At 39.7% G+C, this 144,179-nt stretch overlaps 1 protein-coding gene across 1 annotated transcript; it reads left to right on the plus strand.

Moving 5' to 3' along the window:
* The first annotated feature begins 9,648 nt into the window (after positions 1–9,648).
* Positions 9,649–107,101, plus strand: ttc21a (tetratricopeptide repeat domain 21A). Its single transcript, XM_028804167.2, has 29 exons — positions 9,649–9,778; positions 14,087–14,216; positions 16,065–16,175; positions 18,439–18,605; positions 21,423–21,545; positions 28,500–28,657; positions 32,316–32,400; positions 32,554–32,652; positions 38,620–38,812; positions 41,142–41,239; positions 41,409–41,609; positions 52,107–52,236; positions 55,128–55,285; positions 56,560–56,775; positions 56,864–57,102; positions 58,233–58,305; positions 58,915–59,025; positions 64,983–65,121; positions 66,906–67,012; positions 67,899–68,087; positions 73,016–73,126; positions 74,472–74,553; positions 87,539–87,689; positions 93,126–93,287; positions 95,200–95,404; positions 96,734–96,958; positions 100,090–100,210; positions 103,251–103,318; positions 105,680–107,101. Exons 1-29 carry the CDS (start codon positions 9,752–9,754, stop codon positions 105,755–105,757), a joined length of 3,957 nt encoding a protein of 1,318 aa, XP_028660000.1. The 5' UTR covers positions 9,649–9,751; the 3' UTR covers positions 105,758–107,101.
* Positions 107,102–144,179: the final 37,078 nt, after the last annotated feature.

Consider the following 144,179-nt stretch of genomic DNA (forward strand, 5'->3'; position numbering starts at 1 on the left):
CCATTTCAGAAAATAAGCTGGGATCGGGCTGTTTTTGTAGTTTTTATTTGTTTCTTTTAACATTTCTTAAAAGAAAGCAGGTAAAGTACCTACATTATTATTAAAACTGTCGAAAGACTTCTATACTTATCTATTTAAAGCACAAATTAAACATATGCATTCTGATGATGATATTCTTACATATATATATTTTTTGTTTTTTACTAAAACATTATCGTAACATATACATATTTATTTAAAATAAAATAAATAAAAAAAACCTAGAATAATGACAAAATTCAGTGAAACTCAGAATATCGTGATTATCTTTAAATAGAAATCTTTACCCATAATTCCTATTTACTCAGTAAATTTGACTGTATGCTCGTGTATGCAAATAATGCAATCTACCTATCCAAAAAAAAAAAAAACGCACAACTGCTTTAGCGTGCCCAGAGCGAATTTCACAAATGGAGATGAGCCACAGAGGATGATATTTGCTAAGGTTTAACACAGGTTTTAATGAATGTCCATTTGGGAGACGATCATAATTTGGAATAAATTTTGCCATGTCTGTCTCTTCTATGCTACAGTTTGAGGATTATTTTTATTGGCATCATTATCATCGTTATTGTTGTTTGTGTTATTGTTGGACTGTGCAGGTTGTCAGACGTTAAGACCGAACATCGCTGGTACGCGAAAACAATATAAAACAATATAATCGGACATTGCCTTGCGCCCTGTGTTGCCTGGGATTGGCTCCAGCAGACCCCCGTGACCCTGTAGTTAGGATATAGCGGGTTGGATAATGAATAATCGGACATTCCCACTGAGTTCGAGTGTTCGTAGGTCTGCACTGTTTTAAAAAAAATATTGTGTCACCCAGGCCCGTTTCTGGGGAACAAATTGTGCTGTGCATACTGTATAGTGCAGGCGCTGCAGAGGCGCACAACATAAATATTTCTTTGTGTTCTGGTCCGGTCCAGACAACTTTTTCTAAACAAAACAAAGATATGAATCTCTACATGGTGCTGCAGTAATGCACCCTGGCCACTAGAGGGCGCGTGTCTAGTCCGCCTATGCCCAGAAACGGCCTACCTTGGCGACTTCATAAAAATGGTGTTAATTTTCATTGTTATGCTGATGCAACTCTATATACCTGTAAAGCCAAACTACTCTTGCACCTCCTAATTTAGAGGCATGCCTGTCAGATATTCAAAAATTGATGAGTTATGCACTTTTTGCTGTAAAATGCTGATAAAACAAGAGTTATTGGTTCTTAAACCAGCAAGATAAGGACACTTATTTGAGACCTTGAGTGTTAACATTGATGGCTGTTGTATTTCTGAAAGTTCAAGGTATCAAAAACCTTGAAGTTATTTTTGTTACTCGTTTGACATGTCAGTTTCATATTAAGGCTATTGCAAAAACAGCATTTTTACATTATAGTAATATTTCAAAAATCTGATCTGTTCTCTCTCTCCATAATGCTGAAATGTTAATACATGCATTTCTTTCTTCTAGATTTGATTATAGTAATACCCTTTCCTCCAGTCTTCCTACACTCTTAAAAGTAAAGGAGCCAGCATGTTTTCTTCAGACTGATGCCATACAGGACCCATTTTTGGTTCCCAAAAGACCCATCCATGAGAAATTTCCTGAGAGAACCCATTTACTGTATTTAGCTCCCTACAGTAAATAACCACAAACAGATGGTAGCAGATTTGTGAAGTTCCGATTGATGGCTCATGATTTCAAAAGGACTCTTGCTTCATATCTACAGTAGCACAGGTTAAGGCCAGATTTTCTTAATCTGTTCGTGTCCTGCTAGGTAGCCTACCATACATTAAAGATTTTTTTTTTTTTTCTACAAATTAGGAAGTTTCCAAAGTGCAAAGAACCAATTTAATATGCAAGCAATCCTTCCCAGAATGAAATGGTGCTTTGTTAAGCAATGGCTCTATGAGGAGGAACCACATAAGCCAGTAAAGAACCATAAAGTGCCATTAAAGAACCAGTATTTTTAAGAGTGTCGCTGTGCTACTACAAGTCTTCAGCTTGTTCAGAATGCTGCAGCTAGAATCTTGACAAAAAACAAAAAAAGTGAGCATATACACCCATCTTAGCTTCTCTTCACTGGTTACCAGTGCAAGTTTGAGCTGATTTTAAAGTTCTTCTTTTAACATATAATGCTTTGTAGACACCATACATTCTGATATGGCTTCATTGTTCTCTTAATGCTGGTCTGTTTGTCATTCCCTCAGTTAAGAAAAAATCCGTTGGTCACAGAGCATATGTACTGTCTGTCATGCCCCTTATCTTTGGAATGGCCTTCCATTAGGTGTTGGAGATGCACGTTCAGGTGACATATTAAAATTAAGAATAAAAAACTAAATTTACTCCCTTCATTATAATGTGCCTTAGAGCTGAATTAGGATTATAGTGTTTGAAATTCTTTCTTAAATGCAATATTTTGCTTTGCGCCGAACAAAAGCTTTAGATTTGTCAAAAAATTTCAATCTACGGTTTTTAATGGATCTCGACGTTGTAGGGTCTCCTAATACTGAAAATGTCAATATCTCGATGATGGGTGTGTGTGTGTCTGTGTGTCTCAGTTTATTGAGGACAGTCTAGAGCTAAAACAGCTGGACGGAAAATACCAAACTGGAGACTTAAGCTGTTATGAGATGACGATGTGCTCATTAGTTTTGAGCCAAATCGTGCAAGAGAAGGAGGCACTCTAGAGCAGGGGTCCCCAACTTTGGGCCTGGAGGGCCCCAGTGGCTGCAGGTTTTCATTCTAACCCTTTTCTTAGTCAGTGTCCTGTTTTTGCTCCCAATTACCTCCTTTTGAACTAATTTTATTTGACTTGCTCTTGAAGATTCAGACACCTTAATTGTTTCTTTTTTCTTAATTAGCATCCAGACAATAATGGGATACAAAACGAACCAAAACACAACCAGCAAACTGTGTTGATCATACAATATCTAAAAATAAAGAAATATGAATGTCTCAGGAATGCTTATCCACTCAGGTCCCCAAAACATTTTACCACTGCTGTTAGAAAAGAGAAAATCAATAATTTCGAGAATGTATGCCATTGCACAATGAGAGCAGCAACAAGCCATGGAATTAAAGAACGGGTTTAATTAACAAGACTCGGTGCCTAATTAAGCAACTGGTTGGAGTTTGAGGCCCTGACTTACTTGGTCTTCTGTTGGCTCACTCACTTCATATTTCATTTCTGTTTGGGTGTTATTTAAGGAAAGAAATGAAGCAATTCAGAGGAACGATAAAGAAATTCTGGGGAACAAATCTTGAAAAAGCAAATCAATTAAAATTAATTCAGAAGAAGTTAATTAGCAGCAAAAACAGGTTACTAATTAAGAAAAGGGTTAGAATGAAAACCTGCAGCCACTGGGGCCATCCAGGACCGGAGTTGGGGATCCCTGCTCTAGAGCAGGGGTAGGCAACGTCGGTCCTGGAGTGCCACAGTATGTGCAGGTTTTTGTTCCAACCCAGTTCCTTAACGAGAACTCAATTATTGCTGATGAAGCACATATTGCTTAAGTGACATTTTAATGCTTCATTTTAGTGGTCTCGCTTGTTAAGGTTCTCCAACCTTAATTGCTTATTTCAATCTTAAACTGCTGCATTCAGTGTTTTAATTGCTCCTTATTAGCAATAAGATGTAAAACAGGGGTAGGCAATGTCGGTCCTGGTGAGCCGCAGTGGCTACAGGTTTTCATTCCAACCCAATTGCTTAATTAGAAACCAATCATTGCCAATCTCAGACCTTATTTAATTTTATGGCTTGTTAGTCTGTGCAATGTAAGGCTCTTATATCGTAGATTTTTTTCCTTTCCAAGGATATCATCCAAATGATCTGAAGCCTAAAACAGATCATTTTCAGTCTGTCACATTTTTCTATTAAGTGTTTTATTAAATCAAACGGTGCATGATGAACACACAGATGTAATTGGAAAAAAGCTAGCTGGAGAACTGCTGGCTGCTTTGTCTTTTACATCTTATTGCTAATAAGGAGCAATTAAAACACTGAATGCAGCAGTTTAAGATTGAAATAAGCAATTAAGGTTGGAGAACCTTAACAAGCGAGACCACTAAAATGAAGCATTAAAATGTCACTTAAGCAATATGTGCTTCATCAGCAATAATTGAGTTCTCGTTAAGGAACTGGGTTGGAACAAAAACCTGCACATACTGTGGCACTCCAGGACCGACGTTGCCTACCCCTGCTCTAGAGGACCCCTCAAACATAGCAATTCTGCAATTAATTATGAATTCTTCTAATCAATTGCTATTGTAATGACCTATTTTATGAACATAAAGATCAGCATCAGAGCCGTAAATAATTACTGAAATGTTATAGAATAGTTCGGGTAACTTGGACGCAAAGCTTACTGATGCTCGTGTCCGAATTTTTTTATTACTTGTTGATATTCATTAACATGATACATTTTAATGTTGTTTTAGTGAAATCAAAATTGTTGTTGTTTTATTTAATTTATATTCTTATTTGTCTATTGTATATTATATCCCATGTATTCTTTTTGTTTGCTGTAAATAAAATTGATTGATTGAGTTTAATCCTGCTACAAACTACTTATTATGACACAAGAATGCACTGCATGAACGGTGTGCTCATATTAATGGCGACTGTGGATGAAGAGGCAGAGATGAGGTAGTGGGCTCCAACTTCTCTGCTCTGGGGCAGAAAATGAATGGATTGATGAATGGATGGATCCTGCACTGTCAAAAAATGGATTCCAGTCTTTGCAAGGCAGTGCGTAAAGGCTCTGAAATAACAAGAAAGATGATTTGAAAACATCTTTTGACAAGAAAAGCTGAAAGAAGTATGTGGCCATTCAAAATATACAATAATGACATTTATTTACATACCAGTAATGGCGCACTGCACAAAAACGTGCAGCGAATACACTTGACTTGCACATTCATAGTTTTCATACTCTTTCTCTGTACGTTTAGCATTCATTTGCTGAGAGGTTGATGCGCTTGCTGCTTCATGAGCAGCTCTTCTTTTCTCCACCCTAGTGGCCCGCTTCTTCTCTTCTTATGTCAGCATCTTTTCACGTTAAAACTGATTAAGTTAGTATTTGTGTTGCAATTACTTAGTATGTTTTCTTTAATTTTTCACTTAAGATAGATAGATAGATAGATACTTTATTAATCCCGATGGGAAATTCACAAGCTGGCACTTAAGTCTTTAATCTGCCTCAAGAATGATTTAAGATATGAAGAGGTAGGGAAAGTGACAGTGAAGGTTGTAGGGATGAGAACGGTGCCCATATGCATGCGCTGCATGGTTGTCCTGCTTGCCGCTGCCGAGAGTTGATTCTACAATAAAATAAAATAAAAATAAAAAGAGGAATAACCTTGGAGGTCACTCATCACCCCGAAGGCGAATAGTAGACGTCATGTAGTATACTGTATGTGTACCAAATTTCAGGTCAATAGTTCAAACGGTTTGCGAGCTACAGGTGATTTAAAATCCTGGACAATCAAATGGACATCCATGGTTGCGTATTATATATAAAGATTACATTTTCATCCACTAGGTGCTTTACATAACAATCACTTAAACAAGAGCGTTGAAAAAACAATTACTTTTAAAAATGTTTTTTTTTTTTAATTGTGAACATGAGAAAGTATTCAATTTAATAAACAAAACTTAAGGTCAAACAACCAGGGAAGAGAGATAAACAAACATGTCCAGTCAGCAAGGGCTCTGGAGAAAACAAACCACTGAGGGTTCCAAGGCCAAGAGACCACTCAACCCCCTTTAATAACCATAAACGTAATGCAAATAATCAGTGCATATATGTAGGAATCAGTAATATGTAAATATGAACATAAAAAGTCTCTTATGTAATGTGCATATATAAATACCAGTAACGGCCCACTGCACGATGACATGCAGTGAATACACTTGACTTGAGCATTCATAGTTTTCGTCCTCTTTCTCTGTACATTTAGCATTCGTTTGCTCAGAGGTTGATGTGCTTGCTGCTTCCTGAGCAGCTCTTCTTTACTCCACCATAGCGGATCGCTGCTTCTCTTCTTTCGTCAGCATCTTATCGCATTAAAACTGATTAAGTTAGTTTTTGTGTTGCAATTACTTAGTACGTTTTCTTTAATCTTTCACTTAATCTGGCACTTAAGTCTTCAATCTGCCTCAAGAATGATTAGCGAAGGTGGTAGGGAATGAGAACGGCTGCCCTACTGTGCGCTGCCGAAAGTTGATTCTGCAATAAAATAAAAATAAAAACAGTAATAAAATCATCACCCCAAAAGTGGATAGTAGACGTCACGTAGTATATGTGTACCAAATTTCAAATCAATAGGTGAAACGGTTTGCGAGCTACAGGCGATTTAAAATCCTGGACAGACAAATGAACTGTCATGGTAGCGTATTATAGAAGATATGTACAGCATATATGTTTAGTTTATATACAGTATAGTGTGCAGCGCCTTAAGAACCAGAAATGTGAGATTAACACAAGTCTTCAGGCCCTCCAATTTCGCACCAGTTTCTCAGACGCATCGAATTTTGTTGTAGCAGCGCAGTTACCAATTTCTTTCGATACTTCAACAACGTTTAATTTAAAACCAGCTTCATATTTTCTTCTGATCGAATGCTACATGGTAGATAAGGGATGCTCTTACAATAAAGGTGTACGAGGGCGTGAGATAGAAAAAACACAAAACAGTGCAATCATCGCTTCTGAATAGTTTGGGTATTACTGCGTGGTCACTTAGGCACAATACATAGCAAGAAAAAGACAGAGTGCTTCGTGGTTACTCTCTCAGGTGGGCGTCAGCATATCATAATCTCTTGGACCAATAGTGTGAGTTTTCTGCATTCGACTTATATGACTGACATTATAAAATACTGAAAATTATACGGTAAAATCAAGCCCCGACTTATCTGCGGGAGAACTTATCCATGAGTATATATGGTAATTGTCCACTGACAGCCTCCATCCTGCTTGACAGATCTTGAGAGGATCTGAAGAGAGGAATGGCAGTGTTTGTTATATCATACCCAAGAAGACTCCAGGCTGTCATCTCTGCTTCAGTGAAGTACTGAGTAAAGGGTCTGAATATATGTGTCAATGTGAGATTTCACTTTTTCTTTAATTTTTAATAAATTTGCAAAAATGACTAAAATCCACTTTTCATTTTGTCGTTGAATGTGTTTTGGTAAGTAACCCAGTTAAGGTAGAAACCTGTTTTTTTTTTTAATAAAAAATTTACATGCACAAGTCCACTTATGTGAACAGATGTCCTACAAATCCAATAAAAAAAAGATTAAAAATAATCAACGATGTGCTTTTAGCTCATCAACATAAATGTAGTGATTCTAAAATATTGAGACAGATTGTTTCAACCAGGGGAAGGATTAATGCGAATGCGACAGCATTTGCCTCAGGAAGTTGATCTTTGTGGATGCTTCCACCATTTTCTACCTGTAACTGCTGGATTTGTGTGCCAAGCAAAGGCATGTGCAGGCTAATGGAGTACAACAGACACACGCAGACTAGGAAATCCTTACCTACAGCCTTAATAAAAGAATAAGTATCTGAATGTCTGTGTATCTGTGTATCCATCCAGTTGCTCTGTCTCTGTCATGCCAACAGATGGAGCATCACAAACATTTGTAGTAATAAAATGCGTTGCATTTGTCATTCCAACGGATGGCGCATCATCCAGACATTTGTAGTAATGCATTTTATTAGTATGTTTGTGATGCACCATCTGTTGGAGTGACAAATGCAATGCTCTTTATTACCACATGCATTACAAAACAAATTCCAAAAAATGGTATGCTGCAAACATTAAACGCTGAGGTCTGCATTAATTATTTTTTATTAAACCTATCTTAGACGGGTAGCACAATTAGTCACTGCATAACTGGGAGACTTTTGGAGAAATTTACATGTGTTATCAAAGACTTATATCCCAGTTTCTCTAACCAGAATAAGGGTATACATGGCATTTTTGATTAGGTGGGCTTTTAAAGTGTGTGTAAATGTGCTGATTCTGGGGTACGGAATTATGCTTAAAGTGGGGAAAAATGAATTTAAACAATTTTATCATAAGGCAGCAACATAACAAATTATGCAAAAAGTGAAGGGGCTTGAATACTTTCTGAAGGCACTGTATATAAAGCATATAAAGTATACTTTCCAAAATGTCAGAAATGTTAGTTGAAGGCTGGACTCCTTTGGTACTGGGTGTCTTTCAAAGAATCCTTGTGTACCGCTGGTTTGACTTTGTGTCGATTGAGCGGCTGCTCAAAGAGTCCCGAATGAAGCACATTACCTGCAATGTGAGGGAGTGTCAGTTAAGGCACTACAGCCATGTGGCACGATTCCCCCGAGGGTGATCTGACTCACAGGATCCTCATTGTTGTGGACCCAAGTGGCTGGACCAAGCGTAGGGGACGCCCACGTAACACCTGGCTGCGGCAGATAGATGGTCATTTCCAGAGGGTGGGACTGGACTGCATGTCTGCCTGGGGGGGATGCCAACCAGGATCCCAAGCTGTTTCGTCATGTGGTGGGTACAGCAACACGCTATACCAGTGCATGCTCCCCAACCTGATCTAACTGAACCTGCAGTTATCCTAAGGTAGACGGACATTTCAAAGTAAGGTTGTTATACTGAACTTTACTTCACTAATCAGTGTGGTGACATGTGCAACGTCAATTATCACACCAAAGTTACAGTGTTCTCAGTACACCTGACACTAGTGACCCTCTAAACTCAATAAGACTCCACTGTCATAGTGCCCACTTTCAGATTTTGTGAATTATTTATTCGATATTTCGGAGTATTTATTAACTATTTAATTACTCTTCAGATAATCACGTTAGATTTTACTTTGTTTTTATAAATTGTATTTTTAAATTCATATGTCATGCCTTTTATCATTGACAGGGGTGTGGCACAGAACATTGGGGCCTATAAGCAGTCCCGGTGGGCCCCCTCCTTTCGATCCAAGTCCGTTACACGTCCTTTTCATTCCAGGTTTACGCCCGTAAACACTGATACTATATGATCTGCAGCTAACTTGTTATCCAGGTGTAGTATTGGTGCTATGTAAAATGAAGAATGATTATCTTCTTCTTCTTCTTCTTCTTCTTCTTCTTCTTCTTCTTCTTCTTCTTCTTCTTCTTCTTCTTCTTCTTCTTCTTCTTCTTCTTATTATTATTATTATTATTATTATTATTATCTTTTAAATTAACAAAATGCATCTCTTAACTTTATAAAATGTAATGAAATCAACGGAATAATCGAAGTGGATTTCGTAGATTCCCTGAGTCTGGATGCAAAGTGGTTGCTTGGTTTCTTAACAAATCTGTAAATGTTTTGTGGAAAAAGCATTGTTGCGGAACTCGATCCGAGGTCAGTTTAAAATGTGTACAGTTTCAAACATACTGTACACAACTTCTTTACTCTACGCCGCTTGACACTACATACTCATTAAAGATGGTTTCCTCATACAGAGTCGGATTGAACGGAGTTACTTGCCGCTCTAGTTTGTTTTAGATATCTATGGCTATATGAGCTCTCTGCTCCTTGGATCTGTGGTTGATTACATTTCTTGGCTTTCCAAGCTGTGGGTGGTTGCTTAGCAGCCAACGACGCCTTATATCTTGTACCTAAGACGCTTCCCTTCTACGTAAAAGACGAAAAAACACATCGAGTGGCGATCTTTTCTGGAAAAATGACTGAAAGGGAGCAGACTGGCTTGGTGAGTGAATGCAGAGTGAATTGTTTGATTTTGACGACGTCTGCAGTTAATTATTGCCATGTCCTATTGTGATTGATGTTCCTGAACTTTTTTTTCGTTATTTTGGGAAACGATAGATGGCTGTGTTGCAGAGGTCAAAGTTTTGTTCACAATGGTGAGTGGATTATGGATGAGTAATATTTCATAATATCGCAATATCTTAAGAAAGGAAACCGATTTCTCCTTCAGGGTTCAACGTGACTTCTGTTGTTAAGCATGTTATTGGCTCCGTATTTGTAAACACGGATTAATCTTTGCCTGCTCAAAACCGATTTGATCATAATTATCAAATGAACGAATGTCTGGATGGATATGTAACGGACAGCTTTATGCGCATTGACTTGTTTTGATATCTGGTTAAAATTAAACTTTGTGTTGCTTCCAAATAACTGGGCCTAAAATCTGTAAACGGGTGGCGCAGCATTTAGCATTTAGTTGTGCATTTCGTGTTCAGATATGTTACTGAAGTCACTGGGTATCTGAAAATCAGTGTTCGTAATGAAAAATAATTGAGTGACTTAGAACTGGTACTTAATAAAAATGTGATAGTAATAATACAAGTGAATAAATGATGCTGTTTATTTTAAGGGAGAATGACAAAAGTGTTAATGTCATTGTTTTTGAAGAATACGGGCCAAAGTGTCAATAATTCCCAGTACCACTTCAGGTGAATGACAGTAACAACCCTGACAGGTACAGCTGCACCAACACCTGCAGCAAGAGGAGTGCTGGGTCCTCAACAGTGATTTTTATACGTAGATATATAAACAAAGCTTCTCTTACAAATTATATGGTTTTTACTTAACCATATTTTACAAAATTTAAAAGACTAGAAATTTATGAGCTTTCTTTGAGTGAATTGGTTCCGACTCCATTAAAACTTTTTCTTAAGTATATGAATGGAGTGGTGACAGTATGGTCACAGCTATAGCTAAAGTTTCTTCTTGGCCATTGTCAGTGTAGTGCATGCATAAGATGCTGGACTCCCATCTCCCAAAGAAGTGCCTGCTACTTCAATTAGGAACTCTTATTTGAGTTGTGCAAGCGAGTATGGGGGTGTGTATGTGAGTGAGACCTGCAAGAAATTGGAGAGCTGGTTCCTGCCTTGCAAATGATGCCTCCAGGACAGGCTGTAAGGCTCTGTGACCCTGAACTGGATTAAGCAGGTTTAAAAATGAATTAAAGGATGTCTAATATTTATTCAAACCTGACATTTCTTTTGATTGTTTGTCTAATGTCCCTCTTAGTTAGAATATTGCAACCTTAGAATAATTTTGATGAGAACATGCCATTCAGACCAATATTTTTCTCCATCATATTTACCTAATTTCTCCATAATAAACTAAAGTGAGCTTTTTAAGTTCTCCAAAGTATTGTCTATCTACCACATTATTTGGTAATATATTCTATTTATCTGTGGTTCACTATGTAAATAAAAACTTGGTAATGATTTTGTGAAACATACTTTTAATAAGATTTAATCTGTACCCCCACGTTCTTGTTGCAGAATTTATTTTAAAGTCACAGGCAGGATTCGCCATGCCAAATCTCTTTATAATTTTAAACAATTCTTTTTTTTTTTTTTTTTTTACAAGCATGTCAAGTTTAACAAAACTAAGTTTGAAACACATCAACCCCCACCCATGAGTAAAAGAGCTAGGCCAGCAGAGTATAACTTGAAACTAATACAAATAAGTAAATAGATAAATTAATACAAATAAATAGAATAAAAAAGAGGGGAGAGAACCTGCTTCCTCAATTTAAATGCTTATTCTAAAACGTTATTCATCAGATCCTGCCAGGTTTTGAAAAAGTTCTGCACAGATCCTCTAAGTGAGAATTTGATTTTTTCCCGTTTCAAATATTATATAACATCAGTTACTCATGGACTTCAAATAGGAGAGTTAGGATTCTTCCAGTTGAGCAAGATAAGTCTACGTGCTAATAGTGGAGTAAAGGTGATTACAGTTTGTTTCTCCTTCTCCACTTTAAGCTCATCTGGGAGTCCTCCAAACACAACTGTTAATGGGTTAGGAGGGATTGTGACACCATGGATGTCTGAAAGGCATTTAAAGATTTTGGTCCAGAATGATGTTAATTTGGTACACATACAAAACATGTGGCCTAGTGAGGCTGGAGCTTGATTGCAACTTTCACAGGTTGGATCTTGCCCTGGAAACATTTTGGACAATTTTAAATGAGACAGATGTGCTCTGTGATTTATAATTTTGAGTTGAATAATTCTCTGCTTTACGCATATGGAGCTCGAGTGAATTCTATGCATTGTTACTTTCCTCTCCTTTTCTGAGATGTTGAGTGAGAGATCCTTTTCCCACTGTACTCTTGGATCTTTGAAAGGAAGGAACTGTAAAATGGTTTTATATATTACAAAAATGCTGTCTGAGTCCTCGAGATTGATCAATATTTTTTCCAGCATAGAGGGACGTGGGAGATTGGGAAAATTGGGCAGGTTCTGTTTAACAAAGTTTCTAATTTAAAGGTAGTGAAAGAAATGTGTTGCTGGAAAGTTAAACAGTTCAATAATGTCAGTTCTTAACCACTGTTTAATTAAACCATAAATGTTCAGATTCTTCAGTCCTTCCTCATAGCTCATCTTGGAATCGGTCAAGCTGCTCTTCTCTCTATATTGTCTAGTTCTGCTGTGTCATTTTTGTAATATGGAGGCAAAACCTGCCCACAGTACCCCAGGTGAGGCCTCAAAAGTGCATTATTGAGGTTAATTGTAACTTCCCTTGACTTGTTCTTGTTGTGGAAGAAACACGTTGTTCAAAGAAGGCACACAGAGTCTCGAGCTTTATTGCGTGATGCATACACGGACTCAAATCAAATGAAATGAGCAATTAGCAAATTCACCCAGCTTACATTTCTTACAATTCTTGTCACTTATGCAAAATACTCTCCTCCTTCTAGTTCTTCCCATCATTTCCTAATGTTCAAACCCAACATTACCTATTGTCCATAACTTGACCGAAAATGCCATCATTACTTCATACTATGCAGGTGTCTGAAACGTATTCATTGATCAAGTACAAAGCTTAAATCGAAATCAGGAGGACCCAAATATGAGATACCGTACTACTCAAATGAAAGTTACTTGAGGTCCAAGCATCTCTCAAGGTTGAAGTTTTAAGTAGCTGCATTTCTAAAACAGTGGTCTGCTAATCCCTCTCAAAGCACACAGTGTCCTTGCCTGAAGTCTTTAAGCTTAGCAGGAATATATTGGTGGTTTGCAGCTGCAAAGAGAAAAATAATAAAATAGGCAGGCACAGGCTTTTTATGATTTAACCCTTACTATACTAGCGTGCACTAAGACACTTTGAATATATTCAATTCATCGACTTTAAGAATATACTTTTCTATATTCTACACAAGTCGGCCTGCATAACCTAATGTCATATTAGTTCTCTTAATCACTTTTGTACGCTGCATCTACAAAAGCAGCTACAACTTCTGCTAACTTAGTGCCACACTTCTCTTCATATGTAGAAAGTTTAACTTTGTCATAAAAGTTATAACTAGAAAGTTCAAGCTTAGCTTGGTAAGAAAGGGCCAATTAATGAGCAGTAGGCATGGATTTAGATGGGGGAGAATTGGTATTCACTAATATGCTGGAACTCTATAGTATAAGGAAGGGAAAAAAGCATACAATCCAAGAAGTGAATTAGACTTAAAGAGGAAATTCAAGGTGTAATTCTCCTATAACAAGATTTGAAGTTTTGTACTTTGAGGGAAATATTTCTTCTAGAATATATTCTAAAGCTGCATCTTTTTGACATCTTCTTCTTCATCCCATATCTACTGTATGTGGGGTTGATGTGCTTGATCAGCAGCAAAACAAGCCCAGTCAAGCCCTTTTCCTTCAGCTCTTCTTCTACTTTATCTACTTTATCTATCCAACTTTTGCTTTTTCCTCCCTCCTTTGCTCACATATGCACTGTCTCTCCTCATCACATGTCCATACCACTTCATCCTACCTTCCTATACTTTCTTAGACATCTCTCTCACTTTTGTTGTACTTCTGATTGTCTCATTTCTTCTTCTATCCTGTTTTGTAACTTCACACATCCATCTCAACATTCTTATTTCTGACACTTCTAACTTTTCCTGTGCTCCCTTTCTTAAATATGATACAAAATATGACAATGCTGGAGATTTGTAACCATAATGCAATACAATTTTTTTCCATGACAGTTTTTCTGAATATATTGATTCATATTTATGAGAATTTCAATGTCTTTTCAATTTCAGGCTTCAATTGTTTATTATTATCAGGAAAAATTTTACCGGCATGCAATAAACATTGCAAATGAACAGCTGAAGAAGAATGTTAATGACCCGGTGATGATGTTTTTTAAAGCTTATGGAGCATTAATGGAAGGTGAGCTTGCACTGATAGTTCAGGTTTGGTGAAAGTTACCTGTTGTTGAATTTATTGTATTTAATTTATCAATGAAGTAAACTCTTATCAGAATTATCTTATCAATCAGAAGGCACCTTATAGAGACAAATATGCAATAAAGCCATAAAATAAAATCCACACAGCAAATGCAAATGGAAATAAAAAAAATTTGGATGTGAGCATCAGTAGGCTTTGTGTCGTAGGAGCCAAGTTACCTGAACTATTCTCTAACATTTCAGTAATTATTTACCTCTCTGATGCTGATCTTTCTGGTTATAAAATAGGTCATTATGACAACAATTGATGAGAAAAATTCATAATTAATTGCAGAATTATTGTATTTGAGGGTTCCTCTAGAGTTTCTCTTTCTTTTGCACAGTTTAGCTGAAAATCTAATCAGCACATCGTCATCTCATAACAGGCTTAAGTTTCGAGTTTGGTATTTTTCCATCCAGCTGTTTTAGCTCCAGACCATCCTCAAGAAACTGAGACACACAGCCACACACACACCCATCATGGAGATATCATTGTTTTCGGTATCCAGGGGCAAACGTCAAGATCCGTCGAAAACCGGAAATCGAATATTTTTGATGTATGTAAAGCTCTCACAACCCCACAGTTAGACGATACATTAGGGTTGGGGAGGGAGCAAAGCAAAAAGGCTGCACTAGTAGATATCGGAAGGCACTGAACACCTGAGACATTTTTACCAGCTAACAGTGGATCCAGAAAGTATTCAGACCCCTTCACTTTTTTCACATTCCGTTCTGTTGCGGCCTTTTGCTAAAATCATTTTAAATATTTTTCCCCACTTTGATCAACACTCAATACTCTCAGAATGACAAAGTGAAAGCCAGATTTAAGACATTTTTGCTAATTTATTAAAAATAAAAAAAACTGAAATCTCACATTGACATAAGTATTCAGACCCTTTAGTTAGTACTTACAGTAGGTGCTACACCTTTGGCAGCAGTTACAGCGTGGATTGGGGAGGTTCCTGCTGTTCGTCTCTGTAGATCCTCTTAACCTCTGTCAAGTTGAAGGGACGTGGTCAGCTATTTTCAGGTCTCTCCAGTGATATTTGGTTGTGTTTAAGTCTGGGCTCTGGCTGGGCAACTCAAGGACATCTACAGAGTTGTCCCTCAGCCATTCCTGTGTTATCTTTGCTTTGTGCTGAGGGTCTTTGTCCTGTTGGAAGGTGAACATTTGGCCCAGTCGGAGGTTCAGAGCACTGTGGAGCAGGTTTCCATTAAGGAAATCTCTTGACATTTCTTACTTCAGCTTTCTCTTGACCCTGTCTATTCTCCCAGTCCATGCTGCTAGACAACAACCCCACAGTATGTTACTGTCACCACAATGCTTCACTATTGGAATGGAATTGGACAGGTGATGATTCTATCTGCAATTCATTTGACAGAAGTATAAAACCACAAAGATGTCTACACTGCAATCGTGGTAAACAAATTTGCTGATCTTTCAAAGCTTAAAGTCCATGATACAGCAGAGAAGGGCTGTTTTTGTCCTTGAAGGAAGCAACTGTGGAAGGAGCTTTGTTCCAGCCAACTGCATAATTAGAAAATGAATCTTTTGTATTAACAAGGAATATTTAATTAAACATTCTACTCTTTGTGCATCTAATCATTCATATATGTCAGCAATTACCTTAATCTGGACTAAACGTGTCTGAGAATGGATCTATAGACTTCTCAATTTGTGAATTGTCAGAGAAAGTCAAGGATTGTGAAAAAGAGATGAACCGTCTTTCAAGTGCTGCTGTGGTGAGCGATGAGCTGTCCTCCAAGTAACTGGTTTTGTTTCTTTTTGCAGGTCGTACACAAGAAGCTATCCGAGAACTGAATGAACTGAAGGACCATCCAGATGTTTCTCTTTGCTCCATAATGGCTCTCATTTATGCTCACAAGCAAAGTGAAAGCTTAGGTGAGTTTTACACAGTATTGTAAAATTACTAATGATGTGTTCAAATGTAAAGTTTACTTTTTAATTCTGCTTGGACAGAACTATTGAGGAGCAATACAGGTATTTTGACAAGGAGTTCCTATCACCTCTTATGTAGTTTAGTTTATATAGATAATGAAACAAACATTTAAGCAAAACAAAGGCAAAACTCATCGTTTACTTAACCACAACAAAAATAATATTAATAAAAAAATCACGCATGAAGCAAATACGAAACTCTAGATCAGTGCCTGCTCATCTTCTTCTTCTTCTTCTTCTTCTTCTTCTTCTTCTTCTTCTTCTTCTTCTTCTTCTTCTTCTTCTTCTTCATCATCATCATCTTTTCCTACTTCTTTGTGGAGTTGATGTGCTTGATCAGCATTCTCCAAAAATTCTGCCCTGCACCTCCTCGCCAGTCAAGCTCTTTTCCTTCAGATCCCCTTTTACTTTATCCATCCACCTTCTCCTTGGCCTTCCTCACTTTCTCTTCCCCTGTACTTCCATTTCTATCAGTCTCTTTTTTCTCTAGTCTGTAAATAAGTGCTTTGCTTAAACAGATTCATGTCTTTCCCTTTAAAGAACACAGATAAAGAGTCACTGGTAATCCCATCTATCAATATTCTGATTATCCAAACATGCTCTCGAGTCAGTAACACTTGCAAGGCAGTCACCAACTCAGACTGGGAATGTAGTGCATTGCAGGTCACACTTACACCCACATTACACCCCTTGAAGGAGATCGGTTCTGAAACCATTAATAAATGAAAAACATTTGTCTACCTAATATGTTTGCTGATGATACCAAGATAGGTGGATTGACAGATTATTTGGAATCCGTTATATCATTACAGAAGGACTTGGATTGCACACAGGCTTGGGCAGATTTGTGTCAGATGAAATGAAATTTCAGTAAATGTAAAGTATTACACATAGGAAGTAAAAATGTTAGGTTTGAATATACAATGGGCAGTCAGAAAATCGAGAGTACATCTTATGAGAAGGATTTAGGAGTCATAGTGGAGTCTAACAGCTATTGACTTACAGACAGTGTTCAGAAGCCATTAAGAAGGCTAACATAATGTTAGGTTATGCAGCAAGTCCAAGGAGGTTCTGCTCAAGCTTTATAACACACTGATGAGGCCTCATCTGGAGTCCTGTGTGCAGTTTTGGTCTCCAGGCTACAAAAAGGACATAGCAGCACTAGAAAAGGTCAAGAGAAGATCGACCAGGCTCATTCCAGGGTTACAGCCATTGAATTATGAGAAAATATTTAAAGAGCTGAGCCATTTCAGATTAAGAGGTGACATGATTGAAGTGTTTAAAATTATGAAAGGAATTAGTACAGTGGATCGAGGGGGACTGTTATTTTAAAATGAGTTAATCAAGGACACTGGGACATAGTTGAAATATCAGGAAGTTTTTCTTTACACAGAAAACCATAGACATTTGGAATAAGGTTCCTTGTAGCATGGTAGACAGTAAGACTTATGGGGACTTTTCAAAATTAAGTGGATAGGACTGGTGAGCTTTGTTGGGCTGAATGGCTTGTTCTCATCTAGATTGTTCTAATGTGCTGAATAATCTGAACATGAACCATAGATGCATCCACCTTAATAAAAGAATAAGTGTCTGTTTGTGTGTCCATCGGGTTGCTTTGTTTACGCTATCCAAAAGATCCAAAGATGGCGCATCACAAACATACGCACTGCTTTTATGAATCCTGTACCAAATGGCATGTAAAAGAGACATGGAAACTCAACAAACACACTGCACTGAAATGTTAATGCTGAATACATCCAAACAGGAGTAACTGCTGGACAGACAGGAAATAAGCTTATCCACCTTAATAAAAGGACAAGTGTCGGTTTATCTGTCTATCTGTGTGTCTGTCTGGTTTCTATGTCTCTTTCATTCCAACAGATGGTGCACTGAAACATTTTTAGTAATATAATGCATTACTACAGGTGTTTGTGGTGTGCCATTTGTTGGAATGACAAATTCAATGTATGTTGTATACATTCCAAAATAGTTGGTGCACTGTAAACAGTAACACTGAGGTCTGTGTTGGTTGCTTAGATTTCCACCAGTCGTTGACGGGTAGCACATCTAGTACTGTACATAACTGATTTAACACTAGAAGTGCATTATTCAATGCTATTGCATGAATTGAACCAAATATTTTTAAGGTAGCAGACTATTCAAAAGTTTATTTATCTTTCTGTTTTTTCACTTGTGTATTATTAAGACAGAGAAGCTGTTTCAGATTTGGAAACACTGTTGAAGACAAGTCGGAAGACAGCCGGAGAGCAAGTGTTGTATCATGCAGGTCTATTTCTATGGCTCCTAGGGCGCAGTGACAAAGCAAAAGAGTACATAGACAAAATGCTGAAGATTTCAAGTGCATCAAAAGAGGTGAGTAAGTAATAAAAGCTGGAAATTAAGACAACAAGATAATGAACAACAGTACGAATTGAGAAGCTTCTGGCTGGTGCAGCTTTTTGTCCCTTAAAACATGGTTTGATTGTTGAATCTGTGTACCTTTTCCTAAAAGTAGAATGTCATTGTGGTGCAGTGGTTAGGTTTGCTGCCTAATGAATCAAGCATCCTGTGTTTACGGAATTTAGTGAGTACATATATAAACCCTTGGCACATATTTTAAAAAGTTTCTCCGCACTGAGTAAATTCTTAAAGACTGAAGAGCAAAAATGATCCTGTTGTTTAAAAAGTATAGGCCATGAAGTTTATCATGAATCACCGGAAAATTAGTGGAAGCAATTATTAAGGAAAAGATCCAGCAGTACATGTCTAGAACAGGAATATTAGCAAATAGTTAGCATGGGTGCGGATAAGGAAGGTCGGTTTCATTATTATGCTATTATTCTATGAGGAAGCAACAAAGGCAAACAATAAAGGACGTGCATATGATATTATTAATCTTGATTGTTAGAAGGCCTTTGACAAGGTACCCTATGAGTGGTTGGAAATCATACTTAAAGAAGTGGGAATTTGTTGATGAGTATAAAACTGGCTCAAAGACTGGAAGCAAAGGGTTATGGCGAGATATTTTTTTCAGAATTGAGTGATGTTAAAATTGGTATCTGTTAGGGAGCAGTTCTGGGGCCGTTGCTGTTTTTAATGTACAAAACTGATCCAGACAAGAATATAAAAAGAAGCCAGTGAAGTCTGCAGATGATACCTAACTAAGTTGAAGGGTAGGTGATGTAGAATCAGCTGAATTGTTACAGAGGGATTTGGACAGCATACACGTTTAAGGAGGATTATGGAAGGTGAAATTTAACGCATTTATGTAAAGTATTACATGTAGGGAAAAAAATTGGTTAGATTTGAATATAGAGTGGGAGATCTAAAACTTGAAAGTACACCTTATGAGAATGACCTAAGAGTCAAAGTAGACTCATCCATATCTACATCAAGACAGTGTACAGAAGCAATCAAGCAGGCTAATAGGATGTGAGGTTATATATCACAAGGTGTGAAGTACAAGTCAAGGGAGGTTATGCTTGAGTTATATAACACACTAATGAGGCCTCACCTGGAGTACTATGTACAGGTTTGGTCTCCATATTACAAACAGATGTACAGTAGCCATGCTTGAGAAAGCCCATAGGAGAGTGTCTAGACTGATTCCAGGACTAACAGATATGAGCTGTGAGGAGAGACTGAAGGAGTTGAATCTTTTCAATTTAAGCATGTTGGAAGTGTTTAAAATTCTGAAAAGGAATTAATACTTCAACAGAATGCAGTAACATTGTTGAAAATTAGTCAAGGGCAGATTTCGTACAAATGTTAAAAAGTTTTTCTTCATGCAAAGAACTAGAAACACATGGAATAAATTACCAAGTAGTGCTCACAAAAAGTAGGACTTTAGGAACCTTCATATCTCGACTTGATGTGATTTTGGACAATCTAGGGGAATAGGATGGACAAGCTTGTTGGGCTCAATGGACTGTTCTCAATCATAATTGTTCTAATGTTATCCATACGAAGTTTGCATATTTTTCTTGTGTCAGTGTGAGTTATGGCTACTTCAGTTTCCTTCCCATTTTCCTCAAAGTTTAGGTGAATTGGCAACTGTAAACTAGCCTTGATGTGGGTGTATGCATGAGTGGGCCCTGTGATGAACTAGTAGTGCAGTGTCCAGGTCTGATTCCTACAGTACAGTACAGTACCTGATGCTGCTGGGATAAAGTATGCCCCCAGAATCTGTGAACTGGATAGAGCTGGTTTGAAAATTAAACTAACGTGCGTAATGCATGTAAGTCTTTGAAGATGTGGGGTGGAAACTGGAGTAGCTGGCCGGAAAAACAGAACAGAAATGGGGAGGACATGCAGCGTCCACACAGGCACCACCCAGGTGCTAATCAATGTGCCACAATCTTATTTTTTCTGATATATAATATACCAGTTAGAATTAATTTACAAACAAGACAGAGAGAGAGACAGAGAGAGACAGAGAGAGAGACAGAGTAAGTAATAGCTGCAGTAGTGCCATTTGAGTAATAGTGTGTGTGTGTGTGTACCCAGTGATTGACTGGCACACAGTCCAAGGTTGGCTCAGCCTTGCACCTAATACAGTTGAGAAAGGCACTGAGCTACATACTGGGTTGGAAAATAAGTGGAAAAATGTATGAACTGTCATGTGCGGTTTACTTTCATAATTATAATTTTGTAATGGAAAATGTGTCACTACATTCAAAACTAGCTGTCCCCTGCAGCTCCGCCAGCGTAGTAGTGAAACAGGACGAACTTTACAATTCAATAAACAAACTGGTACCACTAGCTAACTGGAGGCAAGTTACACTGCACACTGCAAAATGTGGCCACAGGTAGCATGCTGTTTGAGTGAGGGGGGCCCTGCCCGACTCCCCATTCCTGATGTCACACTTTCCCCTCCCCTCGGCTCACAGCCTCTGTTGCGGATTAGCGTGAATAAATCACTCCTGCAAGTGAACTATGATACTTACTGTGATGACAGAATGTTCAAGCAAATTACAGAAAAAAAAACACGATCTAAATCTGTTAAGTAGTTCTGTCATGAAAAGCGGACAGACATGCAGACAGACAGACGTTGTATTTTATATATATATATAGAGATGTATATTTTGGTATGGTAATGTAAAATATAATAAAAGCTATTCAGTACGACAAAATCATTAAGTAATGTTTTTTTAAGCAATGCTTCAACTTACTGATCCTCTTTTGAACCAGGGCCTTATTCTTAAAGGGTGGACTGAGCTTAGTTCTGAAAAGGAGCTCAGCAGACACAAGTCTATTAAATACTTTGAAGATGGACTGCAAGATTCAAAAAATGTATTTGGCTTGATGGGGAAGGTAAGTCGTGCACACATAAGAATTTGTTATTTTATGGATACAAAATATATTATGTTTTCCCAAATGTTTTATTTTCCTTGATTTACAGTATATAAGAAAAAATAAATGCTCTGGGACTTGATACTAAGTACTATGCAGTCTTTCTGTAGGAATACTAGGGGGCTTTGCCCCCTGCTCACTTCACTCGCCAACACCCTCAGCCTACGCTACGCACCAGCCACTTCGCGTCTCTGCTGCTCATGTACATGAATTTCACTTTCACCAAATAACAAATCTTTCATTTCTCGCAGATACACCTCTTCATTGAGAAGAAACACTACTTTTCCCTGATGGCAACACGAATTAGACAATCTTTAAGTCTCCCACTTAAAGTTTAATTCCGAACAATATATTCGATCTCTTTTCTGTGTACCGTTATTTCACGAGTAATAATTTCCATTTGTTTGCGCTAATGCGATCTTTACTCTCATTTTTTTGAGACTTTCGAATTTTAGTACTTTCATTATCTCTAACCTGCTCTGCATGTGTATCGCACCAACGTTTTTGAATTCTTTACGACGTTCTACTTTGTCATCTTCTCTTTGTCTTTTATTTCCAGCCCCGGGCGTGGTCAAATCTCTTGGCACAAAGTCTCGTTTCGTGGGATGTGAAAATGTCTCTCTGAGAAAGTCTCGTCTTGTTCCAGGATTTTTTTATTATAATAGAGAGATGTTTCACTGTAATAAATCTCTATTACAGTTCCTCTCTTAATTTTGCAAAACAGGAAACTGTAAAATATTTTTTATTTGGTAGGCACTATTCTCTACATACAGTACTCATAATTAAGTTGTTGAGTCATGTAATACTGAATAAAGTAGCATGTGTATCACCCTGTAATGGACTAGTGCCGTGTCCAGGACTGTTTCCTGCCTTGTGCCCAGTGATGCCAACATACAGTAGGCTCTAGTATCCTTTTTTTAGTTAAACTCATTAGTTTTGAAACTGTTATGCAATTCATATTACCCACAGGGGTGGGTTATAGTGAAAGTAAACACAGCATTTTAAAAAATGATGTCAGGCCATGCTGCTCTTTGTGGGCACTTCTGTGCTCTGCTCTCTGGTTTCACTGCTCACTTTGCCACTCAAGTGCGTTCATGTGAATTTCTGGTTGGACTATACAATGAAACACAAATGCACTGTTTATTTACTTATTAAATGAGTATCAGTATCAACCACGAAGATACATCTTCTGGCTGACCAGGTCACATTTTACTAAGGCGAAAGGTCAGCGTTACATCACAACTTTGAGAATACGAGTAGCTTTGTTTTCTCCAAATTCTACTCCGAGCTTCAGGTCCGTAGGGCATTCATGGTGGCTTTCCAACTTGGAAACTTGTATTTATCATTGGTCCAATAGCACATGAACATAGAATGCCAGATGCATTTTCTCAAGTTAAAGTCCAGTAAATTGTGACAGATGGTTGACCTTTACATTTTTGTCCAGGGGCTGCTTCCTAGGTCAGGACTATCTGAAAAAGACATAAATCTACCAAACAATTTTGAGTCCTTGTGGCTCAAGTCTTTATTCCACTCCTGATCCTCCAGTACAATCAGAGGTTGTCCTTAATCTTTCTGAAAGTCACCTGCCTTTGTCCAGCAGATGATGGGATACTCAGACCCCAACTACTGAGCACCCTCGTTTATAAACTAGGGATGCACCGATACCACTTTTTTGGAAAACGAGTACGAGTACTTGCATTTCAGTACTCGCCGATACCGAGTACTTGCCAATACCGAGTACTTAATAAAAACATGATTTAAATTTACAGGTAACAGCTTTAGTCATATAATTTAACAAAAAAAAACAAGAAACTCTCGTCTATCCACTGGGAGGTTAGGCTAATTAGCGACACGGGGCTAACACTGCTTGTCCAAATATCCGTGGTGAAACTAAACGCAGAGGAGGCTTGCAGTAGGCTGTGGGTATGTTTTTTCACGGAGTTGTGTAGTTTAGGCAGCTCCGTGTCAGTCATGTAGCGGCGGCTTGGGACATCATATCTGGGCTCCAGAACATGGAGGAGACGCAGGAATCCCACATTTTCTACCTCCGAGAGTGGCTGGTCACTCAATGCAATGTACTCGATAATTGCCTGTGTTATTTTCACAGCACGTGGATTGTCTCTGGACATTTTCTCTCGTCTTGCAAGAGTTTGCTGCAGCGTGGGTTGTGTTGGTTTAGAAGCGTGGGTAAACTCTTTGTACTCGTTGTCGTGTTGGGATTTTAGGTGCTTGATTAAATTACTTGTGTTAAATGCGCTACCTTTTGAGCCTCCTCTGGACAATTTCGCTGAGCACAATTTGCAGTCCGCCTTTGTTTTGTCGTCTTCATTCACTTTGAAATAGTTCCACACGGCTGACATGTCTCGCCTCGCCTTCTCCCCACTCTGAGCTGCAGCTGGGGCCTGGGGGCGGGCACTCGGCGCCTGTGATTAACCCCTTACATGCCGCTCAAACATAGACATTTCTCAGACCGTGGTATCGGTCCCCGGTATCGGGGGACTTTTAACGAGTACGAGTACTTTAGAAAATGTGGTATCGAGGCCGATACCAGATACCCGTTTCGGTATCGGTGCATCCCTATCATAAACTCCATTTCCTTTTGTTCTTCAAAAGAATAGACACCTGCTTTTATTGCTGGATTTTCTGTCATAGTAGCTGAGCAGCAGTTATCTTCCTTAAAGTCTGTAGAAAGTGGTGGTCAGGAGATGAATTCATTCTTAATATGGTACAGGCGTATTCCAATCTTAAGTAAACTCTGACGGAATGTCAAGTCTGAAGGCCAACTGCTTTCAAAAATGTAGGATTAGTGCTCCTGACAATCTGAATTTCTAAGTACCTTATGTGCCTATTGCTGCAATCATTTTATTTCTGTTCCTACTGACTCCCACCATGGAACTATGTATAAATCAACAAATACAGTATAAGGAAGAGGTAGGTCAGTTTCCGTGTGATTAGTAGTACTTGCATGTCATGGCGTCGAAGTGTGCATCATGTTCATGTCTGTAAGACATGCAAGTAAGAATTTCACTGCACTCTCCTCACATGACAATAAATGTTAACTTTCCTTGACCTGCATGTTATTGAAGTATGGCCTTCTTAATGTATTAAGCCCCCTCATTATTCAGCAGTGTACTTATCTACACGTGCTTAATTATGTGTCTCAGACCTTGTCTAACCTCAGAGTTACTGAATCTCAGTGAGCAGATTTGTTAATGTGTTGTAGATTTTGAGAGCTGTTGACTTTTGACAGTAATGGAGATGTTTTAAGCAGTTAATTGTTTTTTCCTTTTTAGAGGTTACCAAATGTAGTGTAAAAAGTGCCTATAAGTGCCTTATCTGCACATGAGTGTGGGATGATGATTTCTGTTATAAAAATCCTATATTATTTTAATGGTTTTATTATTTATCATTATGATTTGTGGCTATGATTACTAAAGAATAAAATTCAGCAGATAGGCAACATTTGAAGATGAAGAGTGACACATTGTTTCAGCGAAAGAACACATTTTTGTATAAAGGAACAGAAAAGAAGTGCTGAAATTTTAAATTTTAGACTTGCTATCTAAGATTAGGACCAAGCATGCATGGCAGTGACAAAGCTGACAGGACAAATGGCAAACATTTAACAGGCTGTTTGTTTCTTAGGAAATCTCAGACTATAGCAACACACGCAGAAGATGCTGGTTTACACTTCTAACCAGAGCGGATGTCAGCAAACATGCTGTGGTTTTTAGTTAAAATGCCAAAATTGATCCACCTGTCCATTTCCTAGATTGCTAAATCCAGTTTAGAGTTGCAGGAAACATTGAAAGTGCTGAATGTGAGGAGAAAATCATCCACATTTCACACCTACACACACACACACACCCACACATATGTCATTCACACACACCTGTTCAATTTAGAGACTTCAGTTGACCTAACACGTGTACACTTCTCAGGATTATTGTACAGGACCTTAAGCATGAAGGAATCTTAATGGGTTCATCTCAACGATGATATACAGAAACACCTGCCTTCGGTATAATTTGAAAATCTTATTTAGTCATCTTTTATATCATTCATGTAAATTAGAAAATAATTAAGATCCTAAAACTGATTTCAAGGAATGTCTGTTCATGGCCAAGCCTCACGTGGAGCATTCTGTTCTCCTCCATATTTTTTGTCTCCTACCCCAGCCTACTCTTCCATCCATTATCCAACCCGCTATATCCTAACTACAACTACATGGGGGTCTGCTGGAGCCAATCCCAGCCAACACAGGGCGCAAGGCAGGAAACAAACCCCGGGCAGGGCGCCAGCCCACCGCAGAGCCCACTCTTACTCTTCCTAATTTTCCCATATTATAAATTATCTCTACCCTAATTTTCATTTGTTTGGAAATAAAACGGGAAGTTTGTAGTGTTTGAGTTCCCTCAAACAGCACGTGCTTTGCAGCAGTTAAGGGATTTATGTGCAGGTGAGAATTCTTTACTTTGTAGAATGGAAGGTTTCAGCTACTAAACCAACTCCACTTCAAAGAATATTGGTATCATATCATACAACTAGCTAAACAATGGTTTGCTAATCAGTCACTATGAACATTTATACTTGCGTAGTTTTGTGCAAACACTTCCACTTCTCCTCTTGTTATGCTCTGGCATTTCATGGCAGCATTTTCAGTCTCAAGTCAAGTCCAACATATTGTCATGTGTTCATATTACAATGAAACAGCAAAACTCTTACTTGCATGTTTCCTCAGAAAAGGTGACAAAATACAATGCAAAAAATAAATACATATTCTATGCAGTACACTAGCATTCAAAAGTTTGGAATGAAAACGACGGAGGACCTGTAAGGTGTTTATTTTTTAAACTATACACTCTGATGTCCTTGTCCTCTTATGCTGTTATACACTTGGACCTTCTCCCTCTTTTTCTATCCTGGTTAGATTCTGTCAGGATGGTAATAGTCATTGTTGTCGACCGAGGGAGCACATGTGTCTACCGAAGAAATTTTGGGTATCCAACTGGTTCACCCCTTTTAATATGTAATCAACAACAACAACAATATTTATTTATATAGCACATTTTCATACAAAAGATGTAGCACAATGTGCTTTACAGGATGAAAAAAGAGAAAAAAGGCAAAATATAAAAAATAAAATTAGGCAATACTAATTAACATAGAATAAAAGTAAAGTCCGATGGCCAGGGAGGACAGAAAAAACAAAGACATCTAGAAGAAAAAGCAAAATCTGCAGGGGTCCCAAGGCCACAAGACCACCCAGCCCCCTCTAGGCATTCTACCTAACATAAATGATCTCAATCAGTCCTCATGGTTTTCAGGATTCATGTAGAAGAATTTGATGATGATAGTCATGTAGACCTCTGGCCTTCAATCCATCAATGTAGGGACATCACGGTGCTTTGATCAGGTGGTGGTGGTGCAGTTCACCACCACAGAAAACCGGAAAGAGAACAGCAGAGAAAGTAGGGGTTAGTACGGATTTCCGAGCCACCAAGAATGATAATGATAATTTAATGCATATACAAGAAGCTTGATGGCGCTTAATAAAAGGGGTAAGGCGACATCACCTGGAAAACTGCTGCAAAATAAATCAAAGTGTAGGTCACACTGGTTACGTTGGAGCGCCACCTGGTGGTCTGCTTGTCGGGCACGCCTCAGCATTATAGTTGTTGGACAGGAGCAGGTGGAGTCAGACAACATCATCAGCAACAACATCATTGAGTCCCAGAGTGGTAGTGATGAGCCTAAAAGCTGACCCTCTGACACACATGTGTGACAACAACTTTTCTTGAAATCTTCATTTTCCTTCATTCTGCCAAAAAAACAAATCAATAGATTGACATGTTCCTTGAGGATGTTGTTTCATTTCGATTATTTCTGAACCCAGAACTGTATTTTTAGGGGTGGCAGTGTCTTGCAACCAAAAGAAAGACAATTCACTGGCTTTATTAAACAGAATAACAGCTTTCAGCTGTGCTAATGCAATTACAGAGATTTCTCTAATAATCAATTAGCATATAAACATGATTAATTAAGCATAAGCAAAGGGAGTTTACCATTAGGACACTGAAGCAATGGCTGCTGAAAACAGGACTTTGTAGTCTGATGTGAAAAATAAATTTAAAATCAGCCATTTCAAGCAGTATTAGTCATTAGCAATGCTTGTAATGCTGCGTTTATAAATTAATGTTATGGTATCTTGACAAAAAAGTCAGTGTCTATCAAAAACATGGACATGCGCTGGCATCCTGAAGGTTGCCGGTTCGAATCCTCGTCACTGCCAAAAGAGATGCTACTCTGCATCTTAACCTTCACTTGCTCCAGGGGCGCTGTACAATGGCTGACCCTGCGCTCTGACCCCAAGGGGTATGCGAAAAGATGCATTTCACTGCGTGTTGTCCTGTATAACTATGTATGTGACAAATAAATAATTATTATATTTGTGTGTGATTACAAAATACCAGTATGTGTATTTTTTGTTGACCCCCCGCCCCCCAGTATTCAATGATTCTGAGGGACTTCTCACTTACATATTTGGTACAGTAGCTGATCTAATCTTCTGTCCTATAACTGAGGATTTTAGGTGAAATTGCCATATCTTCATTTGGCGTGTTTTCACTCAAACTTCATTTATGGTCTGTACTAACAGTGCATTCCTGATCTTCTTTATGTTTTTACTAAATAAATTATTTCATTCCAAGAATGAAAACATGAAAAATGTTAGTCTGCTCTGCTCTAAGTATCCTTTATCAAAAAGCAGTTTTACACTTGCAAGAGGTGGTTACACCAATGTTTTTTTGCTGTTTGATATTGATGCCACCATTGCTTTGTGCTGCAAATAAATAATTAAGAAAATAATTAATGACAATAACATTCGCTAAATGTGGACTTTTTTTTCCTAAATAGGTGAAATATTTTACAATCAAACAGAATTATTCAGGAGCCCTTGAAATTGTCAACCAGATAATAGTATCACATCCTAATTTTCTGCCTGCATTGCTTATGAAAATGAAGCTTTTTCTTGCTCAGCAGAACTGGGAACAAACTTTGGAAACTGCACGGAGGTAAAAAGAATAATTTAACTTGTAATATTTGCAGTTCTTTGTGAAGTTTTTACACCTTTAGCCATTTCAACATTCCACTGGGTAAAAAGCTAGAGTTAATGGTATTAAATGTGGACGTGGGTGATATGACAGTCTGCTGTGTGTAGATTGAATGGTTTTCTCATGCTGTCATATGCTTTCCCTGCAGACTCCTCACACATCTCTGAATTAGGTGTGTTGCATTGCTTAGTGTAATTGCCCAGTGTGAATGAATGTGAGTGTATGGCTGTATGTACAACATGATGGTCTGCCATTCCCAAGAGCAGCTTTTGGGGGTGGCAAGTGGGGCGACCACCCTAGGCCCCGTGCCTAAGGGGGCTCCACTTTTGAGGTCCACGTGTCCCGTTCGAGTAGATTTGTCAAGTTATATTCTACACTATATATGTTATGGCCAAAATCTGAAATCGGCCAAAGTGGGAAGTGTGTGTTCGGCCAAATCAGAAAATGGCCAATGTCTCTGTAAATTGACCAGCCAATGTCCGATCTTTCCTTGATTTCAGGATTTGGCCAGCCATTTTGTGAAATAGCATGGGGCAAAGGGCCAAAGTCGGAAGAAAAAAGGCATGAGCAGCGATTTGTTGCACACTTAGTAGTGCAATTGCATCTAGTTTACCCTTGGCCGCCAGGAAGACGCGACGGTTCATAGTGATTTTTCTTCTGTGCCTATGGATTCCAGTGTGAGCAGTTTCTCGTGCAGAATGGAAAATTCACTTCTGAATCTGCATCTAAATTTTTAAGGATCTTCGCACCTTGAGCAGACATTCTTACATCAGCACATCAAATTTTGACAGGGAGTTCTCGCCACTTCGCAAAATGGCCAGCCAAAGTAGCATATACACTGGTCATTTCTAGTAATTCGGACTTTGGCCACATTTCTTTGCCAAAATGCGAAATGGCCGGCCAATTAGGGAACTGGCAGAACTTCGGGTTTTGGCCGTAACATATATATATTTGAGATGCTTCTATGAGGAACCCTTTTAAAATCCTTCTTCAAGGTCAAATTCCATACATGTATACTTGTAATTTGGGTACTTTTCTGGAAGAGGCCCTGCTAATTTCCGCATGATACTGCATCACATTTTGCACTGTCATGGTATTGTCATGAATTATGAATTGCACTTTTGAAATAGATTATATCATTATAGTTTAATAAAGTCTGCGTGTTATCTTGCAAAAATTTAGCTGAATACTGTAATGAGAAAATCCAGTGTATGTTAACATTATTTTTATTACATTCGTGCTCAATTTTATGCAGTCCACACATACCAGTAATAGCGTTTGACGTAACCGGCCCTGCATGGGATTGGTCAGCTCTAGGCCCTGTACATCCCTATGGCTGCCTCTGGTCATCCCATTCATTGTGGACTACACACCCATGACCTTACATCGAATGAACTGATTCAAGGAATGGAGGCACCAATACGTAAAGTGCGAGATTGTTTCACAGATCTTCACATCATGCTCTATACCCACAGCATAAAATAACAACTGTAGAAACTACCTAAAGTAAAATATTGCATAAATCAAGTTCTTCTATTTTTCTTGAATGCTAAGTCACAGAGATCCAGAGCCGGTCCTGGTAGTAATGGGTGATATTCAGAAGCCAGCAATGGACAGGGTACCAGTCCAACCCATGGAGACCACTCAGTCGTTCATACTGGACCAGTGTGGCGTAGCCAGTCAGAAAAATATGCACATCTGCCACAACATTCACTGAGGTGGAGGGGTTTCCTTTGAATTTGGTGGGTAAAGGATTGCTGTTGTGGAAGATCTTACAAAAAGCAATTTAAGGAAATTTGAAATCTGAAATTAAGGTACTGCAATTGCACTGATATTAATTATATTTGAGCTCAAAATGCCATTTGATTGTGAGAATGTCACATTGGTGGTAGATGCATAATGAAACAAGTCACCAAAGTTGCTGGTAGTTGACTCCACGACCAACAGAATCAAATATTGCAAATTTGGGCAGCTTTAGTTTCTTGGTGAGTTTTACAAATAGTCCTTTAGTTCAGCAGGCTAATGCACAGGTTTAGACCAAGAGCCATCAATGTAGAAGAAACCCAAATTTAAGACCACAATAACCCTGTGGTTCAGCTTAGCACTTTGAGGTTATGTAAAGGTTGAACCTCAGAGTAAAGCTTTATTTGAGAGTGTGTTAAAAGATGATTCTCCGCTGATGAAGTGTGACATCAAAGACATTCCTCTTAGCAGAGAGAAGAAGTGATGCTTTTGTCCGTGGAAGTTATCTACTAATCAGTAAAATGTGTTGTGTTTATTCAGTAATAATGGCTGAGACAAGCAATAAGAGATGCAAGCTGCAAATAAAAATGACATGTTGAGATTTCCGTGGTTTACTAAAAAAGTAAGAGTAAAGGAGACAGTGAAAGGACAGTGAAGAAAAGAGAAAAAACAGGCATCTTCTATTATTTGTTGTCATGACAATTGTGACCTGTAGGGGGCAGAGCAGCAACGCAAACACCAGACACAACCTCGCAAACACCACTCCCGTAAATTATTTCATTTAACAAAATACCTTCATGCCTTGCAGTATAGAGACCTGGGTTCACTTCCCGGGTCCTCCCTGCATGGAGTTTGCAAGTTCTCCCTGTGTCTGCGTGGGTTTCCTCCAGGTGCTCTGGTTTCCTCCCACAGTCCAAAGACATGCAGGTTAAGTACATTGGCGATTCTAAATTGTCCCTAGTGTGTGCTTGGTGTGTGGGTGTGTGTGTCCTACGATGGGTTGGCACCCTGCCCAGGATTGGTTCCTGCCTTGTGCCCTGTGTTGGCTGGGATTGGCTCCAGCAGACCCCCGTGTCCCTGTGTTCGAAAGGATTCAGCGGGTTGGAAAATGGATGGATGGAAAATACTTTCATAAAGCTTTCTGTCTCAATCCATTGCCAAATACAATTCTCTTCTCTGTTTTTCTCCTCCATTCCTCCCTGGTAAGCTTTGTCTTCTTCCGCTCATCTCCAACTGAGATGAGGTAGAGAGGCTTTTTTTATGTATGACCTGGGAGTACTTCTGGTGCAAGGATGTTGTCCGTAGGAAGTGCTTTTGGTTCAGGTGGAAGTCCCACAAAGTAAAGATCATAACTCCCTGTAGAACCCCCTGGTGGGTTCCTATAGTTCCCAGTATGCCCTGCCAGTGTCTATATGGGTACTTCAGGTCTTCTCCTGTGCTCCATTATACTGGTCTCCTAGTCAGGTGAGTATCTTTGATCCAGCCTCGCCAAGATGCCAGCATATCCACTTCCAGATTGGCAACTTCTGTCCATCTTCTGGTTGAGACAGGGACCGCCCTATCTCTCTTCTGCCCACTCACTAGGTTGGCATCCTGGCCAGGTAAGGAGTTGGAACTCATCCTGGCAGGGACACCAGCACATGCATGCTATCCACCACAATACTTAGTCATATTGTACCATTTTAGAATTGCTAATTAATATCTATGAGATATCGGAGAAATAGTAGAGTACTGCAGAAAACCAGTCAGACACAGGAAGAACATGCAAAGATCACATGGACTGTAACTGAGATGTGTATTAAAATCCAGCCTCCTGGAGCTATGACTCCCATTCATTTTTGTGAGAGACATTTATGCTTTGTACTCTTTGATTTAGAATTCTACAGAAGGATTCAACTAATCTGGAAGCTCTTCAAGTCATGGCTGTCTACAGCCTGGCAAAGGAAGGTGATCTGGCAAAGGTAAATTAAATTCACCTCTTCACTTGTGTAAGTATTAGTTAAGGTGGGTTAGTGTACTTGTATGAAGATTACTGCTGTTCAGTTTAATTAATAGTATATTTTTGTATGCAGGAGGTATCAGATATTTGTTTGGTTATTCTTTTATTCCTATAGACGACTTCTCATGTTGGTGAAATCATTAGCGTCCTAGAAACTGTAGAACCTTGCAATCCAAGTCTTCACAGTACGATACTGAGTCCCATCAGCAAAATGGTAAGTTGTAATTTAAATCTCTGCTGTGTTGATCCAGCTCATCCCCAAAGGAATATGCAGTCCCTGCGCTTTAGAAATGAATAACTAGTGCTTACCCGTGTTGTGTTTAAATTCTTTGAGCATCTTCTGCTTAAAAATGTTTTCATTTGTCTCTTTTAAAATCCACTTAATCCAGTTTAGGGTGACAAGGTGTTTAATATTCTGCACAACTCAAGCTATGAAGGGCAAATGTAAGCATGCACAGTATGTATGCAGAACAGAGTTGGTAGGGGTGAGGCACTTAAGCTTTACAGATTTAGCGTTGTGAGTCCAAGTGCCACACCTGTTTTTACGTTTTCTCCTGTGGATAGTCTAGTTATTATCCCACATTCCCAATTATGTTCAAGTTAGGCCAGCTGTCAATTCCAAATTGACGCCTGAGTGGCTGTGAATATGGGTGTGTGCGTGTGGGCCCATCAATAGAGTGGCACCCTGTCCAGGGATGTTTCCTACCTTGTACCCACTGCTGCTGGGGTAAGCTCTGGCATCCCTCAGATTTTTAACTGGATTCAGAAAGGTTTGTTATGTATTACACATACAACATTGAACAATTCTGCAATAACACAACTGCCTGCATGCTCTGACAGGCTAAAAACCTTAGGTTATAAATGTTATGAGCAGTGAGAAATGTCTTATAACTATTATCTTACTGTATATTTACTGCAAATCAAGTTGTGGCACATACACAGGAGAGATTTACAGGCATGTTCATTGATTGTAAATGTGGATGTGGTGAGAATTATGATGGTATTGTTTTAAAATATTAAACAAGTCTTTTTACATGAACTAAATGGTTAAATAAAAGTTAGTTTGTTCCATTGATTTTTTACATTTGTTTTATACATTCACTATATTAAATATTGTATAGTGCAGAGGTTTCCAACCTTTTTCCCTCCATTTACCCAGTGGCAAGTTTTTGAAAGAAAATGTACCCCTGCTTTTGCAAATTTACCCTGTTTTGTTCCATAATTTCAGTTTATACTGCTACCATAATAATGCAAATGACAACACGGCAATTCTAAGATACTGCTTTTATTATTTTTATTAAGTTCAAATAATAATACCAATAATAATAGCACACAATGATGTTCTTTCACTTATTTAAAAACAACTAATGATGAGCAGATACCAGTATACCACAACAAAACACACTGAGTTCATGAGAACACATCAGTCAGTGAGACGCTTGTTCTTGCTTTTCACCTACGATTTTGGATATTCAATTGTTGAAAGAGGATCTTCGTGACTTCACCGTTTAAAAGCAAATTTACCCTGAGTGGTGAAATTTACTCCAATTGGGAACCCCATTATAATATCTTGTTTCTGATGTTTTGTGAATATCTATAATCCTAAAAGTCTATTTTAAGAACAAATAGTCCAATATGGACTTGCTAATTACTGTGTATCTCCCCTTTGCTTGTCTACACTGCTGGATACGGTTTAAGGTAGTATTGCACTGTAACAAGAAAGACACGAGTACATCCAAAAGGTGTGGGGCAGCCACCCATATATTGTGCCCTGGCTACAAAAGGTTCATTTTTATGAGTTGTGTTCAGGTTGAAGTCCAAAACAGAACTGATGGTATGGAGGCAAGATGGTGGTTTTAAAGGCCAGTACAGGAAGTGATGTAATTGGGACCAGAACTGGAAGTGATGTCATCAGGACCGGAAGTGACATCATCAATAGCGCCAGAACCGGAAGTGACATCATCAATGGTGCCAAAACTTAGTGGGATTTCCCGTGGATGGTCTGCAAAGGATTGAGAGAGAGAGTTAGTGCAGCTCACCACCCCCGGTCTGGTGTGGTACAGAAATCCCTCGCTATATCGCGCTTCGACTTTCGCGGCTTCACTCTATCGCAGATTTTATATGTAAGCATATTTAAATATATATCGCAGATTTTTTGCTGGTTCGCGGATTTCTGCGGACAATGGGTCTTTTAATTTCTGGTACTTGCTTCCTCAGTTGGTTTGCCCAGTTGATTTCATACAAGGGACGCTATTGGCAGATGGCTGAGAAGCTACCCAACCAAAGCACGTATTAAATAAATTTTAAATTAAATAAAACTCCTCAAATATATTGTGAGCACGGGGGCTGTTCGCACCCCTACAGGATACGGCTGCTCCTCAAAAAACGCTGAAAGATTACCTTCACATTGCTCTCTTCCTTGCTGGGCTTACATATGGCTGCTTTGTCAAGTGATATGCTTCCGGCACGGTGCTTCGCATGCTTAAAAGCCCAAACAGTCCTATTGATTTTTGATTGTTTGCTTTTCTCTCTTTCGCTCTGACATTCTCTGCTCTTGACGGAGGGGGTGTGAGCAGGGGGGCTGTTCGCACCCCTAGACGATACGGAAGCTCGTCTAAAAATGCTGAAAGATTACCTTCACATTGCTCCCTTCTGTGCAGCTGCTTTGTCAAGCGATATGCTTCCCGCACGGTGCTTCGCATGCTTAAAAGCTCGAACGGCACGTATTGATTTTTGATTGTTTGTTTTTCTCTGTCTCTCTCACTCTCTCTGACATTCTCTGCTCCTGACGGAGGGGGTGTGAGCAGAGGGGCTGTTCGCACACTGGCCTAGAGGATACGGACGCTCCTCTAAAAAATGCTGAAAGACTACCTTTATATTGCTCCCTTCCTTGCAGCTGCTTTGTCCGGCGGTGCTTCGCATACTTAAAAGCCAAACAGCCCTATTGATTTTTGTTTGCTTTTTTCTCTCTCTCTCTCTCTGACATTCTCTGCTCCTGATGCGCACTCCTTTGAAGAGGAAGATATGTTTGCATTCTTTTAATTGTGAGACGGAACTGTCATCTCTGTCTTGTCATGGAGCACAGTTTAAACTTTTGAAAAAGAGACAAATGTTTGTTTGCAGTGTGTGAATAAAGTTCCTGTCTCTCTACAACCTCCTGTGTTTCTGTGCAAATCTGTGACCCAAGCATGACAATATAAAAATAACCATATAAACATATGGTTTCTACTTCACGGATTTTCACCTTTCGCGGGGGGTTCTGGAACGCAACCCCCCTGATCGAGGACGGATTACTGTACTACTATTATTCAGGCCCCCTAGCTGCCTTCCAATCGCACGTGTGTGACAGACTTGGTGGCATATTGGTTAGTGCTGGTGCCCACACAATGCCAGGTACCTACAGTAGCACTCCTGCCTCCATCACTGCCTTTTCTCAGTGTTTGCCTCACTAGGTGTGAATGAACTCTGGATATGGCGCCATTTCTCTCACACACCAACACTAACTCATATTGGGCCAATTTAAAGACATCACTTAATTTAAAATACATGTTTTTTAGTGGCTGGAGAAAAAAAATGAAATTTCACACCTGCCTGATCCAGTTGAGGGTCACGGATTCCCTTTTGCACTCTGTAATAAAAATATAAACACAGTTGATGCACATTTCACTTTCAAATGTTGCTGGGGTAGAGTGTCAAAAATGTGTGAATATTTTAAGAAGATAGATCTGTTATCGTTTCACATAGTTATTAGGGAAACAACATTTTATGTGAATCTTAACAGTGTGAGATTGAGCAACAAAGTCTTACTTGAATACACGGCCTGGAGTTACTGTACTGAAAAGCCTTATGCATTGAAAGTCACTAGCTGTTTATTAGGAATATTTCTTACCCATTACATTCTGACCAACGATGTGTGAAACAGGTGAGTTTCATTTCATATATAGTTTTGCAAAACTGACACTATGGTTTGTTTTGCCTGCAATTTTGCAGTTGTGAAATGCGAATCTCACTAAAAATAGTTTTGGGAGATTTTAAAAGGTTTCTTGGAATGTAGAAAACTAAGAATATTGCTCCCTAAAACCTCCTTCACACTTTTGTGTTTACCTGTTTACTTTTTTGCAGCTGCATAATGCAATGTAATCTGTCACACGTCTTTTAAATCAATTCTTTTTGTGCCTGTCATTGCTATCACTGCGGAGCACTTATTTTAAAATGTGCCAAAACGCCACATTGTGCACATTACTGTGTTTTCTACAAAGGCAAATCTGACTTCACAGGAAGCTGACCCCACGCCCTGTTGCTCTGTTATCCAGTAAACTGGACTGTCCTGTTTCTTGGTGAATGAATGTGTTATCCTTGGTCTAATTTTCTACTTGATATTTGAGTGGTAATAAAACAATTCATCACAAAAAAAGACTCAACTTGGTCACTATCTTAGCAGTTTATATGCTCCCTTCCATGTTTTTCCAGATAGCCTGCTTTCCTGTCATATCCCAAAGACATTAAGGTTTGGTGTATTGGCAATACTAAATTGGCCCGGTGTGAGTGTAGGAGTGCCATTCAGTGTGTTCTGTGTCCCACCAAGGTTACTTCTGCCTTAGGCCAGATGCTTGCCTGTGACAATGATGATTTCTTGATAATACTATTAATTTACAATTGTTAGATCTATGTATGTTAATCAATTTTAAGTTGCTCATTTTGCTCTGTGTTTAATATCGGCAGAGTTTCTTTGCAGCCTTTGTCGATTTTCGTAAAGTATTCAACACCGTTGATTGAGCTGCCCTCTAGGACATCCTGAGATTTTGTGGGATCCCAACAAAGCTGCTGGATATCATGGCCGGCCTGTACACTGGTACTGTGAGTGCTGTGCAGAGTGGAGGCAGAACCTCTTCGTTTTTACCAGTTGATTCTGGGGTTCATCAGGGGTGTGTTCTGCTCCTACTCTGTTCAATGCTTGCATGGACTGGGTGTTGGGCAGGGTTGCGGAGTCCAGAGGCTATGGGGCATCAGTTTGCAAAGAAAGATTCACTGATCTTGACATTGCTGTTGATGCTGTGATCTACGCAGAGTCATTGGAGGCTCTGATTGGGGCTCTCGAGAGACTGAGCAAGGAGTCTGAGTGTCTGGGCTTGCGAGTGTCCTAATAAAAACCAAGATCCAGGCCTTTAATGACCTCTTAGTCACAGCCATCATTTGTGTGTCTGTCTGCGGAGAGATTGTCAACTTTGTCGAGAGGTTTACTTATCTTGGCAGTGACATTCATGTCTCTGGTGACTCTTCATATGAAGTCAGTGGACAGATTGGGAGGGCATGGGTGTGTCATGAGGTCACTGGAAAGGGGTGTGTGGTGCATCTGATATCTCTGCAAAAGGATGAAGGTCCAAGTCTTTAGAGTCCTGTCTTGCTATACGGTCGCGAGACATGGATACTATCCAGTGTCCTGAGACAAAGTCTGGACTCCTTCGGTACTGTGTCTCTTCGGAGAATCCTTGGGTACCGCTGGTTTGACTTTGTTTCAAATGAGTGGTTTCTCATGGTGTCCCAAATGAGGCACATTATCTGCAGTGTGAGGGAGCGTCAGTTACAGCACTATGGCCATGTGGCGCGATTCCCTGAGGGTGATCCGGCTTGCAGGATTCTCATCGTTGAGGACCCGAGTGGCTGGATGAGGCCAAGGGGATGCCCATGTAACACCTGGATGTGGCAGATAAAGGGTCATTCCAGAGGGTGGAGTTGGACTGTGTGAATGCCTGAAGGGTTGTCAGCCAGGATCCTGAGCTGTTTCGTCGTGTGGTGGGTGAGGCAACACGCTGTACCAGTGCATGCTCCCCAACCTGACCTGACCTGACCTTAATCTAATTTGTAGTTTAGCTTTTCTTATGTACATTATGTAATTTGTAAAAATGAATCATTTGTATTTTAAGTGCAAACTTGGTCTACAACTCTTAGCCTGTACTTTGTGAAGAGCACTATACAAAAATAAATTGAATTGTCCCTGAAGCAGATTAAGTAGGTAGGAGGACATGAGGGTCAGGTTATATGGTTTGATCCTGAAAGCCAGCATAGTATACTGTGCTGTAAACATAGCCAGACCTGGGTGTAAAATAAACCAAAGAACTTTGTGAAATTCATTTAGCACAATATTGTCTATATAAATGTATTCTTTCTGGTCTTATAACAGTGTGGAAACAACCAAATGCTGTTACAGCAAATATCTAATGCAGTTGAGCGCGCACTCATGAAGGCGCCTACTGTGGCGGACATTGCCAATGAGCTCGGTTTCCTGCTACTCTTTCAGTCCAGACTTCAGGAGGCATCCTATTGGTATTCCAATGCAATGAAATTGGATGGAAACAATCTGGCAGCTCTTACAGGTACTACTACACTAATGGCTTATTTGATCATTTCATGGTGAGAAGAGAACTAAATCTTCCATGAATGTTTCTTTGGTTTAACCCCTGATTTTTCCATTCTGTGTCTGAGCTTACCTGACTAGGTAAAGATTGACTTGCAGCAGATATGGAGCAAACATTTTAAAATCTCAATAGAAACAGAAATAGAATTGTATTTGTCCTCAGATGGAAATATGTATATATACATACATACATACTATGTTCTGAACACACAGCAGAATGACAAAAAAAGGAAGATAAAACTACTGACTTGGCAGTCAGTCACAGTGAGGCATTATGCAGGTGATTTGCTGTCGGTATATGCTGCTGTTTTTTTTCTTTTTTTATACACCATTTTTATATCCGGGCATCACTGGTGTGGCCGTGTGCAGAAATAACAGGTCACAGGAAGGATGAAAAGCTGGGACACCAACTGTGTCGTCCTGTTTAATTGAATAAAATCCAACAAAAAGCATGCCTCTTGACATTTGTACAAGCAGCCGTTTGGGCAAATAATAACAAAAGAATTCAGTTCTTTGCCACAGAATTGATAGTCGTTACTGGAGCTCCATCCGGCAGGTCGCTCTGATCACAAAAGACACCTCCTTTCAAGTGGACTGGCTTCTTATATAGCACAAACTGGAAGGAGCGGGGCTAACTGCCCTCACTGGGCAGTTTCTCACTCAGAGCTGCAGGGAGAGAAGGGAAAGAGAATGTTAGCAACAGCAACCCCTCTCGCCCCAGCAGGTTATCACATACCTCAACAGAGCCCATGAGGAGATACCCTGACACACATTCGTGACACTGGCTAGACAGCATCAGAATGTTTTTTTTTTTGAGAAAATAATCTTAATATTATACTAATTTGCTATAGACCTGCTGTCTGACAGCTGGTTTCAAATACTGGCCAGTCTGCTGTTGAGCTGACATTGCATGTTCTTTCTGTGTCTAAGTGGACTTACTTTCCACATCCCAAAGATGTCATAGTAGGTTGACTGGTGACTTTCAGCTTGCTAAGGCGTGAGGGTGTACAGGTTTGTATCTGGGAGTATTCCCTGTTGTGGATTGGCTGCCCATCTAAAATTGGCTTTACCTTGTGCCTGATACCTCCTAAATAGGCTCCTGCACTCTCAATGCTAAACTGCATTAAACAGTTTGATAATGGACAGATTATTTAGAAAATTTCTGAAATGAGGAAAAAATATTACCATCCTACATTTTACATGTACTGTAAAACCAAAAGATGGCAGGTGCAGATCTCGCTACTGGCTCTTTATGTATTCCTAGTAAAATCATGCTGCATTGTCACAGCTGTGGTGAACTGTTCATACAAATTTATTTGATTACTGTGGCATGACATGACATTACATTCTTAAAACTGTTTAGTCCAGTTCAGGAGCACAGGTGCTTGTGACCACCCAGGCAGCGTTATGTGCAATTCAGTAGCCATCCCAGGAGATGGCACCAATCCAACACAGCACCCACTCATGCACACACCTACAACATTTTAAAATCTCCAATTCACCTAACTTGCACATTTTTGAAATATGGGAAGAAAACCACAGCACCAGGGGAACAACCAAGGGGGCACAGAGACAATGTGAAAGCTCCTCAAAGACAATGATCAGGCACAAGATTGTAATCCGGGATGTTAGGTTTGTGAAATGGCTACACTAACTGCTGCACCACTGTGCCACCTGGAATGAAATAGCCTGCATTAAGTAAAAGTCCATGGATAGCACTAACTGATTTTCAGAAGGCAATTCTTACCTTTAATTTCAGGGTGTTGAATTATTGTTTGTTTTGAAGACTTGCAAATCCACAATGTTTTTAGTCCATAGTTTATCATTACTGACACCATCCATCCATTTTCCAACCTGCTATATTCTAACACAGGGTCACGAGGGTCTGTTGGAGCCAATCCCAGCCAACACAGGGCTCAAGGCAGGAACAAATCCCTGGGCAGGGCGCCAGCCCACCACAGGGCACACACACACAAGCACCAAGCACACACTAGGGACAATTTAGGATCGCCAATGCACCTAACCTGCATGTCTTTGGACCGTGGGAGGAAACCCACGCAGACACAGGGAGAACATGCAAACTCCATGCAGGGAGGACCCAGGTAGTGAACCCAGGTCTCCTTACTGCGAGGCCGCAGCGCTACCACTGCACTACCGTGCCGCCCCATTACTGACACAATCAACCTAATTTACTGTTTCTGTTTTTTTAAAGGACAGATAAATAGATTGTTGAATAATTTGCAAAACAGATGAATAGATTCATCCATTAAAGTTCCTTCTTCATTCAGGTGTCATTCAGTGTCAGCTCCTTCAGGGGCAACTAGGGGAAGCAGAGCAGCAGCTGGAGTTTCTAAGGGAGGTTCAGCAATCCATCGGGAGGTCACCAGTAAGTGTTTTAGCATTAAAAATTTTGCACTTCACTTGTGCTGTCAGTCTCTAGTTTGTTAAAATGCCTAACAACCTCTGTGACAAGGTTACTAAAAGAAGTCACTGGACCTGGTAAATAAATGCATGGCTGCAACTGATGGAATCAATTCATCTTCTGTTGATTTCAGGAAGTTGCATACCTTGAAGCAGTTCTTTCTGCAAGAAAAGACAAAGGGGAGCAAGTTGTGAACGCTCTGCTCAACGAAGCCATACAGCTGCACTTCTCAGGAATGGAGGGCCTGCCTTTGGGAATGGAATATTTTGAGAAGCTCAATCCTAGTTTTCTCCTAAATGTTGTAAAGGAATATTTGGCTTTATGTCCACAACAGGTAATTCCATTTGTGAAAGACACAAAGTTTGCTGTTCCACTAGTTTAATTTTATTTAATTTTTTTTTTTTTTTTTTTACAAATGGCATACTGTATATACAATAGCCATCCAAGACCTTGAACTGCATTAACTGTGCCTAAGGATATTAGGTTGCTATATGTTACATATACACTCACAGCATCAATTGATTTAATTGTGGCACTTATTCTAATACAATGTCATGAGAAGCTACAAACCTTCAAAACAGCATCAATTCTTCTAGGTACACTTGCACACAGTTTTTGAAGGAACTCGGCTGGTAGGTTGTTCCAAACATCTTGGAGAACTAACCACAGATCTTCTGTGGATGTAGACTTCCTCACATTCTTCTGTCTCTTCATGTAATCCCAGACACACTCGATGATGTTGAGATCAGGGCTCTGTGGGGGCCATACCATCACTTCCAGGACTTCTTGTTCTTCTTTACGCTGAAGATAGTTCTTAATGACTTTGGTTGTATGTTTGGGGTCGTTGTCCTGCTGCAGAATAAATTTGGGGCCAATCATACGCCTCCCGGATGGTATTGCATGATGGATAAGTATCTGGCTGTATTTCTCAGCATTGAGAATACCATTAATCCTGACCAAATCTCCAACTCCATTTGCAGAAATGCAGCCCCAAACGTTCAAGGAACCTCCACCATGCTTCACTGTTACCTGCAGACACTCATTATTGTACCGCTCTCCAGCCCTTTGAAAAACAAACTGCCTTCTGCTACAGCCAAATATTTCAAATTTTGACTCATCAGTCTAGAGCACCTGCTGCCATTTTTCTGCACCCCAGTTCCTATGTTTTCGTGCATACTTGAGTCGCTTGGCCTTGTTTCCACATCGGAGGTATGGCTTTTTGGCTGCAACTCTTCCATGAAGACCACTTCTGGCCAGACTTCTCCGGACAGTAGATGGGTGTACCTGGGTCCCACTGGTTTCTGCCAGTTCTGAGCTGATGGCACTGCTGGACGTCTTCCAATTTCGAAGGGTAATAAGCTTGATGTCTTTCATCTGCTGCACTAAGTTTCCTTGGCCGACCACTGCGTCTACGATCCTCAACGTTGCCCGTTTCTTTGTGCTTCTTCAAAAGAGCTTGAACAGCACATATTGAAACCCCAGTCTGCTTTGAAATCTTTGTCTGGGAGAGACCTTGCTGATGCAGTAGAACTACCTTGTGTCTTGTTGCTGTGCTCAATCTTGCCATGACATGAAACTGTCTTCCACAACCTCACCTTGGTAGCAGAGTTTGGCTGTTCCTCGCTCAGTTTTAAGCCTCCTACACAGCTGTTTCTGTTTCAGTTAATGACTGTGATTCAATCTACGTGTGACATTGATGATCATTAGCACCTGTTTGGTATAACTGGTTGATCATACACCTGACTAGAATCCTACAAAATCCCTGACTTTGTGCAAGTGTACCTATAAGAATTGATGCTGGTTTGAAGGTAATAGGTAGTAACACCAAATATTGATTTGATTTAGATTTTTCTTTTGTTTGCTCACTTTGCATTTTGTAAATTGATAACAATAAACAATCATTATTTATATTTCTGAAAGCATTCTATGTTTACAGCAATTTTTCACACCTGCCTAAAACTTTTGCACAGTACTATGTATATATATATTGTCGCAGTAGATGCGTGGAGCCACCTCTAACACCCTCAGGTACCACTCCAGACACGTTGTAAAAGCACAAGACTTTTTTATTTTATAATTAAACTGTGCACAAAGCACCCTCCACTCCACACTCATATAAACACAACAATTCTCTCTCACAATACTCTTTCCTCCTCGCCCAGACACTTTGCCACTCTACCTCCCAGCTCAGCTCAGTGTCTGGGCTTTCCCACAGTCCTTTTATACACCCTGACCCGGAGGTGTTCCTGCCCAATCAGTCCACAGTTCCTTTTTTCCTTCCGGGTCAGGGTAAACAGTCCTTTTCTTCAACCTGGGAGCACGTCATTTCTTCCTGTCATGTGACCGTGACGTAATCCCGGGTTATAGGGCACATAAGAGTCCACGAGCCCCCCTACAGCGACGCCCGGTGGCCCCCAAGGTATCCAGCAGGGCTGTGTATAAAAACTACATAGTCCATGAGGCCCTGCTGGAACTCGGGGCACGTCCACGCTGCTGGGAGAGCTCCTCCTGGCGGCCTGGGGGTGAGGGCCGGAGTAAAAAGCTGGCAATCCTCCACAATATATATATATATATATATATATATATATATATATATATAATATACTATGCGGTGGGCTGGCGCCCTGCCCGGGGTTTGTTTCCTGCCCTTGTGCCCTGTGTTGGCTGCGATTGGCTCCAGCAGACCCCCGTGACCCTGTAGTTAGGATATAGCGGGTTGCATAATGGATGGATGGATATATATACTATGGTCTGAACACACACCAGAATGACTAAAAAGCAAGAAAACTTCTGTCTTGGCAGTCCCAATCCCAGTGAGGCATTATGCAGGCATATCACTGTTGGTATATATGAGTCCCTGTAGCGTTTCTTGACACCCTTCAGCAGAATAATTTATTGGCTAAAAGTCCTCAGTATTAGTGTGTCAGAGAGAGGATGTGCAGCATTTTTTTTAATTGGAACTCAGGTTTGTTTTAATTCTCGCTTTTTCTACGACCTCAAGAGGGTCCTGAGTGCATCCTGTTCCTGAGTCTGCCCTTTTAATTAGTTATAGACTTGGTGGGCCGTTCTTGAAGTAATGTTACCAGCCCAGCACACCACAGCCTAGAAAATTGCAATGGCCATCACAGAGTTAAAGAAGATGTCACTTCCCACATTAAAGGAACGCAGTCTCCTAAGGATAAAGAGAGCCTACTCTGCTCTTTCTTATATAGTTCCATTATGTTATGAAACCAGCACAACCTGACATTAATGTGGATCCCCAGGTACTTGTAGGAGTGGACCACCTTTGTATCCACTTCCTCAATAGTGACCAGACATAGAGGCTGTTTGATGCGGCAAAAGTCAATAACCAGTTCCTTGGTTTTGCTGATGTTAAGATGCAGACAATTTTCTTTGCACCAAGAAACAAAGTTCTCCACCTGACTTCTGCACTCTGTCTCATCCCCCATATTGATAGACCCCATAAGTGCAGAATCATCTGGGAATTTCTGTAAGTGACATGACCTGCTATTATATTTATAGTCTGAGGTGTACAGAACAAAGAGAAAAGGAGACTGGACTGTTCCTTGTGGTTCTCCATATTAGAAACAAACTCCTTGAGTCTCACAAACTGCGACCTGTTATTCAAGACACCAGAGGCTCATCCATCTGCATATCTTTAAGCTTACATGTTAACAGCAGATGGCTAGAGGACATTGAAGACTCTGCAGAAATCAAAACAATTCAGACGTGAAAATCAGTAGGCTTTGCACCAGAGGAACCAAGTTACCCAAACTATTCTCTAACATTTCAGTAATCATTTACTGCTCTGATGCTGATCTATCTGATCATAAAACGATACATTACGATAGCAATTGACGAGAAGAATTCATAATTAATTGCAGAATTACAGTATTTGAGGGTTCCTCTAGAGTGCTTCTTTCTCTTGCATGATTTGACTCAAAAACTATTCAACACATCATCATCTCATAATATGCTTAAGTTTCGAGTTTGGTATTTTTCCATCCAGCTGTTTTAGCTCTGAACAGTCCTCAAGAAACTGTGAAACACAGACACACACGCATCATGAAGATATCGATGTTTTCGGTATCAGGGAACTCTAAAACGTTGAGATCAGTCGAAAACCAGAAATCAAACTTTTTGACGAATCTAAACCTTTTGCTCATCCCGCACAGATAATAGGTTATAGTGGGGGAGGGCGCAAAGCAAAACGTAACCCTCACAGTGCTGCCAGCTTTCTCCAGGTGAGAATAAGCTTTGAGGAGAAGATAGATAAGTGTATCCTCTTCTCCGTTCTTTGTCCGATAGGCAATATAGATGCTTTTCATTAAAATGGTACATTAAAATGTATAATAAAATAAAAAATATTAATAAATAACCAATAGAAATCACTAAAGGCACACTGAATCTCCATTTAAAAATGGCCATGTATGGCGAGGTCTATACATACTGGGCAGTTTGTTCCATAGGCACAGATGAATAAAGCAGAAGGCTCGATCATCCATTGTATCTGTGAGACATCCAGAAAGTTAGAGGCTAGAGAGTGACAGCAGAAGTGAATGGAGTAAGTACTGAAGGTCCCAATGATACAGTATGCGAGTGCATAATAAGTAAGACATTTGTTTATGAGGAGCAGAATCTTATAGTGGATCTGCTTAACAGACAACCAGCATAAAATAAAAAGCAAAGGGGAAGTACATGGGAGCACTTTCATGTATTAGTAAGTACACATGCAGCACCATTTTGGATTCTCTGTAACTTCTGGGTGGTCTTTTTGGGAAGACCAACAAAAAGAGAGTTGCAATAATCCAAACGGTATGATATAAAAGTATCAACCAGCTTCTCAGCATCTGGCATTGACAGAGATGATCTGAGCTTGGTTATATCCCTGAGGTGATAGAAATGTGTCGAAGATAGAGAGACAATATGGCTTTGAAAAGTAAGAGTGGGGTCAAACTTAACACCTAGGTTTGTAACTAAGGAGGATAGGGGAATCATCTGGCCATTTACAGTAATATGAGTGCAACCAGACTTTTGTTTTATTTTATCTGATATGGAATGCCCACAACAATAGCTTCTGTTTTGCCCCGTTTAGCTGCAAACAGTTTTCCCTCACCCAGCACTGGATATCATCCAAGCATTTGCGGGCCTGTAATAATCCTACATGCCCTTTTGGAGAGGAGCCAGAGAGAATTAACACGAACACAGAGAGACAATACAAACCCCACGCAGACACATTAGTATGTGAACTCGGGACTCTGTAGCCATTAGGCAGCACTGCATTAGCCCGACACTCACGTTTTCAGTTGTGTGTTCCGTTCCATTTGCAGGTGAAGGCCCTCACAAGGGCTGCATTGTTATGTTCATATACTGGCAACTGGCTGTGGTTAACAACATGCTGAAGTGGCCTGGTCAGGCATCAGTGACTTGCTCCAGCCCTTTTTTGGGATAGCCAAATGCTATCAGGACCAGGATAGACCTTGGCAATGGAAAAACAAAATCATACTTGGTTAAAGGAGGGGTTCAATAACAGAAATACAGTTTTTTTCTTATTAATAAACTGCAAGAAACCAAAGTCAGATAGCACAGCTTAGAAAACATTGCTTTAAGGTATATTCTATCATACATAAAAGTGTCAAATCCTAGAGGTAAGAATTAGTTGTAATGGTCTCCGTTAGCAAATGCCATTTGTTTATTTTTCATACTGTAAATGTTTTAGTATTTTCAATATTATGTTATTCATCAAAAATTACAGGTTGGAAGATGGGTTATGTGTGCTGCTTTAACCGAATACGTGTCTAATCCAGCATTCCGATAGATTTCAGGAGGCACAGTATCGTGTGTCATTTTCGGTCAGAATATAAGCGTGTGACAGAATCTGCCTGCCCTGCATAGGTCAGCAAATGCTTTACGACAAAGAGATGCATCTACCCAATCCATGAAACTATATTGTTTATTAATGCTTTTTTGCTAACTTAATTATTTATTCTGAATTGCCACAAGTCCACAAGTGGAAATTCATATTCTGCTAATATAAATTGTATTTTTCCACTCAATGACATCAAACAACATAAATGTACTCCTACATGCAGTAAAATCAAGACAAGATAACTGCCAGAGTTTGTCAGCTTTGCTATACCCCAGAGAGTCACTTATATAGCATAAAATTATTAACTTGGACACTTTACAGAGAAATATAACTCTTTTAGTTAATGTACTGTTCAAGCATTCAAGTTTGATTACAAATGTAGTTTTCAGTTACAGTACTGAAGCAGTTGTAAACAGGCACAAAATTCTTGAAGCCATTGAATAGTTAAGTTGATGCACAGTAAATGGAAATATCCATGTGTAGAAATACTGGATGTACTGTAGTTCTTACATATCATCAGTGTGGTGTACACTTTAAACACATGGCCTTACAAAATGACTAGCATTTTAGAAAGTTATATTCTTTACATGCTTCATTCACCAATCATTACATAGGAACCACATTCCTTCCATTCTTCGTTAACTGCTCTGTCAATTGTAGGTGGCACATTGTTGGCCGCCCAATGTCCAAAGTATGAAGGCTTCACAATGCCCGTCTTTGTTGACAGGATTATTGCCACTCTGTCTCTTTTTTTTTGCAGGAAAATTGTTCCATTCTTACTGAATGAAGTGAGGATGTCATGGATGCATGGGGTTTTAGCACTGTAGCCTCATAACTCTAGGGACCTGACATTGTCTGTGGGCAGTATGTGTCTGAATGAGTATTCCATGGGTACTCTGGTTTCTTTTCACATTTCAAAGACATGCAGCTTAAACTAACTGATGTCCCTAAATGAGCCCGCATTGGCATGTTTGGTAATGTTTCCTGCAATGGACTCAACTTTTAATTCAATTCACTTTACTGTTATCGTACATTACAATATAGTAAAATGTATTTGGTGATAGACCTTTGCCATTATGTGGAATCTAACAGAGCATTGCACTTTCATCAACAGGCAGACTCTGGCTCCTTTTTAAACTGGAATAGCAGAATCAATTACAGAAAAATTATGAAGAGAAGAGAATAGTAAAGAAAGCCAGTGGATACATAAATCAACAAAGCAGATGGTTAAGCTAAATACAGCTCTGTTTCTGCAAAGTTGTGCTATACTGCCTTAAGACATGCTACATGAAATACCAAGGGAAAAGCAGAATGTCAGATTTACTTTTTTATTCATCTATAAAATATAGTCATCTCATAAGAAGTCTTGCAGAAGATTTAAAAGAAGTTCCAGCACAATGTGCAAGAGAAATAGAAGTTAAAAAACTGAATATTAGTTTTGTCGTCTGTGACTGTTACAAGCTGCCCCAGCACAAAAACAACAGAAGCAGGACAGTTCAGATGTAATGCTACTGGAATGCTGCTGATACTTTCGCTGCTTTTCATGAAACGGGTTCAGCCTTAATGTACTGTATATGATTTCATGTAGGAAGCAATTGACTAAACTACGTCTTTCTTAGTCTAAATTCTTCCCTGTGGAAGTGGATCTTTTAATGGCAGCAAAGATGCTCCATAAATGAGTTATAAATGTATTTATTTAATAACTATAAAAGTAGTGGCGTATTTTATGATAGTTTGATATGCATCAAGAATTTTACTGTTCTCTGTATATGTGACAATACTACTACCACAACTATTAAAGGCCTACAGTCTGCTTTGATAAACATACAAGATTTACAATGGACTTTGTGATCAGTGCCTTTGGCAACCCAATCCAAGGCATCCTCACTCTCATGACTTGTATTGCATACCTCAATACAATTTTCTTTTCAGATTTAGTGAACCTTTGTTTAACCAATAGTTTATTTCACAATCTATGAGAAAATTTGTCAGAGTTAAAGATTCTAAGATTTGCACTGGGTGTGACGGGGATGGACAGGATTAGAAATGAGTACATTAGACCAGTGTTTCCCAATCTCGGTCCTGGGGCTCCACTGTGGCTGCAGGTTTTTGTTCCAACCAGATTCCTAATGAGTGACAACACCTGATAACACTGATCTCATTTAATTAGCTGGTATTATTTTACTTTTATTCTAGTTTCAGAAAAGCACAGCAGCATGATTTTTACATTTATAAGACATTTAGAAATATTTCTGCTTTTACTATAGATTTAAAAGCTTAACTCTTTTTTGTTGATTTCATTATATTTTTCCCTTTCTCTGTGCAGTATTCCCCCTTTGTTATATCTAATTAATGACAATTAAAAATGAGCAGAGCAGACACGACACTGAATAATCAAACGCTGCAACTACTTTAACATCAGACCCACTAATTAGTAAATAATGGATTAATTAAACAATTAGAACACCTAGAAAAGTAGATTGAAAATCAACATGAAAATATTGTTAAAAAGAAAAAAATACATTATTTCCATATAACTGCTTGGTACATTTTAATATATATATATATATATATATATATATATATGGTTGAAATAGTTTTACTGTCAAATAATGCAAAGAGTATGCGACACATGTTTCACCCTAACTCTGGGCTCATCAGGCGTACACACTCACTGCATCCTCTCTCGGGAATCGAACCTTGCCGACTTGCTGACCCACCACAAGCGTTACCTGGCAGGTAACCACCCATACAATCAGATTGTGATTCAGACTATGAATGCCATGAATGTAATTACCCCGATCTACATACTGTCAAATAATAATAATAATTCATTACATTTATATAGCGCTTTTCTCAGTACTCAAAGCGCTATCCACACAGGGAGGAACCGGGAAGCGAACCCACTAGCTTCCACAGTCTCCTTACTGCAAAGCAGCAGCACTACCACTGCGCCACCTGTGAGGATAAATAAACGAACCACATGCCGTAGCGCAACGTTAGGGGCTTCGCCTCTGGCATCGAGGTTCGATTCCCGAGAGGGATGCAGTGAGTGTGTACGCCTGATGAGCCCAGAATTAGGGCGAAACACGTGTCGCGTACTCTTTGCAGTATTTGACAGTAAAACTATTTCAACTATTCTATGATCTGCTTCTCGCACCTGAAAAGAGGGCACCATGGCGGATGTTAGCCGACTTGCTGACCAACCACAAGCATTACCTGGCGGGTAACCACCCATACAATCAGATTGTGATTCAGACTACGAATGCCATGAATATATATATATATATATATATATATATATATATATATATATATATAATATTTATTTTTACCAAACTTAGTTTTCTAATTTCTATATTGTTCCCAAAACACAGAACTTGGGAAATAACACATCACTTAATTAGCCAAGGAGTCCAATTTAAAACAGAGACCGAGGACCCCAGGACTGAGGTTGGGAAACACTACATTAGAGGGTCGGCTCAAGTTGAACAGTTGGGAGACTAAGTCAGAGAGGTGAGATTGCGTTGGTTTGGACATGTGCAGAGGAGAGATGCTGAGTATATTGGGGGAAGGATGTTAAGGATAGAGCTGCCGGGCAAGAGAAAAAGAGGAAGGCCTAAGAGGTTTATGGATGTGGTGAGAGAGGACATGCAGGTGATGGGTGTAACAGAACAAGATACAGAGGACAGAAATATGTGGAAGAAGATGATCCACTGTGGCAACCCCTAACGGGAGCAGCCGAATGAAGAAGAAGATATGAGAAAATTTGTGATGTAGCATTGTGGCACTGGGGCTAGCGCTAATGGTTCACTGCTCTTATACGGTTCCCAAGACAGGCGTTGTGTTGAATTTGCATGTTTTCCCTGAATGTTCTCCTACAGCTCAAAGACATTTATATTAGGTTACTGTAATAACTGGCTTTAAATTTTCTGGTTATGGGTTAGTGTAAGCATGTGCTCAAGTGTTGCCTGCAGTGGACTGGCATACCTTCCAGAGCTGGTATATGCCTTGTGCTGTCTATTATGAATTCGGTCTTTTACGGATTAAATGGATTAAGTTGATGTTACCATTGTTCAGCTTCTAGTCGCAGGATATGTCAAATTTGCCTACTGCATTTGATGGTTTTGTCACTAGACCATGCCAGTTTACTCAACTGAAAATCGCTGGGCCTGCTGTATTTAACAATTGCGTAAACAATCTTCCCGCACAGTCATGCTCTCCCCTTTATCTTGCATCCAGTGCTGTACGAAGGGCTAACCAGTATGGCAATTTCAGCCGCTATCTCTGCCCCATTTTTTCTTTCCTGTTTTCCAGTCTGTTGTAGTCTGTAATACATAAGTCATCTGACAGACAAGCTTCTCTTCTGTTTTTAAAGTCCAAAACACCCATTGCTGCTTTATATGCATTGTACTACTGGATGAGCATTCATTGATTCTCAGCTCTCATGCACTAACAGCCCATCCCTACAATTGAAGATAAAATGAAACCTGTCTGATATTGTTGGGGTGAGTTGTGGACTAGTTGGAGTGAGTTGTTGGGTATGAGAGACCACGAAACTGTCCTTTACAGGAGTGCCCTGCCATTTGCCTCTGACTTTCTAAGATTCTGTAAATAAAGGCTACACCTGAAAATCGCTGATAAAGTCGTCTAACTTGACATACCCTAAAGAGGACTTTTTTGGTGATTGATCAGTCTCAACTGTGAACCATAGTACTGTACAGTACACAGGGGGTGAGTCGTGATTGATGAGCAGAATGGCTTACCCACTTGTATAATACTGGTTTATTCATCTGAGCCTTCTTTGCGACAATTAAACTATAAGCTAACCAGACAGGCCTGATGGGCTTAATAATCCAAAGTTCTACAAGTTATACTTTAGTACAGACAGGAAACACGTTATTTTGATACTTCATTGAAGTCCAGATCCAAATTCATTTTATTTTTAATTTCTAATTTCAGCCTATGTCACCTGGTCAGCCACTTCCTATTATGGTAAAGCAGTCATCAATGATACTGGAACCCATAGTAAAAATAACCCCAGGCCTAATAGAAGCAGTCTACCTCATGGCAAAAGTGAAATTTATTTCAGGTAAGGCAGAATGATTACTTCTTTTTTTTTTTTTATTTTTATTTTTTTAACAGCATCATTACTTCACCCAAACTCTGACAAACTGGGCTAGCTTAGAGTGTCACTTTGAGTTATGGGAGTAAAAATGGAGCACTGGAAGTTAAAACACACAGGACAGGGGTAGTGGACAGATGCTACACAGACGGTAACCAGTCAGAGATTGAAGCCCAGTCTTCTGTGTCTGTGACAAAACAACATCAGCCACTGCACGACTGTGTCCTGTTACAAGACATAAAGGTTGACTGACTGACTAAAATTTGCCATTTTCAAACTGATGGCTTGGATTGTGCCTTTTACTCTTTATGAGCATTTTTTATATTTAATTTTTTTTTCATTTTATGACAGTCTGAGCTTGTTTGTTGCAAAGTGTTTGGGGTTTGAAAGAGAAATTTGATGGGAATGTGGTGAGTTGAAAAAACGTCTCTCAGAGATAAACGGCTCCAGTTCGATCTCTTATTGTATGTAACAGCATCGTCACATATGATTGTACCTACTGTTTTCTAACCAAAATTAAATTATTGTTGTTTCTATATGGAATGACCCTTTACTAATATGTATATTTTTAAATATTGAATGATGTTTCTTTGTTTTATATTAGATTTGCAATTATGGTATAGAACACTGGGTTCATAAGTGGGAGTGTGCTTAATAAGAGCATATTCAATAGGAATTCAATTGAATTAATTAGTAAATTAAAAATGTACAAATACATTCTTATAAAACTCTATATGCAGTGCCGGATTAACCAATAGGCACATGTAGCATATGCTACGGGCCCTGCAATTTCGGGGGCCCCCAAATGGTGGACCCAATATTTAATGAAAAAGTGTAGCATTGAAAAACTGGTCTTTAAAAATATTATCTTTATGTTTTTAAACTGTAAATTTCTTACACAACAAAACTTTAGGGGCCCAACACATAAAATTCACATAAATATTATAAGATTCTTATTATAATCGAGAGTAAAATAATTATTTAGTCCGGTTTGAACTGTTCAGAATCTAAACTTCAGATGATGCAGACCAAAAGGGCCCCCAAATTTGAAATGTGCTACGGGCCCCCAAAGCTCTTAATCCAGCCCTGTCTATATGGGTACACAAAGAAAAAAACAGAGGGAATATTTCCCTCACATGTCCTTGGGTGCGACTGTGGGCAGACTCCCCTGTCAGGTGTGAGTTCCGCCTTAACCACAACTGCTTCCTGGCTACATCACTGATGTGTCAGAATTACTCCCAGGTCTGGCTTAAAAAGGAGCTCTTTGCTTCTGCCATGGGATTCACAGTCAGGAGAGGAGGGGAACAAAGCTTGCCTGGGGGGAATTGAGAAGGATAAACAGAAATAGCAAAAGAAACAGCAAAAGAAGAAACAATAATTGTTCTTATAGCGTGGAAGGGGAAGAAGCCTTTATTGTCATTAATCAGGGTATAGATTGGAGTATTACATGCATAGGTCTGATCACAATCTAATATTTAGGTGGTTATCCACCCTGTCAAGTAAGCCGAAACAGCCGCCATGGCGCAACATCTGAGGTTTTGCGTCAGGTGCTGATTTCCGAGGTTCGATCCCAGCAAGGTGAGGCAACAGTGTGTACACCTGATGAGCCCCAATTAGGGTGAAACACGTGTCATGTACTCTTCATATTATTTGGCAGGTACTACAGTATATATCATGTCTATGATCTGCTTCTGGCAACTGAGAAGGCATGGTAGATGTCTGCCAACTGGCCAACCAACCACAAGCGTTACCTGGTAGGTAACCACTCAAATAATCCGATAGCGACTCAGACCTAAGAATGTCATACGCTGATCTTTACCCTGTGAAATAAGCAAACCAACCACGGTGGTGTAAATGTCAGAGGCTTCTCTTCAGACGCTGATGTCTAACGTTCAATCCTTGTAAGGGGATGCAAATTTGCGGACCCCTGACAAGGCCCAATTAGGGTGAAACGTGTTGTTTTGTATTAATTGATATATACTGTATATATATATATATATATATATATATATATATATATATATATATATATAGTCGAAAGGCACTATATGGGCACCCGACCCTGCACAAAGAGACCCGTAGGCACACATAAAAATAAAAGAAATTTATTTTTCTTCAGCTGGGGGACACATCTGTGTCCCTCAGTCCTAACGCAGTCCCACAAACAAATCACCAAAGTAAAAGCACCAAAACACACAGGTCTTCACTACCAGTCCTCCTGGCAAGCGTTGTCCTCCTCCTCCCGACTCTGGCTCTCGGAGTGGTGGCTGCTGGCTCCCTTTAAAGTCCAACCAGAAGTGCTGCAGGTGCTTGATAACCTGCATCTGGCTGCACTCCCGGATATGGCTGTATTGCCACCCAGACGGGCTTAGAAAACTGTGCAGCTCCCTCTGGCGGTGGCCATGGAGCCCAACAGGGATGGGCTCCAGTGTAACACGATTGTGGCATCGATGCAACCCAGGAGGGCTGCCACCAAGTGTTTTGGGGGACGTAGTGTGTATCCCATGGCAGCTCCCCCTGATCCAGTGTCAAAGGCGTGTCCTGGCTGGGCATGGGTCCCGGCCGTCCGCCACAATATATATATATACACACACACACCCACACACACACTATGGTCTGAACGCATACCAGAAGAGCTAAAAAGCAAGAAAAATAAAAAGAAAGAAAATTTCTGTCTTGGTAGTCACCGTGCCAGTGAGGCATTATGCAGACATATATATATTATATATATATATCTGTATAAGTCTACTGTATGCAGGGCAAGCAGCAATGAATATTTTTTTTTATATTTTACATATAATGATGAAATGATAATAACAATATAATAATGAAACTGCCTCCCAAATCCTTTGCCCTAGGTGACAGTGAGGCATGCTTGAGTTGTTTACAGAGGTGTCTGGATCTCAATCCTACTTTTTCTGATGCCCACCTTCTGATGGCCCAGGTTTATCTCATCATGGGAAATTTCAGAAAATGCTCCCAGTCTCTAGAAACGGGTGTAAGCCACAACTTTGAGGTAAATATGCATTGCATGGAGAAACTACCTGACCATCTATCTTCTCAGAGTATGAATTATATTTGCTCTAAATCTAAACCTATGCCTGACATGGTAGAGAGGCCTATTGCCCAAGGAATCCCCAGAACTATGTTGGCATGGGTCCTTTGCCCTTTGTGGTATTATTCTTGGTGAAATGGACCAAGGTTAGCAACATGCAAAAACAAATCTGAAACTGACACTAATAATTGCTTCCATAAAATCTGAGAGCTTCACGCAGGACAGCTGATGCCAGGACCCACTCCTAATGCCAGGACTGCATGGGGTTGGTGGCTCAGTGACCTACAGTTTGTGGTCTAATTGGGCTCAGCCTAAAAATGTAGTGTGGTGCTGCTCTGTATGTTCACCGCCTAAAATGGGAAAGGTGGAAATTAGGTGGAGTACAAGTCAAATAATGAAAAAGAAAACATGTTTTTGTAGTTGAAAATAAAATAGATAAAACTCAGTCAAGAAGAAAAAATAAAATAAAACTACTCTTTTATAAATCTAGCTTACAATGGTCTAAATGGAACTGGTCTGGTATAGCAGGATTTTAATGGTGTGGTCTTAAATCTCAGTGAAGCTGGGAAAAACCCCACAGTAATAGCCCACATGAACAACAAACGATCGATCATAAAAGCAAATGACAGCAGGGGTGAAAAAAATCTTCTTACCTGATGGCAGCAGCAGCAGCAGGCAAGAGAAAGTGAAAACTGTATCCATTTTAACTGCTTAAGACAAAGACAGGACAGCACTTTTAGTTGTATTCATTTCATAGTTTAGTAGCTATAGTTGGTGGCACAGTGGCTAGTTCTTCTGCCTCACAAATCCAGTGTCCTAGGTCCAAATCCCATGCCAAGTCACTGCCTTTGGGGAGTAACCATGGTCTTCCTATACCTGTGTGAATTTCTCTCCATGTGTTTTGTTTTACAACAACCCCAAAAACATGCAAGGTGACTCTAAATTGGTGATATGTGAGTGCAAGTGTGTTTGTGCACGTGAGTGGGCCCTGAAGTGAACTGGCAGACATTGTTCAGTGTTTGTTCCTGTCATCTTACTTTAATGTGGCATAATCAGTTTTCAATTTCACAAACACAGTTACTGCGCTCTGCCAAAGCTGTTGAGAATGGGCTTGAGCCTCCTAGATGGAGATGATTCCAACATGCTTGTAGAAATGCTACACCTGTAAGCGATAAACATTCATTCAGATTTTTCCTAATGATTATTTCTGAGTACCTACCTTTTTTGTTTGTTAGGTTAGGGAGCTTCCACTCTATCATCTTATTAAAGCGAGAACCCTGAAAATGATGGGTGACCTCCCAGAAGCTATCAAAACTCTCAAGATGGTGATGAGCTTGCCTTCAATGAGAAAAGGAGCATCAGCAAAAGCTGCATCAGCTTCTATTAGCACCAGTGATCGTGTGTCAGTGTACCTGGAACTGGCTGAGGTCCTACGACTAAATGGGGAACTGGTAATATCATTGGAAGATACACATTTAAATATGGTTTGTCTTTGGAATTTTTTCATTTTTAAGAGCTTTTTTTTTCTTTCTATTACAGCATGAAGCTACAAAGATTTTGCAAGATGCTATTGTTCAGTTTTCGGGAACAAGTGAGGAAATTCGAATAACAGTGGCCAATGTTGACTTAGCTATAAGCAGAGGTGACACTGACACAGCACTAGGTATGCTCAGAAATATTTCTGCCACCCAGCCATACTACACACAGGCTAAGGAGAAGATGGCCGAAATTTATCTCTATCAAAACAAAGACAAGAGACTCTACGTAGCATGCTATAGGTGAATGAAAGCAGCCATTTTTATTAACCAAATTTGCAATATAGGAGGTGTTGTACAACTGTAAGATAATTCAGAAATGAAAATCTGCCCAAAATAGGAAACAAAGCAAGTGTGATCTCACATTTCTAGCATTCTAGCTATTGGTAAAGTCTATTTTAAATGATATTTTATGCTATTTTATAGCATATTTATGCTAATTTTTGTAGCGCAGTTACCTTCCCTGCTTCACTGATATGGTGGCCTTGTCTATGTGTACTTTCTTTGATTGACTAGTGATCTGCTTTGGAAATACTTCACATTGATAGCTGCAAATTCATGCAACCTCTAAATCTGAAATTACGAAGTCTGTTCTTATTTCTTATTATTTAATGAGAAAAGAAGCCTAACTTCTAATGTTTTAAGGCATTTGAGAGATTGAGATAATGGACTGTAAACCACAAGGATGGTTGCTCAGTCCCTACCAAGCCTCAGTGCTTTTCTTAACCCTCCCATGCTTAAAAGCTCCGACTCCTCTAAGTTAAGAGAGTACGATCCCTTTTATTACGGACCTGGGAGTACTTCCGGTGCCAGGGTGATTGCCCGATGGAAGCACTTCCAGGTCACGTGGAAGCTCATTAAAGATGGAGCTTGTCTCCCTACAGCGCCACCTTGCGGCACCCAGTGTCCCCAGCAGGGCTGCTGTGCCAGACTAATAAAGTATCTATCTATCTATCTATCTATCTATCTATCTATCTATCTATCTATCTATCTATCTATCTATCTATCTATCTATCTATCTATCTATCTATCTACATCTCCCGGCATGCCCTGCTGGCTTCCCACTGGGGACCAATATCCGGGGCTGCTGCCATCTAGCGTGCTGAGCTTCAGTGGGCTGTCCGTGCACCCCTTCAGGTCCTTCTTTCTGGGTTTGATCCACTTTTCCTCCCTGGCTGGAATAACTGTCTGTCTACTAGGAGCCTCCTGTCTCCGGTAAGGAATCATCCCTGTCCAGCACATGTGGCATCTACAATATATATACACCATGTGGGTGTTCACTATAGAAAAGTGCTATATAAACTGAGGTTCTATCTATCTGTCTATCTGTAGTATTCCATCTGTTATTGATTTTTCTTTTTATTTATTTGTAGAGAATTATGTGAGCAGCTTCCAGGTCCACATACAAGCTTATTACTGGGAGATGCTTATATGAAAATTCAAGAGGTATGAGAAAAATATTCTCAAACTACTATTTCAATTTTTTTTGCAAATGTATAACCTAAAAGACAGTACATGTTTAAAATTCAGGTTGTCTTTGAAACCCCATTCTTCTTTTCCAGCGTTCAGATCAATTTGAGATACATTTTCTGTATTCTTATAGTAAAACTTTGGTCTACTTTACTGTATTGTCCTGTTATTTTTTTTCTGTTTGTCTTATGTATGGGTATGTTTGACCACTAAGGGCTGCCATGTATCAATCAATGTCTTAACTGGCTAATTCATTACCCTGTTGACCTTCTTATTTTTCTGTGACTGCCACACAGTACACCACTACAAATCACGAGCCCAAAAAAACTTTCATCTAACAAGAAAATAAAGACAAAAGTAAGCTGATGGGTTTAGTAATGGATAGATGGATGGATGCCCTGCAGCAAAAATATACAGCCACTGCCTTTACACCGGGATTGAGTCTATCTGCCTGTGTACATGTAAATTACTTTGGTTGCTTTTAGGCTGTTTTTTGTTCTGTGTACAGCTCACATGAATATTGTTCAATATAAATGATGCTGTTCGGATTAATATTAAATTTTAACAATGACTTTATATTATTAGCCTGAAAAAGCTATTGAGGTGTATGAGCAAGCGCTGAAGAGGAATGCGAAGGATGCAACTCTGGCTAGCAAGACTGGACAGGCCTTAATCAAGGCACATCAGTATAATAAGGTAACACACAAGTACAACTTATTTGTGTCTTGCGATTGTTCTTTTGACATAGTATTTAATTGGATCACTATTGATGTTAGTAAGAAAATGAAGTGTGAGTGTTTAAAATCTAAGTTGTCTATTTTGAATCCCGTCAAAGTTCCCCTTTGTCTCATTTCTCTTTGATGAGCCTTCCACACTCTAAATTATTTTTCTTTTTTTTTGTTTAATTGAACATAGCCATGTTCACATGAAAAAAAAAATGAAGAAGCAGAAAAGGAAGACAAAAGGCAATGCTGTTTTGTTGCGGAGGTGTCCTAGAGTTACCCTGTTCTCCCCTTTTTACTCTTTATTTTATAGACCTGAACAAAATGTCCCAAACCCTGCTCTAGCCCTCATATATTACACTACCCTTTTATATCTGTAGTCTCAGGCAACAAGACAGACTACCAGAACAGGCAGGACAAAAAGTAACACATTTATTCATCATGTGTATTAGGTAAATTATTATGCTCAAAATTTAAACAGAGTACAGATGTGAAAATTGGCAAAATAATATTAATACAACTTGGATAATAATCAGTTCATCTTCTTAGACTACCAGGTGCTTGTTGATTGGTCTCTGGTCCAGCTTGGTTTTTCCTCCCATATGGCCTCTGAATGGAAAAACATGAAAGGCCTGGCCTTCTCTATGGCTGGAACAGTGGAGAGACCCTTCCTCGGGATGGAAATAGTAGAAAGAGAGCCTGCAGCATGCAAGTCTTCAGTTATTGTGGCACTCTAACCCCTGATTCACCAGTCACGTTCAGCCCCCAAACTCAGCACAGTCCATGCTTTGTCAATGTTTCTCCAGTTTCACAGGATACACAAATTTAGTTTCAGGCAAATAAGAAAGAAAAGCTATTTAGGAAAGTTAGTCATAATCTGCCTTCTTATATGAACCTTTCAGCCCAGACTTTCTTTCAAATGGAATGGGCTTGTAAGCTCATACAAACTATAATAATGCTGCCACCTTGTCCCACTGTGGTCAGCTCTCCCCGTCCCTGTCGCTGATTGCCAGATAACTTAACTCTTTCAGAGCTGATGTCGACTTTTGTCAAAAGGAGGTAATCAACTGTAAACTGTGACAAAACCGTTATGTTTTAGTTGGAGTCTTGTTGCTAGAAGGAAAGTTAGCTTTATTGGTTTGACTGAGATTTCCTGTGCTCGTGTGAGTAGTAAGGTGCAAACAAGAGCAACAATGGCACTGACATAATGGCGAGAGATCAAAGTGAATGCGTAAAGCAAAATACTCCATGGATGAAGTTTTACCTATTATCTTTGAAATGGACTATGACTTGTTGGACTCCGATTTTGATACAAATGATCGAAAATGAATGTGAGGTTTCAGCTTCAGCTGACTGGTCCCCAGCTAATCGTGGTGCTGAACAGGTTTATGTAGCTGACACACCTACGGCAATGTTCGCCAGGAGAACTGCCACTTAAACAATGATAAGATGTAGAAACCGGATTGCAATGCACAGTGACTATGACCGGTGCTGCTGCTGCCCCAGTCGCGTGAATACAGCCTGGCAGCAAGCCTGCCACACATTCTTGGCAAACTGGCAGCCACAGCATGCAGTAACAGACGTTTTATGTTTATTTCTGTGTGAAAGCATTGCTTTTCAGAAACTATGTTTTTTGGAAAAAATATTCAGCCCTCAAAGAGTTAACCAAAGTTTCTATCTGAATTTAGATACAGCATCCTTCTCTTTAAAATTAGATATTGCTAGATATTAACTTCCCTGCCTGTTTAAACATTTTAAAATATAAAGTTGTTAGACATACAGTATAATAAAAAATATTAACCTATATGCTAGATTTTATTTTCCATTAAAAACACTTAAACATTGAACATACTGTAGGGTCTAAACTTTGCCTGTATTAAAAACAACTTCCATATTCAGTCAAATAATTTTATTATCAGACCTAACAACAATTCTGACATTGTATGACAGGTGGTCCCTCCTTGGTTATAGGCTGGAGAAAACTTGAATCCGCAAATACTCTCTCTGTGTCCTCACATTCCTTCCAACACTCCATTGTCATCTCACAGCCCAACTCTATGGTGTTAAGTGGTTTGACTCCATTGTTGTTCTCCCTGTGTCTACATGCGTTTCCTCTGGGTGCCCCGGTTTCCTCCCACTTTCCAATGACATACAAGTTAGGTGAATTGGTGGTGCTAAATTGGCCCTAGTATGTGTTTGGTGTATGTGTATGTTTTCCCTGCAATGGACTGGTGCCCTGTCCATCCAGAGTTTGTTTGTGCCTTGCGCCCTGTGCTGGCTGGGATAGGCTCCATACCCCCATTAGGATCAATCCCTGCCAGCTCATCGCCACCTCGCCCTCACATGTTTAAATATTAACAGTATGCATTATTTAAATGAAGTTAACAATTTATCTGTAAAATGTAATATGCATACTTTAATGGATTTCATTGTTAAAATAATATCAGGTATACATACTAGTATTCTAAAAGCACACAGCTCCACGAGGATAACTCTTGGAAATCTAAACTGACTTGAAGCCAGCCAGTCATCATCAAATACTTGCTCTCTTTTATTGAATTGAACTGAATTCCTTTATTGTCATTGTATGTTACAATAAGATTCAATATGCAAATCCTCCATGTTTTCCTATAAAATGATAAAATAACAACAATAATAATACAATTATTATTATTTTAATAAAAATAATGAAAAATATACAATATGAAAACATAAGTACAATAAACGTGCACATACAATGCAGATAGTGCATATGGTTCTTAATGTGGCACAAGTTGTAGTGCAAGTTTACAGAGAGGTAATTGTACTTATAAGTACAAGCAGTTGTACCGGGAACACTTGATGGACTGATTGAGTGCGTTTATAGTTCTTGGTATAAAACTGTTTCTGAACCGCGAGGTCCGTACAGGAAAGGCTCTGAGTGGTGCAATGAGAGTAACAACACTAACACAGCTATGGTATTTGGAATAGTTTGTTCATTCCATGCACCATTATAATGTTACAGGTAGATTATAATCAAGTGAATTCAATTTGTGAATGATATGCAATTAATTTTGGTGTATTTGATAAATCCCATGTCACTGATGCAAATTTGAAAAAAGGGAGACCACACAGAAACAGTAGCACTGCTTTGACGCTGGGTGCCACCAGTGTGCAAAACCAAGCAGAAAAGTGCATGCGCAAGGGGGCTGGGGCCTGCTATGAGAATGTGCGTGGCTTTAGTTTTATACATCGTGATGTGAGTGTGGAAACAAGCGTACGCAACAGTTTTATGTATACAGTATGCACTATTTATACATAAGGCCACTGGTCACCATCAGGACAAGTCATGGATGACTGTGTCTATTGTTAAAATACTTCCGCCATTCTCTTATCTCTACACCCCAGATGGTTCATTAGAAAGTGTTCAAAGCAATGCAGTGAAGTAGGTTCAAAGTCTATTCTTTTATTAGCTCAATATAGAATAACATTTTCTAAACTAAGATTCTTAATGTGTCAAAAGCTGAAGTAGAGCAAATGGATATGTCTATAACATTACAATCTGGATAAATATCCACGATTCTTGCTGAGAGTCCAGGCCCCTGTGATCATGATGAGGTAAAAGAATCAATCCCAATAAATATTGAGGCCCTAGTCGGGTCATCCTCTTTAATTAACGTAATAAGTTTAAACAGAACTGGCGCACAAAGCCACATATAAGGTAAAGTACTGTAGCGATCAAGTCTCATTAGGAGCTCTATCTTTCTTGAGCGTTGGTCCAGAATGAGATGCCACCTTCTGTTAGCACATCAAATATATAGTCCTCCTACCGAATGGGGTGGGTTAAGTTGCCTTCATTGGACGTCTGGCTGTGGGAACAGCAAGAGACAATTTCATTAATGACAGTACCGGGGTGGAGCTGCTTACCCAAGATGAGTCAGGAGGGTGATCCTCAGACAGACATGCGTGACACCCCCAATATGCTTAGATATCAAGTGGCTCTTTCATTCTTGTGTTGTTCTTCTAAGCTGATAGATCTTTCAATCCGGCGAGGTCTCTGGATGGATGGTGATGTAAGTGCAGTATCAAACAGCTGCTGGCATGCCTCCATATCTAAGAAGGCCTGGCTCTCTCTTACTGTACCCTTTGAACCAATGGGGCAGCATGATTTAGCAGCCCACTCTATTTCCAGGCTCATTTCAGTGCCTCTGGACCAATTCTTGCCGGGCACAACCTATGTTCTTAAACATTCTGCCAATCAGCATTTTATACATGTCTGTGGGCCAGGGTAAAATGTGTCTGTTCACTTTACAGCCACCAAATTGTGGTTAATGTGTCATCTCAGACACATTAGTTGGTTCTGACCTGTTATGTGGTGACCAGAGCAAGCAGCCCAGTTCTATTTTATGAATCAGTTACAATGCAAAGTCTTCTTTTTAAACTTTACAATTTTTCTTTGCATCTTAAAAGTATATTGCCAACATTCTTGCATTAGTCATACCTAGTAGTAGGGATTTACGCCTCTATTATTTTGGAGCTTCAATTTGTATCTACAGTAGGTATTAGAAAGCTGTCTACTCTAAGCTTAAGACAACCTATCATTGAGGTAACACTCACAAAAATGGTCAAACTGAATAAATCAACAAGGTTATCCAGTGCCACCCTCATAAGAATACTAGTAAAATAGCCCATTAGCAATGTAAAAACAGATACACCAATCAATTAGTTAAAAAGCCCAAAAGTCTGTCCTCCTTACATTTTTATAGCTGACGTGTTTCAGAGGAGTAACTCCCTTCTTCATTGCTTGACAGTAGAAGGAGAAATGTGGATATTATACTACATGTCTTATGTTCTTATATACATTAATAACGCAATAACTTTAAACAGAAATGGCACACAATGGTACACATAAGGTAAAGTAAAATAAGGTAAAGTGTCACTTTAGCAATCAGGTCTTGTTCAGAGCTCCATCTTTGTTGAGAAGAAATGTAGATTATTAAAATTACTTGCTGACATACTATAAGCAAATTAAAAAAATTATGGAAAATGATGGGTTCCTTGTAGGATAAAACAAGATAAATAATTTCATTTACTAAAATGAGACAACACATAGAGGAATATATACAGTTAAGCCTGACTGTTAATGAGCGATAAGTGAAACAGACAAGTTTTGTTTCTTATATAGTGCAGCTAAACTGAAGCTAAGATTTATTTTGCATACAATTGTAGTCAAATTAATTCTATTATGTTGCTCTTATTTGCATTATTGTAGAGGAACACAGTTTTCTTTTGCTTTAAATTTTATATACTGCATAATTTCCAGATAAAGACACTCCAAAGCGCACCATTGTGCACATGACTCTGCTTTCTTCTGCAGGTAAACTGAGTACATGGAAAGTCTCCCCAGGTAGACCTGGGCAAATATGTCACCCAAATACACAAATGATAATAATGCTGTGTGAGATATTAACAGAGGAATTTCCCAGACTGGGATAAATGTAAATGTAGTTTATTCTGCCTTTGGTTTGAAGAGGTCTAGAAAGCTCCTAGATATTTAGAAGTCATGATGGCACAATGGAGTAGTGACTAATACTGCTGGCTCAGAACTTTAGAAATGACGAGAGCTTGTTCTCTATGGTTCAATATGTGTGAAACAGACAAACCATTGATCACAAGCACTTCTATGAATTTTGAACCTTGTCAAAATTTTGCCTACATTTCAAAAACATACAAATTCAATTAAATGATGACTCCTAAGTGACCCAGTAATGCCAATTGTGCATCACTGTGCCCTTTAAATGACTGGTGGCCTATTAAGGGTTGGTTCTTCTTTTGTAGCTAGTGCTTCTGAAATAAAATGTACTGTTTGTAGACCAGTCACTCATGCTAGGCCCATATTGTGTTTTTTAAAGCAGACACAGATTTTAAATTCCATGTTCTTTTATCTTCTAGGCTATTAACTACTATGAAGCAGCTATAAAAATCAGCGGACAGGAGTTCCTTTATTATGATTTGGCAGAGCTGTTTTTAAAACTCAAGCAATATGATAAAGCTCAGAAGCTTGTGAAACAAGTTTTGGAACATAAATTTGGTAATTATTTTTATGCTTTGTTTCCTTGGTGTAACACTTGTGATATAACGAGGGTGCCAGCAAGCCCCAAACCCCAAACACGAACACACAAGCACAGTCCCGGGTTCAAATAAATGGGTATTTGTTACAAAAAATATCTCATCAGAAGCACCAAAGCATGAGTTATTTCTCCTACAATTACCTCTCCTCTCTCCACCGCACTGCCCTCCTCTAGTTGAGTGTTGCTTGTCCTCCTCCCAGCTCCGACTCTTTGGTAAGGGCATGCTGTCCCTTTTATTGAAGACCCAGGAGTACTTCCGGTGCCAGGGCCACATAAAAGGGAGTACATCTCCCTGCAGTTCCCTCTTGTGACACCCATGGACCCCAGCAGGGCTGTGCTGCCAGACTACAATTTCCAGCATTCTTTGCTGGTTCCCGAATGGTCGCTGATATCCAAGGATGCTGCCATATAATGCCTAGGGAGAATAAACATCCCACAGAGAAGGTCCTTCCCTGTCCTCCTCTTCTATCCCAGCCAGGGAAGGTGTCTCACACAGACGCCTGTCCATTTGCTTACGGCTTCCCACCTGGGCAAGGAACCATCTCTTTCTGATGGGCTGCTAATCCATCCACTTGGGCAGTCTTTCTCAGATCAGGCACCATTCTCTTCCTTGGCCAGGATACCTGTCTGCCTGCTAGGAGTCTCCTGTCTGGGTAGGAAACCACCACCTCTCCTGGTCAGGATGCCTGTCCAACCCATGTGGCACTTACACACTTTTAACAGAGGGCTTCAACCAGTGGCCGTTGTGATCACACACATTTGCACATTAAATATATGGCACTTGCCATAACATTCTGAAACTCAGTTAATCCAACCTGTGGCCTCTTGTGGTATGAAACAACCCCGATGGATACCAGGTCTTTTCTTGACCCATTCACTTAAATACCTACACTCACATTTGTATGAAGATATTTTTCAAATTACCAGTTTAACTAAGACACATATCTTTGAGGATGTGAAAGTAAAAACCCATACTGACATGGGGAGAATGTGCAAATTCCACACACAGTTACTAGTGTCTGTGAAGCAGTAGAATCAGCACTGTGCTGCCATATTAAAGAAATATCAGGTTTGAATATTTGACAGGAAATTGGGTTTTTCGTAACTCAGGATGCTGGATTTGCGAGGCAGCAGTAGTAAGCATTGCACAGCCACATTATTTATTCATATATTTAGTGCAGGACCGACTTGTTTCGAGAAGGTCGATCAAACACACCCTCCATACATACAGTAGTAGTGAGAAAAGGTGAAGAGGAAGAAGAAGAACGTTTACTAAGAATAATTCCTATAATGCTAAACACTATGACCAAAATAGGCCCCTCCAGGACTGAGTAGTGACTGCACTGTCTCTTTGGGGTCTGACTGACAATAAGCTTGGTAACAGAAACATAAAGTTGTCTTTATTGAGTTTGTAAAATAAGACTCTTTTAACACATTCAATTAATACCCTACCCTTTTTCCAGTCATGCTCACAATTTCACAAATCAGACAAGCGCTTTTCCTAAACTGGACTTTTATTCTACAATTTAGTGCCTTTTCTATTTATTGACTACAATATTAAGAATTTATTGATCAGTTGCATTACTTAAAAAATCCTCAAAAGGCAGTTTAAATTCATTTTCACAGAATGCATGTCTTATTATGCATCTGATTATTTTGGTTTGGCAAACTACACGAATTGAAGTTCAAATATGCTTACATTTTGTGTAATTACAGGTAATATTGTTTTTCTATTTCTTTTCAGTTACTGACTTACCAACAATGATGAGTGATGTGAAATATTTAACATTACTAGCAAGAATTCATAGCAAGTCAGGAAAATCCCCAGAGGCTATGGATGCACTTAACAAGGTAATGTATTCTGGGGCAATATGTGTGAAGTTGAAAAGCCATTGATCACAAGCACATTTATGAAATCTGCCCCTTGTTTTATGGTAACACAGAGAGCTAGTGCCACCACCTGCTAGGCAGGGTTCAGAACGTATTCCTAATTCTAAAATTCACTCTCCACAGAAGGTGTCTTAATATTGTTTGTAGTGCATTTCATTCTGTGTTAAAAATTACAGTAATAAATCTAAATTGTCCTTGGTGTGTGGGTGTGTTTGTGTGTGTCCTGCGGTGGGTTGGCACCCTGCCCAGGATTGGTTCCTGCCTTGTGCCCTGTGTTGGCTGGGATTGGCTCCAGCAGACCCCCGTCACCCTGTGTTCAGATTCAGCGGGTTGGAAAATGGATGGATGGATGGATGTTGATGAATCATGTCAGGCATAATAATAAAAGTTTTACCCAATCATTTGTGGGGTTTTCTTTTGTTTTGAGGCTGGCAAAATAGAGCTTTGGTGAGTGCAGCTGCCTCTTGTCCCAGAAGGCCAGAGTACAAGTCTTGGTCTGATCACTAAGTGATTTTTGTGTGATTTTCTCACATCTCAAGTTTATGGGCGCTTCTTTTGTGACTGCTCTATGCAGTGCGCTGGTACTCTTGAATGGGATCTGGCTGTCTGTGACCCTAAAATTGCATTATACAAGTTAAAAATATAGGTGGATGGTGTTTTGTTTTGCCAGACAAAGAGGAGCTGTATGTCCCCATGAACTCCTACTGCATTGAGACTAATGGCATTTCTTGTTTCTGATAAATAACTAAAAAATGAATGGCATGTTTGTGAAAACTACAGTATTGGTTGAACGCACTCAAAAATTCTAATAAGCATGCAGATATGTTCTCCGATTTCTTCTTCTTAGGCATATGATGTTCAATCAAGAGTTTTGAAGCGCCTCGTGTTGGAGCAGCCTGAGATTATCCCTACCCAGAAACTACTGGCTTCGTCACTCCTCTCACTGATGGCAGAACAGTGTGTATCACAGAAAGACTTTGATAGCGCAATCAAACACTACAAAGAAGCCCTTTCATTTTTAGAAAAAGACAGCAAAGTAAGGAAGTTTATTTGCCTAAATTCCAGAGGGAAACAATAAAAAACTGATATTCAACAAAATGTGTGCCCGGTGCCAATAGAATTTGTTGAAGCTCTTTGCAACCCAAAAATTAGATTAAGCGCAGTCAGAATATTGATGTAATTTATCGAGGAAACTGTTAACTCATTCTTATTTATCTCTGACACCAGATAATTCTAATTAGTTCTTGTCCTCTTGTGCATTCTTGGGTGGTATAGTGATGCAGTGTTTTAGCACTACTGCCTTACTGTTTCAAAGGCCTGGGTTTGAATCCCAGTCTAGTCACTGTCTTTATGGATTGTGTGTGTTCTACCCATGCATGTTTGAGTTTGCTCCCATACGCCATGTTAGGTTCACTGGACACTGTGAAGTGGTCTTGTATGAACATTCCAGAGTGGGTACGTAGCCTGTGGTGATCTGGTGCCATGACCAAAGCTGGCTCCTGCCTTGTGCTTAAAGCTGTCTTGATAGGCTCTGGCTGTCTATGGTCCCGAACTGGACTGAGTGTTTTAGAAGGATGAACATAAGAAACTAAGAAATTTGACAAATGAGAAAATACAATTCTGTCCATCAAGCTTGTTTCTCTAGCTACTAGTTAAGCTGTCTAAGTATCTCATCTTGATGCTTCATAAAGGATGTCCAGGTTTCTGCTTCAGTTGCATGGCTTGGCAGTTTGTTCAGGTTCTCCTTAATTTCTAATGGCATCCTTGAATATGTGATTCACTGTTAACTTGAAATAATTATGCTGTATTTCCTTTATCAATGTTTTTGGGAATTTTGTAGACCTGGATTAGGCCCTTACTCTGCCCTTCTCCGTTTGAGACTAAACAGGTTTAATTCTCTGAGTCTGTCAGTGTATGACATGTCCTTCAGTTCCAGGATGCATCTGGTTACTCTCCTCTGTTGTTATGTCTTTCTTGTAACATGGTCACCAGACGCGGTCTCACAAGTGCATTATGTGCATAATGTCCCCTGATTTATGCGCATAATGTCCCCTGATTTATTTCAACAGTTTTTACAATATAACCTAACATTTTATTTGCCTTTTTAATAGCTTCTGTGTGTTGTTTACATAATGAAATGTTGTGTCATCATAAACCCCTAAATCCTTTTCAAAGGTTGTTTCCTTTAGTACAGTGTTTAACATCTTGTATTCATAATTGACATTCTTTTTGCCTACACTTTGCACCTCTCTGTGATAAATTACATTTTTCAAGTGTTCATCCATTTCAGAAGCTTGTCCAAGTGTTCTTGAATTGTTTTTGCTGCCTCCTCTGTGTCTGCCATTTCTCCAATCAGATGATGGATGGACAGAAGTTCTTGCACTCTTCCCACAGAGGATGTATATGGCATAATTTACTAGGAAATGGCAAATTGGAAGAATTGCATGTCTTAACTGCAAACGTCCCAGGATAGAAAGTGGATACTGGTACAACTGATAGGGTGGGCTGATCTGTCTAGAGCAGCACTCCAGTCACTGCAACCTTCTTCAGGAATAGCAGATTGAAAATGAATGTGAAATAAAGTAAAATGTGTGAAGTATTTTTGTCTGAAACAGTATTTTTAATTATAGTTCAGATATGAAACATATTTAAGTACACATATATACACATGTGTACCTGAATGTGTATGTTATTAAAAAATGGCTGTTTATGAGGTACAGAACATCCAATATTCTTGACTCCCTAGCATCTTCATTCTTGTGTGCATCATTTCCATGAGAGAGCTAGTGCCACCACCTGCTAGGCAGGGTTCAGAACGTATTCCTAATTCTAAAATTCACTCTCCACAGAAGGTGTCTTAATATTGTTTGTAGTGCATTTCATTCTTTGTTAAAAAGAAATTTTAATATACACTGCAATAACACACTCTCATATGATATATAGTGATATATAGTACCTGCAGAATACCTAAGCAAATAAATATGTACTAGGGGGGCAAGCCCCTCTGGCTCCTTTGGCGGCCAACCCCCAGTTGCGACTAGTCTACTACTCACGTTGTGAAGAGGGGGGCTGAACGCACCCCAAGGAGACGCGGTTGCTCCTCCGAAACCCCCTCTTAAACGGTGATACAATGGGAAACAAATGCAGTTTCTTTTATCTCCTCGTTGCTCGATCAGCTGCTGGCTTGCTGCTGCTTCTGCTGCTGTGCCATGTGATCTGCATCTCGCATGGAGCTTCAAACATTTAAAAGCCTGTACAGCAGCTGTCCTACTCTTTGTCTTGTATTTCCGGCCCTGGGGGTGGTTAAATCTCTTGGCACAAAGTCTCGTCTCGCGGGAAGTGACTTCTTGATATTTTTTAGTTTATGATTTAAAAATGGAATAAGAATCTGAAAATGTAACAACATAACATTAAAGTTGATAAATTTTGAAAAGAATGATACCAAACATATATATGTAGGTTTTAAAATAAAAAGCGTGAAAAAAAATGTCACATAAAATCGTTGCATAAAATCATTGCACTTTTAGGCTTAGGATTTTATATATATATATATATATATATATATATATATATATATATATATATATATATATATATATATATATATATATATATGAGTAGATATGTAAAGGTTGCAAGGATGCTAAGATACACACCATCTAATGGTGGTGATTTGTTTATCATAGGGACTCCAGGAACATATGCACCTTTGACCAGGCACATACAAACTCAAACAGAGAGACACTTATAAAGAGGCTTAATGAATTGAAAATACAGTATATATCAAGCAAATAAAGAAATGATTACACAAAAGCCCTACCCAATTCCTTGACAGAAATAATAATTTAAAAACACTGCACAAATTAAACAACCAATACTTACGACACAGCCCAAAACACAGTCTAGTGCAACAGGTGCGGATGATGAATTTTTTTGCCTGTTTTTTAAAAAGAGCGCCTAATTATCCTTCTTACCAGCACCACTTGTGACACTCTGCAGTTACCCAATAGTTTAATACCACCAAGGCTGCTGGGAATAACATGGCCATGTAAGTAGCGCTGTGTATATATATATATATATATATACAGTATATATATATATATATATATATATATATGAATATACTGTATATAGACACACATATAAGCTCACCGGGCACTTTATTAGGTACACCTTGCTAGTACCGGTTTGCACCCCCTTTTGCCTTCAGAATTGCCATTGTTCTTCATTACATAGATTCAACAAAGTGCCTCTAAAAATTCTTCAGAGATCTTGGTCCATATTGACATGATGGTATCACAGAGTTGCTGCAGATTTGTCGGCTACACATCCATGATGCAAATCTCCCATTCCACCACATCCCAAAGGTGCTCAATTGGATTGACTGGTGACTGTGGGGGCCATTTGAGTACAGTGAACTAAGTGTCATATTCAAGAAAGCAGTTTGAGATGATTTGTGATATGGTGTGTTATCTTGCTGGAAATGCCATCAGAAGGTGGGTATACTGAAGTCATTTGGACATGGTCAGCAACAAGACTCAGGTAGGCTGTGACATTTAAATGATGCTTTGTTGATACTAAAGGGCCCAAAGTGTGCCAAGAAAATATCCCCCACACCATTACACCACCACCAGTCTGAACCGTTGACACAAGGCAGGATAGATTTCCATGCTTTCATACTGTTGACTCAAAATTCTGACCCTACCATCCGAATGTCCATCCATCCATCCATTATCCAACCCGCTATATCCTAACTACTGGGTCACGGGGGTCTGCTGGAGCCAATCCCAGCCAACACAGGGCGCAAGGCAGGAAACAAACCCCGGACAGGGCACCAGCCCACCGCAGGGCGCACACACACACACACACACACACTCCAAGCACACACTAGAGACAATTTAGGATCGCCAATGCACCTAACCTGCATGTCTTTGGACTGTGGGAGAAAACCCGAGTACCCGGAGGAAACCCATGCAGACACAAGGAGAACATGCAAACTCTACGCAGGGAGGACCCTGGGTGTGAACCCAGGTCTCCTTACTTTGAGGCAGCACCGCTACCACTGTGCCACCATGCTGCCCTTCTGAATGTCACAGCAGAAATTGATACTCATCAGACCAGGCCACATTTTTCCAGACTTCTGTTGTCTAATTTTGGTGCGAATTGCAGTCTCGGTTGCTGTTCTTAGTAGACAGGAGTGGCATCCGGTGTGGTCTCCTGCTGATGTGGCCTATCTATTTCAAGGTTCGACATATTGTTCATTCAGAGATGCTCTTCTGCATATGTTGGTTATAACTAATGGTTATTTGAGTTACTTTTGTCTTTCTACCAGCTTAAACAAATCTGGTCATTTCCGCCCAAACACCTGCCACTCACTGGAGTTTTTCCCTTTTTCAGACCTTTCTCTGTAAATCCTACAGAGGGTGGTGTGTGAAAATCCCAGTAGATGAGCAGTTTCTGAAATAGTCAGACCAGCCCGTGCGGCACCAACAAACATGTCACGTTCAAAGTCACTTAAATCACCTTTCTTCCCCATTCTGATGCTCGGTTTGAACTTCAGCAGGCCGCCTTGACAATGTCTACATGCCTAAATGCAATGAATTGCTGCCAAGTGATTGGCTGATTAGATGTTTGCGTTAACATGCAGTTGAACAGGTATACCTAATAATGTGGCCGCTGAGTGTATTTAAAAGTCTAACCTTTCTGAAAACAAGTTTTCACATTGTCATTATGGATTATTGAGTGTAGTTTGATGTGCAAAAATGGCAAATTTATCCATTTAAGATCAAATATGCAGCACAATAAAATGTGTTGAAAGTGAAGAAGTCTGAATATTTTCTAAATTCACTCTATACATGTATATCTGTGTAATATATGTAATATATATGTTAAAGTGTAAACAGTAAATATTGAATGTGATGTATACATAACTAACATAATGTCAATTATGTATTAAATCCATAGTTGCTGATTTCATTGGCAAGACTGTATCTGGATCTAGGAGATTTGGATTCTTGCCAGCGCCAGTGCATGTTATTGCTTGAGAATGAAGAAAAGAATGAGGAGGCAGCCATGGTACGTATTCTTACTGTTGAACTGGTTATTTTCTAAAGTGTCAATATTTTTAACATTATTAAAAGTATTTATACTTTCTTTTTAAATCTTGTTTTGATGGAAAGCCTGACACATTTAGTTTTACTTCTTGCAGAATCTATTTTTTAAATTAGTTTATAGTTTTTTTTAATTCTTTTAGTTGTTAAAAATTAATAATTTCAGATTAGGGAAGTGGTTGGGCGGCACGGTGGCGCAGTGGGTAGCGCTGCTGCCTCGCAGTTGGGAGACCTGGGGACCCGGGTTCGCTTCCCGGGTCCTCCCTGCGTGGAGTTTGCATGTTCTCCCCGTGTCTGCGTGGGTTTCCTCCGGGCGCTCCGGTTTCCTCCCACAGTCCAAAGACATGCTGGTTAGGTGGATTGGCGATTCTAAATTGGCCCTAGTGTGTGCTTGGTGTGTGGGTGTGTTTGTGTGTGTCCTGCGGTGGATTGGCACCCTGCCCAGGATTGGTTCCTGCCTTGTGCCCTGTGTTGGCTGGGATTGGCTCCAGCAGACCCCCGTGACCCTGTAGTTAGGATTCAGCGGGTTGGAAAATGGATGGATGGATGGAAGTGGTTAATAGCTTATGTGATAAGAAAATACAGTATTTAGCATTTCTTACATAGCATATGATTTTTATTTGTTCACCAGCTTATAGTCTGTGATATGATGAGGAGAAATGAAAGAAAAAAATGAAGGAGCTTATTAAACTTACCTAATCATGTACTGGTGTTTTGGATTTTGTTTCATATACACTATAGCATGCTGTGTTCCAACAGTTTAAAGAGATAAATGAAATCAAGTGATTTTTGAACCAATAGCATTTTTAGTTGTAGTTACAAGGTATTTAATTTGTTAAAGCTAATACAAGTAAAACATAAATACAAAAATACAACATTAGAGCACCAGCAAATGTATTATCTACTCCTGTCTGAGGCGGTGAGGGACTGGAGGATATATTGGAAAATGTTATGTTAAATTTATTATATTATTACTATAAGTCTTTGCAGTTTTTCTCCTGCAAGGGGAAGCAAAGGTGTGTACACCTGATGATCCCCAATTTGGGCGAAACACAAGTTGTGTACTCTTTTTATTATTTTACAGGTACTCTAGAACATGCCTATGATTTGCTATATATAGTTTGTCCTGCTAAATTCAATGAATTATTTAAAAAACAAATACAGTATATAACACACAGTATTATTAGTGCCCATGTAATCACATTATTTGAAATCAAAAATGTTCTCAAATTATGAGTTGGTATGTTCATTCTTTTTAAAATACCACTTCAAAAAATGAATAATATCTTATTTCCATGGTTTCCTTACAGATGATAGCTGACCTTATGTTTAGAAGACATGAATATGAAAATGCAATATCCCAATGTCGTCATCTAATGGAAAGGTCACCAGGTAGGAACATTCATCAACTTTGTTTCCCTGTCATACTGTATATAATGAGGACACCCAAACCATACTCTCTGTGGTGAATTATTTTTTGTTAAAATTAGAATATTTAAAGTTTAATGTTGCTCATTTTGTGGCAAATGTCATAAACATATTTAATTTTTATTAAAAGAGCAAAACAGAAACAGAAAAGCACATTTTAGACAAAGATAAAATCCATACCATAATACAGACATTGTGATCCAAAAGAAACTCCATCAAGATGCACACTTTAACCGCTATTCATACCCTTTCCTGATCCAGCAAAATTGAATTAAACATATATGCATGTTGGTGCAGTGGTTAACATCGCTGCCTTAAAGCCCCAGAATCCAAGGCTCAGCTCTCAGAGCAGCCCTTGTCTGGTGTTTTTTCTCCAGGTACCCCAGTTTTTCTCCTGCATCCCAGGTACTTATGGTTTAGATTAATTGGAGTCTATAAATAGGTCCACCATGAGAGTTGAAGTGTGTGTAATGGTGCTCTACAAAGAATTAATGCCTTGTCCATGGCTGCTACTTACCTTGTTCCAAGTGCTGCTTGGGTTAGTCATTGCTTACTCATGAAATATCTCATCTCATCTCATCTCATTTTCGTAACTGCTTTTCCTGATGAGGGGCACAGTGGCAACTGGCCAAGGAGAGACTTCCTTGACCCCAGTTACAGACTTCGATTTTTCCTGGAGAATTCTCAGGCATTCCCAAATCAGCCACGAGATATAATCCCTCCAGAATATCCCAGTAGGACATGCCCAGAACAGCTAAAGGGTGGCCACCTTGGGGGGCATCTTTACGACATGCAGAAATGACTTCAACTGACTCTTCTTGACCCAGAGGAGTAGTAACTCTGCTCTGAGGCCCTCCCAAATCACGATGCTTCTCACCCTATCATGGCGTATCAGCTCACCCACCCTGCAAAGAGACCTAAATTCTGCCGCTTGTACTCTCATTGTTTCTGTCGCTACTCACATCTCATGACCAAAGGTGAGGACAGGGATGCAGATCAACCAGGAAAATCAAGAGTTTAGTCTTTAGACTCAGCTCCCATTTCTCCAACATGGACTGAAACAGTGCCCACAGAATGGGTGCTGCTGTTCCAATCCATTTCTCAATCTCTTATTCCCTTTTTCCATCATTTATCCCGGGATACTTGAACTCCTCCAGTAAGGGCAGTTGTTCCACCATACCTGGAGAGAGCAATCCACTCTCTTCCTGAGAGAGAACCATGACCTCAGTCTTGGAGGTGCTGATCCTCATCTCAGATGCTTCACACTTGGCAGGGAATTGCTTGAGTGCATCCCAAAGGTCACACTCAGATGAGTCAAAATAGACAACATCATTTGCATAAAGCAACAATGAAATATTGAAAGCAAAACTAAGATATTTTATTCAAAGACACATGTACTGGGGATGTATGGTAGTGCAGTGATGGATGTCAAAACTCAGGAGGCCTAGATCCAGATCCTGACATGTTCAGTATTCTTGTGGAATTTGCATGGTCTCCTTGTGTGAAGCTTGGTTTTCCTCACATCTCCCAAATATGTGGATACTAGCAAAGCAAAATACTCATTTTTAAAAATGGGCCTAATAGTACAATGGTAAGTCGATTTGTTTTAATCATGTGATGCATTCATGAACCTCTGTTCACCAGATATGCTAGCCCTCTCTTTCTTTCTGTGTCTTATTACCTTTGGTCATCGGACATTCTTGCCCTTATAGCCATCATTCTTTGTGCTTCTTGTTCCATCTGTCCATCGTACATTGCCCTCTCATGGATGCTGGACAACATTATGCCCGGGCATGGACGCTGAGCATGTTATCACTTTATATACTGTATAGTGATATTTGATAATTGGTGACTGTGAATTGCCCTTTTGAGGGTTTCTACATGAGCATACCCTATGGCAGACTGCTGGCCTCACCAGGTTTAAATTCCTGTGCCCATTGCTGCTGGGAAAGTTTCTGGCCTCCATTACCTTGAACTGGCTGAGCGTGCTTAATAAGGGAAACATATTCAAATAAATGAATAGATTGATATCTTTCTATTATAATAAAAAAATCTTGGGAAGAGAGACGAGATGTGACTTTCTCAGACAGACACTTTCACATCCCACGAGACAAGACTTTGTGCCAAGAGATTTAACCTCGCCCGGGGCTGGAAATAAAAGACAAAGAGTAGATGACAAAGTAGAACATCGTAAAGAATTCAAAAACATCGGCGCAATATAAATGCAGAGCAGGTTACTGATAATGGAAGTACAAAATTTTGAAAGTCTTAAGAAAAATGGTAGTAAAGATGGCATTAGTGCAAACAAACGGAAGTTATTACTCTGTGAAATAACGGAACAGTGAAAAGAGATCGAATATATTGCTCAGATTTAAACTTTAAGTCGGAGACTTGTAGATCGTCTAATTCGTGTTGCCATCAGGGAAAAGTAGTGTTTCTTCCCAATGAAGAGGCGTATCCACGAGAATTAAAAGATTTGTTGTTTGGTGAATGTGAAATCTCGTGAGAGAAAATTTCAAGCCCAGCGAGACAAGACTTTATGCAAAGAGATTTGCAAAAGTCCTGCCCACATCTAAAACATTTACAACCACACACACGGTTCAATCATTTCTCATTTGTGTGAATATTATTGTCAAACACAGTTCGTGTAGAGAGAAAGAAATGATATTTACTCATGGGCAGTTATACATTGCATTGTCACGATGTAATTCTGAATACGGAATCAAAATTCAATGCAATATTGACGAAAGGTAAAAGCGAAAAGAGATTGAATATATAGGTGATATGATTGAAGTATGTAGATATTGTTTAGCTTTAAACTTTAAGTCGGAGACACTTGTAGATCGTCTAATTTGTGTTGCCATCAGGGAAAAGTAGCTTTTCTTCCCAATGAAGAGGCCTATCCGCGAGAATTAAAAGTTTTGTTGTTTGGTGAAAGTGAAATCCACATAAACGAGTGGCAGTGATGCAAAGTTGCTGGCGCATAGTGCAGTCAGGGAGGTTGGCAATTGAAGCGAGCAGGGGGCAAAGCCCCATAGTTTTGTTAAAAGATTAACCTTTTTGATTTATTCTTTAACCTTAAGGACAAAACCTGTATGTTTTATTGCTCTGTTATACCCACAAAACTCATTTGCTGGAAGTTTTTTCTGACAGATGCTGCTGCCTCCACAAAGTAAAGCAGCCAACTAAACAAACAGATGCTTTTCCAACACTTTAATAACAAATCATTTTTTTGCCAGTTTAGTTACCAGGGATTGCTTTTGGCATCCAGAATCTAATGGCTGACATATCTCAAAATTGGCTAAAGACAGCCGGACAAACTAAAATATAGATGATGTCAGATTTTGTTAAAAGTAGTGGAATATACATTTTTTCACAAGGACAGCTATCACTGTGTTATTTGAAGAACACATAAATGTTATTTTTATTTATATTTTGCACGACACATGATAATGATTACTGGTTAGGTTATTGCTTTTTTTTTGTTGCCCCTTGTAAATTCTGGTGTTTCAAGAATCTACTTAGGCTATGTGCTCATTTCATGTGCCTTTCAGATGGGAAAACAAGAATGTCATTGGGAGCAGGGTGGTACTTTGCAGGAAGCAGAAGAAAGTTAGAAGGAAAAGGGGGATAACAGGCTGGAACTTTGCTGGGAGCAGTATCAAACAATCAGTAGCATGTATACCTTGTGATGGACGACCGGCTACAGACTCCGGTCGCCACCCCCAGGCCGCTAGGAGGAGCCCTCCAGACAGCATGATGGTGCCCCGACTTCCAGCAGGGCCTCATGGACTTTGTAGTTTATACACACAGCCCTGCTGGATACCTTGGGGGCCACCGGGAGTCGCTGTAGGGGGGCTAGTGGGCTCTTGTGTGCCCTATAACCTGGGAGTGCGTCAGCATCACGTGTCCGGAAGAAACGACGTGCTCCCGGGGTGAAGAAAAGGACTGTTTACCCTGACCCGGAAGGAAAACGGACTTGTGGGTTTTGCCAGGAACCATTTCCGGGTCAGGGGATATAAAAGGACTCTGGGAAGCCCAGTACACTGAGCTGAGCTGGGAGGTAGGGTGGCAAAGTGTCTGGGCGAGGAGGAGAGTATTGTTTATTGAATAGTTTATTGTATATGAGTGTGGAGTGGAGGGTGCTTTGTGCACTGTATAACAGAAAAATAAATATTAGTTATACTTTTACCTGGTGTCTAGAGTGGTACCTGAGGGTTCAAGAGGTGGACAAAAGCCTTAACTGCTACAACCTCTACACCTGGGGTTCATTTCCAGACCATACCCTGTAGACATTTTTAGGGTTTAGAGTGGGATTAAAGGGACATGTAACCAAAAGGCCTCAGTCTCTACTGTGAGACCATTGCACCTTCGAGCCCTGCTTGGCCATTAAAAGACGTGTCCTCCAAGGCTCATTCTGTGCACTCGGCTCTCTTGAGTAGGCCGCATAATCCTATTGAACCCATTTCATGTTATCCTGCTGACAATTAGCAGCTTCTTTAGCCTCACATCAGCCCCCATGGCTTCAGTTTCTCCTGCAGAGCATTCACCTCAGTAAGCATGTATTATGTAACCTTTCCTCTAACATGAATGGGAAGTCACTGAACTCTGGATGAACTTACATATTGTCTCCTTCTATCATACAGAATGATTTCACATAATTGTGAGGAAGTTTTTCTTGACACAGAAAACCATAAACAACATGGAATTAGTTACCAAATATTATAAGTTGACAGTATGACTTTAGAGACCTTCAGAACTCAACTTAATGTTATTTTGGAGTAATTAAGTGGCTAGGACTGGTGAGGTTTGTTGGGCTGAACGGCCTGTTCTTGTCAAAATTTTTCTAATGTTCTAATGCAGGGGTCTCCAAACTTGCAGCTACAGTAAGTAGCTCTCCAGGGACTTCATGTATAAACGGTGCATACGCACAAAAATGTTGCCTATGAATGTTTCCACGCTCAAATCGCGATGTATAAAACCTAAACTTGGTGTAAAGCCACTCACATTTTCATGGAAGCTCCAACCCTGGCGTACACAAGTTCTCCGCTCGGTTTTGCAAACTGGCAGCACCCAGTGTCAAAGCAGTGCTACTGTTCCTGTGCGGTTACCCTTTCTTTTTTAGATCCACATCCCTGACGCGGCATTATCATATAGACTGAAACTAACTGCATATTGTTTATTAGTTTAAGGCATCTGATTGTAATTAACCTGTAACAATATAATGGTCCAGGGAATAGCCAAAGTATTCCAAATACCATAGCTGCTTTAGCGTTGTTACTCTCACTGCACCTTCTTTTTCTTCTTTCAGCTGCTCCCAATAGGGGTTACCACAGCGGATCATCTTTTTCCATATTACTCTCACTGCACCACTCGGAGTACTTATACCACTATATCTGAGTGGGGAATCACAGATCTACAGCAGCTGATTGGAAAGAGAATTATTGGTATGCAGCAACAAGCACACGCTGCCTCAGCCATGCTGTCTGTTGAACTGCTCTCACACAGCAAATGCTTCAAAGCCTTTCCTATACGGACCTCACGGTTCAGAAATAGTTTCATCCCAAGAACTATAAACACACTCAATCAGTCCATCAAGTGTTCCTTGTAGAACGCTTTGTACTTATAAGTACAATTACCTCACTGTAAACTTGCACTACAGTTATAATATTGCATAACCTGAGCCACTTTATAAAGCGAGTATTTACATATGATGACGTTATCATTTTTAAGATGAAGTGCAGCAAAATAAGTTTATTATATTATACAGATAAAACTTTAACTTCATTTAAATAATCTATATTGCTAATAATTAAACAAGTGAGGACATGGTGCCGCAGCGCTAGCAAGGAGCTGGCACTCCGTTCAGGGATTGTTCCTGCCTCGCGCTGTATTCTTGCTGGTGCTGGCGCGACACTGGAAGGATAGATGGATAGAATAATTAAACATGTACTACAAAGATATTTCAGTGTTCCTTAAAAGTTTTGAAGAATCGGCGTTCTAAGCTTACAGATGGCTTAATGTCTATTACAGAGCTGATTGTGTGACGATTGGGTATTTGGAGAAAGAAAAGTAAGGACAGGAATTCGGGGTTAGTATGTTTTAAAGAGACAGTACTGCTACAATAAAGTATTTAATCGAAGGTCGCGCACGGCACAGCAAGCATCTTGCGTGAGACATGAACAATCACTGCACCACCGTGTTCCCAAGTTTAATAACATGCTTTAACTCCTATCATCATGAAAATGATATCAAGTATACATATCAGTATTTTAATTATTTAGAGAGCTGTAATATCACAAATGTAATGGATTCTGTGTCCTGTCGGAGGAAGAGAAAGCCCAGAAGCACGTAGTGATTCACACACATAGAGCACATAGAAGATCAAATACAAAACAAAGCATTTAACGTGCTACTTTAGTTACGATGGGCTTTGAGAAACTAGTAAATTAAACGATTTTAAGATGGAGTTTATGATGTTCTACTTTAATGACAAAATAAACTACGTGATTAAAGTGGAAATTTCGAGATTAAAGTTGACATTTCGTGCTTTTTTCCCCACTGTGTACCTTTTTTTTTTCCTCTATACCCTAATAAGCTTTCATATGACACTCAGACGGTGGGCTACGAATTGCCTTTTCACAGCGACTTTGATATGTGAAAACTTCTTTTTTATTTCAGGCACTGTGCGACTTTGTGAACTTGAGCATCCGAGTTTCTCCGACATGCTATGTCACTCGATCAACTTCCTTTTGTTGTTTATACCATTGTTTAAACTAACAAATATACGTTTTTCCTTGCCTCCACTTGGTATTCGCTGAAATTCTTCTATTTTCCCTCGTACTTTTGCCATTGTCTTTTCACAGAAGGCTGAGCTTAAGGGCTATTTATATTGATTTGCATATTCAAAGAGGCGTAATTCTGGGAGGAGTTGGGGCGGAACAGCAGGCGCATGCACGTGCGTTACTTTTCACGCTGACCAGGATTTATGTAGCGGAAGAACGTGGAAGTTAGTGTTTGCACAGATTTATCATTATGACTCAGGTGCCATCGCGAGTGGCAGCCTTTCCAGCAGCTTCGTGTACGACTTTATATTTCTACCTTTTTATCTATTTTATCTATTTCACTGATCACTCCCACCACTTTCTTTTATGTGGACTTGTTCCCTGGATGCTTTTTACTACTTGGACATGGATTTTTACACACTGAGACTTGTCTATTCAGGTAGTCAACTTCAAGCACTGAGAACAAATGCCTGCGCCGGTGTGGTTCTCTATTTACCTGACGAGGTAAGAAGGTGGTATCGTGGCAGCAGAGCCAGAGCTAAGCTAAAGGTGAGGCGGCTTGCGAGAAAGTGGCGTTACAAGCCTTCGGTGCCTTCTGTGATCCTGGGAAATGTGAACTCACTACCAAATAAGATTGATGAACTAGCCGCGCTGGTGAAAAATGTCAGGACCTACAGAGAATGCAGTTTGTTGAGTTTTTGTAAAACGTGGCTAACAACTACCATACCAGATGCTAACGTGGAGCTATCTGGGTTTAGCACAGTTAGAGCGGACAGAGACGCAAATACCTGCGGGAAGCAGAAAGGAGGAGGACTCGCTCTCTATGTGAATACAAGATGGTGCAACTCTGGACATGTAAACGTAAAAATCTTCACTTGCTGCAGGGACATTGAACTGTTGGCCATAGGTTTGCGTCCCTATTACTTGCCCAGAGAGTTTGGACACGTCATTTTTGTTATTGTATACATCCCTCCTTGGACAGACATGGAGATAGCGGGTGACATCATCCATTCTGCTGTTGCTAAACTGCAATCGCAGCACCCCGAGGCGCTTGTGCTAATCGCTGGAGACTTTAACCATGTGACGCTGGACAAAACATTACCTGCCTTCTCCCAGTATGTGGATTGTAACACCCGGGGAAATAGAACTATTGACCTACTGTATGCAAATGTTAAAGACACATACAGCGCCACCCCGCTGCCTGCGCTTGGGAAAGCAGATCATTACCTGGTTCTGCTTCAGTCTCACTACAAACCAAGAGTGAGGGAGCTACCTACAACCACACGCTCATTCAGGAAGTGGTCCCCTGAGGCAGAGCCGGCTCTGAGAGACTGCTTTGGAACTACAGACTGGGATATCCTGCAGGGATCATATAGTGAGAACATTGAGGAGGTTGTTGACTGCACTACTGAGTACATCAACTTCTGTATGGACATTGTAGTTCCAGTAAGAACAGTATGCTGCTATGCTAACAACAAGCCATGGATTACAAGTGACATCAAGGACCTTTTGAACAAGAGGAAATAGGCTTTTAAAGGCGGTGATCAGCATAAGCTCAAGTGCGTGCAGAAGGAACTCCGAATCCAGCTCAGGGGGGCGAAGGAGCAGTACAGGAGAAAGCTGGAGCAGAAGTTGCAGAATAACAGCATGAAAGAAGTGTGGGATGGGATGAAGATCATCACTGGCTGCAGCTCGAAGCGGGGTTCCACCATCGAGAGAGAAGTGGAGAGAGCAAACAAGATGAACAACTTCTTTAACAGGTTTGACCACCCTAACCCACTCTCACCTCAGAGTACTGCACCCTCCACCCATCCTTCTACTGATACCAGCATAGGAGATAGTTTCCCCCCTCTCACAATTACAGCAGCCCAGGTAAGCAGAGAGCTGAGTAAACTTCGTGCCAGCAAAGCAGTGGGTCCAGATGTAGTATCGCCATGACTGCTGAAGGCCTGTGCGTTGGAGCTGGAGAGTCCTCTACAGCGCATCTTCAACCTGAGCCTGGAACAGAGGAGAGTCCAGAGGCTTTGGAAAACATCTTGCATCACCCCAGTCCCAAAGGTATCACGTCCTGGTGAGCTGAATGACTTCTGGCCTGTCGCTCTGACATCACATGTGATGAAGACCATGGAGTGGCTGCTTCTTCACCACCTGAGGCCACAGGTCCGCCATGCCCTTGACCCTCTGCAGTTCGCATACCAGGAGAAGTTGGGAGCAGAGGATGCCATTATATACATGCTACACGGATCCCTTTCCCACTTGGACAGCAATGGTGCTGTAAGAATTATGTTTCTGGACTTCTCTAGCGCCTTCAGCACCATCCAACCTCTGCTCCTTAGGGACAAGCTGACAGAGATTGGAGTAGATTCATACCTGGTGGCATGGATCGTGGACTATTTTACAGACAGACCTCAGTAAGTGCGTCTCGGGAACTGCAGGTCTGACATTGTGGTCAGCAACACAGGAGCGCTGCAGGGGACTGTACTTTCTCCAGTCCTGTTCAGCCTATATACATTGGACTTCCAATACAACTTGGAGTCCTGCCACGTGCAAAAGTTCGCTAATGACACTGCTATCGTGGGCTGCATCAGGAGTGGGCAGGAGGAGGTGTATAGGAACCTAATCAAGGACTTTGTTAAATGGTGTGACTCAAACCACCTACACCTGAACACCAGCAAAACCAAGTAGCTGGTGGTGGATTTTAGGAGACCCAGGCCCCTCCTGGACCCCATGATCATCAGAAGTGACTGTGTGCAGAGGGTGCAGATCTATAAATACCTGGGAGTGCAGCTGGATGATAAATTGGACTGGACTGCCAATACTGATGCTCTGTGCAAGAGAGGACAGAGCCAACTATACTTCCTTAGAAGGCTGGTGTCCTTCAACATCTGCAATAAGATGCTGCAGATGTTCTATCAGACGGTTGTGGTGAGCGCCCTCTTCTACACGGTGGTGTGCTGGGGAGGCAGCATAAAGAAGAGGGACGCCTCATGCCTGGACAAACTGGTGAGGAAGGCAGGCTCTATTGTAGGCACGGAGCTGGACAGTTTGACATCTGTGGCAGAACAACAGGCGCTGAGCAGGCTCCTGTCAATCATGGAGAATCCACTGCATCCACTAAACGGTATCATCTCCAGACAGAGGAGCAGCTTCAGCAAAGACTGCTGTCAATGTCCTGCTCCACTGACAGACTGAGGAGATCGTTCCTCCCCCACACTATACGACTCTTCAATTCCACCCGGGGGGGTAAACGTTAACATTATACAAAGTTATTGTCTGTTTTTACCTGCATTTTTGTCACTCTTTAATTTAATATTGTTTCTTTATCAGTATACTGCTGCTGGAGTATGTGAATTTCCCCTTGGGAATAATAAAGTATCTATCTATCTATCTGGATTTTTTTGTGCGTACGAACATTTCTGCTTTTGTGCTTATGCCATGTTATAGTGTGAGTTCTACGCACGGCATTATACATGAGGCCCCAGGACTGGAGTTGGAGACCCATGTTCTAGTGGTGCTTATTAGCTTTCCAAAATCTTTTCTTACTCTCACTCTTTCTCTTTTGCTTTTGAAAAGACTTTCTACCAATTTCTCTTTGTTTCTAGGAACCCAGTTGAATCCATACACTTTTATATTTTCAGTCTTGTTTAATTCAGTTATAAATGTTGTGGGGTCACCAGTCTAGTCTAGCAACATCATGTGCAAGGCACAACCAACCCTTAATTGGTCAATTATATACAGGTTATATACTGTAAATATTATGGACACAAGCTACTATTGTCTGTTTTGGAGAGTATCACCTGTGACTTTATATAGCTGGACCAGAAATGCTTAGAAGCGGTACTGATGCAAGATAGGAACGAAAGCGCTGGAGACAATTTAGACTTGCCATTTAATCTACAGTATGTCAAATGCCTTTGGGATGAGGTGGGAAAACTGGAGTACCTGGAACCCACACAGATATGAGGAGAACATGCAAAGTTAACACAGGAGAGGCCCAGGCTGGGACTCAAGCCCAGGACTCTGAAAGTATGAAGCGGCAGGGCTAATCACTGTGTCACAGATCTGCTCATATACACAAACACTCATATACACATGCACATACACTTTTACAGTAGATATTTTTAGTAGCATGGAGTACATAAAACTATTAGCATGATAATGCATATAGAAACAGAGAAATCTACAGAAAACTAATGACATACTTCTAGATTAAATAATTGTGCAGCAGCAGGTCAGACATGTAAATAAATAACAATGTAGTTTAAATAGAGATGGCGAAGGTTATGATTTCTTAAGGGACATCAGTAAAATAATTAGTTTTAATTAGGGAATACAGACAATGGTAATGGGAAGTTCAAACAAAACCAAAAGATGTTACTGTATTTCTAGACAATTAAATATTATAAGATAAATGCACATCTTAATACATGACATATGGTTAGATTATTGTGGACATGAGTCATTAAGTTTCGGTATTTTACATTTTTTTAAATTATTTAAAAAATATATACAGTAATATTGTAATATGCTGCAGATTCAATGTTATTTTTATCCAATAAGATTTTAAAAATGGATCGTTTTATTTTTATACTGATTTGATTTGATATATTTTATTAACTCCCAAAGAACACTGTTATTCAGAGGAGTTTCTAGGATTTTCAGGGTTCAAGGTCTCAGCCCCCTGGTTGATTATCCCACGTTGTGTTTCACACTTTTACAATGTAAGAGCGGGAGGGTCCGGTTTGGACCCCACTGAGGTTCTGTGCAAGTCTTCCATGTATATAAAAAAGTACAGGAATCGATGGGGCTTTGAGCTCACCCTAAAAGTGGCATTACATTGATCAGAGGCAGTGTTGTGCATGATGGGCAAGAAGATCAGGGACTGAAAGGTCAGAGGTTTGGCACCATGGATTAGGGCCTCTTAAGCCCCAGAAGCCAACCCTCCCGGCAGCACTGGTTTTATTTCACAGCCAGTACACAGCCAATAGTACAATGTTAGTTACGAGCTGTGCCCCTGGAATCATTTTACAGTAACCCATTGCTGTCATTGAGAATTAAGAATGAGAGAATTAAGTGAACTGCAAAACATCACCACAGATCTTGCCATTTTTTTTTCACAGTTACATTTAGTTTTCGTTAAGGTTTAATTTTTCTAGGCCTCAGGGCCATAAGATTGATTATTTTGCTTAGTTTAACTGCAGATAGTAAGAATTTCTGAGCGATCAGTCCACAAGCCGATCAGGGACATTTATCTTTATAAATACATAAAATATCTTATTTATGGCGGGGAGTACTGTCCACTGTGGGAATAGCAGGTATATGCTACAGCTCAGTGCCGGATTAACCAATAGGCACATGTAGCATATGCTACGGGCCCCGCAATTTCGGGGGCCCCCAAATGGTGGACCCAATATTTAATGAAAAAGTGTAGCATTGAAAAACTGGTCTTTAAAAATATTATCTTTACGTTTTTAAACTGTAAATTTCTTACACAACAAAACTTTAGGGGCCCAACACATAAAATTCACATAAATATTATAAGATTCTTATTATAATCGAGAGTAAAATAATTATTTAGTCCGGTTTGAACTGTTCAGAATCTAAACTTCAGATGATGCAGACCAAAAGGGCCCCCAAATTTGAAATGTGCTACGGGCCCCCAAAGCTCTTAATCCGGCCCTGCTATAGCTGCCTCCAAATCCTTGAAAGAAAAGAAAAAATAATCTCCTACAAACATCTATCCATTCTCCCAACAGCCAGACTCACTTATTCCATTACAGACTCATGGTGTGCCACAGCTTTTCCTGGGTACTTCAGAGCGGTGCCCTCTTGCACTCATCGTCTTTCTGAATTTTGAGCCACTGTTTAACTTAGCATATCTTTAGGTGTTAAAGGTGATAAGCACACATGGAGGACATGCAAACTGCACACAGGAAGTGTCTAGCGTTCCTTGGAGCTGTGAAGTGGCCTTGTTAAACATTGTTTCAGCATGCTGCCATCTTATGGGAAGCACATTTTAAAATATGAAACACAGCAGGCCACCAAATTCTCTCTGGTGATATTTATTATTATTTGAAAATCAAAAGCTGCTTCTTGTTGTATGCTTGACTTACCTTGTTAAATGAAAAAGGCAAATTAACACACGTGTCTTTAATTTTCAACAGATAACTTTTTAGTGCTGGAACGTTTGATAGACCTACTCAGACGAACTGGAAAGCTTGATGAAGCACCAGCTCTTTTGCAAAAAGCAGAAAATCAATCTGCCAGGTCCACCTTTGAGCCTGGGTATAATTACTGCAAAGGCCTTTATCTGTGGTAAGTGAAACCTGAACACATACAAATTCACCTTGCCATATGGTCTCAAAAAAAACGGCAGATTCCATATTTGATTTCTCTTTATTTAAAAATAAACCTTAGATTTTAGCATATGGAGATCACAATTGATATGAATGAGGAAAAAATATATTTTAAGGAGATGATGTCTGTGGTGCTCCCCACACTGGCATACATGAGATGTGTTTCAGAAGATATGCTTCAGTTGTAGGTCTGTGACTGTGACTAAACGTCAACACCTGCATTTAACGTTTGTTGGAGTGATGGCCTAATTGATGATGGTGTAAATCACTGAGAATGAATCATTAGAGCATAAGGAATTTTACAGACAGTTCAAAATGATTCGGTCTGTCAGCTTGTTTGGTTACTTAATAGCTAAGCTTTCCTAGCATCTCATTCAACTGCTTTTTAAAAGCCATCAGGGAGTCTGCAGCAGAAACATGACTCACTAGATTGCTCCAGATTTCTATTGATGTTTTGTGCAGGGAAAAAATTCCAGTATTCTGTCTTAAATGCACTTTTTATTCATTTACATCAGTGTCCTCATGCACACAAAAAATGATCTGGGCCGGGTAAAGAGTGCATTTACTGTATGTCCTTATCCCTGTTTTTTTTATTCGTCATTTTTAAAGTGAATTTCCTTGCTCAGCTTGTTACATTTAGCAGCTCCTTCTAATGTACCACTATGCAGTGCTTTTATATTATACAGAATATGATTATTTTTTCATACCACTTGTAATATTTCGGGTGCATTTGTATATATTGTTGCTTATATTTTTTTTATTACGTTTTTAGTTATTTTTTGCATATGTGGCCGTTTATCCATCCATTTTATAGACTGGCTTTTTCCAATACAAGAATCAGTCCTGAGTGGGATGCTGGGCCTTTATAGAGAACAATTATGCGTTCACCCACTCTCACTTTTAACAGGCCCATTTGGTATTACACTCTTTGAGAATGATGGAGAACAGCACAATACACGCAGAAAAACCCACACAGACTCCACTTTCAATTCACTTTGTACTTTGCAGACCACAAATTACCATTTAAATTTAAATCTAAAAATGACCATTTAAAGCAAGCTGGATTACACCACAATTAACGGACATGGACTAGGCAGTTATTATTCTTAAATGCCTAAGACTATGAGTATCACTCAGGAAATGAAAATCACAAATGTTGATTTGTTAGGTCACTTACCCATGATGATCAGAGAGTTTACAGTTCCTCCTGTATGCTGCAATCTGTCTGCAGACCCTTTTGAAGGCACCTGATATTACTTTCCTGACTGAAGCAGATCTAGTGACGGCCCATGTACTGATCTGGGTGTGGAAAGGGGGTGGTTGAAGGAAAAACTAGAGGAGGGATTCAAACATGTCAGAAGGGGTCATTATGAACTCTCTGGTCTAAAATGGGTAAGAAAATACAAAGATCGGATGACATCAGCAAAACCAAAGGAACTAATCATTGACTTCTGTCTCAATCAAGAGTCACCATGACAGGTCACTATTCAGGGTGTGGATGTTAAAGTGGTGCAGTGTTACAAGAATTTGGGGGTCCTCATCAATGACAGGCTGGACTGGTCTTGCAACAGAAAGGGACTATATAAGAAAGGGCAGAGAACTCTTTTTCTTAGGAGACCAGTGCTATTTTCTATGCTATGCTGTGCTGGGCATTTCAAGAGAGGCCCACTGAATCAACAAGCTAATTAAGATGGCACATTCAGTCATGGGATGTGCTCGTGACCTGCTGGAGGTAGAATGAAAGCAAATCTGATAACTGTTAAGAATAATTTGGCACTTCCCCTCTCTGATACACTGAGTTTAGCCAACCCATTACTCATCAGAAGTGTGTCAAGAAACACTACTGGGACTCCTTCATGCCTGTGGGGGTATGTCTTTATAATGCCTCACTGTGACAGCTCTCTTGTCTTTAGCCAAATCTATCTATCTATCTATCTATCTATCTATCTATCTATCTATCTATCTATCTATCTATCTATCTATCTATCTATCTATCTATCTATCTATCTATCTATCTATCTATCTATCTATCTATCTATCTATCTATCTATCTATCTATCTATCTATCTATCTATCTATCTATCTATTATATAGTGCCTTTCCTATCTATCTATCTATTTATACAAAGTAAGGCTGTGATTCATCCATGAGACAAAACCAAGAACCCATGGTCACAATTGCACATCAGTTTTGCTTGGCTTTATTGGGAATAAACATTTTGTATCACTGATGATTACTTTTCAAAATAGTTAGAAGTTAGACCTCTTTCTCAGAAAAGTCAGTCACTGTCATTCAGATATTGGTGAAGTCGTTTGGCACACAGGGAGCTCTAGATACAATTGTGTCTGATAACTGTGCACAGTTTATTTCGGAGGAGTTTCAGACATTCTTAGAGTGTAATATTATTCATCACATCAAAATGGCTCCTTTTCGTCCATCTTCAAATGGCCAAGTTGATCATATAGTTAGAGATCGGCAGCTTAGACTGTCAACATTTCTGCTGTAACAGCATGTAACTGCTCATATGAATATGGGTGAAGTTCTGCAGAACTGCTGGTGAACAGGAGACTTGGGTCACTTCCTTCCTAATCTAGCTTCTGATGTATGGTGAAAATGGGAGTCCCAGTTCTATTCAAGTCTAATAAGACAGTTTGAAAAAGGTAGTAGTGTGTATGTGAAGTAGTGTGTAAGGCCATACCAGCAACTGTTGGTGAGAGTCTCAGGCTCCGTATATTATAAAATAAATACTGACAATGGCCGAATCATTGTGTGACACACTGACCAGCAAACAGAGTGAATGAAGAGTACTACTATTATGAAACTGACAGAAATATGGACACGTCTGAAGAGTTCACAAATTTGCAGCCAGTTATACCCCCACAACTGAGTGAAGATGATCTCATGATGCCTGATCAACTATTTGATGAGCCCCTGCCTGCTTGACTAACATATGAGTCTTGTTTTAGTTCATACCTGAAGTTTGTGCTGGTCTACTCTTAATGTTTAAGTCCTTTTGACTCTTTTTTCCTTCTGTTTTTTTTTCTTTTTGTTGATGTGATTAATGGTGCATGGTACATGAAGTATTAGAAAAGAAAGAGCAATTTCAGGCCTTTAGCACTCTGAGAAACACTTCATTTCAATACATAATACACTACTTCCTGTGTCTGCTAGATTTTTCTTCCTCATGCCAAAGATGATGGTTATTTGATGATTGTAAGTTTGCCCTTTGTGAATAAGTGTGACTTTGTGAGTGTGTCTACCCTATGATGGACAGAGAAGGTTCTTGTCTTGCAATTTATGCTGCTGCATCTCAGAAATGGATGAAGTCAGTATGATGATGGAGGAATGGATTTGTTGGCCTTGTCTCACGTGACATTGTAAAAACAACACTTGTCCTTTATTTTGGGCCCTGGGCATGGTTAAATCTCTTTCTCACAGGACATATAATACTGCTTGCGTTGTCAAGGGGGTGTTATGGGGGGGGCTGAATGCATGTTAAGGAGATGCTGTTGGATCATCTGCTGTCTTTCTGCTGCTGTTGTTGCCATTGCTGCTGTCACGCATAATTTTAAAGCCTGTACAGCAGCTGTCCTTTTGCCACTTCGTGTCTCTGCCACTCGTGTTGTGAAGGAGGTTGGGGTGGGGGGTGGGGTGGGATGGTTAGGGTGGCTGAGCACACTCAAGCAGAAGCGGTCAGATCACCTGCTGGGTTTCTGCTAGTGGCGAGCTGCATGTTTTTGCTTGTCGTTGTTTTAAGAACTGGGAGCAAGTTAAAGTGTCTCTCGCAGGACTTCAAATAGTCTTCCGAGAAGATCACGTCTCGTCTCCCTAGTGTCCCTCCCAAAGATTTTTTTTTATAATAGAGAGATAATAAATTGCATTTACAGTATATGTTAAAAATACAGAGCCCATAATACACTGTGGCTTCATTTAGCTGAATATAAAATATTCTGTTCGATTTCAAAAGGCGTTTCCTCATCCTTACAGCCATTACTTTCTTTCCATAACCACAATGTTAGCTCTTAATATTCCCTTGCTGATAGAGTCAGCTACTTCACAGGTTCATTTTCAGAGACAGCTACATCAAGTGCACTCTGGCCTTGTGGGATAAAAGATTTTCTGTTTATTCAGGCAGTCCTTTTACAGAGCATTGCTTGTGGTGTTGTACGGTTTATACATTGACTTTAATGACGAACGAGTATGGATGTAAAGACTATGAATAGCTGTGGTTGTTAGTTTTGCTGTCTCACAACTCGATTTCCAGCCCATTCATGTTTCGCGTTCTGTCTGTGTTCTCATGGCTTACATACAGTTACCTCACACATTCCTAATAGATGCTGTTATGTTCATTGGTGACTCTAAATTGGCCCATTGTGAGTGTGTGCATGGATTGATACCCTGTTATTGACGACATTGCCAGCATAGCTTATAAGGACTAATAAACCTGTAATGGAAAAAAGCATATTTAGAATACAAGTTTTTATTTATGCTATCAAAAGACAGTTGGAGTTACACCTAATGAATATGATTTCAGGCTTCAAAGATAAGTTCAGTATTTTTCAGCTTGAAGTTATTTCTTCACAAACAGGAAATATATGTTTTTGCCACACAAAATTGTGTTCCAAAGTCCAGCGTTTTCTATGAATTTTAAAAAATATTTTACATGCCCTGGCAATTTACACAAGAGGCAATGTGACATGAAGCACTACTGGATAATAAAAGCCTAAAACTTACCAAATACTGTATATCCTCTTTGAGTTTCGATAAAAGAAAATATGCCTATCATGTTTGTGATAAGGGATCCGGAAATAACTATTTTATTCGAGGTAAGTTTACGCTTTCTGTATATTTGTGGGATTTCACACATAAATACAGAAGTGAATCAAAATAAAACCAAACACATGGTACAAACTGTTTACTGTGATTCAGTCTCATTTGGAGGAAACCACTCCTGGGGAATGAAAGGCTAGCAGAAGGCTACAAATGCTGAGGTAACACGTACAGCTGGTGTTTTTTTAAAAAGGCTGAATCTCACAATTTTGGTGTTTTTTGTTGAAATGACATGTATAAGCTATTTTACAATGTGTGTATAATCACAAGACGTGGGTCAATACCTGACAACTGGCTTAGCTTGAAAAATTGATGTATTCAGTAAATTTTACATTTTTCGTTTTGCAGTGAAATCTGTGCCCCGTTAACTCCATTCTACAACTCTACTTTGGGCGAGATATATTTTTTTAAATTATATGAATTGCTGGACTTTGGAGCATAATTTTGTGTGGCAAATGCAGATATACCAGGTTTGAAGAGATAACTTTGACTTTAAGAATACTGAACGTATCCTTTAACAGGTTTATGTTAACCCTTTTCTTACTTAAGTATTTTCTTTCTGCAGGCATTTGGGACAACCAAACGAAGCCCTAAGGCTTTTTAATAAAGCCCGTAAGGACAGCGACTGGGGCCAGAAGGCTGTGCATACCATGATTCAGATTTGTCTTAATCCGGATAATGAGACAATTGGGGGAGAGGTTTTTGAAAATCTCAATGAGGATTCAGGGTAAATATTTCAAGTATTACCTTCTATGGTGTGGATAAAATAGAAACACCTGACAAGTGTCATGTAGTAGGTAACATTTGGGTATGCCTTTGAATTAATCAAATTGAGATTTAAAGTCAGTGAGTTAACAATTTAAATCCCCTAAACATCATAAGAACGTAAGAAATTTGACAAATGAGAGGAAACCATTCATTCCATGAAGCTTGTTTGTTTAGATGATAGCAAGCTTTCCCAATATTTCATCCAGATACTTCTTAAGGGACATGTCTCAGTGGTTTGTAAATAAATACTTCCTGGCTTCAACGGTCCTAAATGCACTTCCCCTTAATTTGCACTCATGCCCCCGAGTATGTGATTCACTCTTAAGCTGAAAGAATTCTGCTGGGTCTACTTTATCAATGCCTTTGAGGATTTTGAAGATCTGGATAGATCCCCACGCAGTCTCCTCTGCTTGAGGTGAATCAGGTTTAATCCTCTGAGTCTGTCACAGTAGAACATGTCCTTAAGTCCTGAGATGCACCTGGTTGCTCTCCTTTACACAGCTCCAAGTGCTGCTATGTCTTTCTTGTACCGTGGTGACCAGAATTGCACACAGTACTCCAGATGTGATCTTACTACTGTATTATTTAGTCTGAGAATAACATCCTGATTTTTATTAAACAGTTTTATGATATAACCTTTTATTCTCCATAAATGTTGTGTAAACATATATTCTCCAAGTCTTTTTCAAAAATGGCTTCTAGTAAGACAGTGCGTCACATATTGTATTTATAATTGACGTTCCTTTTGCTCAGGTGTAGCACTTCTTATTTTTCTGCAATAAAACACATTTTCCAAGTGCTTATGCAGTTCTGAAGCTTGTCCAGGTCTTCTTGAATTGGTTTGGTGCTTCCTCGGTGTCTATCATTCTTCCAATTTTAGCATTACCTGCAGATTTCACAAGTTTACTAACTATGCGGAGATCTATGTCTGTAATATAATTCCGAAAGTCCAAGAACAGACCCCTATGGGACTCAACATAAGGAGCATTCTCCTCTTATCTGAACTCTTTGCTTCTTATCAGTTAGTAGCCAACTTGAGGTCTAGTTTTGCATGTTGCCTCCAATGCCTACAGCTTCTAGTTTAAAAATTACTCTTTGGTGTGGGACTATATCAAATGCTTTTTTATAATCTAAGTTAATTATGTTTTTGTTAAATCATTGTTCTGCCAAGAGTTTTAGTGAGCTGTAACCTAATTCCACTGTTGCTTCTGCTCTCAAAAATCAATCAATTTTATGGAATAATCCCATTATGTTGGCAGAGTAGTTATAGAGGCTGTCTGGGAGTAGGTTTGAATCTGAGTCAAGTCCCTGTCTGCGTGGAGTTTCCACATTCTCCCCTCGTCTGCATGAGCTGATATCTTGGTAAATCCACTTTTTTCTCCCAGCCCAGATATTTACAGGTTGTTTGGTGACTTTAGTGAACTAGCAACTGGACATACACCAATTCAGTCTTGTCAGAATTTCAAAGCTATTGCTGTAGTTAGATTCCTGGCAGATGTTACGCTGTATAAAAACCCATTTGTTGAGTAAGTCAGTCTCACTTGTTCAGTGATTATTTTTTCCTCACAAAACTATAAACCTTATAATGGAGATTGGGAAGTCACTCATGCCCTAATCATCCACTATGCAATATGGCCTCAATTAACCAAGTTTTAGCGGATCATTTGCTCTGCTAATCAGTGCAGGGAGTGCATAATCATCAATAAGCAGCAAAAAAGGGAATGTAAAACCCTTGCCATGATGGAGAGGAACTGTCAGCTACAATCATGCTTTGCATTTAGCAGAGATTTTAATAAAGTATGAAAAAAAAAAACAGGCAAGTGCCCTTTGAAAGCAGATGTCCTTATGCAGCATTTTTTATTTGTTATCAGAAGTAACAACGGCACAGCAGAAAAGAAAGAGTCGGAGCAGCTGGCAGTGAAGACAGCTCAAAATCTACTGAAGGAGTTCCACCCTCGCACAAAGCAATCCGAGGAGCAGCAGATTCTGCTCCAGAACAACTGCCTGCTGGCAACCAAAGACAAAATGAATATTGAAAAGGCACTTTCTGTGTTCGCTGAAATGGCTTCTTCTGAGGTATTCCCATTATAGTGTTGCTCATCCTTATGATTTTGAATCACAAAGGAAAATCCTGCTGCATTACATGCTGTGTACCAGTTACTGGAACAGGTGCTAGGGCTAGTCCGTGTTGCTCTTAAAATCACTTTTTAGTACTTGCAGTTTGGATCAGTTTTACACACTTCGAGACCCTGCGATTGTGGCTTTGAAAAATGTTATTCTGGATGCATTTGGAAACAATTGTTGTTCAGGCATCTCCCATTTATTTTTCCTATGAATCTGCACCTTTGATACCAAGTGTGGCCTGCTGAGGGCGCTCCTGTGGCCCAAACATGACACAGACAGACACAGGACACAAGTTCAGCACACACGTTTTATTTTTTCTTTCCCTCGTTTCCCACCTGCACAGCACAGCACAGCTTAAGGCACTACACACAGCACAAAACACTTCTCTCTTTTCCTTTTCTTTCTCTTCCTCTTTGTCTTCCTCCACTCCTCCTGGCAAGCTTTGCCTCCCTTCCTCCTGAGTCTGGCTCCAGGAGTAGTGGTGGCTGGCTTCTTTTATAGGACATTCAGAACAACAACAACATTTATTTATATAGCACATTTTCATACAAAAAAGTAGCTCAAAGTGCTTTACATAATGAAGAAAAGAAAAATAAAAGACAAAATAAGAAATTAAAATAAGACAACATTAGTTAACATAGAAAAAGAGTAAGGTCCGATGGCCAGGGGGGACAGAAAAAACAAAAAAAAAAACTCCAGACGGCTGGAGAAAAAAATAAAATCTGCAGGGGTTCCAGGCCATGAGACCACCCAGTCCCCTCTGGGCACCAGTCCCCTCTGGGAAGTGCTCCAGGTGCTTGATGACCTTCTTCTGGCAGCACGTCTGGGTATGGGTGCTGCCACACAGGGCTCAACTGTACCTGCAGCACCCCCTGGCGGCACCCATGGAACCCAATAGGGCTGCACCTGACTCCAACTCCCATGGAGCCCTTTGGGAGTCCAAGGCACCATTGCAACCTAGGGGGGCTGCCATCTATCGCTCTGGGGAAGGTAATGCTCTGAATATGTTCTCTCCCCAAGTCCTTAAAGTATTGGGGCATCCCGGCCATCCGCCACACAAGGTTACAAAGACCCCTCTCCCTTTGTATTTCCTGCTTATATGATGGATCAGTCACTTGGGTTTCTCATTTTTTCCTACAGTTCTTGACTGTGTTATAGCCATCCAGAGGTTTGTTTTCCCACTGGAGTCATTTCACAGATGTATGATTTAGGGTCTTGAGATTATCAATGAATTTTAAAGTGTAAACTGCTTAAACAATCGCAAATTTAAATATTTTTTAGAAGGAACATGTTCCTGCCCTCTTGGCAATGGCACAAGCCTATATGATTCTGAAGCAGACCCCTCGGGCCAGAAACCAGCTAAAAAGAATTAACAAAGTTAACTGGAATGCAGCGGAAGCTGAAGAGCTGGAGAAAAGCTGGCTTCTTCTGGCTGACATTTATATAAAAGCTGGCAAATATGACATCGCAACAGATTTGTTGAAGCGCTGCCTACTCTACAATAAGGTAAGGCTCAAGTGTCTAGCCACAGTATGTTCACAAATCAAAACATGTCTTATGTGAAATTAAGATTATAATTACAAAATATAAATGATGAAGCAGCGACAAACTACAGAAATAGGTTTTTGCTTTTGCTTTTACAATGGCCTTTTCATAGATGTAGAAATTTACTGATAAATTCCTGGTTGGAGGACATGTGTTAATAAACACGAGTGAATAATGTAAGGAGACTTGACTCATCAATTTTACAAGTCAAAATTAAGTACAATTCACTGAAATTTCTCAGGTTAGCTTATGTGTGAACACAGGCAGATATTTTTCTGGGATGATCACGCAGAATGTCTCAGTATCCTCATTTCATGACACATCGATGTTCATGCAAGTGAAGAAAACACAAAAGGCATTGTCAATTAACTTTATTTTTTGCAGAAGATGATTTAGTTTCTGTAGTTAGCTGTTTGGAAAGTGTTTTGAAAATGGATAGATTCTTAAATATAGAAAATGTAGCGTGTAGTTATCACTTGATTCACCCTGCGAAGCAGCGGCGATGTGAGGGAATGTGTGGTGCCTGATGGTGGAGACTGAGGTTTTTATAGCCTCCAGAAACATCTGGAAGATTACATGTCTTTGGATCCTTGTTATTTTATATTTTGTTTTAACTATTTTTACAGAATTGTTTATCTCTTGAATGTGTCACTCTCATTGAAGGTTGGGCCCAAAGTGAAGATGGCTTCCTGGTACAGGGGGAATATATAGAGGGGCGGAAGCAGAAGGGGTAGAGTGGTCATCATTCTTGGTAGAAGACATGTCACTAGTCCTCTAGATGGTTCTCCTCCATTCTAATACAAGCCAAAAATGAGTCAGTTGTGGTGTCACCTCCAAATTCGTCCTTGTAATTATAGATGACCCCACACCCATGAGACAAGCCCTGTGCTTGCCTGCTTGACGCATCATTATTTCAAAAACATAATGGTCAGGCATACACTAGCACTTCATTTCTGACATTTTCATTTTGCTCAGATATATTTCTTTTTATCATTCTCTGTGTTTTTCACTGGGCATTTCCATTTTAGGGTCACAGACACAGGACACAGCGCAACATACTTGCGCTGGCACAATTACTCAATAAAAGAAGGCAATGCACACAGCAAAGCGTCTGTACCCGGCATAATCAAAGGAAAGACTTTGCACTCAAATGACAACCACACGAAAAACATTTTAGTGAAAAAACCTGATTTTTTGTTTTGCAACTTTAGTTGGTTCAGTCCTAATAATGTGAAGAAAGATCTATAACAGATTCTCCTGCTGACTCTTAAATGAAAGCTCCTTACAATCTCTGCTGTTTGCTAAGTATACCAGTTCTGTGGGACTTCCTGGCTTTTGTACCAACCATGTCATTAACTGCATGGATAACGCATCACTGTTACTTCACTGTTGGAGGTTTGCAGACCTTTTGTGCACCTTTTCAAATTCTTATTTCTTATCTGGGATGAAAGGTTCATGTGTGGACAGTACTGACTCAGGGAGAAAATCCAACTTTATCGTTGTCATAATTAACCCAGAAATTTCCTTTGTTGTACATATGATGGTGGCTAACGTTTCTAGGATGATATTCTCACTTAATGCTTATCACCTTCATGAGTATTTTTTTTCAATTTGATTACGTCTTGCCTGAAGAAGGGGCCAGAGTTGCCTCGAAAGCTTGCATATTGTAATCTTTTTAGTTAGCCAATTAAAGGGGTCATTTTGCTTGACTTCTTACTACATTCAATTTGAGAAAAAATGTATTTTATCCAGCATTACAAGATGCACCACATATAGGTTTTAATACAGCATATTATGGTTATTGTTATTGCTGTGGTCCAAATAAAAGCAACTCTCCCTAATTACTTTATATGCATTATGCTGGAGATACTGTATAATACAGTGTGCTTAGAAACAAAGTATATACTGTTTAAAAAGAAACACATTGACATAAAAGCAGCTACTCTTCTAAACCTCCACCCCATTTTTGGACCCCTAAACACAGAAATAAAAACATGGCAGAGGACAAATATCCCATTGCTTGGGGTATACAGACAGTAGTTAACTCTTTGAGGGCTGAAGATTTTTTCCAAAAAACTCAGTTTTCTGAAAAGTACACAACTCAATGGTTTCACGCATCAACCACATAAAACGTCTGTTGCTGGGTGCTATGGAGGCTGTTGGCGCCTGTTCGCTGTCTTTGGCAGCATCAGCTGAGTGGGGACGGCTCGATGGCCAGCAGGAATGCGCTACGGTGGCAGTCACAGTGTGACACAATCTGGTTTGTACCTCTTGTCATCATAAGTAGTGGTCCTCCCAGGCAAACTTTGCTGTAGGAGCATCAGCTACACCAGCGTGTTCAGCACCACAATCGGCTGATGCTGGTACCTCTCTTTCGTTTTCAATCTCCATCTCCAGATTACTTGCATCAAAATTGGAGTCCACCAAGTCAGAGTCCAATTCAGTGATAATACGCAAAATGTTGTCCAGGAAGTATTTTGCTTTGCACATTTGCTTTGGTCTTTCATCAGATGTCTATGCCATTTTAGAGGTTGGTTGTTCTTCACTACTCATGCATGCACAAGAAATTGAAGTCAAATCAATAAAGCTAACTTTCCTTCTAGCAAAGAGTGTCGAACTAAAATGCAACAGCGAGTTTTGTCACAGTTTACAGCTGATTACCATCCTCTACCCCTGAATTTTGACAAAAATCGACATCCACCCTGAAAGAGTTAATTACCTCTGACCATTATGGAAATCCAGTGTGAAAAAGAAGACATTGGAGGTCACATTACTGGGGAAATTTGATGAGCAAAACATCAGCGGTACCTTTTAATGGCCTTGCGTCTTGTTCCCTCACTTCTAATGCTTGCAACTATTTTGAGGCATTTGTTGATAAGAAGTTTGTAAAATATCTAGTACCTGTGTAAAGATACAGTGAGGACATATCTTCACATCAAAATTGAGGCCAGAAGCTGTCATAGAGTGTGAATATTTGAGATGAGATTGAGAAGTTTAGAGGAGTGTTATTTATTTTGGAAATACCTTGGTTTAGTTATTATATTTGTCATTTATTTCTAAAGCATAACCACTTCTCGAATCTTCTTTTTCAGTCATGTTGTAAAGCCTACGAGTACCTTGGGTTTATCATGGAGACTGAGCAGTCATACAAGGATGCTGCAAGCAACTATGAGATGGCCTGGAAATACAGCAATCGGGCAAACCCAGTTATAGGTGAGTCCCCGAGTTTGGATGCGGATGTTGAAATGTCCCCTTCCATCAACTGCCGACTATTAGCTGTTCACGACGGTGATGGAGCAGGCCATTTACAATATCTGTAGTTTTACAGTCTGTTACATTTGCTGACTGCTGGTATGACCTTCACTTTGAATCTCACCAGCTCTCTAAAAGCAACACACTGTAAACTGCCTTGGAGGACACATTGGGAATTACTTTTAAAAGTGTAAAAATGCACTACAAGTGTTTATTGAGGCAAACTATACAAGTTGCTGCCATATTGAAGATCTGACATTTCCTAGTAACACACAGGGACGATTGCACTGACCTACTAAAACAAATCGCTTAGTACAGAAATACCAGGCTGTCTTCACTTAAAGGCTACAACTGCAAGCAAATCTTCCTGGTGCTTTTGTTTTCCTTTTTAAAATGATTGCCCTCAAAACCCAACATTTGTAAATTGTTTACAACACAGTGGACTTAATACACAGGATCTTATATTCAGTTTTGAATATAAGTGACTGCACGATTTAATTGATTCTAATTTCTTTTCATTTTTGGTACTAAAAGTGCATGTCATTAAATCAGATGGCCTTCTCCTTTCGGTCTCAATCTTCCCTGTCAAAAATTTCTATGTACAGCATAGCATAATTTTCTTTTCTGAGAGAGTCACCAACCAATTTTATGGATTGATTATTTCTCTTCCAATAATTCCTCCTTTTCTAATTTATTATGTTCTAAACGTGCACCAGTCCATTATTAGACCCACTTTATCCAGTTCAGGATTATAGAGATGGAGCCTGTCTCGACAAAATCTGCGCCATCCTGGTGCCATCCCTGAATGGAATTACATCTCCTTGAAAATGGCGTCTTTATGAACACAAACTCAGGTGTGAATGGAAACACGTTTGCTGGCTGTCGCCTTGAAATGTGCTTAAGGAACAAATTGCAATTATAGATGCTAAATCTTGACCACACAGTAAACTGAAGTTGGGCAAAAATGTAGAGATTGGATTACCTGTTGTGTACTAAAGCTACATTATGACTGTGATAAGCATCTTACTGAAGGTCTTTATTAACTGAATATAGCTCCTTTAATTTAAATATGCATACTAAGTACAGCTATAATGCAATTTTTTGTAATTTGACCAACATTTGGTTCCAGTGTAATGCCTCATTGTGGGACTAAGAGAAAGATGGAATGCAGCAAAGTACAGAGACGTTCTGAAGGACAACAGCCTGACATCTACAAGACACTGAAATGTGAAATGTGATTCGTTTTCAGCAAGGACAGTGAATGACTTCTGTTTAAATTTTAGAGACAGCTTCAAGTTTTTTTCCAGTGTTTTAGACAAGTCCATTTACACAGCAATTACTTCAGCAGTATGGCTTCTTAATTGCATAGCTATAATGAATAATGACATGCAAAAGTACAGCAATATATATATTTTTTTGCCAATAAATTGTGAAAAAAATGCATAAATAACAGTCATCTAATTATTATAAAAAGTCATCAAATACAATGTCATTATTTTATTGTTATACAGGTTTTATTTCACAATGGCCTTATTTTTGACCTTTCTTAATTTCACAATGCGACTTTTGGGAACGGCACGATGCGCTATTATTCCACTAGGTCCCTTTTCATGATGGTTTCAAGACCAACCGGCTGAACCTTCTCCTATTGGCTAATCCACTGCTGTCAATTATGTTTGCCTGGTGTAGCTGGTAGGCTACCAAAGATTTTCTCACATTCAAACAGGTGAAACATCGAGGCAATAGGAGCTGCAATAGTTTTACAGACAAGATTTACAGAGACAGTTGAACATTTTGTAACTGTATAATAGCAATTGGTGTGTTTAATAAACTACAATAAACTGAACATTAAAAGCCCAACAACCTCACTGTTCTCACTGGTCCAATTCACAGGAAACGCCTGGTAAATGAAGACCCACTGTTGGTTGGTGCTGTTGTCACTGCTTAATGCAACACTACCAGAGTAGCTGAGATTGCCCTTTCACTGTCATTCTGTCTCTCCCTCTCTTTCATTCTCCCTGATTCAGCGAGAGAAACCCATATCCTCTATCTGAAAGGCTTGTTGGATTCAGGGGTTTTCTTCCTGTTTCCTTCTAACCGGTTACTTTAGGTATTTAGCCCCACAGCAGTCCACAACCAGTTTTAAGACAAATTAAGGATACATTGGGAATGCTCGGATGGATAAGTGATCTTCAAAATATTCACATCAGTGAAGAGGTGCTGGGTAATTTGAGATCGAATGAGCACTGTGTCTGCACACAAGGCCATCTGGAAGTATATCATGTGGAATTTCTAGCCTCGGACAATTATCATCAAACTACAATTATCAATAAACTACTCGCAACTTCTTCATCAACATCAACATTTTGAAGAGAACGTCTATGCCTGAGTATTTCCAATACATCGTAAGTTTGTCTCAAATAGCAGCAACAGCGCTTAAAGACCTTTGGCAGCTTACTGTCTACAAGCAGGGAAGAGTAATCGACAGCAGTGGATTAGCCAATAGGAATAAGCTAAGCCGGGTGATCTTTGTCTTGATTGACAAGTGGTGAAACCATTATAAGAAGAGGCTTCGGGAAATAAATAAAAGAACCGTTTGGAAATGTGCTGTTTGGAAAGGTCGCATTGTGAAATAAAAATGGTCTTTACAAATAAGGTTATTGTTAAGTAAAATCTGTAATAATAATAAAATAATGAGGATGATGATCATAATTACATGACATATTTAATAACAGTTTTTTTCACAATTTATTTACTTATTTCTATATAGCACTGTACTTTTGCATGCAATTATTATTTCATAATTTCCATTTTATTTATTTCATTTTGGGCAAAAAGGCATTTCATAGTGTGATACACAAATAAAAGATACGGGTATTTATTAAAACCAAGGAGACATAATACCAAGTGGAACTTGGCTGTCCCAGCACTCATATATAGTTGTAATAAAGATTATTTTTTCAGTTATTTCTTTATCTATTGTTTGCCTTTTTCATTTTAGGTTACAAGCTGGCTTTTAATTACCTGAAGGACAAAAAGTATGTTGAGGCCATTGATGTCTGTCGAAAGGTAATTACATAGGGTGCACTTTTGTTATATGGTAATTCATGAAGCCAGACAGTTATGAACAATTTGATTTTTGCATTCTAAGGGCAGCATAACAGGAGAAAGGAAAACAACACTATACAAGACAAAGCAATAAACACATGTCTAACTTATCTGACCCCGACTGCATATTGTTTGACAAATGGCCTGTTTACTCCTGATGGCCCCCCATAACCTTTACCACTCACTACTTAATTTTTATTACCCTCACTAGATTTTAACTGTTTTGTGTACCTGCCATCAGAATCAAACTTAAAGTTTTAAAGTCTCACCAGCTGGAAAGATAATTCTAGTATTATTGTAAGTGAGCTCCTCCTGTACGACAGTATTTGGATTATACCGTGCTTTAGTATAATGCCCAGTTTAATACTCTTTTCCAGCTGTTAAATATTTTTAAGGTCCCCTAAACTCCCCTACCATGGTTTGAGTTTCCCTGCTAAAACTGCATGATATAGAGAAACGGCCATCAGATGGTCCCAGTTTACCCACAGTGGTCACTGGGCTATTTATCTTTCATTTTCAGGCGGAGTGGAGGCTCTGAGGCTAGGGATCTGCACTGGCAATCGGAAGGTTGCCGGTTCGAATCCCGTAAATGCCAAAAGGGACTCTGCTCTGTTGGGCCCTTAAGCAAGGCCCTTAACCTGCAATTGCTAAGCGCTTTGAGTAGTGAGAAAAGCGCTATATAAATGCAAAAAATTATTATTATTATTAATTATTATTATTATTATTACAGTCATTCACAGTAACAGTTGTGATTTCATCTGCTGAGACATTCATTTAAAGCTGTTTGGCTGATAAATGTTTAAGCTCAAGCTTACTAAATTGAGGCATTTACATGCCTTATAATTAGTGATGAGTTGGCGCTAAAATTTGTTCAGCATGCGATTTTGTAATCGCAAAACACGACACATACTTAAAAGAGTTTTTGGAGCTTTTTAAAGTTTTTAGGGTGGAAAACAAGGAGTATTGCTCTCCAAAGTCTCATTTTTATTTCTGTGTTTACCTGCATTTTTTTGGTAACCGTAAAGAAGCACCATGTGCTTTTCAGAAATGTGATGTGCTGCATAATTTCTACACAAAGATCCACCAAATGCATCATCATGCACATTACTGAATTCTCTCTGCAGGAGTACTGAATAACTGAATACATAGAAAGCCTTCCCCCACCAGCATTAACATTACCTGGCAACCGATTTCTGCTGATGATGGAGAAGAAATCAGTGATGCGAGTGCTGTGGAGCTTTGAGTATTGTGTCTGTGTCCGACACACAGAATCACCAAGATTGTGATCATAATTGGCAAAGCGGATATCATACCACAAAATGCACCTCATGGCTCAAATAAATGTCATCTCATGACATGAAATGAGTCAGGCTATTTTTATTCATTATGTTTTTCAATACGGTTTTTTATTTAAAAACTAAATGACAGGCAGACACATGCAGAATTACCACAGAAAAACACTTGTTGAGAGGGACCAAACTTAGGGTTGCCAGGTTAGAAAATTAGAAATACGGGACACTCTTAAAATCTCTCTCTATATTACTATATATATAAATTTATACATGCCCCCTACACACCCAGACCAATATATTATATAAAAGTAGAGACATGCTGATACAGTACTGCACAGCAGAGCGGCTGGAGAGCAAAACAGTAACAGTGTCGCTGTCCTCAGTCAACCATAGCAACTGAACAAGTTGCAAACAGGCAGCAAACACTAGTTTTCTCATTACATTTTGGTTATTTTCATCAAGAGAATCTGAGAAAAGAAAGTATAATTACTTATAAAGTTACAACTAAGTACCGTAAGAAGGTAGTAAAAATATATTTTTAATACAAAATTTGAAAATGAATTAAATATGGGACATTTGGGTGTCCCTGAAAGGTCAGTATGGGACAGGTCACAAAATTATGAAATATGGGACATGACCTGTATATAAGGGATGTCTGGCAACCCTAACCAAACTCCTTCATTCTTGTCTCAATGACACAGATTTCGCTTTCTAAGTGCTATTTATTTTGTAAATTTCTCTGCACTGAGTTTTGCTTTGTTTCACACAAATCATTTTGCTCCTCATTAGTTATTAGGGAAATGAGTGAACAGGAGCAGTGCTTTGAAGTATGAAGGTGAAAGTGGTAATGAGTTGTAAAACAAAAGAAAAGATACCATGAACAGTTTTAATCTAAAGTATATATTGTGAAATCCAATGTTCTTTGTTCACAAATTGCATTATTTAGTAGAACATTAATATCATTTTGTCTTCTTTCTCATTAATAAAATGCAAAAATCTCCCCTTTTGTTATTTTTGTGCATTTACCCAGGTTCTAAATGACCACCCTGGATATCCAAAAATCAGAAAAGAAATACTGGAAAAAGCACAGCTGTCAGTGAAGGCATAAAACCAGGACCTCAATTTTTTGGACAGTATCGTACTATCGGACACCTCAAAGGCAGCAGAGTTGACGCTTCTCCTCTCCTCCTGCTTCCGATTGTGATCTGCATGACTTGTTCAGGATGTTTTCAGAAGCCTTCCACAGGTTACACTCGGCTTGGTGGCCCTGAATCTCGAGAACTTAATGTCACAAAAGTATCGTAAATACTTTATCCTGATTAGCATTAGTTAGAACTTTGTGTACGTGAGCATTTGGGTCTACATTTTAGGCCCTACACATTGCAGATGGTGATAGAACTTTTTGTTCCTTTCAGAAAAATAGGTAGGATTCTGTGTTTGATCGAATAATTTAATGGTCATTGGTGACATGAGTTAACAGACAGTGTCTCATAATAATGAGCAAGAAGAAAAGACCTGAACATAATAACCTGAAACAAGACTTGTATTTAGGGCCAGGCCAGGTCAACTTCAGAAGATTAAAATGAAACACGAATGAGCACAGCACAGGAGAAAACCAAAAATCAAAGTCTGAAATGAAATCAAAACTAAAATGAAACCTATAAGTTGGTCAGCTTGAATTGAAAACTATTGCTAAAGGTTTCTGAAGTTTATCCAATCTAGGAATACCGGTACCGAGCATGGAACATATTTATAGTATAACTACCACTTACATCAGAATCACATCAGTGTCACACAAACAAAAAAATGAAAGGAAAAAAAACTGTGTAAACAAATAAAAATGTTTTGACACTACCACAATTCAGTTTTAGCAGATAAAAACATAAAAGCACACATCTAGAAATGTACAATCCTTACAAGTAGCTGGTGATTTTTTTAAAGCTGTTGGGGCATATTTGCATCTTTAGAAAATGAGTGGAGATGTGTTTCTTGTAGATGGATGTTAAACCCAAGAGACATGGAGTGTTATGGCTTGACAGTCTAACTAATTTTACTCTGCAGACTTCTAACTCCATATGAAAACTCATTACAAAATCAACAAGCAAAGTAATAGTAGCCTCTTTTACTCATGTAGGAATTTACCAGTAAACTGTGATACCAAAGTCATGGTCTAACAAAGCTGAGTCAAGAATCCCAGAAAAGCTGTTCAACAATTTCACCACTTGACACCAGGTGTACCTCCAAGGAATTTCTAAATTTTGATGAATATGTGAACAAAGGCAGAAAATTGACAGGCAAACCATGAAAAACATCAACATGACCACCTATACAGTATGTACTGTTCTCTCTTGGCTATGTGAGTGAACCAATTAGCGAGATAATTCCTTTGAACTGAGGTGGGTTGGCACCCTGCCCGGGATTGGTTCCTGCCTTGTGCCCTGTGTTGGCTGGGATTGGCTCCAGCAGACCCCCGTGACCCTGTGTTCAGATTCAGTGGGTTGGAAAATGGATGGATGGATTCCATTGAAATTTAGAGATATCATTGAAGTTTAGCTCATTTCTAAGGTTAGCTACTTGGAAAGGTCTATACATTAGGTTTTGAAATAAGGAATCTACTCTCCAAAGAAGCTGAAAAGGAAGCAGCTGAGCCCCAAAGTCACCTGATGTATGTGTGCATGGCCTGCTTCATGTCCGCCAGTAACGAGAGTGATTGATACACTAGTGGGAAACATTGGGGAAGTGCAGTGTGCATGCAGTGGAACTCAAGGTTTGTATGGTAGTCTAAATCAATAGAAATGCAGAAATCAATGTAGAAAAAAATTGTTGATTGTGCCAGTCAACCATTGCTCCTCATCAATGCATTTTCTTTTTACAAAATAGTAGTCACTCTGAACCTGGAGAGAGAGTGAACACTGTTGACTTGGGAAATTCCTGTGTCACCCTAGTATGTATAAATGAGCAAATTCCACTAAATTCCTTTGTTAGCTAACATGGAGATTTCTCAAGGCACTTGTGTTAAAAGAGACAAGTGGCGTGCCAAGTCTTCTCTCTGTTAAGCCATTTCTCTATTTTTTCAATAGATGAGCTCACTACATATTAAACAAGATGTTTAGTCAGGTTGAGAAGCTCTTTCTTTGGTAGTTACTCCCTAATGAAATCTTCCTACATCAAGAAGTACAAAGTATAAACATTATGGCTCAGCCAACAAGCTATTCAGCAGAAGTGTGTCAGGAAACTCTACAGGGGCTCCTTTACTGTGGCTGTGACAGGCAAGTCAGAAGTTTTTCTTTCTTTTTTAGTCATTCTGATGTGTGTTCAGACCATAGTCTATCCATCTATCTAATCCTGCCTACTATACCAGATGATTGCTATCTATCTATCTATCTATCTATCTATCTATCTATCTATCTATCTATCTATCTATCTATCTATCTATCTATCTATCTATCTATCTATCTATCTATCTATCTATCTATCTATCTATCTATCGTGTTTCTGTAAAAGCCACATTTCCTCCAAGGGGCAAATAAAGTTCTATCTAAATCTATCATATCTCAAATCAAAACGAAGGCTTACTGCTTTTCTTTTTTATTATTATATACATTCTTTATGTTCACACATTACACAGCTGAAGATTATTTGTAAGATGCACTTATAGTTTATGATATAAATCAGAGAACTACAGTATGCCTGTGGGCCAAACAATTTATATGCAAGACAAAGCCTGTAAAAGATGACCGCACTTCCCCAGAAAGCTTTTGAATATAAAACCAACTCCTTTTGATTATCTTCTATCTGCCTAACTGGAAACACCTATACACTTATGTTTTGTTTTGTGTTTTTTGGTAACAATTACTGTCAAAGTCTAAGATAAAAAATGATTAACTGATGTCAAGTAAAATAAAATTTGCATGAATATTTTTATATTTATTAAATGTACAGGAGATTTTACAACATTTCTTATGTTTCTAAATTATTTTACAGTTATTGCAGAAAAAAATGAACAAATATCATTTACTATATAATAAAACACTAAGGTCTGTTTGTCCTCTGAGCATTCTGATTGGTCAGTATGGCTTTGGTGACGCAACCAAAGAAGAAGTGTGAGTGAGAGACAGGCAAGGAGGAGTAAAGGCACACGCTGAGAGAGTTGCCTTCATAGATGGAAAGAATAAAACCAGACGGGAGGCGAGAAAGGCGTCTGGAAAAAAACAGTTTGAGAAGCAGGCTTTGTAGGAATGCACTCGAGAAACGGAGTGCTGCTAAGAGGTTCAAACATGCAAATACAGAGGAAAGGACCTGAAAATGTACATAGGGCAAGAAATAGCAAATATTTTTACATTATTATATATTTTGCTATTTAATCCTGCAGTTTGCAATGAATTGGCTTTAGGAGATAACCAAAGACCTCCTTTAGACACAGACCATGGGACATTACAGATATAGTCAATGCAGGAATTTATTGGGATTCACACTTAGCAAGACAATTTATTAATGTCAATAGTTAAAATGTAAAGGAGATGGAAAGTGGTCACGGAAAAAAAGTCCATGACCAAAAATATCCCAGCTTTTTTTTGTATAAAAAAATTGGTTATCTGAAGTGATCATATGCCATGATTGATTTATTACTATATATCAAATAAATATATTTTTTGTAAAATCCCCTTGAGTCACAAAGATCTATTTTGCATATTAAGTTATAGATAAGGATCTGAAAAACAAGAGATTGAAATACCAGGTATTAAGTATCAGTAGATGTTGTAACAAAATACGCGGGGACAAAATAAAGTGTTGGGGACCAGGCTCTTCTGAAGAAACACAATGAAGCGGGACCAGAAATGCAATATCAATGTCAATTCATTTATAGAGCACTTTTAAAACAACATCAGTAATGCTGTAGCCAAAGTGCTTTACAATAAAAAATAAATAGAATAAAATACAATAAAACACAATACAACCAGTACAACCATCAGTATCACTGAAGGTCACAGAAAACTATATAATAAAAATGCGTCTTCAATCTAGTTTTAAACAGTTCAATTGAAGGTGACTCCATAATGTAATGTGCAAGAGAATTCCACAGATGACGTGCAGCAGCTGCAGAAGCCCTGTCCCCCTTAGTTTTGCACTTAGTATGAGACAACTGACCAGTAGATCTAAGCTCTCTGGATGGCTAGTGTATAACACACAATTCAATTATATAGGCAGGAGAATACCCATGCAGTAATTTAAAAACTAGCCACAAAATTTTAAAACCAATTCTAAAGCTAACTGGCAGCCAGTGTAAAGAGGCAATACAATACACGGAGATACAAAAGTAAACTGTTTTGCCATACATAAAACAAGCAGCAGCATTCTGAATCAACTACAACCTGTGTATCAGGGATTTACTGATCTCAGAATACAATGAACTGCTTTAATCAAGCTGAGAAAAGATGAAAGCATGAGTAACTTTCTCAAAATTACTATCCATCCATCCATCCCGCTATATCCTAACTACAGGGTCACGGGGGTCTGCAGGAGCCAATCCCAGCCAACACAGGGTGCAAGGCAGGAAACAAACCCCAGGCAGGGCGCCAGCCCAACGCAAGGCATGCACACACACACACATACACCCAGCACACACTAGGGACAATTTAGGATCGCCAGTGCACCTAACCTGCATGTCTTTGGACTGTGGGAGGAAACCGGAGTACCCGGAGTAAACCCACGCAGACATGGGGAGAACATGCAAACTCCACGCAGGGAGGACCCGGGAAGTGAACCCGGGTCTCCTAACTGCGAGGCAGCAGTGCTACCCACTGCGCCACCATGCCATCCTCAAAATTACTAGGAGATAAAAAAAGGCTTAACCTTAGCTAAAAGATAAAGCTGGAAAAAACAACTATTGAGCACATAATTAATTTGTCTCTCAAAAGAGAGGCTACTGTCAAAAATAATCCCAACATTCCGAACTCGAGGTTTGCAAAAGTAGGTAAACCACAGAAATTGAGTGTAGCGGAAGAGAGATACAATAATTTGACCTCTATTCAAAAATCAAAAGAATTCTAGCATTGCTATCAGTTCTGAACTCACATAAACCAGATTACACCACCGTCCAGACAAGTCTTGTCAACAGTAGCCATCATGGAAGAAATACTGCCAAAACGCTTCCAAAGTGGAAATAAAGCCAAAAGACACACCTATGCATAACAACAGAAGGGCTGGGATGGAGAACAATTGAAGAAGGTGCTCTGGACATCAATATGTGATACTTTTGGCTCAAACAGTAGGCAGTTTGTCTGTAGAAGAGCTGGAGAGAGCTACATGGGGTTACCCTGAAGATTTGGGTCTGCAAAATGGTGTCAGTGATCTGGTCAGAATTAATGGAATCCTCAATGCTGAGAAGTACAAGCAGATTCTCATCCATCATGCAGGAAGTCAACACATCAGTCCAAACCCTGATCTCAAAATCATCCCCGTTTGCAGAAGAAATCAGATGCTTGGAACAAACTGCCAGACAATTTTCTTATAAATCTACACCACAGTGTAAATAGACATCTGATGCAGTTTTAATGGCAAAGAGTAGTCACATCACGTTTTGGTCTCCATATTCAAAAAAAGACACAGCAGCATTAGAGAAAGTCCAGAGGAGTGATGACTAGGATGATTCCAGGACTGAAAGCTATGAGGAAAGACTGAAGGAGTTAAATCTTTTCAGTTTAAGCCAGTATCGATTAAGAAGGGACATGATAGAAGAACTTAACATTGAGAAAGGAATTAGTAGAGTGGATCCAGGCTGTTACTTTAAAATAAATTTTGTAACAAGAACTCAGGGACATAGTGGGAAAGTTGATAAGGGCAGATTTTGTACAATAGTTTAGAAAGATTTTCTTCACACAAAAACCACAGACACATGAAGTAAATTACCAAGTAGCATGGTGGAGAGCGGGGCTTTAGGGACTTTTACAACTAGACGATGTTATTTTGGACTATGCAAGCAAATAGGATGGACAAGATCATTTGGCTGAATGGCCTGTTCTCATCACAACTTTTTAATGCAATAAAAATTTAAGTATGTTTTGTTGAAAAAAGACATGCAAATACAGTAATCCCTCCTCCATCGCGGGGGTTGCGTTCCAGAGCCACCCGCGAAATAAGAAAATCCGCGAAGTAGAAACCATATGTTTATATGGTTATTTTTATATTGTCATGCTTGGGTCACAGATTTGCGCAGAAATACAGGAGGTTGTAGAGAGACAGGAACGTTATTCAAACACTGCAAACAAACATTTGTCTCTTTTTCAAAAGTTTAAACTGTGCTCCATGACAAGACAGAGATGACAGTTCTGTGTCTCACAATTAAAAGAATGCAAACATATCTTCCTCTTTAAAGGAGTGCGTGTCAGGAGCACAGAATGTCACATAGATAGAGAAAACAATCTCTAGCAAACAAATCAATGGTGCTGTTTGCTTTTAAGTATGCGAAGCACCGAGGCACAAAGCTGTTGAAGGCGGCAGCTCACACCCCCTCCGTCAGGAGCAGGGAGAGAGAGAGAGACAGAGTTTGTTTTTCAGTCAAAAATCAATACGTGCCCTTCGAGCTTTTAAGTATGCGAAGCACTGTGCAGCATGTCGTTTCAGGAAGCAGCTGCACAAAAGATAGCACGTGAAGATAATCTTTCAGCATTTTTAGACGAGCATCCGTATCGTCTAGGTGTGCGAACAGCCCCCCTGCTCAATCCCCATACGTCAGGATCAGAGAAAGTCTGCGCAAGAGAGAGATAGAGAAAAGTAAGCAATCTAGCTTCTCAGCCATCTGCCAATAGCGTCCCTTGTATGAAATCAACTGGGCAAACCAACTGAGGAAGCATGTACCAGAAATTAAAAGACCCATTGTCCGCAGAAATCCGCGAAGCAGCGAAAAATCCGTGATATATATTTAAATATGCTTACATATAAAATCTGCGATGGAGTGAAGCCGCGAAAGGCGAAGCGCGATATAGCGAGGGATCACTGTACTTTTTAAAATTGTGTTGTATTTTATTAATTTCTGCAATCGACTGACTGTAATTTTTTTTCTTGAAGGTATTCTATACAATAACAGTACAGTAGCATCATAGGATGTTAACACAGGGAACTCAGGAAGCTGATATAAGTAATGTGCTACGCATGGATGAAAAATTACTGTCAACATTTAGAAATAAGATTGGAAATGCATATAATATTCAAAACAAAAAAATATTGCCAAGCCCCAAAATAACAAGCAGCCATGTTTAAGTTCCCAGAGATTTAAATGACTCTTAAATCAACTAACTACCCAAATAATTTAACGCCTTTTCCAGTGTTTCTTCTTAATGTCCCTTTTTAGTAAAGTTACTGAATAAGCGCATCAAAGAGAGCTAACTTGGAAAAGCCATCAAGCTGTAACAGATCATTAGTGTCTTCTCAGATATCCATGAAAATTGAAGCAAACGGTTGCCATGCCAACACGTTTCGAAGAAGACCATTTTTATCGCAGCATTTCACAAAGACTCTGCAACATACAAAATCAGTCAGCACAATGAATGAGACATCATGTTTTAAGTACGAATGTTATGACATATGCTAAATAAATAAATCAACACACTCTTCCAGTTACTGCACTAAATAATTACAACGAAACCCCCCAATGCGGCCTGGCAGTGAGCCGAGAGCCTTTCAGCCAGCGGCCACAATCAGTCTAATGGCAGGTCTTCACGCCAGGCATTAACACATGAGATCACTGGCTTAATTATTCAGTTATATTTAAAAAATACAGTAAAGCTGTTTAAAAAGTAATTGGTTATTAAAGGTCCTATGAAAACAAGTTTCATCTTCAATTTGAGAAGTCTGTTGTATCATTTGATATTTTACAAAAGCAGCGTTGAATTTACTGCTCTTTACCGTCTGCAAAACTTTCCAAAAATAAAGCAATGGTCACGGCCGTGAAAAAGGGTAAAACAAGTGCTGAGCACCACAATCTGATCAATGTTTTAATGTAAATAATCCTCTCTGTGTGGATAGCGCTTTGAGTACTGAGAAAAGCGCTATATATAAGGGAATGAATTATTATTATTATTAATCTGTTGGGAAAATTGACCGCTTAACTCTCTATTTACAAAACTAAGCAAAAGTTTATGCACCCTAGATTTTTTATAAAAAACCTTGTCTTAAATGTTTATTTTTGTCTTTTGACCTGTCAACCTGTCAGTCAAAAATGAGCCTATTTCAGACATCCAAACATTGGTTTTCCAAAATTGTAATAGTTATAGAGACATTTTTGTATTTTGTTAAAGAAAGTAACATGTTAAATAAAAGACCACTTTTCAGATAAAAATCTTAATTATTCTGTAGGTCTCTAGGACAGTGCACAATTAAACAATGAGAACGCTAACCCTAATGATCAATGTCACAATGAGTTGAACCAAACTGATTAACTGAAGACAGAAATATGAATAGAAAGAATGAAATTGGGAGAATGACTACGAAACTAGAAGGTGAGAGGGTGTCTAGTCTTGCGGGGCAAACCTGTTAAAAAGTATGTGGTGAAAAGTGGCGAAATCCTACACCGCAAAGGCTCCACCCACAGGGCTCCTTCCGAAAACACCCGCCCGCAATTCCTCCAGTCCGTGCATTTTAAACTGCCATCGGGGTATCAGGGAGAGAGCACAGGATACTGCACAAAAGACTTAATGATGAGAAATAATAAAAAGCTAAATGTGCTGTTATCAGTTCAGGAACTCAGTAGCACAAGGTAACTGAACCTTAATAATTCATTTGCATGTTGTAATGACCGCTGTGACAGTAGAGACAGACACGCACAAGTAGACCACTGCAGCTATGGGGATCCACACATTTAAAAAGTCCCTCAGCCTGCTGATATCTTTCTGTCATTTGAACTATCGCATCACTAAATGACATAACAACATCAAACAGAGTTTAGATAAGCATTGCAGCCTATGGATAGACAATGTGCAGCTATTTTGTCATGGCATGTTTTGCATTTCCAATTAGACAGTAATGCTAAATTTCTTCAGTTATTCGTTTAGACATTCAGTCACAATGTGGATGTTTTGCAGTCTTCTCCCCAATTTTACTGGCAGATTTGTTGATTTGGGTATGAATTCTGTTTCTCCTGGGGCTCTTCATTATCAGCTCTCAGTCCTTTTGATGAAGTATGACACACCATTTACTTCAAATACATATTTTGCAGTTCATATTTTTTTAAATATAGCTGCCAGTTCTTTAAAGCTTACATCGACTCCTACACTATCATCATAACGCTGAACAAAAGAGAGCACACAAACACCTGTGACAAAATATCGTACACTTTTACCGTTCATTTGTCTGTTGATAACTGTCGAATGCCAACGTATAATTTGATGCTACAGAAAGTGTTTTCCCTTGCGTAGGACTATGTTTATTACTAAAACATGCAATGTGCTCTCTACACACATGACTCAAATTTACATGTCTGATAGTGTGTTTTAGGAGACTGAACTGTAGACAGCTCATCATAAACCAAAGCTTATTATAGCTTGTATGTTTGCCGCCCAGTAATAAAATTTAAATTTAGGTAGAGCCATGCCGCCTTGTGATTTAGGTTTGTTGTAAGGTCGCCTTTTGAATGTGTGGGTTTTTTGAATTCCAAATGAATGAGGTTATGATTGATTCTAATTTCATAAAAAAAAAGATTTATTAATGTAAATGGGGATGTTTTGAAATAGAAGCAGAAGCTTAGGGAGGATATTCATCTTGACAATGTTAATTCTCTCTGCTAAAGTTAAGACGGAGGGTAGACCGTCTATGCACGTCTTGTTTAATTTTGTCCATGCAAACAGCAAAATTTTGTTGAAAAAGAGCATTATATTTACTTGTGATGATGACCCCTAGGTATTTAAACTCATCTGCAATGATAAAAGGGAAGGTGTTGCCTAATCTAATCTAATGTTGTTCGCTAGATACTTAACTGGAAAAAGCACACTTTTATTCAAATTAATTTTGAGTCCAGATATCTTTTGAAATTCTGCTAGTACATTTAGGGCTGTAGGCACAGAATTTTGTGTGTCTGATATATACAATAAAATATTATCTGCATAAAATGATATTTTCTGTTCAAGTCCTTCTCTGAAAACCCCGCTTTATCTCTGAAGCATTTTGAAAGTGAATAGGCAATGGCAATTGCAAACAGCAGTGGTCAAAAGGGGCGTCCTTGTCTAGTACTGCCTTCTAATTTGAAGTAGTCTGAGATAGCTGTTATATTGCTGAAATAATATCTAAATTAAATCAGTCTACCAGCCACCTAGATCCTGCCCCTACTTTACTGATTAAGGCTTGCACTGACAAACTTTCTGCCCCCATTTCTCACTTTATCAACTGTAGTTTCCACACCTGTGTTGTTCCAAGTGATTTAAAAACTGCTGCTGTAACCCCTGTTTTAAAAAAACCTGGCTCAGATCCCTTACAGCTAAAATTTTATCTCCCAATTTCTAATCTTCCATTTATGACTAAGATCTTAGAAAAGGTTGTTGCTACTCAACTCAATGTTTATTTAAATTTGCATAACCTGCTAGAGTCTTTTCAATCTGGATTCAGAGCCCTACATAGCACTGAAACTGCTTTACTTAAGGTAGCTAATGACTTACTTATAACCATAGATTCTGGGATGGCCACTATTCTAGTTCTTCTTGACTTGAGCACAGAGTTTGATACAGTTAACCATAACATTTTACTGTCCCAACTTTCAGCTATTGGTATCTCTGGTGCTGCTCTTTCTTGGTTCACATCATACCTCAGTGATCGCCAGTCTTCATTAGGGAACACAAATCTGCCACTACTTCATTCACACAAGGTATCCCTCAAGGGTCAGTTCTCGGTCCAATCCTCTTCAGCATCTATATGCTCCCATTAGGTGAGATTATTCGTCAGTGTGGTCTGAGCTTCCACTGCTATGCCGATGACACACAACTTTATGTAAATGTTGATGCAACTGCAACATCTTCACCTGTTGCGCTGACTGACTGCATTCGGGAAATCAATCATTGGATGACAGATAATTTTTTACAACGCAATCCTGATAAAACAGAAATCTTATTAGTTGGTGCCAAATCTGTCCTCTCTACCCTTCGTGGGCTAAAAATTGACAGTAATGGGATCCTGGTTCAACCCTCAGCATCAGTCTATAATTTGGGTGTCATCTTTGATCAGCTTCTTACTTTTCAATCACAAATTAGCTTAATAGTACAGACAGCCTTTTTTCATCTTCGCAACATTGCTCATCTGCATTCTTTCCTCAGTGTGAAAGATACTGAAACACTCATTCACGCTTTCATCACTACCCATCTGGACTATTGCAATGCTTTGTTTTTTGGCCTCCCGACTAAATACAGTATATCAATAGATTACAATATGTCCAGAATTCTGCTGCTTGTGTACTTACACACACTAAAAAATCTGCTCACATCACTCCTGTCCTCTATGATTTACATTGGTTACTAGTTTCTTCAAGAATCAAATATAAAATTATTCTTCTCACCTTTAAAACCCTTCATGGGTTAGCCCCTCATTATCTGTCAGAGCTGCTGCTTTCTTACACTCCTGCCCGTGCATTACGATCATCAGACGCTAAGTTACTCCCTGTACCAAAATACATGTTAGTAACTATGGGTGGCAGAACTTTCAGAGTGATAGCCCCTAAATTTTGGAATTCTCTCCCTCTCAGCCTTCGCAAGGAAAAATCTATTATTAATTTCAAACTTTTGTTAAAAACATCTTTTCAATAAGTATTATTCTTTTACGTGTATGTACAGTAATTTCTACTGTCTTGTTAATGCGTGTATTGAATTGTAAAGTGTCCTTGAGTGTATGAAAGGCATTACATAAATCAAACGTATTATTATTATTATTGTTATTATTAGTGTTATTAATGCAAACTGAAGCTTCTGGACTGGTATACAGTAGTTTGATCCATGCACGTATGTTAGGGCCAAACCCAAATTTATGCAAAGTGGTGAATAGGTAATCCCATTCAATTATATCAAATGCTTTTTCTGCATTCAAAGATTATATGATATTAGACTTTATGGGTGAATATATTACATTAAATAGGCGTCAAAGATTAGAAGCCAAATGTCTGCCTGTAAGAAATACAGTCTGGTCTTGTGATATTACTGAAGAGAGCACTTTCTCAATCCTTCTAGATAGGGCTTTAGAGAGTATCCTAACATCATTATTCAGAAGTGAGATTGGTCTGTATGATACACATTGTAATAAGTCCTTATTTTTCTTAGGAAAAACGGTAATTAATCCTTGGTGACAAGTATGAGGTAGAATTTTGTTTTTGGCTTCAATAAATGTTGTCTAATAAGAGGGGAGCTAACTTAACTGAAAATGTTTTATAAAATTCAGCAGGGTAGCCATCAAGACCTGCTGCTTTCCCACTCTGAAGTGAGTTTATAGCATCTAATAATTCTGATAGTGCCAGAGGTTTATCCAGTTCCTTTGCACTTAGGGTATCTAGCTGTGGTATCCGTAATGTATCAAAAAACAAATTAGATTGTGTCTTGTGTTCTTTAAACTGAAAATATAAGGCTTACAGTAGTCTCTAAATGTGTGTATTATATTTTTATGGCCAATGATTCTATCTTTGTCTGTGTTGGTAATTACAGATATTGCATTGCAAACTTCCTGCTTATGCATTTTTTTGTGCTAAGATCTTGTTAGCCTTCTCTCCATGTTCATAGTAATGATGTCGCAATTTAAAAAATGAGTTCTGTTTCTTTTGTTGTCAAGACATTGAGTTCTGATTGCAAAGCCTGTCTTTTCCTAAAAAAATGCCTTATTTGGAGTCCTGGCATAAATTTTAAAAAGTAAAATAAATTAAATATAATAATAAAAAGACTACATTCATGGATCATGGAAAGCAGAAGCAGACAAACACAAGGCACAAGCCAGAGCCAAAAAACGTTTAGAGACAGAAAAAATTGAAAGTCACAAAGATGGCATCACAAAAAGAGGCATTGTTCATCACACAAATCTGTCATGATTGTCTTAGGTTTAGTTCTATAATTGAATATCTTTTCCAGAGTTATTTTGATCTTGTGGAGTACCATTGTGTTGTGATGTGAGATTTTACATACAACTTGATAAATGTTTTGTATGTCTTTATTTCTAATTTGGGCAAAGCAGTGTAATTTAGTGTTCACCCCCCCACCCAGCCCCCTTAGGAATGGGTCTGTTTGAATTTTATGACAGGATTTGGGGGATGTGTGTTTTAAACCACTTTGGCAAGTGTTTCTTTGCTAAAGTCATTTCTACCCCCGCAAATGGGCTAAGGTGTACTTTAACATATGGTTTGGGGGCAGGTGTTAAGATGTTCTATTTACCCCATTGGTCTGAAGTATGGCTATTTGGAATTGGCTTGGTTCAGAAGCCTTTAAGTACTACAACACCCTATTGGCTGTAGGGGTTAGACAGAAAATCTATATATTTACTTGTTTAACCTCACACTCTGTCTCTTACTAACCAACATCTGAAAGAAGCATCTCTCTTGCTAACCTGTGATGAAGACAATACAATGAAGAGCACAGCTCAGCAGCCATTTTGAACAGACATGTGGCTGAAAGCTGAGCACCAATGATGCCTTAACTAGAGACATTTAAGTAACCACAAGTCTGTGTGCCGCCTGAACTAGATATCACCATTTAATCAGGTTGTATAGTTGCCAATATTCAAATATACTTTGCATTTTGTTATTATTTATGAATATTATCAATAATACATTATTTAAACTGTAACTTAACTTCTGCTTGTCTTTTTACTACATCTAATTGCCCGAGGTTATAGATATAGAAGGGAAGGTGGGGATAAGTTATATACAATAATACCTTATAAACAGTGGTAAGTCTGTGAGATTAGGCATTCTAAGGCTACATATTAATAATACAATAGGGGAAAGTAGAGCAATATGTATTACTCTACCGAGACAAAACACATTGTTACACTATATTTGTTGCTTTTGACTTGTCATGTGAATGTTACACTAGGAAGGACCATTTTGTGAAGGACCTGGAGATAACAACAAAGCAAAGGATCGGCACCAAATAGGCTATCAAGAAACTACATTTGAGAAATAATTTGTTTGATAAAAAAGGGTCTTCGATCCACAAACTCGGATGAGGAAGGGCTCCGAAAGATGACATTTTAACATGGGAGATCATTACGAGAAGGTCGCTACAACTGAGGACACACCCCTAACAATAATGGCAGACATATACTGCTGGCACCTCTAAATAAGCAAAATAATTCACAAAACAATAAACTGCCTTCAGAAAAAAGGAGTGTAACCTGAAAAAGTTTATAGTGACATGGAAGTCAGATGATGTGCCTTGTCTTTCCAGTCCCATCTCTAAAAAAATTCAATTCAATTTAGTTTTATTATTCTACAAGGAAAATTGGGTTTGACAGCAGGTTTTACAGAAAGTCCATGACATAATGTTAAAAACTCATAACAAAATACACAGCCATCACACATAAACTTCAAACAAATAAATAAAATATGTTTGCATAGCACAATGAAACGTTAGATCATACATGCCAGATATAATAGGTAAACCGACATTAGACTTGAATGATGATTGATGCAAACTCTAACTGCTCACCCTATGATTTAAGCCTGTGGATGTTTATTAAAACTGAACTTATTTACAAGATTAATAGCAGTTGGAAGAAAAGAGAATTTGAACCTGTTGCTTTTCTCCATGGAGCCTTGAACATCTGACTTAACGATGACAACTGAAATTGAGAATAAAGGTGGATGGGCAGGCTACACTTGGTGTCCAAGTATTTTTATAAATGTGTAATGTTTCACGTAAGCTTATTTTGCTGCTTTGTTGTCTTCCTGTTTTGTATTTTTGACTGTTTTGCTCATGTTGCTTACTGATTTTTGGTATTTTATTTTTGTTTTGGTAGCAGAACTTTTCTGAATTCTGGGACACCTTAGCTACTAGAAACAAAAATGGTTAAATATCTGACAGGATAAGATGACTGTTGTTCTAAAAAGCACAGTTCAAAAAATGACCAGGAGATGAATAAGAGGGGTCTCCAAAAACGAGTAGCAAAAGATACTACATTTGTTTGTTAACAACACAGAACATAAGAAATTTGACAAATGAGAGGAGACCATTCAGTCCATCAGGCTTGTTTGGTTTCTGTTTGGGGTGTTTGACTGAGGAAGAGGCGCAGGTCTGAGCTGTATGGAGAAGGTTGATCAAAATCATCAACACCACCTAGACTAGCAAATGAAGAAGAGGAAGATGAAGAAGAAGATTCAAAACAATGCCCACAGCATCATTCCTAACAGGACCTCCACTCCAGATTGAGACGCTGCTCTGAAAAACTTTGAGCACAGGACACACAACTTCATGGCCCTTTTGACAAATTAAGAAAGCCAATCACAAGTGTGCTATAGTCAAATCAGGAACCATTCACCATTAAATGTATGCATATACAGAGTAAGAGACGAAACCTCAGTGAATGTGAATGTGTTTCACTCTACAGTGTACAGTACGTACTGCACACACATCCTGAAGATGTGTATCCACCTCCACCACTACTGCCATCGCACCTCACAGCAGGCACATTCAAAAAAGCTGTTATGGTGGCACTATGAAACACGGGGCAAATGGCAAGTGCCACAGCACAATGATGAACAATAAATAAGTCAAAAGCAAACAATGCACCGCCAACAGTGAGAGATCCCACTGTCATGTTAAACATTTGAAGGGTGCTGATTGGCTGAGAGCAGAGTACAGGGACTCACACTGAAGGGCCAGTGGCATTCATGGCATTCTGAAACAAAGGAGCACGGGAAGACATGTTGGGTGTTTGTAAATAACAATTTGAATATGGCACCAGTGCCTTCCTTGTTATACAATGAAACTCTTCAGATTCTTCACAGTTATTAGGATGTGGAAATAAATTAATGCGTTACTAAAATAAACTTTAATATACTACATATATATATATTGTCACAAATTCGGCTCAGAGTCATAGAAAGGTTTGGGGCAGCCACCCGTATAATTGGTTTCCTGGCTGCAAAAGTCGTTTCAAGTGAATACAGCACTGATGTGCACACAACCGAGTCCAAAACAGAACTGAGGTAATAGGGAAAAGGTGGAGGCTTTTAAAGAGGAAGACAGGAAATGAGGTCAAAGGGGTCGGGCACATGAAGCCATAGGTTCGAGCCCAGACATGACATCACAGGGGCCAGAGCCGGCAAGGTCTCCTTCCATAGGCTCGGTCCCGGAAGTGACATCAAGAGGACCAGGTGGGATCTCCCGTGAATGGTCTACAGGAAAGGGAGAAAAAAAGTCAGTGCACTCTGTCACATCCCGATATGACTTGGAATTGCCCTTACTCAAGCCCTTTAGCTGCCTCCCATGTGCACGTGTGTGACTATATATATATATATATATATATATATATATATATATATATATATATATATATATATATATATATATATATATATATATATATATATATATATATTATGACATGTGAGTCCCTGTCTTGAAACATGAATAGCGTGGTTATTTATTGTAGCAGGATCTCCTGTACACAGACCAGGTTAGTGGCCAAGTAATACTGTTCCCTGCATTTATAATGTTCCTTGCATCACCCATCGATGCAGCGCTTATAACATGACCACGATCAGCTCTGATTTGTTTTCTAGGTGAGCCACTGCAGCACTGGGAGTCTGTGGTTGCACCGACAGTGGATAAGTTGTCTTCCACAGACATGGTGATTGCGCTTCGGGACGCTCTTCGGAATGTCGTCCCATTGGAATGAGTCCCAAAAGAGTTTAGAAACTTTACAATATATTGTCACACACATGCGCTTGGGAGGCAGTCTAAGGGCTTAACTGGGAGTGAGACACAAAGACTGGGGTTGTTAACTAATGCTAATCATGCTAATTATTTTAGGATGCCATCATCTACATGCTACACCGATCCCTCTCCCACTTGGACAGAAGCAGTGGTGCTGTAAGAATTATGTTTCTGGACTTCTCTAGCGCCTTCAACACCATTCAACCTCTGCTGCTTAGGGACAAGCTGACAGAGATGGGAGTAGATTCATAACTGGTGGCATGGATCATGGACTATCTTACAGACAGACCTCAGTATGTGCGTCTCTGGAACTGCAGGTCTGACATTGTGGTCAGTAGCACAGGAGCGCCACAGGGGACTGTACTTTCTCCAGTCCTGTTCAGCCTATATACATCGGACTTCCAATACAACTCGGAGTCCTGCCACGTGCAAAAGTTCGCTGATGACACAGCTATTGTGGGCTGCATCAGGAGTGGGCAGGAGGAGGAGTATAGGAACCTAATCAAGGACTTTGTTAAATGGTGCGACTCAAACCACTTACACCTGAACACCAGCAAAACCAAGGAGCTGGTGGTGGATTTTAGGAGGCCCAGGCCACTCCTGGACCCCGTGATCATCAGAGGTGACTGTGTGCAGAGGGTGCAGACCTATAAATACCTGGGAGCGCAGCTTGATGATGAATTGGAATGGACTGCCAATACTGATGCTCTGTGCAAGAGAGGACAGAGCCGACTATACTTCCTTAGAAGGCTGGAGTCCTTCAACATCTGCAATAAGATGATGCAGATTTTCTATCAGACAGTTGTGGCGAGCGCCCTCTTCTACGCGGTGGTGTGCTGGGGAGGCAGCATAAAGAAGAGGGACGCCTCACGCCTGGACAAACTGGCGAGGAAGGCAGGCTCTATTGTAAGCATGGAGCTGGACAGTTTGACATCCGTGGCAGTGCGACGGGCACTGAGGAGGCTCCTGTCAATCATGGAGAATCCACTGCATCCACTTAATAGTATCATCTCCAGACAGAGGAGCAGCTTCAGCGACAGACTGCTGTCACTGTCCTGCTCCACTGACAGACTGAGGAGATCGTTCCTCCCCCACACTATGCGACTCTTCAATTCCATCCTCGGGCGGGGTAAACGTTAACATTATACAAAGTTATTGTCTGTTTTACCTGCATTTTTATCACTCTTTAATTTAATATTGTTTCTTTATCAGTATGCTGCTGCTGGAGTATGTGAATTTCCCCTTGGGATTAATAAAGTATCTATCTATCTATCTATCTATCTATCTATCTATCTATCTATCTATCTATCTATCTATCTATCTATCTATCTATCTATCTATCTATCTATCTAATGCCCTTTCTTCCTCTTCCACAGACCAACAAAAGGAAATTCTCCCTAAAACTCCACCTACTTCCCCTTCTTTGACATGCCCTCCTACAAGACCATGATCCCACCCTTTCCTGTCTCCTTTCTATATAAGCAGAAGTTGTAATCATCTTATCTAGTCTTGAATTGACTCAGTCTTGGATGATTATTTGTTGTTTTGCCTTAGACTAAACAGGGTGGAATCCCCAAAGCTTTATATTGTCTGTTTGTGCTTTTTCCACTATATACATATATGGTCACACACGTGCGAATAGGAGACAGCTAAAGGGCCTGAATAACAGTAATTCCATGCCAGACCAGGGGGGCAGCAAGGTGCACCAACTGTCTCTTGCAATCCATTGCAGACCATTCTCTGGAAATCCCACTCGGTTCCGGTGCCCCTGATGATGTCACCTCCAGTTCCGGTGCCAGCGATGATGTCACGTCCAGTTCCGGCGCTGCCAATGATGTCACTTCCAGTCCCAATGACATCACTTCCTGTTCCGGCCCCGATGACGTCACTTCCTCCACTGGCCTTTAATGCCGCCATCTTACCTCCACATCATCAGTTCAGTTGTGGACTCCGATCTGTAAAGATCTATGATTTATTTTCAACCTTTTGCAGCCAGGGCATAATATATGGGTGGCTGCCCCAAACCATCTTGATGTCTATATACTGTATATATCAAGAAAGCTGGCACATTTATAGTTTTAATTAAAATTTGGAAATCCAGTGGCATCATCTTAATGAAACAAGGAAATATCATAATCTCACCTGGAGCCTTTTGAAACAAAACCAAAATGCAAGAAATGAAGACATTAGAATTACCTGGGCACACTATGATGCTAGTAATGAACAGACCCAAAAATAAAAGAAGCCTGCTCTAAAGTCATATTTATTACACAGTGCCTTCAGAAAGTAATCAGGCCTCTTTATTGTTACACATTTTGTTATCTTGTTTAAATTAATTTTTTCCCTCATCAAACAACACTCAATGTCTCAGAATGACAAAGTAAAAACAGGATTTGAGACATTTTTGTAACTTAATTAAATTGACTAAAACTGAAATATCCCATTGACACAAAACTTCAGAGCCTTTGCTATGACCCCTGAAATTGGACTCTGGTAGATCTCATTCTGTTGATCCTCACTGATCACCTGAGCTGTTTTTACACCTTGTTTGCAGTCCACCTGTGGTCAGCTCAGTTATTTGGACCTGACCAAGAAAAACACACACCTGTGTATAGAAGGTCAGAGCAAAAAAACAACTCAATGCATCACAGGACTTGCCTGCAGAGCCTGCAGACAGGATTGTGTTGAGGCACAGATCTGGTGTAAGCTGCAAACAATAAAATAAAAAATCCTGTAGCATTGACAGTTCCCAAGAGCACAATGGTCTTCACAATTTTAAATTAAAGATGTTTTGTAACTACCACAATACTTCCTAGAACTGGCCAGCTGGCCAATCACGGGAGAGGAGCCTTGGTAAGAGAGGTGACAAAGAACCCAATGGTCACTCTGGTTGAGCTCCAAAGAACCTGTATGGAGATGGGAGAAACTTCCAGAAAAACAACTAACACTGCACATTACACCAATCAGGCCAGAAAGTAGATGAACGCCTGCTTGGAGTTTGCACTGGTCTGATTGAACTGTTTGGCCTCATTTCTTAAGCATCACGTCTGGGAGACCTGTGCATCACCAGCACAATTGCATTTCAACCGTTAAGCATATTGGTGGCAGCATCAGGCTGTGGAGCTGGTTTTAGCAGCAGGGCCTTGGAGACTAGTGAGGGTTGAGGTCAACCTGAATGGAGCAAAGTACACAGATATCCTTAATGGAAACATGTCCCAGAGCGCTCTGGATGGACCTCAGATGGGAAGAAGGTTCACTTTCCAGACAGCATAGGAGTGGCTTATTATCACCTCTGTCAGTGTCCTTCAGTGGACCAGCCAGAGTCCAGACTTGAACCTAATCAAACATCTTTGGAGAGAGCTTTAAAACAGCAGACCACCAACGGTCCCCATCCAAGTGGACAGAGCTTGAGAGGATCTGCGCAGAAGAAAAGAATGGCAGAAATCCCCAAATGCAGGTGTGTCAAACCCAAAAAGACTCTGAGCCATGATGGCTGCCAACGGGGCTCCAGCAAAGTGCTAAGGAAAGGATCTGAGTACTGGTGTTAGTGGGATGTATCAGTTATCTATTTTTAATAAATTTGCAAAACTATCCCAAATCTTGTTTTTTCTTTGTCTTTCTGGGGTTTTGAGTGTTGTTTGATGAGGGGTAAAGATTAGTCTAAATGTGAAAAAGTGTGAAGGGTCTGAATGTGCTGCATCAGCAACAAAACTTGTGAAATGAGTGAAAATTGTTCAGATCAATGGAGATATGCAGGGAGCTGTAGAGTATCCTTTTAATACTTTCATCCCCCTGGATGATATAACCTACTGTACAGCATCACCTTCTCCATTATTTTATAAGTCAGACATTTCACTGACTATAATAAAGTGGCTTACACGCCAAGCTGGCACCCCACACCAAGTTGTTGTCTGTGAGGGGTCTGCACATCCTCCTCTTGTCTGTGCAGGTTGTCCTCTCACATCACCAGTGGCACGTGTGTTAGGTTAACTGGGGGTTCCACAATGGTCCATTACACCTGTGTCCAAGCAGATGAGTGGTACTGCTATGCACCAATGCCCTATCCAGGTTGTTTCTTGCCTTGCCCATCTTGATGCCCCGAAAGTCCATGGCCCTCTGCAATCTTTGTTATTATTATAATAAATGGTGCCATAAAAATGGGCTCTGTCAGTTTATTGCCTTACTGCCTATTGTCTGTCTGATGTTCTGCCTTATTGTATTTTTTGTGACTCTGAATGTCTTTCAGGTCTTCAGCCCAATACTAATACGACAAAATGAATAAATTAGCGAGGACAAAGCACTGCTGAACAATGTGTGCCATTTACAGAATTCTCAGCTACCTCGCCGCACTTATCAAATGGAAGAGCAGTTGACGCGCTTGCTCTCCAGCTGCTGAACGCCTCTGTAAATTCCTGGCTAGGAGGAGTCGATGCCGGACTGGCATGTTATTGGAAGCAGAGTGTAGGTGGAAATGTGCCGGCAGTGTGAGACGCAGCGTGTGCCTGCTTATTTTTTGCTTTGCCGTTTCATTATACAGACAGGTCGCACTGTTAGGTTCCTTGAAACGCCTGTAAAAATTTAAAATTGCACAAGCATGTGTAGGGCCGCATTTAGGCTTACTTGTTAGCGTGGCTAACTAACAGATCCAGGCACCAGGGTTCAATTCAGCTGTGACTGCATAACCAACAGCACTGAATCGAAAAGATAAAGCTGAATGTGTGCTTTTGTGTCACCGCTGGACCTGTCGCTGACACATATTGCACAGATTCTCCATTTGTACAGGGTGGGATCAAAGACAGTATTTAATTCCAAAAAATGTTCTACCTTGGGGAACTTTATTTAGTGGCTGCACCTGTGCTTTATTAGGGAAGTGCCCTTAAGTGGCATTTTTGGGACCTGGCACACCACAGTGGGTGAAATTTTGGTTTGGGCTTGAAAATGTTTTTCCCTTGGCACTCATTTAGTCACAGCACCTGAACTTTATTCTACCCTGGGCAGTGCCAGGCACCGGAGCTAGTATGCTATAATACATAAGAGGAGCAGAGACCATGGCAAATATGACATTTACAGCAAGGCACAAATAAATTAGCCGGTGGTCTTATCTGATCTCATGATTTGTGAGGAACTGCATGACTTGAATATTTATGGCTGAAGGCTGAAAGTTTTTAGAGGAGACACGGGTACAGTTTAAATGTCCTTGATGACACACATCAAGGAGAACCCTACCTGTAATTTAAAGTGAAAGGTGTTACATTGACTCACGAGTTAGAAAGATAATCCAGAGCAAGTCGTTTTGCTGCAGCCAATAACAGAAATGTTAAAGCAAACATCTGCCCATCTTGCCCTTGAATTAACGTGAAGTTGTGAAGCTGAACCGATAGAAATGCTAGCAGCTGTTCTCAGTGTCAAAGCTCAGATGACCGTTTATTCCTGTTTCCCTTCCTGCTAACCTTAGAATTTGATTACAATGGATTTATAGAAAACAAAACTGAATTAGAACAAGACATCCATACATCTATTGATCCTCTCTGTCACCAATCCCAGAAGCCTTTGAGTCCAAGGCCTTGTGACACTCCAGCTTCTCAGATGTTAAGAGTCATTTTAATTCTGTATTCATCTGTTGTGAAAATTACTAAAGATTTATTAATAAGGAACATATCCATTTGGTGTTTTAGATTAATTTCTTAGTTTTGTGACAAATGTTAATACTTTTAATTTAATTTAATTTAATTTCATGAGTGTTGCATTACCATTGTATAGTCTCAGCATTTTGAGTTGCTGCACCTCTGCTAACAAGAGGCACTGTGCTTCACTTCATGGAACCTCCGCTATAAAACGCAGTGCAACACATCAACTCGTTGTCCAAGATTACAGATTTAAGCCTTGAGCGAGAGACAGCCTTGAGTTAGTCATCAGGATGCAGTGCTTTGTATTCTGGTTAACAACTCTTAGCTTCCCACTTGCTACCTTTTTTTGTTCTGGTGATATTCTCATCATTTTGGTAATTCTTGGTTAAATTTCACTTAGCCCTCTTGATTTTGGTTTTGACAGCAAGATGTCAGTGTTCTAGTGGACATCTTATTCCAAGTTCTCGAAAATTTGCACAAATTTCCCAGGATCCACTGTGATAGGAGACAACATGATGAGGATGGCTGAAACTACAAAAGCAGGCAGGGTGAGTCTGTGCTGGGGTCCAGATGAGGTGCATTGAATATTTATGGCCTGAATATTACAGGAGGTGGGTGTGATTTTTCCTGGTTACTCTAATCCGGCTTCTACAATTTTGTCCTGAACATGTCAATTTAAGAGATGTCAGCCCCTACCATTTGATGTCCACACTTTATTTTGAATTTCAAGATAAAACTTATCAGGTTGCTTGATTTTTGTTGCTGTGTGTCAAACATCACTTCTTCGGCCTATCTGCTTTGTTATTTTCCCAAAAATAATTAGCAGGCAGCTATCTGAACTATTTGAATTTTCATTAATGGCGATGCACTGGGTGGGGAAAAGTCACCTCACGGCTGTTGGTCCCCATTCAGCTTTCCGTTCTTCTGAATGGAGGTCTGCCAGGTAAGGTTGTCATCTCAGAGTTCTTGCCCACCGGTCTGATTCCCCACTAAGTGGTATTCAGTGTGGAATTTGAATGTTCTTAGCATGCTAATGCAGGCTTCTCTTGGAATTTCTAGTGCAAAGACTCGGGATTCTCAGTTGGCCTAGTGTGAGGGAAATGGTGAACATCCTATGTGTTGCACTGGTGCACCTTATGACCACCTTATGACCAAAACCCAGTCAAAGCAGGATCAAGAAATGAGGAGATGGTTGCTGTTCTATTCCACATGGTCATGTTCTTTTCTGACTTGCCTTTCATTCCTCACTGTTGTGTGTGAAGTGGTAAGAAGACTGACTATTCAAAATATTCCATTGATTGCCTGTGTGTACATCTACCCATCCATCTTCTAAACTTGCTTATTCACAAGAGGGTTCAAGGGAAGATGGAGCCTTCACCAGCAAACACCGGGAGCACATTCACACACAGACACGCCAGGGGCTAATTTAACATTGGCAGTCCATCTAACCTGCATGTCTTTGGACCAGAAGAAGCCCACAGGCACACAAGGAGAACACGCAAACCCCTCGCAGGGAGGCAGTCTGTGCCGTCCTCTACCTGCAACCATATTGGGAATTTTAGAAATCCTGCTCTTTTTGCTCTTTTTTTCAAAACTGGTGCTTAAAGATTCAGCAGCAAGAATTTCCCCCTAATAACACATCATATTTTTTAAGACAGAAAGAGAGAAGACAGGATCGTTTTCTATCACACATATGCTGCAGCTAAGTGTGCCAGGATCTTTCACACACTCGATGGCTGTGTGGCAAATGAAAGTGCATCTTAACCCCGATCTCTTTTCATATTAGTCATTTCTCCCTCTAGCGCCAACTTGACCTCACTTGACTTCGCTCCTGTCACATGGGATGTGCTCTCTTGTCCCCCTTGCGGCTTAACAGTTGGAATTTGAAGCCAATGAACTTTGAAGATCAGCTCTTTGAAATCATTGTTCAGACTGAAGTTTCTTGATTAAAGATGCCAGCAGGGCAAGCAATGTCAGATCATTTAGGCAAGCCAGAAGAGGCAGTCCAAAGACAGACAGAGGTTTGCTGAACCCTGTGAGCACAGCCCGAGTCTGCTCTGCTTTTGGAATCTCAAACATCAAAAGCAGCTTTGCTCCAGTTATGTGGCTAAACTGAACCTGGGCGGGCAGCCAGCCGTGTCCATTGGAGCTTAGTCATGGGTGACTCACTTCTACAGCCTCATGAGGATGAACAAAAGGATGGCTGTTCAAATGGGAAGGTCAGGAAATACACGATGCTGTTAGAAAAAGAAACTAGCTTTCCAACAGCCAACCATAATGGCGCAGGGGTAACACTGTAGTTTAGGTATCCTTTATAAGCCGTCATTAACTGTCGGCCTGTTACAAACAATATTGTAAGTGATAAAACAATGACAAATGACAGCAACATGCTGCAACAGTCGTGTTACTTTTGATAATAAAGTAGTATTGTTGGTAACATAATTAATAAAACATTTACAGACTGTTAATAGGGTCTTTAAAATGGATAAGTAAACTCGGGTGTGACCAAAGCTCTAGCTTACACTACCCTCTTAACAAATGGATCCCATCATGATGAGGCACCCAGTAAGGGATTTCCTATAGTGCAGGACAGGAGTTGGGCCTTAAAATGGCCTAAAGGTAAGTGTAGTGGTAAAACAACCAGTGACTTGAGACCACCATGACCAAAAAAAGGCTCTTTACACCAGTATAATATTCCAGGACAGAAACACAGATTTTAAACAGTGTAGGCGAACTGAGTGCTGTTATGGTTGGGTTTGTGTGTTCTTCTTGCTTCACCTTCTCCATTTCACATTGTAAATTCTCCTCATTTAATTTTTTAATCTTATTTAATGTTTTCATTTCAAGAACAAAGGGCACTGACACAAATTACCACAAATGACTCAGGCGCTGCATCCTTGGAACGTGCAGTCACCTGAGGAGTATATAAGAGCCTTTAATGGCCAAAGTCCTTCACAGAGGAATCACTGTTTCTGCTCTCCTTCTGCCTTTGAGAGATGTTTTTATTTTTTATATTTCTTGTTTATTCTCAGGTTTATTGGTTAACAATTTATAGCAATTTTTTAGTTTATTATTGTACACTATTCTTAGCTTGAGTTGTTATTAAAGTTTCTGATTTATTCAATAATTCACCATCAGAGTTTGGCAGTGCATCTTCCATAATAGCTTTAGCTTTTAAATCTTCTATTTTGTATCACATTTGGGCTTTGTTTTGTTTTGGTTTGTCTCCATTTTGTTTTGTTTTTTTTGGTTCATTTTATTTCTTAAAAGGTTTCTCTCTTTGTTCTGGGAATTTAATTATTTGCTTCAATAAACTTCAATTATTAGACTATTTGGTATTAACATAGAGTACTTTGGAGTGAGTATTTAGATTTCTGCCTGACAAGTGTTGGCCCCCACCACTAGGTGGCAGCAGGGAGACCTGCTCACTAATATGTGCCTCCCTGCTCCCCTTTATGATGGAGAGATAACAGGAGAGCTGTGGGATTGGAGAAATACTGGGTGCCTCTAGGGGGAGTTCCAGCAGGATGGTGTTGTGTAATAGCCAGGGTTTTTGTCCTTTCTGTTTTATTGTGGTTTTTGTTATAGATAGATAGATAGATAGATAGATAGATAGATAGATAGATAGATAGATAGATAGATAGATAGATAGATAGATAGATAGATAGATAGATAGAAAAGACACTATATAATGATAGATAGACTTTATTTGTCTCCAAGGAGAAATTATTTTACATATTTGAATGTAATTTATTTAATATTTATGTACTGTGCCTTTATATGTGATTCCATTCTGTGCACTTTGTGGGTGGAGCCACACTGCCACTGGCTCCTCCCCCACCATATCTGCCTTATCGAGAGACCCAGCCAGTGGATCACTGAGAGTTCTACATTTTGTTTCCTTTTCATGCTTTATGGTTCTGAATATTGAAATTGATCTTTGGATTTCTCTTATTGATTTCATATTGACTGCGGTGGGTTGGCACCCTGCCCGGGATTGGTTCCTGCCTTGTGCCCTGTGTTGGCTGGGATTGGCTCCAGCAGACCCCCGTGACCCTGTGTTCGGATTCAACAGGTTGGAAAATGGATGGATGGATGGATTTCATATTGAGACTTGTTTACCTTTGTAATCAAATCCTTTTGCCTCTATTAACTCTTTGAGTATTTTGTTACATTTTTCTATTTTTTCTAATAAATATTCTCCACTATAAAGATACTTTGTGGGACTCTCTATTAGTCTTTTACTAGAGGTATCATGGTCTCTCTCTCTCTCTCTAGTTTAGTAAGGGAATTTTGTATATTTTGGGACATTTATAAACTTTTTGAGCTCCTGTTTTGGGACCTGCTAGGCCAGAAGCCAGCATGTAGTTGCCAAGGGCAGGCTGGTCAGAAGTGAGCCGCTTCTGGACATTCCAGTGAAAGTCCTGGCCTGCTTTATTGTCATTTTGGAGGCTTCAACACCCTCTCTGTCATGTTTGTATCCAACATTCCCCAGGGGTTCCCTTGGCTATTCTTGAAGGTTGGCATGATAGCTGGGTTTCCCATGGAAGTGGTCCTTCAGACCAGCAAGCTATAAGGTGGTGGGGAGAAGAGAGGCCGGAATAATGCTAAGAAACTGTGAGGAATGGTATTTTGCGATGTTTAAATTGTAATTAAGTGCCCATGACAACCCTTCAGATAGGCAGCGGTGCAAGAACCACATAGTTGGCCCACTGAGGCAGCTATGCTTTATTTTATTTGTTTTGTTTATTCCCTCCCTGGTATTTTTATCCTATCAATCGATGCATCCTTTTTCATAGACTTTGATTCACCTCAAGAGTGTCCCTCTCAGGCCATACCATATAGTTAATAACGTGGCAGGTCCCAAACTCGCTAGGGCAGTAAGACAACTTTACAAATTTCTCCTCAGGCCACACCATATAGTTAATAACGTGGCAGGTCCCAAACTCACTAGGGCAGTAAGACAACTTTACAAATTTCTATCGATTGATTTTGAGTTGCAGGTTTTATGATGCTGGGGCTTATCGTAGCAGCACTGGGAGCAAAGCAGGAACCATCCTTGTGCTGAACACTGGTCTTTCATAAAGACCACTCAGACTTAAACATATGGGGGAAAATAAGACTCACAAATTAACCAGACCTGTGCTCTTTGGGCTGTGTGGATTGTGAAAACCTAAGGATTGGAAGAAGAAGCCAAGACAAACATAGAGAATGTGCAGGCTACACCCAGATGGGGACAAGACCAGGACTGAGACCCTGAAGACTGAAGACTCCTGAAGCAGTGAGGCGACAGTACTATCCTCCTTTAAGTCTGCACCATATATATCTGCTTATATTATAAGTGGAATTTTCGAAGGACTGTGTAGAATTGTAACTATTTAATTCCTTTCTGTTTTGCAGTATTTCATTCATTTTCAAGTCCCCTTCTTCCAGGGACTTTGGATTTCTCCATGAGTTAAAACATCTGAACAGACGACTCTATCAGCTCCCAACCCTCTGACTGTCTATGGGGACTGTATGTGTCCTTTTTGCGTCTATGTCGGCCTTCTAGAGGAACTGCAGCTTCCTTCCACGTAACAGTGCTAAGTGGGCTGCTGACTCTGAACTCGCCTTCTCTGAAGGAAGCTGCTCTGCAATGGACTGGCATCACTTTCAGGGGTTACTCCTACTATTAGCTTTTAGTTGCATGGAACAGACTGAATAAATTATGATTTACTGAACACTCTTGATTTCTTGAAGAGGCCTATTGTATCCTTATTTAGGTTCAGCTTTGCTAGATAGTCTCCTCCCGTGTTAACTGGCCATATCTGAACATTTATGTTAATGGATGCCTGTTGTTAGGATCTTTTTGCATTAATCCATTTGCATTTGTGTTATTTGCTGGCTGTTTAAATGAACCTGTATATTTATCTGTGTGTTTTGTAATTTGTACAGTTTGTAACAGGTTTTTACCTGTGACAGCCTGCACTCGACTGTGAGTCCCATTTTCTTTATGGCAGTATGGTCACCATCTTTACCAACCGAGGCACTCCTGTAATTGTAATGTTGCTGGCTGCCATACCTATTCCAGCCAGCAGATGGCACTACAGTAACATTTATATGCCCCATGAACAAGGTGCCAACATAACTGTGATCAGCGATGCTGGGTTGCCAGAAGGAACATACTGTATACGATGCTGCGGGATCATCTCAGAGAAAAATCAGACATACACATCTTGTTAAAGGAAGAAATACATGAAATGGCGTTGGACTGAAACCTGAAGGTAACATGTCAGGATGTACAGGGAAACAGTCCAGAATGGAGCAGAGGACAAGCAGAGAGAGGGGAAAGGGGGAGCTTGACAGACGGATGCATTAGGATTTTAGTTCTTCATCTGTCAAACTTTAACAAGACGGCACATATGATAATATGCAGACTCCATACTTAACCTGATATGTGATTTATGCTCCAGGTTTCTTAATGGCTTTGCCTTTGTTTGTTTTGTGAGGTTAACAGAATATCGTTCTGATTCTATTCCAGTTTAAAATGTGTCTGGTATGGGCCAATGTTTTCTAAAGTGGACCATCCTGGGTGGATTCGGACCCTGCTATTATAGACTCCAGCAGCTTCAGGAGACGGATGGACAGATATGGCCTGTCAATGAAGAAACATGGCGGAGGTGCTTAGATGATTATTAATTTCAGAGGCCGACCAAAGTAACCTCACTGCCCTACCACGTCCACACACGTCTTCATCAGTTTCACAAACATCACTACTTTCCGCACAGGGCAGCAGGGATACATTACCACATTAAAAGATAAAAGTTGTGGCAGTAAGCAGTTACAAATTGAAAAGCCAGAGGCCAAATATGAAGTAGGAAAGAATGAGGCAAACTAGAAAAAAAAATCAAATCAATTGTTACACACTCAAAGCCAAATGAATTGTTTAACACTTTGGTCATGATGGAGAAAACATCAAACTAAATCAAAAGTAAACCAGAAATGGGCAGCCATACAGTACATAGTAAACCTGTAGTGGAAATGTAAACATAATTGCCTGATTATATATTTACATTTAAAATGGAAAACTTTTAAAACGTGTATAATCCAGAGGCTGACGATTGTTTCCTGTCTTGTATCTGATGCTCCTCCATGACATGGGGTCAAGCAGGATCAGTAAATGAAATGGAATTCCGATCTTGGAAAAACAGTTAGACAGCACCTGTCATGTCAAGGAGAAATGTTTGGGGGGACAACACAGTAATTAGCATGGCGCTCTAGTCCTCCAGTTACACAGCAGTAGTAGTAGTAGTAGTAGTAGTAGTAGTAGTAGTAGTACTGCCATGTGTCCTGAAAGTATTACGCGCATGTCTGACCAAAACGTAACACAGCACTACTGCCCTGTGCCATGACAGTATGGTGTCATTTACTTTGAACCACTTGACAGACACTTTATCTAAAGAAACCTACAAAAGAGGCCAACATGGTCGAGTAAACATCAGGCTGGAGGACTGCATCGGAACAAATGTTACAGGACAAGGGTACAAAACTCAGGCTAGTTACACTTCCCTGATTATAAGAATGTATCAATGCCATTATCAATTAGAGATTCACAGAACAAGAGTCTACAAATGCCTCCTAAACACATCGAGGGAGTCAGCAGTTCAGTTGGAGGTGGACGGCTCGTTCCAGCAGCTCAGAGCTACACATGAAATCAGTCTGGACTGGGATCTGATACCACATCACCACCTGCCATTCACTAGCAGACCCGATTCTGCAACAGAGGACTGACTTGAAAAGAGGAGAGATGTGCGTTTGCCTTTGTTGGTTGAACACCACATGTGTTTCTGCATTTGGAATCATCAGTATTGGTTTGGTACGTAAAACATGTCGGTGCTCCTACCAGTAAGGAATTACAGCAGTCCAGACATGACAAGACCAGTGCTTGGAGCAGAAAGTGTGCTGCATACGCTGTCAGGTACAAACAACACATTTACTTTAGATAGATAGATAGATAGATAGATAGATAGATAGATAGATAGATAGATAGATAGATAGATAGATAGATAGATAGAGAGATAGATAGATAGACAAATAGATAGATAGATAGATAGATAGATAGATAGATAGATAGATAGATAGATAGATAGATAGATAGATAGATAGATAGATAGATAGATAGGATTGGATGCATGCAGACCCATTAATGTTGCATTTTCCCAAATTTAAAAGGTGCCTAACTTCTTATGACAAAGCTAACTTTGAATCATATGTGGCACTGGTAAGCCTTATTAAATGGGGTGAGTATGACCTTGAAAGACTAATTCTACAGAGGAGATTTCACAACAACTGGCCAAAGATTAGCATCTGTGTACTAAAATGGGAGAGTTGTACATTTCTGCCATCTGTGGTTTATAAAATGACTTAGTGTCTGCTAGAAGTCAGGGTTGCAGGGTGAAGTGAGGAGGCTCAGGGCGAATGCAGAGGAGGGGAAGAGAACTTAACTTGCAGGAGGAACTGCACTGATATGAAAGAGAAGAAGCTGGGCATGAAAAAGTGAGATTTCAGATGGATATATTTACGTCTCTCCATCAAGCTCTTTGCTGTCTTCATGACAAGATTTACTGAGAGACCCCGGCTATGTGACAGTGGACAAAGGTCTGCAAATATGTCGCATCCTTGGCTGGCATCATCAATCAGACCAAAATTCCCCACTGCATCCCTTATTGGAACCTCATTTCTGGTTGTAAATGTCTCAGAAATTAATCATCTGTGTTCTCATTTTTATTAGAATTTTGCTCTTGCACTATTTTTACAATTGTGTTTAAATTCATTCTTTCCACACTTCTGGACTGTTTGTTCCATTCCAGGGCTGTGGGGTGGCCAGAACAATTAGTGGGTTCAATAAACTCGCAGACCTTAATCAGGCATCCCAACTACACTCTTATAAATGAAGGTGCCAAAGAGGCTCTTCACAGCAGTGCCACAGAGCCGTAGTTTCTCAAACTTTTTTTTGTCGTGATCCAGTCTTCACTTTTTTAGTGTCTTCAATTCTCCTTCCTTGTTGAACGCCTGTGTGATCATCAGTATGGGGGAAGAGGTCCTCCCTGGAGAATTGTGGATGATCATTGAGGGGGAAATCAAGACAAATCATTGAAGCAATGTCAATGAATTAATCAACATGTGCCGACCCACCACGACCTACTTCACAAACCGTCTGCATTCCACTACCATAAAATACAATAATAACTCACAACCTGTGGCCCATTTTGTTTTGGAACCCATGCTTTAAGAAACCATCCCATAGTGGAACCATTTTTGGTTACAAAAAGAAACATCCATATGAAGGTTCTAGAAAGAACCTTTATGTTATTTAGAGCTGTTACAGGTTTCATAATAGATAACAGAATAGATGGGTTCTTGATTTTAAAAGGACTCTCGCTCCAATCAGAAGGTTGCTAGTTTGAATCCCATAAACACCAGCAGTGACTCTACTCTAATTACTCTTGAGCAAGGCCCTCAAACTGCATTTGCTTCATCCTGGGTATGACATTAATCGTCATCCAGGCCTACAACTTACAGGGAACACTTTGGGGTTGGTGGCAGGTTTGGCACTCCAGCCACCATAAAACACCTGTGTGGTGCTGAGGTGTCACCCACTGCACTCGGGGTCCCAATCCAGGTGGTTCTTGGTGTGGAGGGGGCAGCAACACACTATCATCTCATGCTGCCAACCCCACTCACTTCATACAATAAGGGTGGTTAAGTTCAGATCTTCTTGATGGGTTGTATCCTGCTAGGTAGCCTACTATACATTAAAGATTTCTGTTTAGTCCACGTATCAGGAGCCTTTTCAAGGCCAAACAAACCAAAATCATATGGAAAGGACCCTTCCCAGAATGAAATGGTTCTTTGTCAAGCAATGAGATTATGAACAACCACACATCCCAGGAAAGTGCCATTACAGAACCAGTATTTGTATGCTGAGGGTATGCTACTTCAGATCAGGCCCATTTGAAGGGGCAATTTTTTCAGATTTTTAGGATGTGGGAGAACATCTCAGCCTTGTTATTCATATGGAGGATGTGCCCCCACAGGCAGTAGCTGGGCCAGACTTCCAATTCCATTCCCAGCAGCAGTTGGGTGTCTCCACCAGTGTGCTGCCCTTAAAGGAAAACCTCCGGTGGGCTGTAGTTGTGCCACATTTGTTTTAGATCACAAGTAAATTCTTAAAGACAAGCTAACAGGGTCGCAAGTGGATCCTTATTATATTTGCATTTCACTCAAAGTGACTCACCAGGCCAGGTTTCATTGCAGTGGTTTTTTTTTTTTTTTTAAACTGGTGCACAGGCAGGTTAAGCGACTTGCTCAGGGACATTTACATAACAAAACACATCAAGACAGATGTGACTGCAGGATTGCAGGCCATGTGCACTATTTATAGGGCTAGCCATCATTAAGGCTTGCAAGTTGCACAAGAAGCCTCTGCTGACTCATTGTTTAGCCCTGAGCAACTGAGCAGAGCTGCATGTGATGACTTTATTCGTATAAATAGGATCTCTGGAATGAGCTGTGGGCAGCATGGAGGCACAGTAGTTAGCGCTGCGGCTTCACAGCCTGAAAGACATGGGCTTGATTTCAGGAATGAACACTGTCTTGGCTGACTTTGCACATTCTCCCCTTTAACGTGTTTCTCTTCAGCTTCCTGTTAGTTTCATTTGCGTCTCTAAGGTGGCCTAGTATAAGTGAGGGCAAGTGTGTTCCATGTCAAGAAGATGGTTTCTGTCGTGTACCCAGTATTCCTGTTATAAGGACCAGCCTCCTTCACAACTCTCTAATGTGCAATACACTATGAAATGTCCAGTTCATAGGGTAGCAATCAGAGTAAATGACTTTCAGTTGTCTTTGTCATTATTTGATTTTATTCCTTCACATCATCATCATATGTCAGTTTACTTGTTTTCTTTTTATTATTTACTTCGTTAGTTGATAATCTTGTAACCCTAATTTGGAAATGAGAGCCCAGAGTCACGTAACCCCCTTTAACTAGACCATTCAGAACAGCAAAGTTTGCCAGTCCTATACATTTAATTCTTCCAAAATAACATCAAGTCACGTTCTGAAAATCTCTAAAGTCTTACTGTCTACCACACTACTTGGTAGCTTATTCCAAGTGTCTATCGTTCTTTGTGTAAAGAAAAGCTTCCTAATATTTATGTGAAATTTACCCTTAACAAGTTTCCAACTGTGTCCCCGTGTTCTTGATTAATTCATTTTAAAATAACAGTCTCGATCCACTGTACTAATTCCCTTTATAATTTTAAACACTTCAATTATGTCTCCTCTTAATCTTCTTTTTCTTAAACTGAAAAGGCTCAGCTCTTTTAATCTTTCCTCATAATTCAACCCCTGTAGCCCTGGAATCAGCCTAGTCGCTCTTCTCTGGACCGTTTCTAGAGCTGCTATGTCCTTTTTGTAGCCTGGAGACCACAACTGCACACAGTACTCCAGATGAGGCCTCACCAGTGTGCTATAAAGTTTGCGCAGAACCTCCTTGGACTTGTACTCCACACATCAGGGTGCTATATAACCTGACATTCTGTTTGCCTTTTTGATGGCTTCTGAACTCTCTCTGGAAGTCGATAGTTTAGAGTCCACTATGACTCCTATGACCTTCTAATAAGGTGAACTCTCGATTTTCAGACCACCCATTGTGTATTCAAACCTAACATTTTTACTTCCTATGTGTAATACTTTACATTTACTAACATTAAATTTCATCTGCCACAAATCTGCCCAAGCCTGTATGTTGTCCAAGTCCTTTTGTAGTGATATAACAGATTCCAAATTATCTGCTCATCCACCTATCTTGGTATCATCAGCAAACTTAACCAGCTTGTTACTTATATTCCTATCTAAATCATTTATATATATTAAAAATAGCAGCGGCCCTAGCACTGGCCCCTGTGGAACACCACTCTTAACATCGGCCAATTCTGATGAGGTTCCTCGCACCATCACCCTGTATCCAAGGCAATTCTACACCCATCTAAAAACATCACCCTGAACTCCCACTTCTTTTAGCTTGATGCCCAACCTCTCATGTGGCACCTTATCAAATGCTTTCTGAAAGACCAGATAAATAATATCATATGCTCCACTTTGATTATATCATTTTGTTGCCTCCTCATAGAATTCCAGCATGTTAGTAAAACACGACCTTCCCCTTCTGAACCCATGCTGACTGTTCAGTAAACGTCCTGCTCTTGCCATGTGTAGCTCAATTTTATCTTTAATAAATCCTTCCATTAATTTACTTATGTTGCACGTTAACCTTACTGGCCTGTAGTTAACTGGATGTGCCCTGTCACCCTTTTTATATAATGGGATGATATTTTCCATTTTCCAGCTTTTCAGAATTTCCCCAGAGTGCAGTGACTTCCTAAGAATATGTGTCAAGGGTTTATATATGCACTCTCTAGCCTCCTTAAGAACTCAAGTGTAAATATTATCTGGTCCTGGTGATGTGTTTGATTTCAGCCTATTTAATCTGAGCAGCACTTCTCCCTCTATAATTTCCAAATCTTTCAGTACCTCCTTAGTAGTCCCATTTACCTCTGGGAGGTTATCTACTTTGTCACTTGTGAAGACATCAGAAAAATTCAAGTTTAGGGCATCCGCTATTTCACTTTCTGTATCTTTTAATTCTTCTTTACTATTCCTGATGCACTTCACCTCTTTCTTGGCTGTTCTTTTACTACTAAAATACTGAAAATCTCTTTGCATCATGTTTTGCATTATCTGGTATATTTTTCGCTCACTGCCTTTTAGCTTCCCTCATATCCTTCTTAATGGTCACCCTCATGTGCTTATATGCTCTACGATTCACATTGGAAGGCAAGCTATGATTTATTTTTTTTGATTCAAGTTCACAAAGCCAATGCCAAGCCCCCTATTAAACCTTCCAAATTCTACTCAATCAAATAACAAAACACTTAGTCACATTACATAATGCATACATCTGCAGAAGGTAAACTGGAGAAAGAAAGAAGAAATAAGCAATACATACATACACATGTTTGCAGACCCTCTCCATGGTCCCATATATGAATACATTACCCCAGAACTAAACACAGTAACAAGTCCATATTCCAGGCAGTCAAAAGGCAGTGATACGTTCTTAACAGTGGTGTAAAAATTCAGAATAGGTTGATTGTGAAATTAACAGTCTGGAAAACAAATAAACAGTTTGACTTACCAGTATGTTGAAGTAACATGCTGATCTTCACATCTGGACTCACTTGGCTGAAAGTATTAAGGTAGGTTTCACTCTTTCCAATCGGGCTGGTATTTAAAACCGCAGCTACATGTTCATAGCCAGTTCCACCATACTCCACCAAAACCAGATACTCTGTTTCCTCCACCTGCTGTATAGCACCACTCTTTCACCATGTCCATCTGCCATTCCAGATTAACATCAAGGCCACCAAAGCAGCAAGACTTAAGGGTCAGGGGTAGAAAAATCTGAGCATTTAAATGACAACTCTGCCAGAAGGTAGAAGGCAGGTGTGTCTAAAAAGTTTTGAAAATAGGCTAATCAGAGGATTAAAAAGCAAAACAAAAGAATAGTCAAAAAACAAAGATAAGGTCTGAGCTAAAAAGTCAATAAGATGTGCAACCAAAGCCAAAAATCAGCAGTCAGAACTTTTAATCAAAACAAAGCAAAGAAGTTCAAAAAGTCAAAACATCAAAACCTATCCCAATAGTAGGATGAAGATAGCATTGTGCCACCATCTTTTATGGGTGTTATCATTAGTAATTTTATTTAATTTTCTCCTATGTCTTTACATCATTTCTATGGTTTTGATAACCAAAGACTTCAAATCCAACAGTAATTTTTGTTTCAAGTCAGTATTTGACTTTGACTGTGGACAACTAATTTAAGTTTCTGCTTGGGTTTATGTGAAAGATACATAAGAGATATAAGATAGATGGATCTCTGAAGTTTGGTCTTATCTGCCTCCTGGCTCTTTCTAGGCAGGAGAGGCTGATGCAATGCATCACGTGACCACCTTTGGGTCATGTGACCAGCAGTGATCATAGCAACAATGAAACAATATGGCTGTAGCCATGTAAAAAATTCACAAAATGAGGGTGGAATGAGGCAAATCCAAAATGTTACTGAGGAAGCACAAACAGACCAGATTAATCATCGAAAAATGCAAAGAAAACCGGGACATGCTCAATTTTCTTGCCCGGTATTCCCTTAAATGACTTTTGTCTTCTCTGTGTTTTATGTTTGTCACCTTATTCTGCCTTCGTCTCTACCTTTTTGTCAGGAATGTGCTTCTAATGTGTGTTCATCACTTACATTATTTTCCATTAACGTATTTTTTTTATCATTTTGGTGATGTCGTCAAGTCACCATTTTGTGTGGCTGTTTTCCTGGGTGCCATTTTGTGTTTATCATCATTGTGGTTGCTAGGCATTTGATGCACATGCCAGTGTCCCACGACCTGATTTGGGGCAGTTACTCATTATCAATTACTGATTACAGCTATGAAATTTTAATGGGGATTGCTTTACTCAGAACTTTGTGTAAAACGTCATTGCATTACTAATTACTTTAGTTGTATTTTACTCTCTAACTCATCTGAAATGTACAAGGATGACATCCTCCTGTCCCTTTAGTATTTTAATAACCAACAACAGAAAACATGAATTCAGCAGTTCAACACGTAAACGACGTGACTTACATTAGCACTGTGCCATCTCAAGTGCATGAAAAAACCAGAAGAGCAGAAGTCTTTACTTCGCAAAAACAACACTTAATAAAAAAATTAATCTTAATAATTAAAATTTAAATGGATTTAACCACTCATCTGTAAACTCTAAAATTACTGTAGGTGCAGCGGCTGGCAGACCAGGGGACTCATTGATCGGGCGGGCCTGTCACTTACAATGGGCCCATGTCTTCTCTATGCTGGGGGTGTTAAAGCATTTATATTCTGTAATTAGTCATCTTACATTCACCAGCAACTAAGGTAACAATTCAGTTATACTGCATGTGCATTTCCGCAGAGATGTTAAAGGGAAGTGATGGATGGCAGGATGCAGTGCTACATTTTACGACAGCATTGTTATTTAATTGGATTTTGAAGACTTTCTTCCGTCTGTAAATCTAATTCCTTATGAGCACTTTGATCAAGAGGCTCTACATTTGCTCCGTCTCCCTTAGACTAGAATTAAATTCTCTCGATTAATCAAATTCTTACAATGGATTGGAAAATTGACAAGTTATTACCTTTCTTAATAAAGACAAATTCAACCTCAACAGAGTGTTGTAAATAAATACACTAACTGCACTCGGTGCCTGTGTGAAAACCCAGAGATGTGTGCAGTGCAAGCTGGGATGGGAACAGGCATCCACCCTCGCCTTCTCAAAGGACATCATGTGAAACGGAAAGGCCACCTACAAGACATTTAGAAACATCTCTAACACAAATCATGGACTGTAATTCACACTCATACACTACGTCATCGCTGGAGAATGTCATTAAATTACAGCAATATGTTACTTTGTAGCCGTTTACCCCAGATTTGCCCACGGCACCGTTATGAAAAAGATGGCTGCACACATTAACATGTGTCCAAAAGTTAAAAACTAACTCATTAAATGAAAGACCTCTAAAAAGGCATGTTTGGTACAATGTCAATAAAGGGACATTTTTTTTGGTTTTGTTCTTGTCGTTTTCATTTTTGTTTTGCTCTCTCAGTCGGTTTCTCTCCTTCTGTGCCGACATTTGGTTTTGTCTCAGACTGCTATCTAGTATTCATAGCATTAATAATTATAATCAATGAATTATTTGATCACATTTATAGAGCACCTTTCTCACTGCTTAAAGCACTTCACGTAGGCAGTAGGGAGCCACTTCAACCACCACCGATGTGCAGCATCCACCTGAATGATGTGACGGCAGCCATTACTGCACCAGTACGCTCACCACAGATTAGCTGTGAGGTGGTGAAGGAGCAA

The sequence above is a fragment of the Erpetoichthys calabaricus genome, chromosome 6, assembly GCF_900747795.2.
Source record: "Erpetoichthys calabaricus chromosome 6, fErpCal1.3, whole genome shotgun sequence".
Taxonomy (NCBI): Eukaryota; Metazoa; Chordata; class Cladistia; order Polypteriformes; family Polypteridae; genus Erpetoichthys; species Erpetoichthys calabaricus.

What these genes read in the sequence shown, in the direction of transcription:
- ttc21a (XM_028804167.2), top strand. Translation starts at nt 9,752, where the DNA reads ATGACTGAAAGGGAGCAGACTGGCTTG. An exon ending in CAATCTGGCAGCTCTTACAG is followed by an intron (nt 38,813 to 41,141) that starts GTACTACTACAC and finishes TTCTTCATTCAG; the next exon opens with GTGTCATTCAGTGTCAGCTC. An exon ending in CTCTACGTAGCATGCTATAG is followed by an intron (nt 57,103 to 58,232) that starts GTGAATGAAAGC and finishes ATTTATTTGTAG; the next exon opens with AGAATTATGTGAGCAGCTTC.